The sequence below is a fragment of the Sinohyriopsis cumingii genome, chromosome 16 (assembly GCF_028554795.1).
Source record: "Sinohyriopsis cumingii isolate HCF-2022 chromosome 16, ASM2855479v2, whole genome shotgun sequence".
Taxonomy (NCBI): Eukaryota; Metazoa; Mollusca; class Bivalvia; order Unionida; family Unionidae; genus Sinohyriopsis; species Sinohyriopsis cumingii.
Genome location: NC_142976.1, coordinates 81034408 through 81178586, shown reverse-complemented (window position 1 = coordinate 81178586; position 144179 = coordinate 81034408). Strand labels below are relative to the sequence as shown.

The 144179-nt window shown below is 37.3% G+C and overlaps 1 protein-coding gene across 2 annotated transcripts; it reads left to right on the top strand.

Annotated features, from left to right (window-relative positions):
- The first annotated feature begins 64983 nt into the window (after positions 1-64983).
- On the top strand, positions 64984-121291 carry LOC149780882 (ileal sodium/bile acid cotransporter-like). Of its 2 annotated transcripts, XM_089937985.1 has the most exons (4): positions 64984-65075; positions 91218-92018; positions 102410-102584; positions 115786-121291. In XM_089937985.1, the coding sequence occupies exons 2-4, from the start codon at positions 91341-91343 to the stop codon at positions 116421-116423; spliced, it is 1491 nt and encodes a 496-aa protein (XP_089794111.1). In that variant the 5' UTR covers positions 64984-65075; positions 91218-91340; the 3' UTR covers positions 116424-121291. The 2 variants fall into 2 exon arrangements, with proteins under 2 accessions (XP_089794111.1, XP_089794110.1); XM_089937984.1 differs by lacking the exon at positions 64984-65075 and having other exon boundaries at positions 91117-92018.
- The last annotated feature ends 22888 nt before the right edge of the window (positions 121292-144179 follow it).

The window sequence follows — 144179 nt, the reverse complement described above, 5'->3', positions numbered from 1 at the left end:
GTTTATAAGATTCAATTATTTCAGATTCCGTACTGTTAATTTGGTTCGCCTTTTAAATCAGTATTGATCCACGTGACCGGATATAAAATTGCAGACAGTATGATTTAAAAAAGAGACTGTAAGAACATACTCTACAAGTCAATAATAAATGGATACTCAGAAATATTCATATTTGTTGTCTTTATCTATCAGTCACTCTTTCTGTCTTAGCAGAATTATATTTTCTTAATATACGTATGCGAACACACATTCATTCAAGCATATACACACCCATGCACCAAATGAAATGAGACAGACAGACATACAGACAGACAGGGAGAAAGGTGAGAGCCACAAATGTCCTATACATGCATAATGTGTCTAACATACATACTTTTCCAAATTGTATACTCTACAAATTCCAACCGTTCAAATAAATAAAATTAAAATAATCATCAATGAAACTCGTACGTGCGCCTGTCTGTACAAGCGTGGATGACATTTGTGCATTTTGAAAAAATATCCTTCCTAGATATAACTTTAGTTATTTCATGAAAAATATAATGAAACTTAATAGAAAAGCAACAGTCTAAATCAATAATAAAAGAACCTTAAGAAGTTAGATTTGTTCTCGTTGTCGTTCAACCTTCAGTAACTGCAATGATTAAAGCTGTAAAAAATAAACTTATTTTCATTATTCGTCAAGCGAGATAAATTGCAGCAACAATCTTTTTACGCAGCGATACACTTTCGCACAATTAAATGATACAAATTAGAACACGAGGTAGTAATGGAAAGATAATGAAGTTTTGAAATGGGCAGAGAACATTTACTTGAAAGCTGGGAACAGCGCAAGTTAGTGAAAAAAATAAATGATTTAATAATTATTAATCAAATATTGATAGAATTTCTTTTTAAGATAGTGAGGTATCGATCTTGCTTGCGGAATGTGAGCGGTCTGTCACATTTTCTTCATCTACATCAGCCATCTTTATTTATTAAACTATCCGAAAGTGAGCTGCATCGAGACCCCTCTGGTGTTTTCAAGGGAGATAATAAACGGGAAATGGTCTATAGCTAGCATATCATGTGCTGATAAAATGCGTTAAACCCCCCAAAACTGAGGCAAACCTTTTGGATATATATAAGTCATAGTCCGTAAGCATTTTTTCCCCTGCACGTTACGATCATTTTTTAACTGAACACAACTGGCATGGATGCAGAGTAGCTGTGAAGATTTCCTGCTACAGCAAAATGGAGATAAAATTTGAGAAAATTAAATAATTGACTTAATCGGTTAGCAACCCACACGGAAGTGACATCAGATATCAGTAGCATTAGAGGTAAACGAAATATACTTTTTATAAAATTCTGTAGGAAATACAGTCATTGCTTATGTCATATAAAAGTATTGGAATGATCGTCCATTGCGATCAAGTAAATTCTACCAATGACGAACCACACATAATATATTGTATTAATAAACTCAATTATGGGGCTACTGACAAACCTTTAAGTAGGAAAACGTTCATTATCAGTATCGATGCAGTCGAAAGTTTGTTGTATATCTTCTCCACAACCGTTAAAATACATACAAGATGGAAATGGATCAGTTTTTCGCTACTTAAAATAATTAACAACTCACGAACCATCATACCTAAGAGATTCATCACCAAATCAATTTTGGACATTGTGCATTTAAATATGTACCCCAAAATGCATTAATAACATGAGAGAGAGAGAGAGACAGACAGACAGACAGACAGAGAGAGAGAGAGAGAGACTGAAATAACCCAGTATCGATTATCCTTTATGTAAATTTCAATATACTGTCTGAGTTGTGTTTTTCCTTCCAAGTGTAATTCAATTTCTCTTGGTTTCAAATTCATTTATTTGAGGAAAATAAGCAAAGTATGTAGATGACTATGAAGCATGGACTTTGTATCAAAGATGGATAGATCTTCCTCATAATGAAAACCTGTGCCTACTGCAAGCATTCATTGAGGGAGGGGTGCAGGTTGATAGTATTGTTATTATTGCTTTATCGAGAAGGCCAAAATGCATTTTGGTGGACATAATATTTCGATTTCATTCCCCTAGTGAACTCAGAGGGTTTGTAAGACACTTCCTTAAATATCAATATTGTTCCAAGTTTAGCATTCAGACTGTTTGTTCAAAGTTTAAACAAAATCTATTCTTGACGGCTGTACAATATACCAGTCTATATAGCTCATGATATACCTTCTCGACATCTGTACAATATACCAGTCCGATCAGCTCGTATTATGTCTTATTATATGCTCGTTTTGTCAGAGTTTTAACCTTAGATTATCAGAATCGTGCAGCATTTTTCGATACTAAACACATTATACTGCACGACACGTGGCTGAAAATAGTATCTTGTATTTGGAACTACCATGTGCACTCATGTCATAGACGCTTTTGGTTGATTAGATTCATTTGTGAATGAGCTTAACATTGTGGACAAGTTCACTGAGTCAAGATCCCTCCAACACGGAGCATGCAAGTAACAGGGCAGAAACATGTCTTCTTTAGCTGATAATAAGGATAGTAATAAACATACTTACATCTATGCATCTTGAATTTCCTCAAAATGTACTTTCTTAGTTCTGCAAGTCCGAATGACATGACCCATGTCATGGAAAACCTGATATACACTGAAAATATACTGTTAATTTCCACTACATTTCCAACTGAAATAAAATTACTGCACTAAACGGACCCAATAAATTAAATCCAGTCCATTATAAGCACAAAAAACCAGTATTGAGCTGGATCAACAGAAAAGCACAATCCATCCATCCAGACCAATTGGAAAAGATTTTTTCAATGCGCATTCATTCAAAACATGACTCAAAATTTCAATTTTATGTATACCAAAACGATAATATTTTTAAAGCAATGTCGAGCGCGCAAACGAACATGAAACGTCGCTGGGCTGGGCTATGGGCGTATTAATTTTGTTACTGTGCATTGATGAATATACGGTGGTGCATTTATTTTGAAATGTAGCATCAGTATAATTACTTAGTTTCAGGTAGTTTATTTCCTTATTATTAAGCAGTGGGTAGGAAACCGAAATGAGTATATAATAAAAAGTATACTGCATTTGTATGATCTCTGGCGATTTGAAATATGTTTGCTGGCTTCATGAGTTAAGGGTTGAGGCAGGAGTTAAACAGATTCATTTTCATTCCTAAAATAAAGGTGGCATTGGACAATTAATCTACGAATTGAACTGGCATGTGGCTGCATATTATCTGCTGCAGATGACAACATCGCACGTATAATCAATTGACATCAATTGAGCGCATAGATAAGATCTTCCTTTTCCACGCATTTTTTGTGTGCTCTTCATCAGAGATATGTTTGATATTAAAAATTGAACACCCTCCGATCGTGTGTATTCTTATTATGGGCACTATCATATTTCACAAGAATGATGCATCACTGAGTATATTGTAATGGATAAGTGCATCATTTCTAGCGAGACTGATGAGATTGTAAATCTCTGACGTCATAACCATCTTTCCTAAAGCGCTCATTGCAAGTGGTCGACCCTAAATTAAGTATCAAAGAAAGATAGACTAAAGTAATAAAAGACCAAGACATTGCTCTTAAATAGAAGAAGTAATAATTCAGACAAGAATTGTGTTGACCTGAAACACTTGTACAGGAGAGGCCCTAGGGCAAGGCGAACGAGGCAACCACCTTGGACCCCGCGCTTTCAGTAATGGGAGGAAATGAACTCCGCAATGCAGCTTTTTTGATTGAGGTCCCGCTCATCGCTTGCTGCCTTGGGTTCCACACATCCTAGGGCCGTATTGCACTTGTGGTTACTTACATGTTAGAATTTGATCTATTTTAATGTTGCATTTATTTTAAATGCCTTTATTTTATCCTCTTATGACCTAATAACCAGAGGCGGTCACGAGGTGGTGTTGGTAGGAAGAGAGCCATTTCCCACAGCCGCCACGCTAGGGAGAGCCTTCGGAAGCCTTTATGCAGCTAATATTTTGTAGCATTTCACCTTCATCTTAGTATAAGCGGACAATTCTTCGCAAAACTTACATTTATGAGGGAGGGGTGGGGATTAATGACATAAAACTCTTTTATGTTTCGACGTGTGGGCGCTACTAAAGAACCATTTATCCGGGAGTCAAGGAATGGTGTATACTTAATGTTTATGCATTATACCTGAACTAAGATGTGCTCGGATTTCGTTTCCACGAGCAGCATGACCCATGAGTGGCTTATCTACGTCTTAAATTATTTCAAAATACCGAGTTCGAATTTCACGATGATGAACGAGCAAAGCGTTTGCAATGAAAGTAAGCAGATAACCTAAAGTTCTCTGGCCGTGGATAGCACCATAGCCAGGATACTTATAGACTCAGCTTAGACAGTAATGGCACACCACACGTTTTGTCACAAAGCTGTCCACTTTACGTAGCAATGTTCAGCTGAAGAGCCATTCTATTTCCAGCTGTGAAAATGTAGATGTTTTGATTTGGAGTTTTGACCGTGGGTCTGGATTTTGAGGTATGAGTTTGGAAGTGTGATTTCGGAAATGTGAATTTAAAGGTGTGATTATGGATGTGATCTCTGATGTAGAGCTGAGATCTTGGATGTATAGTCGTTGGACTCAGCTGGGTTTTATACAATCTTTGTGCTGCTGTAGGTGGTGAATTTTGCTTGGAGGAAAACAGTGTTTTGAAAGTGGTGAGGTACCAACGTATTTGACGCAAACAAGGAGGCTCTTGAGGGATACTTTGGCAGACAGGAACAGGCTGGCCATTGATGATGGCCTTATGATCGTCTGACAGGAACAGGCTGGCCATTGGTGGTGGCCTTATGATCGTCTGACAGGAACAGGCTGGCCATTCGTGGTGGCTTTATGATCGTCTGACATAGCCATGAGACTTATTATGCTTTGTGATCTTCAGCTGGACGCCCCAAGTTATATGTTCTCTTTTAGAAGAGTCACTTTTTGAGTGAAAACATATATTTGTATATATCCTACTTACGGATGAAATAGTATTTACATTTGTACAAATGCTGCACTTTATTAGTGAATAATCACAACTCATTCACAGTTGTTAAAATTCAAACGCTGATGCTCTTGGTGGTAGACGCAAAAGTTATGTTTTGTGTTAATTTTGATAGTCATCATCCATAGTGTGTTTTTCTAATCTCCATTTCATTAATTCTTGCTCATCACTCGTTTTACGTTAGATGTAATGTTTTGTTCCAGTTACGAACGATATCATTTTCCTTATATGAGTCGTGTAACTTAGTGTGTATCAATTTGTTAAATCCAGATTTTGATTTTGTGCGCACGAGTTCTGCGTCAATTCTAATCATTTTTCAAGCACAATCCGATTAAAATGAGATATCCGCTGTCCTACATATAGATCTGACGACAACCGCTTAAGGTCGTGTTTTGGGGACCTCTGAATTAGCCAGTGGAAATGCAGCTTTCAAAAATCTGATAGTGAATCAAATCGTTCTCTACAAATTCATGCTTTTCATCCACACGGCTTAGTCTCCAAACGTGAAGACGTAAAACTTCATCTGACTGGTTGATAAAATTGCGATTATGGTAATGACATTGGTTACCAGAACATGCCCCACTAAGCGGTCGCTGTCAGATCTTCACGTATAACAGTGGAGATCTGATTTTAATCAGATTGTTTTCCGTCACATATATAACCATCTCATTCATGAAACTGCTTTGTGTTTTACGTATAATCTGATCCTCACCTGGATTAATTATCATGCTACACTGGGTGCCTTTAACCCTCACACCGCCACTGAACAAAGCACACGTGATTTAAAGGTGACGAAACTTCAGTAATAATGAGATGTTTTAGAAACGTAACATATATCGCATTACAGTGTCTGTCCAAAAGTGATAACCCACCTTGAAACAGTATTTACTAACCACCGTTTGGATGTACTTTTATTTACTTGTAAGCGCAACATCGCTTTGCTCGTGAAACAGGGACAGAACATATGTATCAAAGAAAAATGATAACTTCACAAAATTGTAATTCATCGTAAAAGTTTTGAATAATTAGACTCAATCTGTCTGTCTTGTTATAAAGTATAGTTTCGATATCGTGTTCCTATTCAGTTCTGTAATTTCCGTGAAGAGGGATTTTACAACAATACTGTATTTGCTTGTGCATAGGGTATACACCAGCTTGTCAATAGGGTAGACACCAGCTTGTCTATAGTGTGAACACCAGCTTGTCAATATGATAGACACCAGCTTATCAATAGGGTAAACCCACAAATGCCATACGATCTTTGGAAAATCACAGGGTAGACACACACTTGCCGCAATAAAATCTTTGGAAAATCAACTGACAGATTAGGGTCTACACTGTTCGTTCTACTTGTGATTTCAAGGCAAGATAGTAGATCTTGTTCTGCCGGCACATTATGCGACGATGATCTGGGTATAAGTAATAGACAGCTGAATGAAATTTAAAATCGGGTTAAATACAGTGTTGAAAGTGATGACGTGTGTTAGGAATATTATCTGGAGTCCCTTTGAAGCCTTCAATGGTTTGAATGAAGGACTTTCATGAGTGGGAATGGGCCCAACACACACCCATGTTAACAAAGAGTTGATTTCAGTCCGTTATTGACTGTACTAAGTGTCGACCCAAGCGGTATGTAACGCCCGTTGCGTTTGATCGCAACGATGACGTCACATCGGGACAATGGTTCCCTGGATAAGAGGCAGTATTGGTAACCATTAGAAGGGCCTTTTACATTTCTCTGCAGTCCTTTTTCCTCTCAGGTACTTTCGGGGAATAGTAGCTCTTAGCGTTGAAATGTAGTTAGCTGCTTGTACTAGCTGCTGGACTGGGTAGTTCTTGTAGGCCTCTTGATAGAATTGTGTAAGGATTCGGACACCGTAGTGCCACTCGCTATTAATTTATTTTTGCTTTTATTTATGTTAGGTGTTTCGTGTGCGCGTTACATTTTTTTTAAAATTTAAATTAAAAAAAAATATACAATATGCACTGGATGTAAAAAAAAGAATTAGTAAAATTGTTTATCTCTTTTTATTCATAATTTTTTTTAGATAGTTATCAATAGAGATATATGTATCTTTAAGATCTACTTTTATGTATTTTTATGTATTAAAATATCATTATTCTGTGTTGTCTATGCATATGGATGTTATCAACATCCAGTGTCTCTCCAACTGTACGCTGACGACACCCAAATATACAAATCTAGCCACCCAACTAAGTTGATACTACCATCCGAGGTGTAGAGAGGTGCATTTCTGATGTGAAATCATGGATGACATGTAACAAGCTGCAGATGAATGATAATAAAACTGAGGCCATTCTGATCACAACACAAATACTTTCTCAGTCATATCCTTTATAAACTAACAGTCAAGGTCAAATGTATGTATGTGTGTGTAAGGTTTTGCTGGTGGGTGTCCCGCTTAATTTGGTTTTCATTATCTAGGGGTTTCCCGCCCTCGATGTTATTGCCCGGTTCGAGTAAATATGAATATAAGTGGTGAAACTTATAGGTGAAATAGATAGAGATCTGAGTAGCTATATAGAACAAACCAACACGAGCCCCCGTACATGTAAACAAACAATTTAATCAATTACATAAAACAACTGTGAGAATTCATTACATCAGGAATATACTCTGCTTTTAGAAATAAAACTTTCACCGAATTACAGTAAAGAAAATAAAACACAAATATATTTAAATAAGGTAGCCGAGCTGTTTACTGAAAGATTTAGTTCATCATAGGATCGAGTGAACAATCGAAATCAACGTCTTGTGCGATTACATAATCTGTTCGTCCAGTTCACTCCACTTCCACTGTAGCTGTTAGACCCCTGGATCTCAGGATGATATTTTTCACAATACGTCTCAGGATACTCTCAGAATATGTCTTAGAATTGATACGTCGCAGGATTACGTCACAGGATTGTACGTCCCACTACACTTCTCTCTATACTTCTCAATATACGTCTCAGAATTGATATGACGCAGGACTGCGTCACATGATTATACGTCTTAGGAGCTATTTTCTCCCCTTTGCTTTCAACGTTCCTCCCTCTAATCGCCAAATTAGTTCGTCGGTTTCTTTCGACAACAGTCCCCTTTGAACAAGTTTCCAATGTACATATGTATGTCTGTTTAGGCAGGCCCAACGAGGGCCGGGGTAGGGATGGGGACATGTTTTAGGTGTCATTACTTTTGGCCCAAATATCTTGAGACCATGTCTACTGTTGATGAAGGAGTGGTTATTTATATATTGACTATTATGTTGTGATGTAAATGTTCCTGTTTTGAGTCTTCCTGTTATTTTTATTACCTGTGTGAATTACCTAAATGCGTCAGGTGAACTAATCAATGAAACAATAGATTGAACACTACGATATAAAATATCATAAGAAGAACATCACACTGAGCAGAGTGTGCAAATCAGTGAAACTAGATTGTATTCTACGGTACAAAAGACGAGTTAATATCACAAAAAACACAGTGCTTGGGCGATAAATCTGATCACACGAAAACAAAATTTCAAAAAGGGCGCTCTCCATCGGGGTTAGATACCATAATAAAAAAATAAACAAATGGTTATACGTTTCCTGATTGGCTACAATGCAAAACTACTCCAGGTAGTGTTTACAATAAGTACCGGAGGTAGTTGCTTCAGACTGTGGTTTACCCTACTGCAGGGATGGCATAGAAATGGAAATTTACGAATCGATCACTATCGTTTCTGTTTTCAGTGATGTTATATTTTCCATTAACTTCGCCAAGAAATTTACCTAGCGTAGCAGTTTATTCATTTCAAACTACCATGGGAATGCTCCACATTTATCAGAAACTCTAGATTTCGCTTTCTGATTGTATACTATTACAACCCATCAGTGTACAAAGGGTCGTCAGTTAAAACACTATGATTACAACCAACAGCACACAAAAATTATTTTAACTAAAGTTATTGTTATCTGTTAACGTTAGACACAGACATCTTTCGACGACATTGCATTTCCTCAAAGCAGTATTTGCTCCATTCGTATTTTTTTTTTCTTTCTCCGAGGGCTTCAAACACATAGCATATCAAGCTATTACACACGCAGTTATGCGTGCTAGTGTTTCGAAAATTGGATTTGAGACACATGTGACCATGACATTCCATATAAAACGAACTAATTCTGATATTTTACCTTTTCCACCTTTGATTTAGCTCTCTTATCTCTCAGGGGCTCAAAACAGGGCACAAAACAGGGGCAAAAAACAGGGGCAAAAAACACTTTAATTCTGTAACAACCAGCTGCAATAATAACAACCCAAATAGTAGACTTTTTCACGGAGAGAGATGTGATTGGACCTATTTTTTCTATGCAGATCATTCCCAATCTCTTCTGGATTTACAAATTACTGACAGCTATAACCCAACGAATGTATGAGGAATATTTGCTCAAATTTTGTGTGTAATTTTGTTAACTTTGACGTGGATATGGCAACATAAATAAAATGTCAACATCAGTTTCCTTCCATCTCACTTTGTCGAGTGTCTGCACCAATATCCCCCGCCCTAAACACAACCAGACCACCGCACTACTTCAAGAGCTGACCAGTCGGACAAATTATATCATTTGTGAACATTGTTTTGTGACCCTTCTTCCCCCCTCCCCCCCCCCTTCAAAAGTTTTCATCCAGGTAAATTGCCAGATGTAACTGGATGATCCAGGTTGGAATCAGATTACAGTGAAGATACTAAAAGCAAGTTTGTAAACAATATGTTTATTACTATTGTGAAAAATTCAATCGGACATCAATTCTTGTGCATATTTTCCAATAATGGGTTTCAAAATGATTTACAGAGTTAAACAAATAAATGGAAAACTAATACTGCTCCTAAATTGAACGAATCATAACATGCAACTTAAAGTAATGAACAAGACTTGAGAGAAATTATAAACAAAATAAGACACATGAATGATGTTCACTCAAATAGTTAAACTTTAATGGTTTTCACTAAAATAGTGATACTAAATACATTTACAAAAAAGGAACATATAACTTGTTACGGTCTGTTGACTACGGCTACGTATCTTATGTCTCTATCGGATGATCATGGAGCCACCACTCATGGCTGCCGCTCTTAGTCTGCCGTAGGATCCCTCAGAAGCGCATCTTGCTCGCTGCAGACCTGTTGGTCTCGAAGCTATGCTCTCTCAACACGAGTTAACCGCTATCTTCCTCCGAGGCAACGTCACCAACAACAGCAGCACAGATTATACAATAATCCACCGAGTACAAGGAGCCTGCATCCAAGTTAGTAGTCCTGGAAACACACCACCAGAATCAGATATGGTCACACCTCCTTAAACCCCCAAAACAGCTGAAATTATAAGGACTAAAGCTGTGAAATACATGCGACACAATCTTGCACAAATGCAATGATGTATGTTACACGTCCGCGTACTTTTAGTTGATAATAAGATTGGAACCACTGTACAATATTATCATCGTCATAACCACATTCGTATGCGAGTCTGCATCCGACAAGAAGAATACAGAACTTTAGAACTAGAACATTTTCTCATACTTAATACATGCAACATTGAAATAAATCCAGTTGGTCTGTTAAGTTATAAAATGGCAAACTTGAAAACAGAATATAGAGCATCTAATAACACAAATTTAGCAACATATTATATAAGTCAAATGTAGAATAAATACTGGAACATCCAATATATCAGACAATTCGATCACATAATACAAGCAAAACCAGAATGCAATTTCATAATTCACGTACCTCTACAACTGAAGATTTCTCTCCCGTAAAGTGGATAGGTCCCAGACAAGACTGTTCGTGTTGTAAAAGTACTGTCTTTCTCGAGTCTGTAAATACCCTGACTATGGTGCAATCCATTGCCAAAGAGCTAAAGCTAAATTGGTTTTTCTCATCGCAAGCTCTTTGCTGATGCGGCATCGGGTGAACCGAACTCGGTCTTCTGAAATAATGTAAAACGTAAATAAACCACTCTCGGGTAACGTTGTACGCGGACAGGGAACAAGAACGTATTGTAGATCAGACATAATACGTAAAACGTTAAGTATACACAATTCCGTGACACCAGACACCTCTTTAAAACTCATATAAATCCTGAATATACCAGCCATCATTGACAAGAATTGAATTAATCCCATAACGACCCATTTTTCCAGCAATATGTACACATGCCCCTTTCCTAATATTTTGGTTTTTTAAAAACTTTGCAAATAATCCCGGTATTATAATGACTATTACTTCTGCAAATAAAGTGAAATATGAACATGATATTGACTATAGATCTCACGTGACTTTGACTATAGATCTCATTTGATATTGACTATAGATCTCATGTGATATCGGCCATAGATCTCAAATGACATGAGATAATCTTATGTGGGAAATTAAAGATAGATGATTACAAATATTTAGAATGCTGAAGGCAGCTCTGTTGGGCGTTCACTCTAAAAACAGCGGATATTGGCGATGGGTTCCTTCTTGAATTCGAGTTATCACATCAAACGTACCTACCCGATTTCAAATCATATTTCTCTGTTGTTCCATCCCCAGACATTGTCAGTACTTCCTGAAAGTGCTTAGATAAATAAATTTCTATCAAATTTTACACTTCTTGCTAAGTTTTACTAAAATCCACCTGCTTTATGGCGGATTTCACTCTTTCTCTACGTTGTGATAAGGTAAAATCTTGATTTGGATCAATATCAATGCAGGTTTTCTCATTTCTAATATTGAAAATCAAGTTTTTTCTAATATTTATACTTAACCTAATAGCTTCTCAAATTTTATTTGATTGCATGAACGTACTCTTAAATTAAAGAACATTTTTAAAATATAGATCAATAGCATATACTTAAAAATATTGACCAAACATAGTAATAAACATAACATATGTCTGTCTGTCTGTCTGTCTGTCTGTCTGTATGTATGTATGTATGTATGTATGTATGCATGTATGTATGTATGTATGTGTGTGTGTGTATGTATGTATGTATGTATGTAAATATGTATGTATGTATGTATGTATGTATGTATGTATGTATGTATGTATGTATTGTTTTGTATGTGTGTAATTGCACCAGCTTAGCACTTCCACCGTTCATACTACGTAATTTGAAGAAAGAAAAAACTCTTTTATTCTAGATCTAGCTGCTATTGAAACGTTTTGTGGTTTACAGTAGTACCTGCCGAACTTACAACACGGCTGCAAAACCATCTTTCCATATTCATTCCATTGCGTGTTTCTTTCTTTTCCTTTCCTTTTAATCAAACGAAACCAGTTGTATTCAAAATGATGAATAAATGAATATTACCTATTACCGTGTACATTCTCATTTATGTACCATCTGCACTCGCTTGTAATTCGAATCCTACTACAAAGAACAAATAACATGATGTGCCGTTAGATAATGAAGCGGCAGATCAGAAACCGTATTTCATGAATTACTAATTAATCCGAATACAATACATTGATCCAGATCTGCAGGCGAAGGATGTGACGATCTGGGTCTGTGAAGTGTGCAGTTGGACTTGGTTTCTAAGCGATAGCTATCGGTGTATGTAGAGGTAAGCTTTTCATTAAATGTTTGCTGTTAATCACGCGTAATTCATGAATACGTCATTGATACACACATCATTAAAAAATCATACGTCTATATGTTACATGTGTTCATACCGTTGATGTTAAAGTTTCCATTGCAAGGCCCATAACATCGTATCGAATATGTCAGGGTACAGTACATAAACCGTAATCACAGTGGACCCAGAACCAGTTGAAGTTAGAACATGAGACTGTCTCTTCAACACCTAGTTTTAGGTAAAAATGATATCTTCCACTTAATATCGCCATAGGCACGCAATCAAGTCAAACAAACCGTAAATGTATATATATATATATATATATATATATATATATATATATATATATATATATATATATATATATATATAACCCTTTACTTATCTTTCTTTTTATCTGCATTTGGGTGAAATTGGGGACACAATCGGGTTAAATTTTAGGTTACAGTTTTTGTTTTTTCTTCTGCTTGTTTGTTTGCTGTTGTTATTTGCTTCTTTCTATTCCTTATAAACCGTAACCCCTTGACCGATTCACTTCATATCTGGATTATAGCGTCACAACACGCTCTTATTCTCTTACTACCATTCCAGTTCAGCGTTATACGCGTGTGAGGGACCATTGTGTCCGTAGCCATAATGGACACACAGTTTGGTTTACAGTTTTTGGTTAAATTTGTATGTCTTTACTTCTAAACGTAACATAATCGTACAGTGATCATATGGATTTATCTTTCCTACACCTGTGCCAAGTCATAAGGTGGATTAAACATGTGTGACGTTTCAGTTTCGGTTTTGATAGCATCTCATGTTTAAGTATAATTTATCTTCTAAATCTTGATTGATGTACGATCGCCTAGTCTAGTTTTCTCTCATAGTTCTGTTGTCCCCAGGGTCATGTCTTTGGATGAGGCCATGGGGTCAAAAAGTAGTCCACTTTGTTCTTTTTTTTATTGTTCCTTATATTCAAATGACCCCTAACTCAGTTCTAATTGTAGGTGGAATAATGCATACTTTCCTTTCTTCCTAAACTAGTGTTGTCCCAAAGGTATGGTCAAAATATAGGTCACATTCAGTGGCGTCACTAGAGTTGGTGTCACCCAGTGCGGTAACTCATGGTGTCACCCCCATGGACCTCCTTCCGTAACAGACCATACAATTTTTTTTATAGACAGTGATTTTGCTGTCACCCGTTATAGTGGTGTCTCTCTGTGCGGTCCGTACCACCCTGGTGACGCCACTGTTCACATTGTCATTATTATTATTATCAGTAGTAGTAGTAATAGTAGTAGTTCAAAAGAGTCTTGTCACACTTATTACGTATTTTGAACAGAACACGATGACATTTATACCTGCCACCTTGTACCACTCCTACTCATATCTAGGTTATACCATTGCAAAGGGCTATTAGGTCAAAACGTTGTTTGGTTAGTAGGATGGGTTTAATCTGCCATTTCGACACAATCAGTCATGCAGATAAAATGGGTGGTAATGTTTTCAAAAGGACACAATGAGACAGCCGACCTGGGCTGGATTGGGCAGGTATCTATCCTCTAGACTTTTTTTTAATACACTACACTTTACCAGCTGAGTAACTTTTTTTTTTTTTTAGGGCACCAGACAGATGCCCCCCCCCCCCCGCCAAAAATGGGAAAGTGTTTTATGTATACTTGAAACCCCCTGATATGTTGTTCTGTTTATATTTGTAAAAAAAAAGGATTTGGATCAAAAATTTTATGTTATGAATGTTTGGACAGGGTTTTTAACTCCTAGTGTTTTCTATAGGTTTGTTCTTCCGGTTTGGTTTCTATCACCTAAAACCGGGGTCACTCCCCTATTAAGATTTTGGTGACCTTGGCTAGAGGTCTCCTATGTCCCGTGTTTGCTATCTGTGAGTATGCTATTTGTTTGTTCGTGCTATAGTGTGTCTATGTTGGGACAGCCTTCTGAATCAAATTTGTTCCCAGTTTTCTTACCACAGTTTATAAAGAATACCTGTTAATTTTACTTTTTTTATTTGAAATTTTGAATTTCGGCGAAGTTACGGTGTACTGCTTTTTAAGAAAAAAAAATAGCTTATTGTTTTAATGCGTGCTATATGTGAGTCGTACTTCGCTTTTTCTTTTTTTGTTTTTTCTTTTTTTTTTTTATAGGTCAGCATTATTTTGGGCTTTCTTTATTTCCATATACATCGCCCTTATAAGGGTTGCTGCCTTTTATAATTCCATTTTATTAAATCGAATGGTGCCAAAAAGGTTGTTAATTTTCCTGAACGAGTTAGTTTATGCAGTCTAACGACTGTATGGGGTTGGTATGTAGAGGGTGCTGGATATTTCTGTTTGTTTGTCCTGATATTCCTCATGTGGAGAATTTTCCGGACTCAACCCGGGCCTGTTCACTTCGCGTAGCGCCATGTGACATTGCCCCATGACATCCTCATCTCGTACTTTCTCCACATGTGGTCCCTGTCCTTGGTTATCCTCAAAGAAAGAAGATATTAGTATCTCTAAATTTTACAAGGCAATTATTTTCCGATACAAATTACTTGGCCACAGGCCCTCATTGTTTCTACAATATAGCTTGTTATCATATATAAAGTTTTCTTTGTAAAGTTCCCATCTATATGTAATAAGTGTTGATGTTTGTATATGTTATTTGTATTAATTTCACTTATAACTTTATCTCTCTTAATTTGTGGTATTGGACATTGTACCATTACATGATATTTAGAAAAAGGACCATTTTTACACGGTGGACATTTTGGAGGTTCTCTGACCATTCTCCGTCTCACTGCTACCTCTCCTGTCAACCACGCATCATGCATGTATTTGAAGCAGAGGCTTTGTATTTTCAGGGAGCCTAGTTTTTTTTTCCAGTGCCCCCATGCTTTATTCCAATCTACGTGTATATTTTCTTTCTCTACTTTACATTTTATGGGTTTTGTTATATCTTCCCGTATCCAGTCATACGTCAGTTTTTCTTCTCTATCCCGTAAGTCTTTTTTATCTCGGTATTTTATCAAAAGGTTTTTAATACTTCTTTATTTCCTAGGAACTGCTAACATTTTAGTTAGTTTATTAATTTTTTAGATGTCCGCTCTATTTCTTAAAGTGAAACCAAAACTCCTTTAAACGGTATATATAAATATCTTCCCATGGAATTTTCGGTTCTGCACTTAATCTTTTGAATCTATTTAAAATATTAGTGGCTTTCAGTAGTATGGGGCTGGGGAGTGCAACCCCTCCCCTCTCTGTGACCTTGTAAAGCGTTTCTTTATTTACGTAATGTAGTTTGAAGTCCCAGATATAGTCAATTATGGTTTTATCAATTATATTTAATTCAGTATTACTGATTTCTAAGGACTTTAAAATATAATTCATATGAGCGTACATATATGTTTTCGCAACTTGTACTCTTTTCATTAGACATAATGGCGTGAGTGCCCAGATTTTCACATTTCTTTCTATGGCTTCTTTTATTTTTTTGCAGTTTTCCTTTTCTTCTCCTTCCCCAAAGTGTATCCCTAATGCTTTGACCTTCTTTTGTATTTGGTGTGGAGTTATCCCTAGGTGATTACTTCTAAAGTTTCCTATTTTAAGTATTTCTGTTTTCTCATGATTAATCTGAAATCCCGATGCTTTTCCAAAATTGTCAAATTCTTTGATCAGGTGTTAAAAGGAGTTTTGATCCTTTATAAAGTTAGTGCAGTCATCAGCATGTTGCAGCATTTTCACTTCTTCTTTTATATTTGGTATCTTAATACCTTCAATGTTCTTGTTGAGTTGGATGCTTATACTTAGAATTTCAATTGCTATTACATATAATAGCATCGATAGTGGGCACCCTTGCCTCACTGATCTTTTAATGTCAAATTTGTCTGTTCTGGCTCCATTTACCTGTACTCTAGAAGTTGTTTTATTATACAGGATTTTAGTCCATTTTCGAAAGTTATTTCCGAATCCAAATTTTTCTTGAACTTTTTGTATGTAGTTATGTTCTAATCTGTCAAAAGCTTTTTCTTGATCAGAAAGTACCATAGCAGCTTTTTGTGCATTGTCATTTATATATTCAATTATTGTTTTTATACTAAGTATAATATTTTGTATGTCCCTACCTTGTGGTCCGCATGTTTGGTTTATATTTATTATATTTCCCAGTCCTTTTTTATCCTTTCCGCTAATATCTTGCTAAGTATTTTGTAGTCAATGCTAAGGAGGGAGATGGGCCTCCAGTTTTTTAAATCTTCTCTATCACCTTTCCCTTTATATATAATTATTATAATCCCTTCCCTCATTGTTTCAGTCATAACGTCATCTCTAAGTGAAATATTATTGAATAAACATTCCAAAATGGGCGACAGCTCCCCACAGAATTTCAAGTAGAAATCCGTGGTGAGCCCATCACCACCTGGAGATTTTCCTTTAGTAAGACTTTGTATGCTTTTAAAAATTTCTTCTTGCGAGATGAAATCATCACATAAGTCTTTATGTTCTGTTGATATCATCTCGCATTGGATGTTTTGTAAATATTCATCAATATTTTTATTTTCAATCCTTTGTGATGAGTACAATTTAGAGTAATAACCTTGTATGTGTTTTATAATTACATACATGTCACTTGTTCTTGTTGTTTCATTTATTTTCATGCTTTCCATTACTTTATCCCCCCCCCCTTTTCTAATTTCCTCTCGCTTGTATAGTCCTTGAGCCTTTTTATATATGTGTGTATATTTCCCTGCCCTTATGTTCCTATCCATACTCTTTTCTTCTATTATTTTGTTTAATTTATCATTTAAAATTTTATTCATTTCCCTTGTATTATTTGCTTTTAATTGACATTCAATTTCTTCTTGCTCCATTTTTAATTTTTTACTTCTGATTTTCGAGGTTTTGATAGCTATATTTTTTATTTTCTGTTTAAGTTTATCCCATTCACTAATAATATCCATATTTCCTTTTTCTACAAAGGTTTTTATTTCATATTGTATTTCCTTAATAAAATTTTGATCCTCTAGCAACTTATTATTCAATTTCCAATTTCCTTTTCCCCACTTATTTCTAGATTTAAAATCAACTGTAAGATATATTAGTCTGTGATCAGAAATCTTAAAATCAATAATTCCTGCCTATTTGTATGTTTCTTCATTATAATTAGTGCATAGAAATTTGTCTATCCTACTTCCTTTATTTGTGTTATAATCATAAGCATATTGCTTCCTAACTATATTTAGACGTCTATACACATCCGTAAATTTACGCATTTTAATTAAATTTTCCATTTCTATCTTAAATCTCATATTATTTGTTGTTAATCCCCCTTCTCTATCTACATTTTCCCCAACCCAGTTATAGTCCCCTCCCAAAATGACATCTTCCATTGTATGCTTTTCTAAATATTTCGATAAAATTCTTAGAAATTCCTGTTTTTGATATTTGTTAGCAGGTATATATAGATTAATAAAATGTATTTTTTCGATTTTTATGTGTAATAGTCTCCCCTTAAAATCTTTTCCCTCTTCTATTCTTTCCCATTGTATCCCTTGTTTGTTTTTAATTAAAGTTGCAACGCCCCCTCTTACGTCTTTTCCCTCAAAATCATTTTTCAACAACATACCATCTAAATGACTTTCACATAGAGCTGTCACATCACTGTTGAACCCATTGTGGGTTTCTTGTATGAAAAGAATATCATAATTTAAGTCTTTCTTGAATTTAACAATTTTTTCCTTATTTGTCCCATTAACATTTATTGAAAACACTTGGAAGTTCTTTCCTTCCATTTTTTCCCCTCCAGGTTGCCGCATTATTGGTTAATATTAAATTATCTTTTATATTTTTATTCCTAAAAATAAAAAATAAACAAATATTATTCTATGGGGGCACTGGTTTCAGAGTCTCCCCCCCCCCACACTCAAAATGGTGGGTGGAGTTTCTTCTTCTGTTGTACTGTTGATTTCTTTGCTTGTTTGTTCAGATATGGTTTCTGCCGTTGTGTCTCTTATTCCGGTCTCTTGTGTTTCTTCTCCATCGCTCTCATATTCGTTTCCGGTTTCGAATTCGTCATTATCATCCTTTTCTTCTTCCTGTTCATTTCGATTTATCTTGTCGTTTCGAGTTTCCATAGTTTCTTCCTCGATTGTTTCTTCACGTTTCTTTTTTGTTTTGGTTCTTTTCTTTTCCTTCTCATTTTTCCTCTCTTCTATTGTCTCTTCATTTTTCCCTTCCTCTCCTTCGTGTGGTGATTCTAGACCTGTGTCTGCCTTTCTTTTTTTCCTCTCTGATTTCGAGACAAGTGTCGATGTTAAAGGTTTCAGCCCTATGATGTCTTTTTCTGTATGGTTACTTTGTTCTTCTCTCAGAATTTCCTCTTCCTCTGATAGCACTGGTCAACAGAGAAATCATTACTGACTTGAAAAGGCCCTAATCTGTAGTATTTTGGTGTGCCGAACACGAATATAACCGTGAAAAATTTGTATTGGCTCTCGTTTTGAAGATATTCATATACCTCATTTTCTATGTTTCACTGTGTAAATTTCTCCAGTAGGACTGCAGCAACATCCGGAATAATGATGTAACATTGCATAATACCATCATGCTCACATCATCCACAGTTGATTGCATCATTTTCTGATGCAATGCAATACTAATGCCATGCGGCTGCTGAAGTAAGTTGACGTCAGCAGTGTACTATACATGTGTAGGCCTATTATACTAATGCCAGGCGGCTGCTGAAGCTGACGTAAGCAGTGTACTATATAAAGCCCAATCAGATAGGTTCAGCATTTAAAATATTTTAGACGTTGTGCGAGACAGTTCAAGCTACTGTTACATAAAACTTATTGTTTTATCCATTTACGTACAATAAAGAACAGTAATGCCTCGAAAGTGTGTTAATACCGCGGACAATTTTTGCTATATTTGTGGGGAAGTGACATTTGCCAACCAGAAGAAAAGTATCAATTCTCAAGTGAAGAAGGCATATCATCTTTACTTCGGATGCAAGGTTGGTGACCAAGACAAGCCTTGGGCTCCGCATATATGCTGTGCTACATGTACAACACAGCTTTCACAGTGGTTGAATTGCAAAAGGTCATCAATGCCGTTTGCAGTCCCAATGGTGTGGAGAGAGCCAAGCAACCACCTAAATGACTGTTATTTCTGCTTGGTTCCTCCTCTTTCCGGCGGAATAACGAAGCGAAAGAAGTCGAGAATAGTCTACCCAAACATTCCGTCTGCATTGAGACCAGTTCCACATGGTGAGGGACTTCCTATTCCAGAACCTCCAGCAGAATATTCTCTTGATTCATCTGACGAAGACAAAGGTGAGTCGACCTGTTCTTCTCCTGGTCCATCAGCATGCAGTGATCCAGATTTTCACTGTGGTGCATCATCAACCCCACACAGAATAACACAGGAAGAACTAAATGACCTGATTCGTGATTTGGACTTATCAAAGAACAAGGCAGAATTGCTAGGATCAAGACTCCAACAATGGAATCTTCTAGAAGAAGATGTCACAATTACTGCATATCGAAAGCGCCACCAGTAATTGGAGCCTTTCTTCAGAAAGGAAAGTAATCTGATATTCTGTTCCGATATTGAGGGCCTCATGAATGCTTTAAAAATCACTCATGACCCACAAGAATGGAGACTATTTGTGGACTCTTCGAAACTGAGTCTCAAGGCTGTGCTTTTGCACAATGGAAACATTCTTCCATCTATTCCAGTAGCGTATGCTGTCCACATGAAAGAGACATACGATAACTTAAGGCAGCTACTGAATTCCATTGAGTATAACAAGTACAGCTGGCACCTCTGTGGTGATTTGAAGGTAGTTGCCCTTTTAATGGGACTGCAGCAAGGATATACAAAATACATGTGTTTCTTATGCGAGTGGGATAGCCGAGCAAGGGAAATGCACTACATGAGGAAGGAATGGACTCACAGGCAGAATGTAGCCATTGGAGAGAAGAATATCCAACACCCAGCTCTGGTTGAGGCTCAGAAAATCTTGCTACCACCCCTTCACATCAAACTAGGTTTGATGAAGAACTTCGTGAAAGCCATTGACCGGACTTTGCCAGCATTCCGATACCTGCATGAAAAATTCCCTCGACTCAGCGAAGCAAAGATTAAAGAGGGAGTTTTTGTGGGTCCTCAGATTCGAGAGCTTTTCAAAGATGACCGGTTCAACAACTTGCTGGAAGGTGACGCGAAACAAGCATGGAATGCTTTTCGCCTAGTTTCTACAAACTTCCTCGGAAATGTTAGGGCAGAAAACTATAAGGAACTAGTAGAAGACATGTTGATGAAGTATAAGAAACTTGGCTGCAATATGTCTCTAAAGATTCACTTCCTTCATTCCCATTTGGATTTCTTTCCTAGCAACTGTGGTATTGTTAGTGATGAACACGGCGAACGTTTTCATCAAGATATCGCAACAATGGAACAAAGATACCAGGGAAAATGGTCCACTACAATGCTGGCTGACTACTGCTGGACACTCCTCAGAGATGCTCCCGAACAGCTGTACAAGAGACAGGCGAAGAAATCTAAGATGTAGTCAATGACTTGATTTTTTATAGGTAGGCTATTACAGTTGACCTTTTACTATTGGAATGCATTTCGTTATGTAAACATTAATTTCTTGCAGATTACAAAAAAACTAGAGCCAATTTTGCAATTTGACTGTCATATTCGTGTTCAGCACATAAAAATTGATAAGAATTGACTAATTTTATTTCAGTAACATGACTTTTGTAAAAATTTGTTGTCCAGTGTAGGCACTCATACCTGTTTGCTGTAGTTACTCCCTCATTGGGTTTGGGGGTTTTTAGGGTCCTGTTTTATCCGGGCTCAATACTTGCTGCCACTCAGGCGTCTTTGGTTCTTCCCCTCTTATTTCAGTCAAATCCATGACCGGAAGTGAGCTGTTTGTTATTTCCTCACTTGTTTCTTTTTCCGTTCTGATTTCTTTGATGAGTTGTAGTATTGGGTCTTGTTCTATCACTTTGCTATGAGGTGATGTCGCCACTCTGTTTGCATACGTTCTTTGTTCTGTTTCTTTCACTGTCGGTTCCTTGCCAGGGCAGTCCCTTGGTTCATGCCCTGTCATGAGACATCTAGGGCATTTTCTATCGTGCTCTGCTCCTTTGTACCAACTTCTTAACTAGACAGTGATTTTGCTGTCACCCGTTATGGTGGTGTCTCTCTGTGCGGTCCGTACCACCCTAGTGACGCCACTGTTCACATTGTCATTATTATTATTATCAGTAGTAGTAGTAATAGTAGTAGTTCAAAAGAGTCTTGTCACACTTATTACGTATTTTGAACAGAACACGATGACATTTATAACTGCCACCTTGTACCACTCCTACTCATATCTAGGTTATACCATTGCAAAGGGCTATTAGGTCAAAACGTTGTTTGGTTAGTAGGATGGGTTTAATCTGCCATTTCGACACAATCAGTCATGCAGATAAAATGGGTGGTAATGTTTTCATAACGACACAATGAGACAGCCGACTTGGGCTGCGTTGGGCAGGTATCTATCCTCTAGACTTTTTTAATACACTACACTTTACCAGCTGAGTAACTCCCATGATTAAAGGGTGAAATACTTTGTCTGCCTTATCCGCATGGCTGAATACCCTGGTCGACATCTCTAGCCTATTTTTTTTTAAAAAACCACAAAAGAACCCAACCCACAATTTAATATTTTCGATCAAAAAACCATCTAAGTGCAGATAAATCGCTCGATATCATATTGATATGACTTCGTTCTATTATATTTATCGTATAAATAATTACCTTATTGTCTCGAGTCCCTGCGTTTAAACGCAAAAATCAATGGAACTTTAATTTTCAAACCGATTTGATGAGGGACAAAAATACACAAAATCTACCTTTAAATGTAGACGTTTAATTAAGTCATTTTGGATTTAGTGCCCCAAGTGGTTAAGTGGTCTTAGACACTCGCCTTTTTCAGATCATTCTCATCTCACCTCTGTCCGCATAGGTTCGAGTTCCTGCTCAACCAACGCGGCTATATGAGGAAGCTTGCCGGTAACTTACCGTGAGTCGGTTGTTCTTCCTCCACGAAATTAATTGGCCTCTATGTATAGATGTATAAAGGGTTTCACTGTTGCAACGGAGTTACTGATCGTGGCGCTTAAAATTATCTCCCTTAGCTCCAATGCGCATGCTCACAAAAAAATTCCAGTTCCGTATAGATATAGGTTACTGCATTTGTAGGGGAATATGTGAACGAGATTATTTGTTTCGGATGGAAATACTGCACGATATTGGGAGTGAAGTATATCCACCCGACAAAACGAGTTCACATTTTCCCATACACATGCAGTAAACTTTTTATTATCTGCTCATTTTCTTATTTTATTTAAGCCATAATTATATAAGCAAAAATACACTACAAGAAACAAAGTAACTGAATGTATGCCCTATTTGAAACTAAATACACAAGCGCAGATTCATCATTACACAACAACATTATTAATGTGCCCATAACTCCGTCCAGATAAATTTTAACTTTAGTAAGAAAATGGCATTTTTGTCTGCTTAAATTTGGAGTCATATTGTGAATGAATGCGCATTGCAACAACTTCTCCATTTGATCTGAAATGAATAGATTTTGGTATTTTTGCTGTTTCTACGAAATTTTGTTCATTATGGACTGGATTTATCTGTACTAATTCAACATGAAGTACATCGGATTGAAGCAGCGAGGGAGAAACGTGTTGACATATGCCAGTATTTCTGTTCTGTCATTGAATGTTTGAAAAAATAATGTGGGGAAAAATATGAAGTCTTTCAATTGCAATTATCAAAAAGACGCCATGGAATTTAATGTTTATTTCATTTTGAATGCAGTAAGGAGGATGTAATTGCACTTGGAATATAGTCGAAATTACAGTACAGTTTCGAAATGTGTACTCAAGCTTGAAAATCCATGATATGGCTCACGTAATTCGGATTTGCAGAACTAAGAAAGTACATTTTGAGGAAATTCAGGATGTAAAACTGTAAGTATATTTTTGCCATTCTTATTGCCAGCTAAAGAAGACAGCTTATGTCTTGTCACTTGCATGTTATTTGTAAGGACCCTGCCTGGCGTCTATTGCTAGCCTAAATGCGAAACATTGTATCAAAAAAAGTTAACGCATACTGGCCAAAGCAGCTGGCAAATGGCAGTCCACGAAACATATCATTTAGTTCATTCAGAAAGAAATTTAATCAACCAAAACGTAAAGCGTCTACTACGAAAGTGTACATGATTTGTTTACAAAGTAGTTCCTACTACACTATTGGGCACACGTGAGTTCAATATGAAGTTGAGCGCAAGTGCAATATCATAAAATACCGAACGATTCTGACAATGCAAAGTTAACAGAAGAAAAATAATGAGCATATAATAATTCAGAATTCCGCACCGTTTTACGCTTGGTTAGCGAAACATAAAGTCAACAAAGGAAGAAATCTCAGCTGTACTACATATAATCGTGGTTAAACTAATGAATAAATTATACATGTCTAACATCTTTTGTTCATAACAAAAGAATAATTATAGACATTACATAAGATAAATTAGATTCGGTGTCCATACTTACATTATATCGGATAATTTAATAATATTTACTGTCCATGCTTAAATAATATAAAATAATTAAGTTAAATACACTATCCATATTTATATTATACCAGATAATATAGATTCATTATTGTCATGTTTACCCCGACCCAGAGTAGCCCAGTTTGAAACATGTATAATCAAGGTAATTCTGACGGGTCATTGTTTGATGTCGAACATTGCCGAAGGCTAGCACTAATCCGTTACGTAAGATTGTTGTGGCTAGAATCGAAGGACCGGACATTGGAGTTGCAAACTCACAGACAGCCAATTATCACCTAGGTGTCGAAATGTTTCCAAGATCAAAAGAAATTGCCTGAAGAAGTGGGAGTGTCCTAACTTCTTTCCCCTGCAAACAGACAGACAGGTTGAACTGGCCGCTAAGACGATTGGACAGGGACACAGCGCCACCCAATCAGAATCGAGATAGGGGGGAGACCTTGATTTGGGTAGAATGATATCCCTGCGTTTTCCGGCAAAAGTTAGTTCGCTGAGAGAAATTACACAGAGAAGAGGTTAGCTTAACTCCGAATAGCCATTCGTTATTGGCGGGAAAATCTTAGAGCGGGAAGGTCTAAGTACAGAAAGCTTCAAAAGGTCAGTAGATATTTGTTCGGTCTTTGTGGAATGCGACTGCATTTTAATTGTAGGTCGTATGTATACTTTATTAGTACTAGAATCGTAGTACGAAGAATTACTTTGTTTTGTTAATGTTTGCATATTTTGAAGAAATGAGTTGATATTTGTAAAGAATTATATAGCTTGCCAGCCGTCGTAAGAGTTAATATTGTAATTTACTATGTGGGTATTTTATAGTAGACTAACACATATGTTCATATGATTATAGATTTTGCCATTGTTGAATATTTGTAATGTACAGACATGCGTCTGATTTTGTCAGATTGTAGTACGATGAGATTAAATATATATGTGTATATACTGACGTGACGCAATGTATTGATGTCTGTATAACAATTCGCTGATACTGTGTTATTACGCCATTGTTTACCCTGCAAGAAGTGTGTGGGAATTTCGATGTGTATGCATGCGTGGCCGAAACAGTGACAGCTGTCTGATGGTTAATTGTCGTTATAGTGTGAGGTGAGGTTCGATTAAACATTTGTTAACGCCTTGTGGTTTTTCACAGGAAGATTTGAGGGACAGACCAGTTAAAGTTTGGTCCCGTTGTCTCGGATAGAGAGACGGAGGAAAGGAGGGAAGAAGAGGGAGAAGTTGAAGTCTGGGAGCGGAGTTGGAGGAGGAGATAATAAAAGGAGGAGAAAGGAGAAGCTGAAGTCTGGAGCGAAGCTGGAGGAGATAGTAGAGAGGAAACAGAGACAAATGAGGAGTTAGAGGAACGGAAAGAAGGAAGGAATCAGCGGGAAGAAATAGATGAGTAGACGCAAGGACAGGGGGAAAATCGAACTCACACTGTAAATCACGGGATGAATTAGGCTGTCACTTGGTCGAGGGAAAGACGAGTGATTGGAAGTTATCGTTCTAAATTATCACATTTATTAAATTGTTATTGATTGAATTTCATCTTCGTGTTCTCTATAATTGAACCGTCGGCATTGCTGACTGGGGGCTCAGAGCTGTAAATCTACATCATCACTAATGTAACTTTCTAACAAAACGAGCCAGGGTGGAACTTTCAATTTAATTTAATTAAATTATATTGGGAGAACCCCACCCCAATCGACAGAACGTCACAGTGGGCGCTCCGTCCGGGATTTGAATTAGACATAAATATTATTTTACGACCTAAAAGTTTATTTGTTAGGAAGTATTAGTGAACAGTGTGAGATATTTTCCATCCTATGTATTTTGAATTTTTATGATTTTCTCCTCTTGTGTTTGTTATATTTGATATTTGCATGTTTGGTAGATCTTTAATTACTTGCAGTAATTGTGAAGCAAATATCGAGCAAATATCTTACCTGAACGAAATTAGTTGTTGTCAACAGGTAAGTATTTGGCTGGGAACTTGTAATATCTGTCCATTGTTAGTAAGGTCGAGACAAGGTATCACATCCTATTAGTTTAACAATATGGCTACAGAAAGGCAAATGATCAAGGAGTACCGTGCCATGGGTTCGGAAGATCTCGGCTACGAGGGAGATCGCCTGGCAGCATTTATTGAAGAAAGAATCAAGGAATGGAAGGCAGAAAAAGCAGCGGAGAAGGAGCTGGCCAAGATAGCAGCGGACCGAGAGCTGGCCAAGATAGCAGCGGACAGAGAGCTGGAGCTGGCCAAGATATCCACGGACAGAGAAACCCAGAAAGAGCTGGAGCTGGCCCGGATAGCCGCCGAAAGAGAAACACAGAAAGAGTTGGAGCTGGCCAGGATATCAGCGGCCACAAAAGAACGAGAGCTTGCTCACACTCTCGAAATGGAGAAGTTCAGGTTAGCCGCTAGGGACATAGATCGGGACGACGCTAGCACAAGTTCTGGAGGGACCGGACGACCTTTCATCGACCACCGAATGGTCCAGATAAGTATGCCGCGGTTCAGCGATAAGGAGGAATCTATCGACGATTTTCTTGTTCAGTTTGAGAACTCGCTCACGCTCATAAAATTCCTGAACAACATTGGGCGATTAATGTCTCAGCTTTTTTGCAAGGTGCAGCTCGTGAAGTCTACCACGGCTTAGCTGCAGACGATGCTGACGACTACAATGCGCTCAAAAAGGCCCTTCTCTGCCATTATCGGCTGACCGCCGAAACATATCGTAAACTTTTCCGGGATTCGGCGAAAAAGGCAACGGAGACCCACTCTCAATTCCACACCCGTGTTCGAGGGTTATTTGAGAAGTGGATGAAGATGGCCGAAGTCGAACGATCGTACGACGGGCTACGCGAGGTTATACTCAAGGAACATGTCCTGAGTACTTACCGTCGCGAGTTGACAGTCTTTCTAGCAGAGAGAGAGCACCGGACGCTCGAAGAGATCGCTAGTATGGCGGAGCGATACGAGCAGGCACACTCGAAAAGTGGAGGTTCCGGGGGTGCGGACCGACCCCGACCCACTGAGTCGCGCCGTGTGGTTGAGGTAGAGCCGGCTGTCCGTAACCGTCAGGGCGACGGGAGGGTCGGAGGGGGATCTACAGGTAAGGATGCTAACCATAGACCTGGACAGGCCTCACCCACGAAAGCGGGACGTGTTACAACTGCAAGCGCCCGGGGCATATTGCCAGGAACTGTCCCAAGGGCAGGCAGACCCAGGTGAATGCCGTCGCTAGGAAGGAGCGCGAGCCGGAGGCAAGCTGTAATCCAGCCAACCTCGCGTCTGCTACTGTCAACGGAGAAGGTGCCACCATCTTGTATGACACTGGGTGTAGCGTCCCAGCCCTTGTCGACACGAAGTACGTTAAGCCCGAGGATTACACAGGGGAGGTAATCGAAGTTCAGTACGCGAACAGCGCGCGTGACTCATTGCCAGTGGCTGTCATTGACCTCGATTCACCGTACGTGAAGGGGAAAATTGAAGCTGCATGCTTGGATGGTTTGTCGCATGACGTCATACTGGGATGTCGTTATGTGTTGCCACAACCGAACCCCGAAACCTGCACACCGATGCCGGTGAGTGCTGTGGAAACCAGGTCCAAGAGTCGACAGACGGAAGCGAAGCCGATGGAAGCTACATCGACACCAGTGAGTAACGTTCTTCCGGCCGAGCTGAGGAAGCTGCAACAGGAAGACGCAACTCTGGCGCAGTTGCACAAATACGCTGCAGCAGGAACGGAGAAAGAGACTCCGAATGGCGCGGTGAAGTTTGAGTACAAGAAGGGGATCTTGTATCGCCACGCCAGGAAAGGCCGCAAACACTTTAAGCAAGTCGTCGTGCCGAAAGAGAAGCGAGGCGAAGTGTTAAAACTCGCGCACGAAAGTCTTATGAATGGACACATGGGAATTGCCAAGACGCTTGACCGTCTTGTCAGAGAATTCTACTGGCCAGGGGTCCAGGGAGACGTTAAGCGGTTCTGTCTCTCCTGTGCCAAGTGCGAGAGAATGGCACCGGAAACGGCTCATCGACCCGTCCCCATGGGGAGTAAACCCGTTATCGATGAACCATTTCGATGCGTCGCGATGGATTTAATCGGACCGATAAAACCCGCATCGTCCACGGGAATCGTTATATGTCGCGTACGGCAGTCGGAAGTTGTCAGCTGCCGAGAAGAACTACTCCGTATCGGAGAGAGAATGCCTCGGAATCGTGTTCGGTATATCACGGTTCGAGCGGTACTTATACGGGCGGAAGTTCATATTGGAGACTGACCACCAACCACTCGCGTATCTCGCGCAGGCGAAATTGTCGAATGGACGATTGATGCGATGGTCGCTGTTCTTACAACAATACCAGATGCAGATCAGATACGTGAAAGGAACTGAGAACGTAGGCGCCGATTTCATGAGCAGGAGCGCTGGAATGGTATAGATCGCTATATATATATATATATATATATATATATATATATATATATATATATATATATATATATATATATATATTCATGTTCGCACTCAGTGTGTAGTGTCGCGATAATTTTGTTCTTTATTTCGTGTATTAATGCCATTGCATTTGAAGTAATTTTGAGGGAATAAAATCCCGATTTTATTCTCAAGCGTGGGGGGGGGTGTGTCATGTTTACCCCGACCCAGAGTAGCCCAGTTTGAAACATGTATAATCAAGGTAATTCTGACGGGTCATTGTTTGATGTCGAACATTGCCGAAGGCTAGCACTAATCCGTTACGTAAGATTGTTGTGGCTAGAATCGAAGGACCGGACATTGGAGTTGCAAACTCACAGACAGCCAATTATCACCTAGGTGTCGAAATGTTTCCAAGATCAAAAGAAATTGCCTGAAGAAGTGGGAGTGTCCTAACTTCTTTCCCCTGCAAACAGACAGACAGGTTGAACTGGCCGCTAAGACGATTGGACAGGGACACAGCGCCACCCAATCAGAATCGAGATAGGGGGGAGACCTTGATTTGGGTAGAATGATATCCCTGCGTTTTCCGGCAAAAGTTAGTTCGCTGAGAGAAATTACCCAGAGAAGAGGTTAGCTTAACTCCGAATAGCCATTCGTTATTGGCGGGAAAATCTTAGAGCGGGAAGGTCTAAGTACAGAAAGCTTCAAAAGGTCAGTAGATATTTGTTCGGTCTTTGTGGAATGCGACTGCATTTTAATTGTAGGTCGTTTGTATACTTTATTAGTACTAGAATCGTAGTACGAAGAATTACTTTGTTTTGTTAATATGTTTGCATATTTTGAAGAAATGAGTTGATATTTGTAAAGAATTATATAGCTTGCCAGCCGTCGTAAGAGTTAATATTGTAATTTACTATGTGGGTATTTTATAGTAGACTAACACATATGTTCATATGATTATAGATTTTGCCATTGTTGAATATTTGTAATGTACAGACATGCGTCTGATTTTGTCAGATTGTAGTACGATGAGATTAAATATATATGTGTATATACTGACGTGACGCAATGTATTGATGTCTGTATAACAATTCGCTGATACTGTGTTATTACGCCATTGTTTACCCTGCAAGAAGTGTGTGGGAATTTCGATGTGTATGCATGCGTGGCCGAAACAGTGACAGCAGTCTGATGGTTAATTGTCGTTATAGTGTGAGGTGAGGTTCGATTAAACATTTGTTAACGCCTTGTGGTTTTTCACAGGAAGATTTGAGGGACAGACCAGTTAAAGTTTGGTCCCGTTGTCTCGGATAGAGAGAAGGAGGAAAGGAGGGAAGAAGAGGGAGAAGTTGAAGTCTGGGAGCGGAGTTGGAGGAGGAGATAATAAAAGGAGGAGAAAGGAGAAGCTGAAGTCTGGAACGAAGCTGGAGGAGATAGTAGAGAGGAAACAGAGACAAAGGAGGAGTTAGAGGAACGGAAAGAAGGAAGGAATCAGCGGGAAGAAATAGATGAGTAGACGCAAGGACAGGGGGAAAATCGAACTCACACTGTAAATCACGGGATGAATTAGGCTGTCACTTGGTCGAGGGAAAGACGAGTGATTGGAAGTTATCGTTCTAAATTATCACATTTATTAAATTGTTATTGATTGAATTTCATCTTCGTGTTCTCTATAATTGAACCGTCGGCATTGCTGACTGGGGGCTCAGAGCTGTAAATCTACATCATCACTAATGTAACTTTCTAACAAAACGAGCCAGGGTGGAACTTTCAATTTAATTTAATTAAATTATATTGGGAGAACCCCACCCCAATCGACAGAACGTCACAGTGGGCGCTCCGTCCGGGATTTGAATTAGACATAAATATTATTTTACGACCTAAAAGTTTATTTGTTAGGAAGTATTAGTGAACAGTGTGAGATATTTTCCATCCTATGTATTTTGAATTTTTATGATTTTCTCCTCTTGTGTTTGTTATATTTGATATTTGCATGTTTGGTAGATCTTTAATTACTTGCAGTAATTGTGAAGCAAATATCGAGCAAATATCTTACCTGAACGAAATTAGTTGTTGTCAACAGGTAAGTATTTGGCTGGGAACTTGTAATATCTGTCCATTGTTAGTAAGGTCGAGACAAGGTATCACATCCTATTAGTTTAACAATATGGCTACAGAAAGGCAAATGATCAAGGAGTACCGTGCCATGGGTTCGGAAGATCTCGGCTACGAGGGAGATCGCCTGGCAGCATTTATTGAAGAAAGAATCAAGGAATGGAAGGCAGAAAAAGCAGCGGAGAAGGAGCTGGCCAAGATAGCAGCGGACCGAGAGCTGGCCAAGATAGCAGCGGACAGAGAGCTGGAGCTGGCCAAGATATCCACGGACAGAGAAACCCAGAAAGAGCTGGAGCTGGCCCGGATAGCCGCCGAAAGAGAAACACAGAAAGAGTTGGAGCTGGCCAGGATATCAGCGGCCACAAAAGAACGAGAGCTTGCTCACACTCTCGAAATGGAGAAGTTCAGGTTAGCCGCTAGGGACATAGATCGGGACGACGCTAGCACAAGTTCTGGAGGGACCGGACGACCTTTCATCGACCACCGAATGGTCCAGATAAGTATGCCGCGGTTCAGCGATAAGGAGGAATCTATCGACGATTTTCTTGTTCAGTTTGAGAACTCGCTCACGCTCATAAAATTCCTGAACAACATTGGGCGATTAATGTCTCAGCTTTTTTGCAAGGTGCAGCTCGTGAAGTCTACCACGGCTTAGCTGCAGACGATGCTGACGACTACAATGCGCTCAAAAAGGCCCTTCTCTGCCATTATCGGCTGACCGCCGAAACATATCGTAAACTTTTCCGGGATTCGGCGAAAAAGGCAACGGAGACCCACTCTCAATTCCACACCCGTGTTCGAGGGTTATTTGAGAAGTGGATGAAGATGGCCGAAGTCGAACGATCGTACGACGGGCTACGCGAGGTTATACTCAAGGAACATGTCCTGAGTACTTACCGTCGCGAGTTGACAGTCTTTCTAGCAGAGAGAGAGCACCGGACGCTCGAAGAGATCGCTAGTATGGCGGAGCGATACGAGCAGGCACACTCGAAAAGTGGAGGTTCCGGGGGTGCGGACCGACCCCGACCCACTGAGTCGCGCCGTGTGGTTGAGGTAGAGCCGGCTGTCCGTAACCGTCAGGGCGACGGGAGGGTCGGAGGGGGATCTACAGGTAAGGATGCTAACCATAGACCTGGACAGGCCTCACCCACGAAAGCGGGACATGTTACAACTGCAAGCGCCCGGGGCATATTGCCAGGAACTGTCCCAAGGGCAGGCAGACCCAGGTGAATGCCGTCGCTAGGAAGGAGCGCGAGCCGGAGGCAAGCTGTAATCCAGCCAACCTCGCGTCTGCTACTGTCAACGGAGAAGGTGCCACCATCTTGTATGACACTGGGTGTAGCGTCCCAGCCCTTGTCGACACGAAGTACGTTAAGCCCGAGGATTACACAGGGGAGGTAATCGAAGTTCAGTACGCGAACAGCGCGCGTGACTCATTGCCAGTGGCTGTCATTGACCTCGATTCACCGTACGTGAAGGGGAAAATTGAAGCTGCATGCTTGGATGGTTTGTCGCATGACGTCATACTGGGATGTCGTTATGTGTTGCCACAACCGAACCCCGAAACCTGCACACCGATGCCGGTGAGTGCTGTGGAAACCAGGTCCAAGAGTCGACAGACGGAAGCGAAGCCGATGGAAGCTACATCGACACCAGTGAGTAACGTTCTTCCGGCCGAGCTGAGGAAGCTGCAACAGGAAGACGCAACTCTGGCGCAGTTGCACAAATACGCTGCAGCAGGAACGGAGAAAGAGACTCCGAATGGCGCGGTGAAGTTTGAGTACAAGAAGGGGATCTTGTATCGCCACGCCAGGAAAGGCCGCAAACACTTTAAGCAAGTCGTCGTGCCGAAAGAGAAGCGAGGCGAAGTGTTAAAACTCGCGCACGAAAGTCTTATGAATGGACACATGGGAATTGCCAAGACGCTTGACCGTCTTGTCAGAGAATTCTACTGGCCAGGGGTCCAGGGAGACGTTAAGCGGTTCTGTCTCTCCTGTGCCAAGTGCGAGAGAATGGCACCGGAAACGGCTCATCGACCCGTCCCCATGGGGAGTAAACCCGTTATCGATGAACCATTTCGATGCGTCGCGATGGATTTAATCGGACCGATAAAACCCGCATCGTCCACGGGAATCGTTATATGTCGCGTACGGCAGTCGGAAGTTGTCAGCTGCCGAGAAGAACTACTCCGTATCGGAGAGAGAATGCCTCGGAATCGTGTTCGGTATATCACGGTTCGAGCGGTACTTATACGGGCGGAAGTTCATATTGGAGACTGACCACCAACCACTCGCGTATCTCGCGCAGGCGAAATTGTCGAATGGACGATTGATGCGATGGTCGCTGTTCTTACAACAATACCAGATGCAGATCAGATACGTGAAAGGAACTGAGAACGTAGGCGCCGATTTCATGAGCAGGAGCGCTGGAATGGTATAGATCGCTATATATATATATATATATATATATATATATATATATATATATATATATATATATATATATATATATATATATATTCATGTTCGCACTCAGTGTGTAGTGTCGCGATAATTTTGTTCTTTATTTCGTGTATTAATGCCATTGCATTTGAAGTAATTTTGAGGGAATAAAATCCCGATTTTATTCTCAAGCGTGGGGGGGGGGTGTCATGTTTACCCCGACCCAGAGTAGCCCAGTTTGAAACATGTATAATCAAGGTAATTCTGACGGGTCATTGTTTGATGTCGAACATTGCCGAAGGCTAGCACTAATCCGTTACGTAAGATTGTTGTGGCTAGAATCGAAGGACCGGACATTGGAGTTGCAAACTCACAGACAGCCAATTATCACCTAGGTGTCGAAATGTTTCCAAGATCAAAAGAAATTGCCTGAAGAAGTGGGAGTGTCCTAACTTCTTTCCCCTGCAAACAGACAGACAGGTTGAACTGGCCGCTAAGACGATTGGACAGGGACACAGCGCCACCCAATCAGAATCGAGATAGGGGGGAGACCTTGATTTGGGTAGAATGATATCCCTGCGTTTTCCGGCAAAAGTTAGTTCGCTGAGAGAAATTACCCAGAGAAGAGGTTAGCTTAACTCCGAATAGCCATTCGTTATTGGCGGGAAAATCTTAGAGCGGGAAGGTCTAAGTACAGAAAGCTTCAAAAGGTCAGTAGATATTTGTTCGGTCTTTGTGGAATGCGACTGCATTTTAATTGTAGGTCGTTTGTATACTTTATTAGTACTAGAATCGTAGTACGAAGAATTACTTTGTTTTGTTAATATGTTTGCATATTTTGAAGAAATGAGTTGATATTTGTAAAGAATTATATAGCTTGCCAGCCGTCGTAAGAGTTAATATTGTAATTTACTATGTGGGTATTTTATAGTAGACTAACACATATGTTCATATGATTATAGATTTTGCCATTGTTGAATATTTGTAATGTACAGACATGCGTCTGATTTTGTCAGATTGTAGTACGATGAGATTAAATATATATGTGTATATACTGACGTGACGCAATGTATTGATGTCTGTATAACAATTCGCTGATACTGTGTTATTACGCCATTGTTTACCCTGCAAGAAGTGTGTGGGAATTTCGATGTGTATGCATGCGTGGCCGAAACAGTGACAGCTGTCTGATGGTTAATTGTCGTTATAGTGTGAGGTGAGGTTCGATTAAACATTTGTTAACGCCTTGTGGTTTTTCACAGGAAGATTTGAGGGACAGACCAGTTAAAGTTTGGTCCCGTTGTCTCGGATAGAGAGAAGGAGGAAAGGAGGGAAGAAGAGGGAGAAGTTGAAGTCTGGGAGCGGAGTTGGAGGAGGAGATAATAAAAGGAGGAGAAAGGAGAAGCTGAAGTCTGGAACGAAGCTGGAGGAGATAGTAGAGAGGAAACAGAGACAAAGGAGGAGTTAGAGGAACGGAAAGAAGGAAGGAATCAGCGGGAAGAAATAGATGAGTAGATGCAAGGACAGGGGGAAAATCGAACTCACACTGTAAATCACGGGATGAATTAGGCTGTCACTTGGTCGAGGGAAAGACGAGTGATTGGAAGTTATCGTTCTAAATTATCACATTTATTAAATTGTTATTGATTGAATTTCATCTTCGTGTTCTCTATAATTGAACCGTCGGCATTGCTGACTGGGGGCTCAGAGCTGTAAATCTACATCATCACTAATTTAACTTTCTAACAAAACGAGCCAGGGTGGAACTTTCAATTTAATTTAATTGAATTATATTGGGAGAACCCCACCCCAATACGACAGAACGTCACAATTATCCATATTTTCAGATACATTTTAGGAACAATTCACTTGGCTCTCCGATTATAAACATTTATTGCACATTTTTGGCTATATAACTGTAACGAAAACCATCTGAACAATTTGCATTTTTCATACGTTGATATATCCTTCTTTCTCAGTTACCGCTCCGTTGGCCTAGTGGTTAGAGCATCCGCCTCGGATGCGGGAGGTCGTGGGTTCTATCCCCGACCGAGTCATACCAAAGACTTACAAAAATGGTACTAACAGCTGCCTCGCTTGGCGCTCAGCATTAAGAGGTTAGTGTTAGGACTGGTCGGCCTGGTATCAGAATAATGTGACTGGGTGGGACATTATGCTGCATGTCTGCGGCATGATGCCCCAGTGCTAGACATCACTATAAACTGACACACTGCAGATATCGTAGCAATGTGACTGAACAATTGTTAAAGCTACGTTAAAAATCCAAATCACAACACATCACATCTTTCTCAGTTATTTTTTCAAGGCTAAATGTTCGTTTATAACACGAGTTAAGAAAGTTATTGCACGAGGTAGATAAGAAAATTATAATTATTAGTTCGATACGTCAGCTGATCTGTGATGCTGAATATTTTAAACCCGAAAAGTTTTTTTTTTTTTAAATGGAACACGGTATATTAATGTATTCAGAGGAACTTAGCAAAGCAATATTTACATTAGCTATCATAAACATATAGGAGTGTAATTAATGCAGATGGATTATTTATTCTTATTTTGGTGTAAATAAAGTACAATATTCAGATTAATTAACATGCCCTTTTTGTTTCATTTTCATTTTGGTGGGAGGGGAGGGGTTCTCCTATCTTTAAACAATCAAAGAAGTATTTCTTCATATACATATTTCTTTCTTGCTATGTCCCGTCCAATGTAGCCATGCATTCATTTAGAAAATATTTAATTATTTACATTCCTCGCTGGTTTTCTCAAAACTTGAAACATGAAGTATGATTTTTCTTTTGCGTATGTTTACACAATGTAACAACTCTCAAATTTGCTGGGGTCTTTAGACAACATTTCTGATTGCCACCAGCAAATTTATCTGGAACAGACTTCTTAAAATTAGTTTTATTCTGTTTAACTTTCCTTGCATCAAATATGTAAGTTTATAAGATTCAATTATTTCAGATTCCGTACTGTTAATTTGGTTCGCCTTTTAAATCAGTATTGATCCACGTGACCGGATATAAAATTGCAGACAGTATGATTTAAAAAAGAGACTGTAAGAACATACTCTACAAGTCAATAATAAATGGATACTCAGAAATATTCATATTTGTTGTCTTTATCTATCAGTCACTCTTTCTGTCTTAGCAGAATTATATTTTCTTAATATACGTATGCGAACACACATTCATTCAAGCATATACACACCCATGCACCAAATGAAATGAGACAGACAGACATACAGACAGACAGGGAGAAAGGTGAGAGCCACAAATGTCCTATACATGCATAATGTGTCTAACATACATACTTTTCCAAATTGTATACTCTACAAATTCCAACCGTTCAAATAAATAAAATTAAAATAATCATCAATGAAACTCGTACGTGCGCCTGTCTGTACAAGCGTGGATGACATTTGTGCATTTTGAAAAAATATCCTTCCTAGATATAACTTTAGTTATTTCATGAAAAATATAATGAAACTTAATAGAAAAGCAACAGTCTAAATCAATAATAAAAGAACCTTAAGAAGTTAGATTTGTTCTCGTTGTCGTTCAACCTTCAGTAACTGCAATGATTAAAGCTGTAAAAAATAAACTTATTTTCATTATTCGTCAAGCGAGATAAATTGCAGCAACAATCTTTTTACGCAGCGATACACTTTCGCACAATTAAATGATACAAATTAGAACACGAGGTAGTAATGGAAAGATAATGAAGTTTTGAAATGGGCAGAGAACATTTACTTGAAAGCTGGGAACAGCGCAAGTTAGTGAAAAAAATAAATGATTTAATAATTATTAATCAAATATTGATAGAATTTCTTTTTAAGATAGTGAGGTATCGATCTTGCTTGCGGAATGTGAGCGGTCTGTCACATTTTCTTCATCTACATCAGCCATCTTTATTTATTAAACTATCCGAAAGTGAGCTGCATCGAGACCCCTCTGGTGTTTTCAAGGGAGATAATAAACGGGAAATGGTCTATAGCTAGCATATCATGTGCTGATAAAATGCGTTAAACCCCCCAAAACTGAGGCAAACCTTTTGGATATATATAAGTCATAGTCCGTAAGCATTTTTTCCCCTGCACGTTACGATCATTTTTTAACTGAACACAACTGGCATGGATGCAGAGTAGCTGTGAAGATTTCCTGCTACAGCAAAATGGAGATAAAATTTGAGAAAATTAAATAATTGACTTAATCGGTTAGCAACCCACACGGAAGTAACATCAGATATCAGTAGCATTAGAGGTAAACGAAATATACTTTTTATAAAATTCTGTAGGAAATACAGTCATTGCTTATGTCATATAAAAGTATTGGAATGATCGTCCATTGCGATCAAGTAAATTCTACCAATGACGAACCACACATAATATATTGTATTAATAAACTCAATTATGGGGCTACTGACAAACCTTTAAGTAGGAAAACGTTCATTATCAGTATCGATGCAGTCGAAAGTTTGTTGTATATCTTCTCCACAACCGTTAAAATACATACAAGATGGAAATGGATCAGTTTTTCGCTACTTAAAATAATTAACAACTCACGAACCATCATACCTAAGAGATTCATCACCAAATCAATTTTGGACATTGTGCATTTAAATATGTACCCCAAAATGCATTAATAACATGAGAGAGAGAGAGACACAGACAGACAGACAGACAGAGAGAGAGAGAGAGAGAGACTGAAATAACCCAGTATCGATTATCCTTTATGTAAATTTCAATATACTGTCTGAGTTGTGTTTTTCCTTCCAAGTGTAATTCAATTTCTCTTGGTTTCAAATTCATTTATTTGAGGAAAATAAGCAAAGTATGTAGATGACTATGAAGCATGGACTTTGTATCAAAGATGGATAGATCTTCCTCATAATGAAAACCTGTGCCTACTGCAAGCATTCATTGAGGGAGGGGTGCAGGTTGATAGTATTGTTATTATTGCTTTATCGAGAAGGCCAAAATGCATTTTGGTGGACATAATATTTCGATTTCATTCCCCTAGTGAACTCAGAGGGTTTGTAAGACACTTCCTTAAATATCAATATTGTTCCAAGTTTAGCATTCAGACTGTTTGTTCAAAGTTTAAACAAAATCTATTCTTGACGGCTGTACAATATACCAGTCTATATAGCTCATGATATACCTTCTCGACATCTGTACAATATACCAGTCCGATCAGCTCGTATTATGTCTTATTATATGCTCGTTTTGTCAGAGTTTTAACCTTAGATTATCAGAATCGTGCAGCATTTTTCGATACTAAACACATTATACTGCACGACACGTGGCTGAAAATAGTATCTTGTATTTGGAACTACCATGTGCACTCATGTCATAGACGCTTTTGGTTGATTAGATTCATTTGTGAATGAGCTTAACATTGTGGACAAGTTCACTGAGTCAAGATCCCTCCAACACGGAGCATGCAAGTAACAGGGCAGAAACATGTCTTCTTTAGCTGATAATAAGGATAGTAATAAACATACTTACATCTATGCATCTTGAATTTCCTCAAAATGTACTTTCTTAGTTCTGCAAGTCCGAATGACATGACCCATGTCATGGAAAACCTGATATACACTGAAAATATACTGTTAATTTCCACTACATTTCCAACTGAAATAAAATTACTGCACTAAACGGACCCAATAAATTAAATCCAGTCCATTATAAGCACAAAAAACCAGTATTGAGCTGGATCAACAGAAAAGCACAATCCATCCATCCAGACCAATTGGAAAAGATTTTTTCAATGCGCATTCATTCAAAACATGACTCAAAATTTCAATTTTATGTATACCAAAACGATAATATTTTTAAAGCAATGTCGAGCGCGCAAACGAACATGAAACGTCGCTGGGCTGGGCTATGGGCGTATTAATTTTGTTACTGTGCATTGATGAATATACGGTGGTGCATTTATTTTGAAATGCAGCATCAGTATAATTACTTAGTTTCAGGTAGTTTATTTCCTTATTATTAAGCAGTGGGTAGGAAACCGAAATGAGTATATAATAAAAAGTATACTGCATTTGTATGATCTCTGGCGATTTGAAATATGTTTGCTGGCTTCATGAGTTAAGGGTTGAGGCAGGAGTTAAACAGATTCATTTTCATTCCTAAAATAAAGGTGGCATTGGACAATTAATCTACGAATTGAACTGGCATGTGGCTGCATATTATCTGCTGCAGATGACAACATCGCACGTATAATCAATTGACATCAATTGAGCGCATAGATAAGATCTTCCTTTTCCACGCATTTTTTGTGTGCTCTTCATCAGAGATATGTTTGATATTAAAAATTGAACACCCTCCGATCGTGTGTATTCTTATTATGGGCACTATCATATTTCACAAGAATGATGCATCACTGAGTATATTGTAATGGATAAGTGCATCATTTCTAGCGAGACTGATGAGATTGTAAATCTCTGACGTCATAACCATCTTTCCTAAAGCGCTCATTGCAAGTGGTCGACCCTAAATTAAGTATCAAAGAAAGATAGACTAAAGTAATAAAAGACCAAGACATTGCTCTTAAATAGAAGAAGTAATAATTCAGACAAGAATTGTGTTGACCTGAAACACTTGTACAGGAGAGGCCCTAGGGCAAGGCGAACGAGGCAACCACCTTGGACCCCGCGCTTTCAGTAATGGGAGGAAATGAACTCCGCAATGCAGCTTTTTTGATTGAGGTCCCGCTCATCGCTTGCTGCCTTGGGTTCCACACATCCTAGGGCCGTATTGCACTTGTGGTTACTTACATGTTAGAATTTGATCTATTTTAATGTTGCATTTATTTTAAATGCCTTTATTTTATCCTCTTATGACCTAATAACCAGAGGCGGTCACGAGGTGGTGTTGGTAGGAAGAGAGCCATTTCCCACAGCCGCCACGCTAGGGAGAGCCTTCGGAAGCCTTTATGCAGCTAATATTTTGTAGCATTTCACCTTCATCTTAGTATAAGCGGACAATTCTTCGCAAAACTTACATTTATGAGGGAGGGGTGGGGATTAATGACATAAAACTCTTTTATGTTTCGACGTGTGGGCGCTACTAAAGAACCATTTATCCGGGAGTCAAGGAATGGTGTATACTTAATGTTTATGCATTATACCTGAACTAAGATGTGCTCGGATTTCGTTTCCACGAGCAGCATGACCCATGAGTGGCTTATCTACGTCTTAAATTATTTCAAAATACCGAGTTCGAATTTCACGATGATGAACGAGCAAAGCGTTTGCAATGAAAGTAAGCAGATAACCTAAAGTTCTCTGGCCGTGGATAGCACCATAGCCAGGATACTTATAGACTCAGCTTAGACAGTAATGGCACACCACACGTTTTGTCACAAAGCTGTCCACTTTACGTAGCAATGTTCAGCTGAAGAGCCATTCTATTTCCAGCTGTGAAAATGTAGATGTTTTGATTTGGAGTTTTGACCGTGGGTCTGGATTTTGAGGTATGAGTTTGGAAGTGTGATTTCGGAAATGTGAATTTAAAGGTGTGATTATGGATGTGATCTCTGATGTAGAGCTGAGATCTTGGATGTATAGTCGTTGGACTCAGCTGGGTTTTATACAATCTTTGTGCTGCTGTAGGTGGTGAATTTTGCTTGGAGGAAAACAGTGTTTTGAAAGTGGTGAGGTACCAACGTATTTGACGCAAACAAGGAGGCTCTTGAGGGATACTTTGGCAGACAGGAACAGGCTGGCCATTGATGATGGCCTTATGATCGTCTGACAGGAACAGGCTGGCCATTGGTGGTGGCCTTATGATCGTCTGACAGGAACAGGCTGGCCATTCGTGGTGGCTTTATGATCGTCTGACATAGCCATGAGACTTATTATGCTTTGTGATCTTCAGCTGGACGCCCCAAGTTATATGTTCTCTTTTAGAAGAGTCACTTTTTGAGTGAAAACATATATTTGTATATATCCTACTTACGGATGAAATAGTATTTACATTTGTACAAATGCTGCACTTTATTAGTGAATAATCACAACTCATTCACAGTTGTTAAAATTCAAACGCTGATGCTCTTGGTGGTAGACGCAAAAGTTATGTTTTGTGTTAATTTTGATAGTCATCATCCATAGTGTGTTTTTCTAATCTCCATTTCATTAATTCTTGCTCATCACTCGTTTTACGTTAGATGTAATGTTTTGTTCCAGTTACGAACGATATCATTTTCCTTATATGAGTCGTGTAACTTAGTGTGTATCAATTTGTTAAATCCAGATTTTGATTTTGTGCGCACGAGTTCTGCGTCAATTCTAATCATTTTTCAAGCACAATCCGATTAAAATGAGATATCCGCTGTCCTACATATAGATCTGACGACAACCGCTTAAGGTCGTGTTTTGGGGACCTCTGAATTAGCCAGTGGAAATGCAGCTTTCAAAAATCTGATAGTGAATCAAATCGTTCTCTACAAATTCATGCTTTTCATCCACACGGCTTAGTCTCCAAACGTGAAGACGTAAAACTTCATCTGACTGGTTGATAAAATTGCGATTATGGTAATGACATTGGTTACCAGAACATGCCCCACTAAGCGGTCGCTGTCAGATCTTCACGTATAACAGTGGAGATCTGATTTTAATCAGATTGTTTTCCGTCACATATATAACCATCTCATTCATGAAACTGCTTTGTGTTTTACGTATAATCTGATCCTCACCTGGATTAATTATCATGCTACACTGGGTGCCTTTAACCCTCACACCGCCACTGAACAAAGCACACGTGATTTAAAGGTGACGAAACTTCAGTAATAATGAGATGTTTTAGAAACGTAACATATATCGCATTACAGTGTCTGTCCAAAAGTGATAACCCACCTTGAAACAGTATTTACTAACCACCGTTTGGATGTACTTTTATTTACTTGTAAGCGCAACATCGCTTTGCTCGTGAAACAGGGACAGAACATATGTATCAAAGAAAAATGATAACTTCACAAAATTGTAATTCATCGTAAAAGTTTTGAATAATTAGACTCAATCTGTCTGTCTTGTTATAAAGTATAGTTTCGATATCGTGTTCCTATTCAGTTCTGTAATTTCCGTGAAGAGGGATTTTACAACAATACTGTATTTGCTTGTGCATAGGGTATACACCAGCTTGTCAATAGGGTAGACACCAGCTTGTCTATAGTGTGAACACCAGCTTGTCAATATGATAGACACCAGCTTATCAATAGGGTAAACCCACAAATGCCATACGATCTTTGGAAAATCACAGGGTAGACACACACTTGCCGCAATAAAATCTTTGGAAAATCAACTGACAGATTAGGGTCTACACTGTTCGTTCTACTTGTGATTTCAAGGCAAGATAGTAGATCTTGTTCTGCCGGCACATTATGCGACGATGATCTGGGTATAAGTAATAGACAGCTGAATGAAATTTAAAATCGGGTTAAATACAGTGTTGAAAGTGATGACGTGTGTTAGGAATATTATCTGGAGTCCCTTTGAAGCCTTCAATGGTTTGACCTTGTTATTTCATCACGTGTTCTTCTATTTTGTTACTTTTTTTTAATCCTAACTGGTGGAGTTCGATAATGTTTAATCCGTTTACCCGAATCGCACACATAGACTCGTACCACGACATTCCTGGCTTCTATTTTCTTAGATGCACAGTATCGAACTTTTATGATTCCTTTTGTTTGTATTCATGTGGAAAACCAAAACATCTGTCAATTTTCCTGCAGTGGCGGCGTCACCAGATTGTTAAATTTTGTTACCGTTTTCCTTTTGAATATACTGTTTAACTCTTTGATAGATTCTCATTATACTTGTCACGAATCGTCATCATTAAATGTTACGATTCCATGGTCATAAACTAAGTAACAGAAAGAAGCAAAAGCAACAAGTTTGGTAAAATTAACAAACAATTTAATTATCAATGTTATAAAATGAAAAGTTAAGAGGACCTAACAGTATTATAAATAGATTCCAAAATAAGCCTGAAAAAGGTTCTATTCAAGTCCAAACGAGTGAAATATTCCGTATAATTTTCAGATCAAGAATATTCTGGTCCGCCAACATTAATGACTTGTAATTAAGTGAGCCGTCAAGAATTCCTAAGAATAATTCACAAAATTTTCAAAATAATATTATAGTCCAATGAGTACGTCCGATTTCCACTGAATATAAACGAATGTCATTCATCTTGAATAATATCTGAATGCAACATAAAATATGTATGCAGACTTGATGTTACAACAAGAACACAAGAAACAAGAATGAGAAAACTGCCCAGTCCAAGATACTTATCTATAGCCTGAAAGGCTAGAACACGCAATTATCAGTAATCCGACGTGACCAATCACACATTTCCAACAACGTAGAAGAACTCACGTGATTTAAACCATCAAACGAGAATAAATTAAATTTACTACGATACCACCTGACCGACCTGTCCGATGGGAAAAAGTCAAAATCTTGTCAACATTTATTTACTAATAATTTAAGTTTTAGTAACTATAAACACGTATGGCACGATCTATTTATAGATCTTGCGCAATTTTTACGTTCGTAACATGTTAAAATAGACCCTATAAACGTACACCAAAATCCAGTTATAGATAATCACTAAAATTTACAGTCATGAATAAAACTTACAAACTATAGATATACGTAACAGAAGCTAAGATAAATTAATTCTTCTACATGCTCTTTTACCCCTTTGATCTTGAAAATATTTTAATTTGTTAATAGACACCGTTTCCGGAATTTTGTTCGTCATGTTTTGGCTAACTCTTGAATACATAATTGATTTCGATCTTATAATCATTTTAAAGATTTGGAAAAACAATTTATCAAGCCAAGTTAGTCTCAGCTGAAGTGCATTTTTCTTGCCTCCTTTATAACAGTATTCTTATATGTTGGCTATATACTATTCTACCACCAAATGAATATATTTATTTTTGCTATAATAAATTCGAATTGAATTTCAGTACCCATAACCTGTTGGTAATGCCGATATAGACAGTTGTAGTGTTTTTGCTGAATGGTCTGCTTTACAGGCAGGAATAATATATGAGTTTATACAATAAGATTTAAAAATAGTGGTCCACTCTGTTTTACAGAGTTTCTCTGTCGCCAAATAAATATGCTGTCATGATTAACTGTTCTCTGTTGATCATTTAAGTCAAGTTTATTCTTGATGTCCCGTTCTACTCTTAGGACAATGTAGTGTTTATCATGTAAACTATTATAAGTGTCAAGGTCCATGTCCTGAACAACATTCCAGTCACCACAAACAGTGACAAAGAAATTTTCAAAAGTATAATATCCTCTTTATAATTTCTCCACAAAAACCCATACCTAAGCATTTTATCGCCATTATGACTGCATAGATTCACTAGCGTAAATCTTAGTCCATTGTTTGATAAATATAAGAGAATGAATCTGATAATCAAATCAATCTCGGTGAAAAAGAAGTTCAAAAATCTTTCTTTCTACAGATAATAGCAACACCCACAATGTTGCTAGATTTATGGATAAAAAGATAATTATAATGCCATTAAGTATTCCAACACTTTTCAATCTCAACTGTTCTCCTGAAAACATTTAATGGAGTAAGGTGTATATTCTTCTGTTTGACCCAGCAGAAAATATATCTTGTTTTGATTCTGGAACTGTGTAGATCTCTAACATTCTTTGAAAAAAGAGTTATCTGAACATTTATTGTTAAGTTTATTTTCAATAAAATTGTACAGAACATATGTAACTATGCATTATAAAACCGGTGCCATCCAAATCACTCACATTCACCTTGGGATACACTCTCATACACACACATTGGAGATGTTTAGTGTTGTACAATGTCATGCACCACTGGGCACATACATGATGTAAATACATATTTATAGAGATACGTGAGGTCTGTCCTACGCTAAAGTTTTTGTAAAGTTATTACACTTTGACATTAATAGAATGTGGCAAAAGCAAGTGGTATAAATGTGAGGCAAACCTCATTTCCTTGTAATGAAAATACAGCGTATCAGTCGAAAACCAGATAAAGCGCTTGAAATCATACTGATATAGTTTTGTGAGCATTTGTATCGTTATATTTTGCACCAATCACTTGAAATTATTACATTCCTGTTTCAAGTCCCAGCATTTAAATGCAAAATTAAGTGAAACTTTGAATATTAAAACCGATTTTATGAGGGTAAAAAATACACAAAATCTAACTTGAAATCTAGACTTTCAGTTAAGTACTTTTGAATTCTGAGTCCCACGTGGCCAAGTGGTCAAAGACGCTCGCTTTACAGACCACTCACGCCTCACCTCTGACCGCACGTCTTCGAGATCGACCAACTCGGGTATATGAGAAAGCTTGGCAGTAGTTTCTCATGGGACGGTGTTTCTTCCTCCACCAAATATATTGGCCGCCATGTATAGCCAGACATTTGCTGAATAATGGCATTAAACCCCAGAAAACCAAACCAAATGATTTGGACTTATAATGACTTCTAATAACACCATCTCGTTATTTATATTGAAAGTCTAGCACACAAAAACGTATTGAAAGGTACCAATTTTGTCCTGGTACTCACTTGACACCTAACATAGTTATTGGTCTTTTGTATATGACATGTATACTGTAATCAAAATTATAGTTTTGAAGACTGTCACTTGAATGTTTCCAGACAAATTAAAACGGGCAATATTAATTGTGACAATAATACATTTATTCAAGGACAGAAAACATGTAATGAGTATTAGAAATCTCTCGGAGGGATTCGGTCGATTTTACAAATTAATCTATGATTAAAAATGCGCCATTTATGGAAAGTCGCTTACACGGACTTAAGCCGAAAAATGGAGTATACTAAATTAATTCGTAATGGTGGAATCAAAGCGTGATTGGACCGTGTCCACTATCTAGGAAAACAAGTGATGACCGTATTTTACATATTTCAGTGAACCTGGACGACAGAAAACATGTGATGGAGGATCTATTTTCATACAGTGCCTACTGAGCTGACTGTGATTTCGGTCATCAGTTATATGATAATGTACTGCTCGTGCTACTTGGTGGTTTAAACGGAATTTCAGAACGATTGGAACTCCCTCCATTCATGGATTAACGATATAAGACTATCTCACGAGTATTTGATTTATATTAGAGTGATTAAGGAATTTACACCTAATATAATGTAAGCAATAGCTGTATTGAACTGCAAAGCGAGTATGATATTAATTATTTATGTTGTGTTGTTATATCTTTGGAAGTACAAAATGAAAATGAAATATGTCTGATGGATATTATATGATTCAATATAAAACCAAGTGACTGTAAATGTAATATTTTGAAAACATATGAAATTGTTTGTGATGGTATAAATTTATTTATAATTTTTTTTACTCTTGATTTATAAATAAGTCATATGGCTTTATAAATACAGGATCGACTTTGTTAGTGATTGTATATATATATATATATATATATATATATATATATATATATATATATATATATATATATATATTGCACTGCATTTATTTTTAATTATCAGAATTTTTTTAAATTGGGGAATAAAACAATCTCGTTCTCTTTGTTTCTGTTGGTTATTATGTAAGAGAGAGAATGGAGATAAAAACAATCTTACAAACGATGTTAATATCAATTAAAGCATAATAACGACTTAGAGCAACTGTAAATAAATTTAAATGTTGAATTATCTCTTGCTGGTTCGTCATTTCGCTTAGTCTGTATTCCCCGTACGTTTCATTATACTCGACGGTGAATGACTGTGTAGTGTTCCACTTTCTTCATTTAAACCAACTTCCATATTTAAACCATAAGTATGCACTTCATTTATTTAATCAATATGACGAAAAAAGAAGCTATAAAGCACCAAAAAAGAAATGTATAAATTTCCATTCAGGAATGTGATTTTCTGCAATAGGTACAGAACTACATTTTGTAGCGAACACACACTGGTCAGGGATGTAAAGAGCTCACTCAGTTTCAGGTAGTCTTAACTCCGTTTAAAATGCAAGGTAGTGTACTTGTATGTGATACAAATAAAATATATGTATAATTTGTACGCTGTATCTTTGATATACCAATTGTATAAATCTGAGGCAAGACTCGTTTTCTTTTACTGAAAATGCAGACATCTCGTATTATAGCAGTTATACAGTGTGCACTATGCATACATAATTTCGCGAAATGATTACATGCTTCCCCTTCTTCGTAATAGCTATACCAGTTTGCTTGATTTGTTTACTGTGTAAAACCGGCTTGGTGTATAATTTTAAAAGTACTACTGAGTGCGGCCACCACCATCACCAATTAAAATAGAAGAAAGGAACAGGAAAACAAGAGCAAAGAAATAATACCAAGAAGAGGAAACGATTAGCAAACCGCCAAGCCGTGAACAAAGAAATTGCACAGAACAAAGGAACTCTGAAACAAAGGAACGATAGGAACACGTAACAGAAAACAAAGGAACAAAGGAGAGACTTCTAGCGGAGGAGCAGACTGGGTTAGGACAAAAACAAAAGATAAGTCATCATTCAATGCTATACGCAATTTAAGTAGAAGAATGCAAACTAGGTCCAAACAAATGGCTCTATTCAATCCAAACAAGCAAACACACAAAGCACCAAACAACCCTCTCAATAAATCAGTAAAAATATTGGATGTATCACAACTCCAAACAGCACCAATAAAGCATGTAAAACCAGCAAGATTGACGCAAGTCGTACCAACCACAGCAAACTCGAATTCAACCAACATCACACTGGGACCCCAAATTCTGGTCACAAACACAGACCAAACAAACCACAAACCAGCAGATATAACTAACACACCCCCACCCCACCAACAGAAACTACTAGAAATACAAAACTACATTCCAGGGAACAAAATAAATACAATGCCAATACTATCGCCAATCCTCTTCAAGGAAGCGGAAAAACCAAACACAAATGAAGATATAGACACCAATATTCCAAACCTAACAAATGAATTTGACAGTAACCGACATACCTTAAACTCCCCACAACTAGACCACATAACCATAACCAGCACCCAAAAATTCACCAAAAATGAAATAACCAATTCTAGAAACATGCAAACAAACCAACAACAGGAAATCAAGCAAACAACAATAAATCAAAACATTAGGAAAGAAACTGTACACTCAAGCCAAACTCCTGGACCATCTGGGATAATAACAGCAAGGGAACCACAAACCTATGGGAACAAATCCAATGAATTAGACACTACAAAACTACCCAGCAGCATCACTAATATGGCAACCCAAAGACCCCAAACAACCCAAAACACCCAAAACACATACCTAGGTAATGGCAAGGGCCCGCTAAAACCCCAAAACAACCAAAAAAAAAACCACGAGTAAGGTTAACTCAAAACAGGAAATAAAAGAACAATATAACCCTCAAAACAAAATTTACAATTATCATTTCTTCGAACACACCATATACATAAGCAACAGGTGCAACATAATTACTAGTCTAAGTACCAATAGTATTATGACAGCACTGGCCAAAATTCACACTGGACAATTCAAACTGATAAGACCAAGGCGAAACTACCTGATTGTCCAATGCAGCACAATTCAGCAGGTGGAAAAATTCATCCAAATTGAAACTATAGGCCCAATAAAGATCAAAGTAGAGAGACACCATATCACTCAGAGGAAAACACGAGTCACTTCGAACTCCAAACACAGTGAAACCACAACTAATCTGGCTGAACCCACTAAAACCACTATCTTTAAAAAAGTAATAGCACTAAACGGATACAACAAGGACATAAGCAATGAACTCCTACTTCATAAACTCACAGCAAATGGAACACAGACCACCAAAGTATATCGTCTTAAAAACCACAAGGGACAAGGAACAAACAAAGCAGTTATAGAGGCTACCGAGCCAATACCCTCAATAATAAAACTAGGACAGTCAGGAGTGTGCCATAAGCTGGAAAACTACATAAATAGGCCAAGATTTTGCACCAAATGCCTGCACTGGGGACACTATGCCCTCAGATGTAGATTCAAACCAAGATGTAAGTATTGCGGAGGTCAACACAAAGGAGAATACCACACAATTAAACAAAAATATGCTAACTGTAAAGAAAACCATTATCCTAGATCGGCAGAATGCAGATTTGAAATAAAAGAGAAACAAATAGTGGACTTAATGAACGAAAAACACCTCACCTACCATTCTGCCAAAAACATTATTTGTAAAAACAACCCCAACACATCAAAATCTACCTCTGAAACAATCAATGAGCACCAAAACTCTCCACGCAGAATCAGAAGGGAAAACATTGCACCGCAAAACATACCCTCGAATCAGGAAACAAAAGAACCAAAAACTACAACCCACATTGTAACAAACTATGACCACCCTGATAACACTCCAGATACAAACAAAACTGTCACCCCAAACATCCCCAAACCTAACACACACCCCAACACAGAATTAATACAGGAAGTAATGAACCTAACAACAGGAACCCTAATGCAAGATCTCAGTAGCATAATGAGAACCCTCAAAACCATTTTCACCATACTAGCTGATTGGACCACAAGACTAACTGATAAAGACAACGTCAAAAATGAGTAGTATAAAAAATAATAAAATCACCATCTGGCAATGGAACTGCAGAGGAATCTTTAAAACCTATCAGAACTGCAAAACAAACTGAATAATACGGCCGTAAAACCAGACGTAATCTGCCTACAGGAAACCCTCATAACACAAGAACACAAACGCCTGCCCAAACTACAAGGCTATACCCAGGGAATCTTTAAAAACAGACCCATGGGGCAGAAAGGGGGTGGACTAGCAATTTTTTAATAGATACACTAATCTACTATGAAGTAATAGAAGTACCCCCTAACCTAAACATCAATAATAGCATCGAAATAATGTCAGTAATGATAAATATAGGAACCACAAACATTCAAATAATAAATGCATACGACCCAGGGGGTACCTTCTGCCCTACCAACCAATCTCACTAAAGGCAATCACTAATAACAACAACAACAATCTAATGATCTGTGGCGACTTCAACGCACAGTGAATTATGGGGAGGTAAAAAGAAAGATCAAAGAGGGAAAATGGTTGAAAAATGGATAACTGAGAACAATCTGGTCATCTTACATGACGGGTCGAACACTAGATTAAACCCTGAGGATGGCACTCTCTCAGCCATAGACCTAACAATCACTACCCCAAAATTGGCTCAAATCACAAATTGGTGGGTGGATCAGGAAGATACGTTGGGAAGTGACCATTTTCCCATCACAATCAATATTCAAACAAAAACTCAACACATTCCAAACGAAACCCCACCTAAATGGAGGTACCAACAGGCAGACTGGGACCAATTCCAATTATTACTAGCTAGAGTAAATCCAGATAACTTAGAAAGCCCAAGTATTGACATGTATTATGATAACATAACAGACACAATTAAAGAAGCAGCTAACCGATGCATACCAAAGACAACTAATATCCAAAATAAAAACCCTGTACCATGGTGGACTCAACAGTGCACTATAGCACATAAAGACAAAAAAAGGGCCTTAAATAAATATAAACGCACCACAAATTCTATCTACTTCCAGCAATATAAAGATAAAGAAAAAGCACTAAAACAAACTATAAAAACTGCTAAAATTAATATATGGCAAACCTTTTGCTCTAAACTGAGTCTAAAATCAAAACTCAAAACAAATACGGGACAAGATAAAAGCCATCAAAGGGAAAGCAACTACCCCAGCCCCAAAAATTAAAAATGCCATAACAAATAAAGATAAGGCAGACCTCCTAGCGAAGCATTTTTCGAGCATGAGTAGCAACAATAATCACACCAGAAACTTTCAAGAACACAAAAAACTAATGGAGGGAACCCAACCTCAAATGCTTCAAGACCAAGGAACAAAAGAATCTCACCTAAATAGCGACATCACAGTACATGAATGGAAGATAGCCCTACGATCCAAAAACGAAACATTCCCTGGTAAGGATCAGTTAGGTTACATTATCTACAAAAAACTACCTATCAATATAACAATAGCCATAATCAAACTCTTTAATAGGATATGGGATAAAGGCCAACTACCCACCAAATGGAAACAGGCCATAGTAATACCAATCCCCAAGCTAGGTAAAGATCCCAACAACATAAATTCGTACCGACCCATCTCCCTTACAAAAAATATTTGCAAAATAATGGAGACAATAATCGCAAATAGGTTAAAACACCACCTAGAAACCAATAACCTACTCTCCATAAATCAATATGGCTTTCGAAACAAACGGTCCACCACTGACCAACTTCTCAGATTGGAAACAGACATCAAACTCGCTTTTAACGCACATAGGAAAACCGATCGCAACCTCATAGCGGTTTTTTTAGACCTAGAAAAAGCTTTCGACCTAGTATGGACCAATGGACTAATGGCCAAATTAAACCAATTTGGAATAACTGGACGCTTGTTCAACTGGATTGGCGATTTCCTCATAGGCCGGAAAATTACCACAAGAATAGGCAACACCCATTCGGAAGAATTTTCACTTGAAAATGGAACACCGCAACGCAGTGTAATAAGTTCCATACTATTTAACCTAATGGTAAACGACCTTGACCTCAATGCAGCCTCCACAAAAAATAAACTTGTCACAATTTGCAGATGATAGTGGCATTTGGAGGAATGGAAATCCTGCCAATAACACAGTAGTTAAAGAAATCCAGCAGAGCCTAGACAACATAGGGAGATGGGCGGACAAATGGGGTTTCAAAATATCTCATGAAAAAACTGTGGCAATCATATTCACCCCCAAACGAAATAACAACCTAGTCTATCCAAACTTCTATATACAAAATCAATTAATCAAATACGTAACAGTAGTAAAATTCCTAGGAATGTTCTTTGACAACCACCTCACATGGAAACAGCACATTGAACAACTCACCCAGAATTGTAACAGAGATCTCAATTTATTCAGGAACATCACAGGGGCTGACTGGGGATCCAACCAGGAAACCCTCCTCACGATATATAAAAGCCTAATTAGATCAAAACTGGATTACGGTTGCCAAGCATATAACTCGGCTAAGCAACCTGTACTACAAAAACTTGACACTATCCAGAGAAAAGCCTTACTATTATGCACAGGAACACTCCCCTCAACATCATTAGAAGAACTACAGACACTAACAGGAGAACTACCCTTAAAATTACGTAGGCAAGAATTGCTCCTCCGATACTCCATTCGATTAGATACCCACCCAGACAACCATCCCACCAAAATAGCTATAAATAGGTGTAAAGTTGTCTTCAAACCCAAAATCATACCCATCACACCAAGTGGCAAAGTAATCCTTGAACTAAGAGAAAAGATACCTCTACTAAAAAAACAGGTAACAAACAATACAGACCAGAACAAATCACCATGGTTACAAAAACCACCAAGGATTAACATTGAAGCTACCAAATTAGGTAATAAAGAAGGACAAGAAAACTTACTAAAACCTGTACTGGTAAACGAAATCAACCAAAAATACCCGGACTATGTTAAAATATATACCGATGGATCAAAAACAAACAACCCACCAAGAATAGCAGCAGCAATATCATCCCTGAATTCAATATACAAACGGTATCCAGATTACCTGACTATTGCTCCATTTACACCACTGAATTCTGGGCTATACTTGAATCACTACAATGGATCAAAACAACCAAATACCTAAAGCAGTCATTATAAGCGATTCCCTAAGCGTTATCAAATCGATCCAAAATCGCAATATACACTCTAGGGAACAATTCCTCGACAGAGCATGCCAATTAATCGACGATATCACCACAGCACATCAATTAGTCGAGCTCATGTGGATACCGTCGCACATTGGAATCTCTGGCAACGAAACAGCAGACAAAGTTGCAAAAACCAAACTAGGAGATCAAAACTCTATCAAGCTTAACTATAGCTCTACAAAAGCAATAAGCTTCGCACAAACATATATAGACCAAACATGGCAAGATTTTTGGAACTCCTCCACAAAAGGGAAAAAGCACCATGAAACCCAAAAAACCGTAGATAGGAACATACAGCTACCTAAGGGTACCTATTTAGAACAGAAAACCACAAACAGGATAATAACTGGAAAAACTAAACTAGCAAGCAGTTTTTGAAGGTTTATAGGACCCAAACCAGCAACCATTAACTGCTTTAACTGCCACACCACCGAAGATCTACACCACGTATTCAATATATGCCCAAAATATCAGCCCGCTCGGAAAATATTTATCAAAAACCAAAAAGAGATTGGATCAACCCACACATACCCAGAGTTACTTATGGACTTTAATAAAAATAAACAATCAGCATATTAAAATATAAATCAATTCATAGACTCAGCAGGACTTAGGAACAAAATATAATTACTATCCCCACAAAACCAAAAGACCCAGTAACTAGCTAAATAAATTTAGAAGCCACCACATAAAAACCCATAACATATCATTCAATTTTATAAAAGTATTAATAAATAATTCACTTACGAAGCACCTATAAAAAACTAAGGAAACCGCAAAATCGGATGTCCTAGATGTCCTTAACGAACCGAGTAATCAGCTAGGACTCCGGTCTCTTGCTAAATAAAGTATAAATAACATTCAGTCTCTAAAAACATTAATTAATAAATAACTTAAAGAGGTAATATCTAAAAACTTATAAATAACATAACGTAGGAAACACACCCTAAACATCTCGACTAGTAATACCATAATAACCTTGAAAATCTCTCTTCATACATGATATCTACTAAGAACCTCTATAAACAGCATAGAACATCCCCCTTCCTTTTAGAACATTTTGAAGAAGAAAAAAAATCGAAAAAAAATAAATAAAAAATCAAAAAAAAAATCGCAAGAAACACTAGGCAAATGCAACAAGAAACCAGCGATGTAAAGCAAGCAGGACCGTTCCCGAGCTCTCCTTCCCACTAATGACAGCCAACCATTCAACTGTAGGGACCTTTATGGACCCACAGATTGAGGCCAAACTATCAGGGTTCCTTGAATCCATAAAAGCCTTCCCCAGGAACAACTAGCAGGCTGCGGTGCAGTCAGAAAAAAGTGGCACATGCACAATTGTGCGCACGCCACTATAATTAAACTCAACAACAAAAATAGCTGTACCAAGCACGCTCTTTCAGCGTTTACGTCACTGAATTTGAAGAAGAAAAAAAAAACTGTTTTGGTAGCCGCTAATAAAGCTTGTTGTGGTTTACAGTACTTCAGTACCTGGCTGACGTACAACCTGTTTGCAAAGCTACCTGACCTCTAGTATATACCTTTCCGTGTCCCGTCTTATTTGCATTCAATCCATTGTGTTTATATTTGTCTGGCTGGTAAATTTTCTTTTCTTTTTAATCCAACGGATCCCTTTGCAATCAAACATGCTGGATAAACGAATTTTACCGCATTCACATGTACACTCACCTTCATGTACCATTTTTACTCGCTTATAAGTCGAGTCGTACTGCAACAACATAAACTAACGTTCCGTCAAATAATGTACCGGCAGATCTGGAACTGTGTTTCATGACTTATTGATTAATCCGAACACAATGCATTGGCCCAGATCTGCAGGCGAAGGATGTGACGATCTGGGTCTGTGCAGTGTGCAGTTGGACTAGGTTTATAAGCGAATGCTATCGGTATATGTAGAGGTAAGCTTTTCATTAAATTGTTACTGTTAATCATGCGTAATTCATGAATACGTCATTGATACAAACGTCATTACAAATCAAACGTCTATATTTTACATGTGTTCATAACGTTGATCTTAAAGCTTCCATTGCAAGGCCCATAACATCGTATAAAATATGTCAGGGCGCAGTACATAAACCGTAATCATAGTGGACCCAAAACCAGTTGAAGCTAGAACATGTGACTGTCTCTTCAACACCTAGTTTTAGTCTGTAATAGAGACACAGTTTGGTCCAAAAGTTTTGGTTTACGTTTTATTTCTTTACTTCACAAAATAAAGTGTTCGTATGGCTTTACTATTCCTACCCGTGTGTCGAGTCCTATGACGTAGTAAAAATATGTACCAAGTTTCAGTTTCGGGTTGATTGCATCTCATGTTTAATTAATATTTTTCTTCTAAATCTTGATTGATGTATGATCCCAAAGTCCCGTTTTCCTCTATACTTCTGCTGTCCCCAGGGTCATGTCTCTGGACGAGGCCATGGGGTCAAGAAGTAGTCCATTTTGTTCTTATTTTATTGTTCCTAATATTCAAAAGACCCCTAACTCAGTTCTAATTGTAGTTGTAATAATACATACTTCCCTTTCTTCCTAAATCATGGTTGTCCCAAAAGGGATGTCCAGGGGTGGGTCCATAGGGTCATAATATACGACACATTTTATTATTATTATTATTATTATTATTATTATTATTATTATTATTATTATTTGTAGTAGTAGCATTTCGAAAAGCTTTTGTCAACTTTTTTGCATATTTTGAATATCACATGATTACATTTCTACCTGTCACCTCGAATAACTGATTCTCAGACATAGGTTATGTCCTTGGAAGGGGATATTAAGTGCAAAAGTTGTTTGATTAGTTGGTTGATTATTATCGGTAATTTTTATCACTTTATTGGTTATATCATACGGATAAACTGGGAGATAATGCTTTCCTAAGGACACAATCAGACAGCTGGCCTAAGCTATGCAGGTATCTTACCTGCAACCTTGGAATGTGAGTGCTACTTTCTTCCATGTGAACAACCGCGACTCCTTTGATCAAAGATTATTCTACATTCTTGTTAGTCCAACCTATCTGGAATATAACACAACATCATATACTTTCCTCACTCCATGTGACCGCTCTGGTGGTCTAGTGGTTACAGCATCCACCTCGGGGGTTCGATCCCCAACCGAGTCATATTAAAGACTTATAAAAATGGTATAAACAGCTGCCTCGCTTAGCGCTTAACATTAAGAGGTTAGTGTAAAGGCCTGGTGTCAGGTTAATGTGACTGGGTGGGACATCATGCTACTTGTCTGCGGCATGATGCCCCAGTGCTAGACATCACTATGAACTGCCACACTGCAGACATTGCAGCGATATGACTGAAATTTTTTTTAAAGCTACGTTAAAAATCCAAATCACACACACACACACACACACACACACACACATACACACACGCGCGCACACACACACACACACACACACACACACACTCCTTACTTCATGTATCTTTTATCATGTCTGGGACATAATATCATCTGGGCTTTTCTTTTGAAGAAACAAGAAACCGGTTTTTGTTTACCTGTACAATCGAGTTCTTTGGTATAAACTGGTCTATTATCCGCATAACTGAATACCTTGGTCAACATCTCTAACCTAAGCTAAAAAGAAAAGGAGCATATTTCAAAATTTTCGGTTGAAAAATCAATCGAAGATCAGATAAAACTCTTGAAATGATATTTGTGAGCATTGTCATTCTTCTATTGTATAAATCGTTTAAATTGTAACATTATTGTTTCAAGTCCCAGCATTAAAACGCAAACTTCAGCCAAACTTTGAGTATTAAAACAGACTTGATGAGGAACAAAAATACACAAAATCGACATTGAAATCTATACTTTCAATTAAGTCATTTTGGTGTTGGGGCCCCGTGTTGTTGAGTGGTATAAGTCAGTGGTCATATCTCAATCAGCTCCGGTATAAGAAAAAGCTTGTCAATAGCTTCCAGTTGGTCGGTGTTTATTCAGCCATTAAATATATTGGCCGCCATGTATAGATAGAACATGATATGCCAAAAAATTACACTAATCCCCAAAAAAATCAACCAAATATTTTGGACTTGTATTGACCTCTTGCAGCACCCTCTCATCATTTCACTTGAAAGTCTGTTAAAAAAAATATATTGAAAGGTATCAAGCTTTTACTTATACTCCATATATATATATATATATATATATATATATATATATATATATATATATATATATATATATATATATATATAGAAAGAGAGAGAGAGTGAAAGACAGACAGACAGAAAGAGAGACAGAAGGGAGACAGGCAGACAGAAACAGAGAGATAGGCAGGTAGACAGACAGAGTGAGACAGAGACAGTGAGAGAGAGAGTTTTATGCATGTCTATTGTGTTTATGTGTGTTTTATTTTTTTATATTATTTTATGATTGTAGAATGTAAGGGTCATTTTGTAAGCATCATTATATAGCTCAATAATTGTCGGTTGCACATTGAGATAATTTGGGTATACATATTGTAGTGTAAGCCAAAATCTAATTAGCTTTGAAATATCACTTGACAGTAAAAGTAATCAGACATTCCACACTGGACTAGAACTGATACACACCAACAGCTGGTTTATGTTATACATTCACTAGGGTTTAAGTTCCATAGGAAATATACGCTCAGGGCAGACTTTACTCCCCTTCCAAGCTGTATTGATGTCTTGTATTTAATAAATACTATAGAACGCCTTCTGCAGTTATTCTTCAATAACAAATAACATTACATGGTGGCGGCGGTTAAAACACAGGATTGAAATTATCAGAGTTGAAAATGGCTTCATTTCAATTTACAAATCCGGACAAATTTGACTTTTCGAGACCTGAAACTTGGGAAAAGTGGTTTCAGCGCTTTGAACGCTTTCGTCAAGCGTCTGGACTTAGTGAAAAAGAGGAAGAAATTCAAGTGAATACCTTGATTTATTCCATGGGAAGTGAGGCTGATGACATTTTGTCTTTGTTCAACCTGACAGAGGAAGATCAAACGAAGTGGAAGCCCGTGACAGATAGATTCATGCGATATTTCATTCCAAAGAGGAATGTAATTTTTGAAAGGGCAAAATTTAATCAAAGAAAACAGGAAGAGGGAGAAACAGTGGACAGTTTTGTTACAGCTATCTATGTGTTAGCAGATAATTGTAATTTCGGGCCACTACATGATGAAATGATCAGAGATCGAATTGTAGTTGGACTGCGAGATTCAAAACTGTCAGAAAAATTGCAGTTAGATGCAAATCTAACTCTAGAGTCAGCCGTTAGTCAAGCTCGACAAAATGAGGCTGTGAAAAAGCAACAAACAACGATACGAGCAAGTGGAGAACGAATGTCTGAAATGGATGCAGTAAAATCGTCTTCACTGAAATACGGGAAACAGAAACATAAAATCCCAAATGTTCAACAAAATAATGTCAGCAGAAAAGGATGCATGAGATGTGGAAAGAAAATTAATCATTCTCGAGACCAATGTCCAGCAAAAGAAGCAGAATGCTACAAGTGTAAGAAAACAGGACACTATGCAAAATGCTGTCTGTCAAAGTCAACAGTTCGCACAATAGAATCTAGAGAGGAATCTGGATTTCTAGGGACTTTTAGCACGAAGAAGGGTCAGCCGTGGATAACGCGTGTGAAATTGAACAACACTTCACTTGTATTCAAGATTGATACTGGAGCTGATGTGACTGTAATTTCTGAGAGGGATTTACGAAACATCGGAGACCAAAAACTATCAAAGTCTGATCGAAAACTGTATGGACCTGGAAACTTTGAACTTAAAGTGCTGGGAAAATTTACATGTGGACTGGAATCAAACAATGCATTCAGTGTACAAAACATATTTGTTGTAAAGGGACTGAATCAGGCACTCTTGGGCAGGCCTGCTATTCAGGCTCTCAAGATAATTGAACAGGTAAATATATCCTCAGTAAATTCCTCAGATAAAAACTCACAAAATGCAAGCAAAATTGACGATAAATCCATAAATTTACATAGGGATTATCGCAAGAAATATCCAAATTTGTTTAAAGGTCTAGGGAAAACAAAATGGTTCTATAACATAACTCTGGACAAAAATGCCAAACATTATGCCTTATCTACCCCAAGAAAGGTTCCTATCCCTTTATTGAATAAAATTCAAGAGGAGTTGGATAGAATGGAAAAAATGGGTGTTATTTCAAAAGTAGATGAGCCCACTGAGTGGTGAGCGGCAATGGTTGTTGTTCCGAAACCAAACGGTACGGTAAGAATTTGCGTGGATCTAACGAAACTAAATGAATCGGTTAAAAGAGAAAACCACCCACTACCATCAGTTGAAGAATCCCTTGCAAAACTAGCAGGTGCAAAGTTTTTCACCAAACTTGATGCAAACTCAGGCTTTTGGCAGATAAACCTGTCAGAAGATTCACGCCGCCTTACAACTTTCATTACTCCTTTTGGTAGGTTTTATTTTAATCGCCTTCCATTTGGAATCAGTTCTGCGCCTGAATTTTTTCAGAAAAAGATGTCAGAAACGCTGGAGCGACTTGACGGAACACTCTGTCACATGGACGATGTTCTTGTCTTTGGGGAAACGCAGAAACAGCATGACGAAAGACTAGAAATGGTAATGAAATCAATTCAAAAGGCCGGCGTCACTTTGAACGCTGAAAAGTGTGAATTTTCGAGACCATCAATAAGGTTGGGCATGTTGTTGACGAAAATGGTTGCCGACCTGATCCAGAAAAGGTTAAAGCTATAACTGAAATGGAAACACCGAAATGCGTAACAGATACACGACGATTTCTCGGTATGGCAAATCAGCTTGGCAAATTTAGTCCAAATTTGGCAGAATAATCAAAACCATTACGTGAGCTTTTGAAAGGTAAAAACTCGTGGACTTGGGGTCCAGATCAAGAACAAGCTTTTAGAGATATCAAGCAAGAAATGATATCTTCACCAACTTTAGCACATTATGATCCAGATAGAGAAATAGCTGTATCTGCAGATGCATATTCATTTGGACTAGGTGCTGTGCTACGGCAGAAGCACGGTAGCACTCTGAGACCGGTGGCGTTCGCATCACGAGGTATGTCAGAAACTGAGCAACGCTATGCTCAAATAGAAAAAGAGGCCCTTGCAATCACTTGGGCTTGTGAACGCTTCAGTAGCTATTTAATTGGGTCACAATTCAAACTTGAAACTGACCATAAGCCATTAGTACCACTAATGAGCACAAAAATCTTGGGAGATTTACCCCCTAGAATTAAACGCTTTAGAATGCGTTTGATGAGATTCAACTTTTGTGTAGTTCATGTTGCTGGCAAAAATCTATTAACTGCTGATGCTCTATCCAGAGCACCTTTAACTTATTACTCTGAAAGTGACAGAGAATTTCAGGCTGAAACTAACGCCTACGTTGATTTCGTAGTTAGCAATTTGCCTGCATCAAATACTCGACTTGAACAAATAAAGTCTGAATATCGAAATGATTCGATTTGCAAACAACTTGTACAATTCTGTGAAACGGCGTGGCCAGAGAAATCCGCTATTGACGGAAAACTTCAATCGTACTGGGCAGATAGAGGTGAATTTACAATTCAAAATGGTCTTTTAATGAAAGGTACACGCCTTGTCGTATCAGAATCACTTCAAAGAGAAATCCTAGAGAGAATTCACGATGGTCACCAAGGCAAAGTTAAATGCCGAGAACGCGCCAAAACGTCAGTTTGGTGGAAAGGACTAAGTACTCAGCTAGAGCACTTGGTAAAGTCTTGCCAAAATTGCATCGAAAACTCACGAGATCAAGCTGAACCAATGATACCAAATGAATTTCCAAGTCGACCTTTGCAAAGAGTCGCTTCAGACTTGTTTGAACTGAATGGTCAAACATGTCTCTTGGTGACTGATTATTTCTCACGATACATCGAAATAGCAAAATTGCAAGGCACAGGTTCGAAAGCAATTGTCAATCATCTCAAATCAATCTTTGCGCGACACGGTATACCAGAAGTTTTAGTTTCAGATAATGGTCCGCAATACACATCCGCAATACTCAAAGATTTTGCGAAAAGTTATGGATTCAGGCATATTACAAGCAGTCCAAAATATCCACAGAGCAATGGTCTCGCCGAAAGGACTGTTCAGACAATTAAAAGAATGCTTAAAAAAGCAACGATCCTTACATAGCTCTTTTGACATATCGCGCAACACCATTACCAAATGGATACAGCCTTGCTGAATTACTGATGGGAAGAAAATTACAAACTACTTTGCCAATGGCACCAACCAACTTAGAGCCGAAATGGCCAGATTTAATGAAACTGAAGAAATCGGAAAACTATCAAAAGCAAACTCAAAAGAGAAATTATGATCGTCGACATCGCGCCCGAAATATGAAAAACTTCAGGTAGGGAATAAAGTATGGATCAAAGATCATTTTTCTTCAGGGATAATTAAATCTGAGGCATATACACCTCGTTCATACATGGTAGTAACTGACGAGGGAGAGATGCGGCGTAATAGGAGAAATTTAGTTCTCATGCCTATCACATTATCAGAGCCTCTCAAAGTGACTGCTTCAGACCCTGATACTTTGACTGACTCAGATGAAAGCAAAGCAGTGCCAACCAGTCAAAACGGATATTTCACACGTTCGGGAAGATTGTCGAAACCACCTGAGAGACTGAACTTGTAAAATAAATTAAGCTGATGTAGCTTGTTTAGAAAACGGTCATCAGATCACGTTTCGTTTTAATGTAAACTTCTCAGGAAGGGAGATGTAGTGTAAGCCTTAATCTAATTAGCTTTGAAATATCACTTGACAGTAAAAGTAATCAGACATTCCACACTGGACTAGAACTGATACACACCAACAGCTGGTTTATGTTATACATTCACTAGGGTTTAAGTTCCATGGGAAATATACGCTCAGGGCAGACTTTACTCCCCTTCCAAGCTGTATTGATGTCTTGTATTTAATAAATACTATAGAACGCCTTCTGCAGTTATTCTTCAATAACAAATAACATTACACATATTTCCGTGGTCTTTTGACCTTGGATGTTTCCAGGAGTGTTCTTGTTTATGAATTTGAATGGAAAATGGTCATGATCCTGGATCTTTTATTGCGTCATAGTTTTTTAAAAATATAAAGCTAATGAAAAACAGGATAATTATTCCAATCTTAACAAATCCAGCTGAAATAGTTGTGATACATCAATACTGTTGGCACATTATAACATTTGAGGCTGCTGTCACATAAACACTTTCAGGATTTGAATTAATGCGGAACACCACTGGAATTCATTCAAAATACTGTATACTTTTGGCCTGTGATATAACTCATAGGACTCTTTCGGATTTAATTTACAATACAGTTTTTTTTTTAAACTTTCACTTTACATATTTGGGAATACAAATTCGTTGAATTTTACAAAACGTGTTGTTTTCCCTTTTTCAGTAAAATATTTTAAAACAATAGAGTCGTAACAAGAGAGAGGGGGAATTGACTGATTTGTTTGATTGCTTGATTTTCTGCATGTTACGAAGAGTACGATCAATTGTATAAAGAATACGTCAAACATAGTAGTAACAGTAATTAAAGATAAGAAAAGCATGCATTTATAAAAATTGCTATACACAAATAAATTCTTTTTTGATGAGCATTCACCATGAAAACTAAGGAAAATTAACTTGATGTATATTAAATTCTTAGTTCATTTTCAACATTTTTTTCTATATGTTATAACTTACTATCATCATTTAAGTGAGCACAGGTGGCACGGTTGCAAATTCGCTTTAAAGATGTCCTGCTACAGAGAAATGGAATTTCAAATTTGAGAAAATTAATTAAATGATTAGTATTATTAAGACCTAAACGGTTAGCGACACACGCGGAATTAACAGCAGATCTCAATAGCATCAGGGTAAACAAAATATACTCATTACAAAATTTTGTATGAAACACATTCATTGCTTATGTCATATAAAAGTATTTGAACGGTCATCAAATGTGATAAAGTAAATGCTACCAATGATGAACCACACATAATATATGGTGGTAATAAACCCAGGTATACGGCTACTGCAGTGGCGTCGCTAGAGGGGTGCGGGGGGTGCGGACCGCACCGGGTGACACCATCTCAGAGAGGTGACACCAAAATGAAAAATTGCAAATTTTACAGAGCACACACTGCTCGGTCTAGTCGGATTTCATAAGCGGATAACCGATCATAGTTAAATACATGACTAGCATGCACAGCAGTGGCGTCGCTAGGGGGATGCGGGGGGTGCGGACTGCACCGGGTGACACCATCAGAGGGGGTGACACCAAAATGACATTACTAAGGATTCTGTATGGTCTGTTACGGAAGGAGGGCCATGGGGGTGACACCATGAGCTACCGCACTGGGTGACACCAACCCGAGTGACGCCACTGGGCTACTGAAATAAACTTAAGTAGGAAAACGTTCATTATCAGTATCGATACAGTCGAAAGTTTGTTGTATATTATCTTCACAAACGTTAAAATACATATAAGATGAAAACACATCAGTTGTTTGCTGCTTACAACAATTAACAAATCACGTGTCATCATTCCTGAGAAATGATTTACCAAATCAGTATTGGACATTGAATGTAAGTGCATGTAAACATATAAGCCAAATGCATCATGTAAAGTGTCGAACTTTAAATTGTATTGAACCTTAAAGTTGAATGCATTGAGCATTACAATTTTATCACATTTAAGACAAAATAGATTTGGTGGAGAGTCACTTCGACCGTTCTTCTTTTCTCCCCCATGTCAGTGTTAAAACTTTAAAGGCTAGCATGTGTGACTCACTGAGATTTGACCAGGGCATTGCAACGCCGTCCTGAGAGAGTAAACATTTCAGCTACCAACCATAACCGCTTGATAGGAACCTGTGTCAAATTATCATTTTCAAAAGGAAATTGATATGCACAGTAAGCTACGATCCGACGAAAGAAATGATTATCTTGGGAAAAATTTAGAAACCGCTGCTAACGATTGGTCAGTAAATTAAGGCGTACACTTTAGAAGTAATGTGAATTTAAAGTGACGACCTTGGTCGAAATTCTTTGGTCTTAAAAATCCTGAAAGAGGAAAAGTCTGACGACGCTGAAGCCTAAAAAGAATAGTGCTTTCCTCGTTAAACAAAAAATGGGGACCAGCTGGCTGTCTTGTAAGAAAAGAACGGGTTTACTGCTAGGACGCACAATTTCTGAAAGAGAACAGCGTTAAGATACTCAATTTTAATTTTCCACCTAATTTTCTATTTCGATTGATTGTTTTGTGCAACTGTGTTTGATATTACTAGGTTCCATATTACTTATCGTTTATTTAATTTCATAGAAAAATGTTAATGCTACAGTTGTTATGCAATTTATCTCTTTTATTTTTTTTACTGATTATCGTGAGTTAATGATAATCGCATATTTATAACTGATTTTGTAATGTTTAAATAATCTTGTAAGTTAGGGATTGATGTGAGCTAGAATTTTGTGAATTTTATGAACAGCAATCGAGCATGTGGTAGCGTAGATAAAGAGATACGGTAATGTTTGATATACCGCTCACGTGTTAAGTTATGGTCAGTCGCTGTGAAGCGAGAGTGGTGATCTATCGGATTAAGTCAGAATTTATGTAGTGTGGACAGCAAGTATGCTTCTGAGTAACGTAAGTGAGGGATTTTGTGTACGTGTTAAAAGTGGTACATATAGAGATTTAGGGGCAATTTTTTCCTTTAAGGAACAGCTTTCTGGGGAGAGACGGGACAGTCCGAAGATGTAAGTCCAAAAAAGAAGTAACGAGTTCAGAATAAAAGACTAGGACGTCTAGGAAGGGGTGAGGATTGGAGAATAGGAAGGCTCGAGAAAATAGTAAGTCGTTGATACACGGTCAAGGGAGGAAGGTGATGCAATCAGTCGTGGATATTGCTCTCTATTCACCACTCTTTATCATGATGAAATAAATTCAAATTAGACACTGCTATTAAATTATGTTGACATTACTTAGATTGAATTGTAGTTGCTGCTATTAATTGTTATTGATTAAATTTTGTTATTTTTGTTGTCTAAGGAGGCTTGTAATGTACTAATTCTTCCCAATAGTGTTGCTCAGTTCTCTGTTGAAATTCTATCTTTCCACTCCCACCGGGCTATAATATCGAGGGAGGTCATTGTAACAAGATAACCGGGTGGGCTTTCCGGATTCACAACAGAACACTTTTGTCGATGATATAAATACAATGTTTAATAATGAATGACTTGAATAGGCAATTAATTATGAATATATGCGTGTATATATAATCCATATATTGGACTAATTAACATAAGAACGCGCAGACTTAGTAATGAAAAATACAAATAAATTACTTTACAAAATACAAAGTCAAGGGATGAATGGTTAACAGTGATTTCACAATGAAAAGATGGATATAGTTTACTCAACTAGCAAACAATGTAGAATTTTACTCGTGTGTAGTACAATGAATTCACTCAGATATTGAAATTATGCAAACAAAAAGTGACATATGCAAATCATCTTTACAGTCCCAAAAGATACAATGGGTTTTACGAACCCCAAAATTAGCCAACGATTAAAAGGTTATATGTAAGTAGATACACTCCGTCATCAGCACACTTTATTTCAGCCCCACGGCTGCTACAGTTCAGCTTCACAGCTGCTACGGTTAATTCATGTGGTTGCCTTTACAGCTTGCACCACGTCGACCCCGATCACTCCGATAACTTTGAACGCCCGGGTCACTTTGGTCACTCTAGTCACTCTAGACATTCTAGACACTCTGGACTGCTCTACACAGCTGAAAATATATCCAATACAGTGTAGTATACATGACACGGGCATATAAGGTGAAACGTAATGACGTTATACGCGGTAAGTTATATAGATTACATTATCGGCACAATAATTACAAAACAACAGGTTCAGAAATAAAACTAACCCTGCTCGATAAGAATCCTACTGTACTAAACATTTCTTAAAAATGTAGCTTTATATTACTAAAATAAATCCCTTGCTAAGTCGCAAACAATAAAATATGTGCATTATACTGCGTAAACAAAAACTCCATATCAAACATACAAAAATAAACGTGGTAGTACAATAGTTATAACTTATATACAAGAAATTAATAAACATACATACCTCTACAGCTGAAGAGTCCTTAAGTAGACCGCTGACTGACAAGATTATCCGCAATGTAAAGAGTTTTATACACAGGTATTTATACACAGATATAGTCTGTGAACTGAAGGCATTCGATTCTTCCCATCGAGAGCACTTCGCACGTGCGGCATAGGATGAACCGAACTCATCATTTCGAAATACGAGACAATATACATAAATCCCCCTCGGGTATCGCTTTACACAAAAAACGAAACCCGAGTACATGTATTTAATAAATAAAAGAATTTATACAATTCCGTGACAGTCATCCTCTAGATAACGCCATCCAAATCCAATTAACTACCCCTCTTACTAAGAGGGCGAAGTTACACATCAATACTACGCTAGAGAGAGAGAGAGAGAGAGAGAGAGAGAGAGAATCAATACCCCAGTATCAATAACTCCTTATGTGAATTTAATATACTTTCTGGTTTTGAGGGTTTTATTCCAAGTGTCTTGACGGCTTCAAATTCATTTGATGAGACACATAGGCAAAGTGTGCCTTTTCTTATCTATATATGATTTAATTTATATTTATTTTATTTGTATTGTTTGTTTGTCAGCTTTCCCGACCACAATTCAAAATTAGTAACAGTTACGTGAAAAAGTTTTTTTTTTTTTTTTAATTTTATTTTTTTTGTGGGAATAATAAAGGTTAGATAGAGGCTGTATTGGATACGCGGCCCTCGACTAGTAGATAGATTTTAGTAAAGTAAACAACTTTCTTTATTTTTTCTTAGAGTAAAATTATTGGTTTTTGTCAGGACCACTTTGAGAGTACGTGATATAAACATGTTCACGTGACCCTCATCCATGCATCTGTTTTGCACAGTATTCAGGTTTTATACCAATGTTAATAGTGTAGTGGGATACCCTAGCCTCAGTAGGAAAATATATTACAGACTCCCTGGGGCACTCTTTCCTCAAGGTTTTTCAGCACACCATGGGATTCTCTAGCCTCAAGGATAATTGAACATGGGGAATATTGGGTCTGTATAGCGTCAAAGGAGAGTGGGTTGTTGTATATGGACAATACGAATGGAACAGGTGTGGTGACGTCACGGTACTGAAGATTGGTAACACTGTTGCAACAATTGTAGGAACAGGTGAGGTGACGTCACGTGAAAAACAAACATCGAATGCTTGGCGGGGACAGGACTGGCGGGACAGAGACATTTATAACACATACAACATACAAACATAAACAACTGTACAGCCAACAAAAAAGTTTTGTAGGCAAGAAAGCAGATCTTTTCTAGATATATAACTCATACAACATACATCATACAAACACAAATAACTATACAACTAACTTTAAAAATTTAGGCAATAAAGCAAATCTCTTCGAGGGATATGAGTGACCCTGAACAGGGCCTGTGGGTTTATGTTATCGTCATTACGCCAACACACAGGGCATCGCATAGGTCTTCTTCTCTTCCTTAAACTTATTCTGATTTCTGGTCCGTAGATAAGGAATCTCTTCAAACAGCCTTGTCTCTCCAAATACATTCTTTTTTTCCAAACGCTTGTATCTGTGATCCGAATAATTGTCCATGATGATTTCACATACATGGGTAAATCCGTACGGAACAGCATCGACGATACGAGGGTAGATGATTATATGTTTGTCCTCATCTTGTGACGAGAACATTTGAATGTTATGAACTGAACTGGGTTATTTATAGTGGAAGAGCGGATCGAAACGGATTGAGTTTTTATTACCAATCCTAACACAAGTTACAAAATTCAGTTACAGTGTGGTGTCTGTCTTCCAATCCGAAGAGAGCTACCTGTGACGTCACATTCCCTATATAGGTGCGCTAGCGTCTGTTCGCAGTCAATCTATGCGACAAACTCGACATAAACTAAGAGGACGATGAATGGGGATGCCGCGGCCGTTTAAACGAGAAGCGATGGTATAGCAGCGGCTGCCAAAGACATAGTCCAACTTCCAGAAGAGGTCGTTTTAATTGGGATTTAGTGGATTTTCGTTCTTCTTGACAAGAATTTGTTCCGGTACCAGTACCTTCGCCACCTTCTCCTTCTTTACCACACGTTGAGTATTTTAAACAGAGACAGAAAGAAGAATCGGAGAAATGTATACAACAGCAGAAAGAAGCAGAACAAGCTTTTCTCCTTCAACAGCAACAGCAAGAAGAAGCAAGGATAAGGAAACAAGAAGATGAAGCAGCAGAGAAGAAACAAAGCCTAGGAGAGAAGGACAGTGAAAGTCAAACGGTAACGGTACTCTTAGACATTTTGGCCGAGTTAAGGAATCTGAAGCAAATGTATTAGACTTCTTTTATATGATCCAAGAGAAAAAGACCTTTCCGAGCCTGCGATACCACCCCTAGTGATTTCTACCAAATCATCATTGACAGGAGCAAGTCCAGAAGTAGGCTTTGGCAGTGGCAAAGCATAAGGCAGTTAAAGCTGATTACGTCACTTTCCTGCCATTTTGTAAAAACAAACAAATCCCCAACGGTCCTTTTCATGGCCACCTATTTCTCTCGAAAAGAGATGTCATTCATTTTGCCAAAATCAATTCAAACTCAAAATCCTTTTTTTTCTGTCCATGATGTATGCGTGTAAGTGAGTCCATGAGTGTAGATCCATATTTAAAAAAAAAAAACAAACAAACAAGAGACACTTGCGTTCCCTCTCTGGTCTATTCTGGTAAAAAATTTACAATTCATTTCACAACACAACACAACACAGCACTTTAAAATGTTCATATACTTATTCCGTGTCTTGGTTCACTCTCTGTTTTATTTTAATTTCTTCACTTTCACAGGTTTTTCCTCCTCTTCTTTCTCACTTCTCGTCTTCTTTACTTCTCTTATCTCTCTTTTTTACGTATCTGAGTTCTTCCTGTTCGAAACAACTCTCTTCCTCTTGCTCCTGTTGTTTCTTAGGGCATTCTGAAGACCAATGTCCTTTCTCTTGACAATGATAACAGGTATCTTGACCTTTGTCTCTTCTGATACATGTCTTGCTTTTTTGACGGCGTGGACACTCTGTCCAAATACCCTTTCTTTTTACAGATATAGCAAGTATCTTGAGGGGGAGTAGTCCATCGGCTTGTCTGAAGAAAACTTTCATGTGACAACTTGCAAAGCTCTGATCAGAAGTTCGATCTATTTGGGCTCTTCGATAGTTCTGGTCGGTTTGAGAGTGAAATGAATACTCTCAATGAAAGACACTGATCTTTATATATATATACTGGTCTGATAATGGATATAAAGGGGTCGATGGCGTTTAAAATGTAGTCATTTGACTTTTTGCAGTCAAGATGAAACGATCCCATCATGTCATGGAGCATGGAGAAGAAAGTAAGAGGCAGAAACGTGATTTATCGCCTCGCACAATAGCTACAGTCTTGGCTCAAATTCATGGCAGCGATTCTGAATATGACATGAGTGAACCAGAATCTAGACCCAGAGAGTCTACACGCAACCATAGTTCACCGCCATCTGTAAACCCTGAAAAGTACTATCACATTCGAGAGACGGAAAAGCGCTCCCCTATAAAATTTAGAACTATGGCTTACACGTACGCAGTGAAGTTTAAAGATTTCAAGTCCCAAGTACCGTTAGAGAAAGCAGAGGGGTTTATCACCGAGGTGTGGGATTCTTTGTTAACCACACTGAAACGGCAATGCCAAGCCAATAAGACAATCGCTTGAGGCTTTCCGTTCATCACGACAGTTTGAAGTCACCCGTTTGGATCAAGTTTAGCAACCCAACAGAATTTATACCTTCCAAAGTCATCGACAAGATTCAACAACTGCAACAATCCAACGACAAGGCTGACATCAACACTGTTGATTACCCACGTGTCTCTTCCCCGTGGGACAGGACGCAAAAATTGTGATATTGGTAGACGACCTTCGCAGCATCAAAACGAACCTTGTCTGATTTAACAACCCTCAAGACCAAATGTGTTTATCCCGTGCCATCGTGATTGGACGAACGTATGTCGACAAGAACGACGCGGCAGAATGGAAAAGAACTTGGAAAAATATTCGCCAATCGGATCAAACCAAGCAACAAAGAGAAGCAGAACTCCTGTTACAACAAGCGGGGATATCCAAAGACACACCGTGTGGCATTGTTGAAATGCAAAAATTGCAAGACGTCTTCGCTCCACGCTACACGTTGAAAGTGCATCCTCAAGAAGTGCGCGGGCCTCTTTTGTTTCGAGGCAAAAGTTTCATAAACAGAAAATACATTCAAATCTATTATTACGATGAACATTTCCATGCCATTACAAGTATCACTGGATTCCTAGGATATGGTTATTGCTGTTAGAAATGTGACTATGGGTATAACAATCGAGAGCAACACGAAATGCTCAGGATGTTTGGCTTCTCAACCCTTCTGTGCGAATGAAAAGAACGAGTGCATTGCTATACTTGTCTCCGCACTTTTGTCAGTCCAACCTAAAAACGCATGGTTCACAGCAGAAAAGTGCTTGTCAACTCCTGAGATTGTGCCCTACTTGTGGACAAGTCATACGTAGCAATAATGCTAACTTGTTGCATCAGTAGTATAAAGATTTATGAGAAGAAATACCCAGACGACACGATTCAATAATGTGAAATTACAAGGCTCAGATTCCACGTTGTATGGACAATATTGTGTGTATTTTCTTCATCAACGCAGTCTTGGATATTCTTTAGAGCATTTAGTTCCTTATTTTGATCGTCACTCTTCTAGAAACGATGACAAAGTAGATCGATGGTTTTGTAACCATTATGGTTATCTTTTGTCTTTATCTAGGAAACGTAGTGTAAATCAATGGCCCAATGACTTCCATCAGTGGAAGTCTAGCTTGACATCACAACGTTGTCAACATTGTCAAAACAAATTATTTAAAAAATGTTTGTTTGAAAAAATGTTTTATGGTTAATTGTTAATTATTAGATTTTTGGATAAAAATGTTGTGTTTTGAAAAATGTGTCTGTTGTTTCTTTCCAATTTTTATGATGATACATGCTCTTTGACTTCTCTCACCCTCAAATCAAAGTATGATAGCGTTCCGACTCTAAACAGTTTAGGTATGTTTTCCATCGCGTCCGCGCTTAAACCATATAAAGACAGGAAGTCTCCAGTCTAACCATTCATTGTTGACTCGTCCTCCTATGCAGATGTGTTGAAGACTTGCCAAGCTGAATTTACATCGAGTCCGGCAAAGCCTGATACTGAAGCCTGAAGAGATAGAGAATGTCAGATTGTTGAAAGTGACCGATGACCTGATAGAAGAGCTTTTCAGAGAGGAAATCAAGAAAGAGAAAGAAGAATGGACGAAGTACATATTTCAGAAGTAGAGAGAGAGCAGAGCAAGCAGCAGCAGCAACAAGAGGAACCGCACATAAGTTTTGTCGACTGCCATGTAGACAGGAAAGAGTTCTTCTTCTCTTTCCGAAGAAGCAGGTCCTATCCTGTAATAAACCCTGTCGCCAGACAGGGACGAAAATCTTAGACAATAAAAGATTGCCATAACTCCCTGTCCACAAAAACAGCTCTTTTCAGGGCTATCCGAATACTCTAGAAAAGAGATACTAATTCAATTGCCAATGTTATGCTAGCAAGTTAAAAATTTGAATTGTGTCCATAAGAACTTCGTTTCTTTAACTTTGTTAGAAGTGTGTCTATAAACACTTCGTTTCGGTAGTTTATCAAATAGTCCGTGAGGTTTTGTTAGTAGTTAGCGTTTGTAAGTAAAAAAGTGAGTGAGTGTTTCTTTTAAGTCCACGCGTTCCATGTTTCTTTGGGTAAGGATATGGGCAATGTAAGTTTTGGTAACGGGGTATTGTTCTTCACGTCCGCGCTTGTCGAACATAAAGGGAAACACTCGTCAGTCTGGCTACCAATCGCTGAGGCATCAACTAAAGAAGATGAGCAACAGAATTGCTAAATAGCTTGAACTCCAAATGCACCTGGAGTATGCCAGGCTCATCCTGGATGAACTGGCTATGGAGGCCATAGCCGAAGAGGCCGGGATAGAGAAGGAGGTGGGGGGGAGAAAAAGAAAGAATATGAGGAAAGAAAAACCTATACTACCTCACCTGATAATAAGATTTGTGTGTGAGGTGAAGCCAATGGTGAGTACGCCTCCGCGGGCAATGGCAGCACCACAGCCACTACCAGTACCACAGCCTCTACCAGTACAACAGCCAGTACCAGCACCGCAGCTTCTACCAGCACTACAGCCAGTATCAGTACAGCTGCGTGAGCAGAATATAAGGAGGCCACAACATCCAATAGTTTGGAATAGGAGAAGACAGAGGGAAGTCTTCACTATCCCTGAAAGTGAAGTTTTGGAGAGTGAAGCCAGTCACCCACCCCCCGCGCTCCCAACCACAACAGTGGACTGGGATAACGATTGGAGTCGTCGTTGTATCTGTGGTGTCAGGCCTGGGAGATGTCACCATTAGCCAGGTGCATCTGGAGTTAAAGCAATAAAACAGCCCTTCTCAGGGCTAACCAAATTTTTAGAAAAAAAGACTATTCATCTTGCCAATTGGTGTCAATGTGGAGTAGTGTGATTATAAGCACTCACTACTTTACTGATGTGTGTGTGTGTGTGTATTTTTATGAGCTCTCGTACGTTTGTGTGGGTAGTAGAGTGTGTTTTCCCCTTCCTTCTGTGTGGATAGTAGATATTATGGTGTGTTTTTCTCCTTCCCGTGTGTGGATAGTATATTTGTGGTTTGTTTTTTCTCCTCTTCTCGTGTGTGGATAGTATATTTGTGGTTTGTTTTTTCTCCTTCCCGTGTGTGGATATTTTATGTGTGATTTGTTTTTGCTCCTCACCTCTGTGTTGATAGTTCATTTGTGGTTTGGTTTTGCTCCTCACCTCTGTATTGATAGTATATTTGTGGTTTGTTTTTTTCTCCTTCCGGTGTGTAGATAGGAGATTTTGTTTTTTGATAATATATAATAGTTTTTACATTTCCTTCTGTATGGATTGTAGATAATATGTGAGGTGAGTTTTCCTTCACGTCCGTGCTTGACAAATAAAGTCAAAGCGTTCGTCGTTCGCACCATATACCTAACTTCTTTACCAAACCAATCCCAACCCCAAACAAACAAATGATGTTAATCTTCTATAAGGAAATTAACAAAATCAATAAAATATAACCCAACCAATCCATATACTCAGACCGGCCTGACACCCTGGGTGATTACATAAGCAATGCAGTTTAGTCACAGTCTAAGAAGTAGGACTTGATCAATACACATCCATGCAACATCAGATTCTGCATTACCGGACATCCCTCTTAGTGCGGCTGGGTGGGAAATTGGGGGCGGGAGTAGTATACGGTTTACAGCCCGAGTAGGGGCGAGTACCACCAGTGCGCGGGCTGATGCTACACCTGCACCTGCCTTGAGCTGTCCAAATGTATGATCAATTAAGCAATGCAATAGGTGATCGCTCATCATTCATACTAACATCTATCTGCTCTATCATTACTTAAGGCATGATGAATCGTCTTAACACATACTAATTATGACTGGCCAACAAAAATAAACATTATAAGGTCGCTTAAATCCCAGCCATCAGGGTCCACTGCACAATGCGGCAACAAATTGACACATAAACTAATTAGACATTAGATTAACAACCCAAAATTAGTCCTATAAGGTGGCTAAAAACCCAAAGCCATCAAGACCAGCTACACAATATGGCACCAAATTACATAATTGGGAAATATGTCCTTAAAAATTAGAACTATAAGGTGACTAAATCCCAGTCATCAGGCACCCCACACAATGCGGAAATATTTATTTTAAAATAGAAACACCAAATATTACTCGATTAAATAACTTTTTCCTAAAATAGTCTAGGAGATTCATCTTAACATCTATATATATATATATATATATATAACTTCTTCTACAAATAGCCACCTCCAGACATGTACCATCTAGGTGAGTGCGTGTGGACCATTCCCACTCACCACGAGTCCCGTGAGACATTAATGTCTCAAAATCCGACTAATCAAATAGCACTTCCTAAATGCATTAATACGTTGGGGGAAGTGGCACCATTCCTTCCCCCTCGAAAAAATAAAACATTCCCAAATGGGAAATTAAACAGTCGTACATGCCCGCAAGGGCGAACACGGCCATAATCAAAACGACCGCCCGACTGTTCGCGCCATTCATTCAGATTTCATTCAACCAGGAGACATCGACCAGTGAACTGACCGCGTGGCGGCTAAATGATACCCACGAAGAAAGGAGAGATGATGAGCCACCAGCCAAAAATGGACTGATTGTTTGCCCGGGACAGTAAAAAGTATTGCCTAAATTATCCACTGGGGACTAGGGAAGTAGCAGTGAAACACATCTGGAGCGTCATACTGGCGTCACATAACTGCTTTGGTTGACACCCCTGTGCAGTTGTGGCAGACTGAAATTCATCTTTAAACATGAGTGCGTGTTGGATTCATTCCTATTCATGACGGCCCTTCATTCAGGTCGTTAGGGCCTTATTAGTCCCAAGACCTGCCGACCTAATTGATCAGTGTTCTGTGAACACATAAATACCTGCGGGATGAAGCACTAATTCCTTCCCCATGATTAATTAAACAGCCAGCTTTGCTGGCAGAAATCCGTCGTACATGCCCTAGTTGGGCGAAACGACGTAAATTCAAATAGTCAGTCAGTCAGTTCGCGCCATTCACCACTGAATAAACGAAGATGGCAATAGAGTTGTTCAGCAAATCGAAGGATAATTGGTACTGGATGATGGATGTAGCCTATATGGTGGAAAGGCTTGAGAAAGAACTGAGGTATCAAGGTAGCCTAGACTTTATGACCTGTTTGAAATTAGCGACTGATTTGGTAACAGGTATGATAGAGGGGAAGCGAAGAAATTAAGAAGATCAATTACACCAAAATATGTGCGAGTGAGTAGTTTGAAGGAGGCAATTGATAATGTCATCAAAGTCGGGTGCTTTCTAGAAGACACATTGTATTCGGAAGAGTGGTCATTTGTGAAGTGGGCACTAGACAGCTAAAGAAAGCAGAAGAAATGATGAGAAAGGTGTTGGGAGTAGATGTGAAAAAGATTAAAGATACCTGGGCAAAGGACAGAAACGAAAAAGAAAACACAAGGACAAAGAAAATAGAAAGAAAAAAGAGGAGTTTGAAAGAATGAATCATAAGTTGCAGGAGAATTTAGATCCATGGGACATCCTGACTCAATGCCAAGATGGAAATGAAGAAGAAGAAAAAGGGAATCATTGAGAAAGTGAGGAAATGGTGAAAGAACTGGAGAATATAGAAGAGGAAGAACAAAAAGGCCCTTTTCAGGGCCACTCATATGCTTTGAAAAGATTTGCTTTCTTGCCTAATTTTTTAAAAGTTAGTTGTATAGTTATTTGTGTTTGAATGATGTATGTTGTATGAGTTATATATATAGAAAAGATCTGCTTTCTTGCCTACAAAACTTGTTTGTTGGTTGTATAGTTGTTTATGTTTGTATGTGTTATAAATGTCTCTGTCCCGCCAGTCCTGTTCCCGCCAAGAGTTCTAGGTTTGTTTTTATCCCGTGACGTCACCTCCTCTGTTCCTACAATTGTTGCAACATTGTTAACAATGTTCAGTACCGTGACGTCACCACACCTGTTCCATTCATATTGTCCTTACACAACAACCGCACTTTCCTTTGACGCTATACAGACCCACTATTCCCCCTGTTAAATTCCCCTTGAGGCTAGAGTGCCCCAGGGTGTGCTAAAATACCTTGAGGCTAGAGTGTCCCAGAGTGTGCTAAAAAAAACTTGAGGCTAGGGTGTCCCCGGGGTGGTTTTCTGTAATGTATTTTCCCATTGAGGCTAGGGTATTTTTCTTCTATACTGATGTTTATAGAGAATTTAGTCAGTCAGGGCTTAAAAAACTTGATGTCAAGTCGTTTCCTTTTGTTGTAGCCAGTTATCGAGTTATATGTTAACATTTTTGGAGATTATTTGGATTCTAACAGATTTATTCGTTTCTCTGGAAATTTTTGAGAGCTCGTACAGAATTCTTGAACAAAGACATTTCTTAAAAAATTTATTCGGGTTTCTAAACCAGAATGTTATTTCTTGTGTCTCTACAAGGAACAACACTGTATATGATACAACATACGTCATCGCCTTTCAGCTTGGATTCTTCGTCGGGACTCGAACTTGAATTCATTAGAACATTTCATTATTAGGACTTGTAAAATTTTATTCGTGGATTATTCTTGGATTATTTTTGTATTTGATTCTTAAAACCGTTAAGTTCTTATTTTTTCACTGTTTACACAGATTTTCCAGGTAAATAAATTAATTGCTAAATTTTTCAAATCTTGTTGTTTTCACTCTTTTTTGTGTTACTATTTATTCGAGCCTAAACACGTGAGATAAGACTATGAAGAGAGACCGTGTATGAAAGAGATCGAACATGGCTTGATGGATACAACTACCTAATAATGAAACATTATGCCCATTAGAAACATGCGTTGATGGGGTGGGGGAGCGGGCACGGGTTGTTGTTATTATTGTTATTTTTGCTTTATCAAGAAGGTCGCAATACGTTTTGGTTGAGTTACTATCTCGATTTCTTTCCCTTATTACACTCAGCAAATTTGTAAGATATTTCTTCAAATTAGAAATGTTTTCCAAGTCCAGCATTCAAACTGTTTGGTTAAAGTTTAAACAAAATCTATTTGAGGTACAATATACCAGTCCCTACAGCTCATAATATACCTTCTCGAAGGCTGTACAGTATACCAGTCCCCACAGCTCATACTATGCCTTCTTGACGACTATACAATATACCAGTCCCCACAGCTCATACTATGCATTCTTGACGGCTATACAATATACCAGTCCCCACAGCTCATACTATGCCTTCTTGACGGCTATGCAATATACCAGTCCCCACAGCTCATACTATGCCTTCTTGACGGCTATACAATATACCAGTCTCCACAGCTCATAATATGTCTTCTCGACGGCTATACAATATACCAGTTCCCACAGCTCATGATTTGGTTTCTCGACGTCTCATAAGATAAAGAGATGGAATTTTTGAGGTAAATGAAACGGAAGGAACCTGGAGTAAAGCAGCTTATACTATTGCTCTGTCTAGTACCTTTCTTCGATAGATATGCATAAACTTTCATCTGCTTTATACATTTCAATACTTCAAATTGCCTTAATACACTTTGTACCGAGGATGCGTTGAAGATTACTGACCTATTTAGATACTGCAAGGAAATTAGTAGCAATAACAACAATAGAGGCACCAAGAACAAAACTGACACCAACAACACAACTTGAAACCAATATGTAATATAGCTGAAAACTGGGTCGACAGGAACATGGATGTGTAAAGTGTTTTATATACAAAGACAGCAAGATAAATTTGTCATGACTGGAACCTGCGTCACTTATTGATCAAATCCAGCTCCTGGCTCGAATCTGTCGGCAAAGGTTATACTATAGAAGTTTGTGATTTCAAGTGGTCGACACTACATCGACTATCAAATACAAAAAGACTGAGAATACAGACGAATAAGATACTGGTTTCAAACTAAAAAAAGTAATAATTCACATAAAGAATTGTGTTGACTGGATGTCTTGTGGTTACTTACGTGTTAGAATTTGATTTATTTCATGTTGCATTTATTTTAAATGTCTTTATTGTTTACTTTTAGTATCTAATAAAAAGTGGCACGAGTGGGTGAGTTTGGAAGATAGAGAGATAGCATTTGCGTTTGGCGTTAGGCAAAGGGGCGTGGTCGGGAGATATTTTTTTCTTGTTTTGTTGCAGCTGACTTTTTTTAGTATTTAACCTTCACCTTAGCGTAACATATTTACGAGGGGTTGGGGGAGGAAGTAGGTTGGCAACTGACATAAAAGCTGTTCGCTGTAGCAAAGTAGGTGCGTCACTAAGAACACTGCACGTGTGCCCCTCGGACCCTCGCACCGTCACTGAATAAAGTACAAGTGATTTAAAGTTCACGAGACTTTGTAATAATGAGTTGATTTCGAAATGTAACATCGGTCGCATTACAGTACTCGAAGAAAGTGAAATCCCACTTCTAGAAACAGTATTTACTAACGAGTGTCTGGTTGTAAGAAAAAAAGTGCTTGTACGCATTATATCTCTTTGCTTGTCAACTAGTGTCAGAAACTCTAGTTCTAATTCCAAATTAATCATACAGTTTATGAACAATTCGACTCAGTTTGCCTAACTTATTGTTTCGATACCATGTTCCGCTTCGATACGGTAATTTCCTCGAAGCATGATCTCGCAACTGAGAAGGTACTACATTAACTGTGCAAAAATTATGCCAGAATAGGGTGGGCCCATAACTGCCGGCATACTAGCTTTGGAAAATCATAGGGTAGACCCACAGCTCTCGGCATACTAGCTTTGGAAAATCATAGGGTAGACACATAACTGTCAGCATACTAGCTTTTGAAAATCATACGGTAGACCCACAGCTTTCGCCATACTATGTTTGGAAAATCTACTGACAGATTAGGGTCTACACTGTTCGTTCTACTCGTGATTTCAAGGCAAGATAGTAGATCTTGTTCTGCCGGCCTTGTATAATAGCTTTTTATGTGCCCCATTGGGAAACTAAAATTTCAGTTAATTTTCCTGCAGTTGTGGCGTCACCAGTTTGTTTAGGTTTTGTTACCGTGTTCCTTTTTTTGCATGTTTTATATACCCTTTGATAGAGTCTCACTATACTTGTCACGAATCATTATGAGGCTAAGATAATTCAGATAATTCATTCTGCCGCATGCTCTCTTACCCCTTTGATCTGGGGCTAAGGTCAAAGTCATAGAAACTATGCACAAAGATTTCCATTGAAGATTTGCCTGTGTATCTTATATTCAGGGACGTCATGGAGGGGGGGGGGGCAGGGTGGTTGTAGCCTATATACGAAAATTAACATGCCCGTCAAGTTTACCCCCCCCCCATTAAGTTTTGCCCCCAACCCTGAAAAAAGTTGAAATGACGTTCCTGCTTATATTTGCTAAACCATTTGATGGATTTTGTTCATAATTGGAAAGAATCATTACAAAATCAAGACATGTCGTTATGCGTCTTTATGCGACACGCACATTTGCTCATTTAACCTAAGGAGCAAGGTTGCAGTCATAGATAATTTCCGTTTAATTTGTTATAGTTTGTATATTTGCGTATATTTCTTAAACTCTGGTGAATTTTGCTAATTTAAAAAATCATTATCAAGCAAAGTTCTTTCAGCAACGTGATCACTCCCCCTTTCGACCTCTGAGACAAGATCTTAGTCATTGAAAATTTGCATTGGACTTTGATTTAAGTATGGTTCATTTGTCTGTATGTTCTGAACCCCTTGTTGTAATTTGATCATTCTGAGAAGGAACTATTGTCAAGATGAGACAATTCATTCTGCGATATACTTGCTCAATATTTTGATCTTGAGGTCAGTGTCACTCTTTTACATCAAATGCTTCGATCGTGAGGCTAGACATGCAGGTAATGGCCTTGAGGTCAATGTCACACTTTTACATCAAATGCTTCGATCGTGAGGCTAGACATGCAGGTAATGGCCTTGAGGTCAATGTCACACTTTTACATCAATGCTTTGATCATGAGGCTAGACATACAGGTAATGGCCTTGAGGTCAATGTCACACTTTTACATCAAATGCTTCGATCGTGAGGCTAGACATGCAGGTAATGGCCTTGAGGTCAATGTCACACTTTTACATCAATGCTTTGATCATGAGGCTAGACATGCAGGTAATGGCCTTAAGGTCAATGTCACACTTTTACATCAATGATTTGATCATGAGGCTAGACATGCAGGTAATGGCCTTGAGGTCAATGTCACACTTTTACATCAAATGCTTCGATCGTGAGGCTAGACATGCAGGTAATGGCCTTGAGGTAAATGTCACACTTTTACATCAAATGCTTCGATCGTGAGGCTAGACATGCAGGTAATGGCCTTGAGGTCAATGTCACACTTTTACATCAATGCTTTGATCATGAGGCTAGACCTACAGGTCATGGCCTTGAGGACAAAGTCATACTTTAACATCAGTACTTCGATCGTGGGTCTAGACATGGCCTTCTTGTTTAAATTTTATTGAACACGTATGGCTAAAACTATCTGGAAAACGTTAGAGATAGGGTATGAAATCTCTCTCCCTCTCTCTCTCTCTCTCTCTCTCTCTCTCTCAAAAGTAAGTAGTCAACAGTGTAATCAGGATTTGGTGTAAGTTGCCTTGGATTCGTTTTCCAACAAGTAACTTATTATGATTGCCCCAAACATATCATTTAACATTTCCAGTGTTTTTCAATATGTGCTCTGCAATATGGCACCTTTTACTTGTAAATCACGTATTACTGTATATTTTTAACAGCAACGTTTCTTACTATTTTTGTTTAGATCCAGTCTTCGATCAGCGCTTTATAAAAGATAAGTGCAAATCAGAACATGTTATATATTTCAACATCTGTAGAGTCATTCTCGGTACTTTATTGCGTATATCTTTGCTATGTATATGAACTATGAAGTTACTAAAACAAGGTACATAACACGTTTTGCGGCCTAGATTTTTTAAGTTGCTGACTTCATCCGGTTTAAATTACTGCAAGATATAATGAAATGTGGTATGCGCTAGGAGCGAGATTTTCACTCAGAAAAGTTATAATTTTTAGGTTTAATTATCCAAGCTTAAAAATATGGGTTTGTTTTTTTCATGACCTGATTGGGAGCGGTCACAGTGGTTAGTGCCCCGAGTCACCCTACAGTCATGGGGAGCACCCGTGGTTGCCAGGGATAAAACTGCATGTGTTTAAATATAATGAATATAGAACTAAACCGTCTAATAATTACATTAATACAGCTATAATACTTATACACATATAAAGGACAATTTTAGGACTGCTTTCTGGGTGTTTTTGATCTATGATGCCTCCGCTATCTTAAGTGACCCCGGCCCCTCAAAGCCCTAATCTGGCCCTGTGTGTGCTTGATATCTGTGTATGTGCGTTGCATATTTATTATTGAGTGTTTGTTATGCGAGTCGTTTTGTTTATGTGACCGTCTCAAAGATGTTGTGTTTTGTAATTACTGGCTTTGTTTTGGAATGAATTGCTGGAGGATGTGGTTAACGCGCGCGCGCGCGTGTGTTTGTTTGTGTGTGTGTGAGAGAGAGAGAGAGAGAGAGAGAGAGCATTAACTACGTTATGCGTGCATCTTTTTCGTTGACTGGTTGCATGATATGCTAGAATTTGTCGGGGTGGGGGACTTTTGTTTATTTAGTGTTGTTTTTTAAGGCATGACTGCTAACTGAGTCTGACTGATGAATATATGGGTTTGGTTGTTGGATATCTGGGTCTGTTTATTGGGTATCTGAGTCTGTTCTGTATATCTGGGTCTGGTTGTTAGATATCTGAGTCTGGTTATTGGATATCTTAGTATGGTTATTGGATATCTTGGTCTGGTTGTTGTATAGCTGAGTCTGGTTGTGTTTGTTTATTTTTCCACCTATGTGTTGTAGCTTGCAATTACTGACTTATCTACTCTAATCTGGCTGGGATGTCGATGACGGGCAGGAAAATGCATACATTGGCTACGTAGCATTAAAACCGGGTGCTCTTATATTTATTCGGTAAAAGTTTAGATTTTTGATAATATTTTAAAGACGTTTCTCTTAAAATTTAGACGATTTGTAGCTTAGGGTACATCTTCAGTTATGAATGATTGTTCCCGACGGTTTATGACAAATTTGAGAGTATGTGGAATTGTGTTTTTCTTTAAAGTTTAAGTGTTGATGGCTAGGTGTTTCCTGAATAAAATTTGCAAATAGGTGGGTAGGTTGCCTAGGGTTTTGTTACCAAATATTTATTTGTATTGTGTGGTGGATGCAGTATTGGTGTTTGAAGCTAAAACAAATTTAAAAGTTCGTTGAGTGGTGGTCTGGGATTTTAAAACAAAATCTGGAGGATAAAAGGGTGGGTGGCCCAGCATTTAGGGTTTCATACACTACTCAAACCCAAGGCCATTGACTTTTAATCTTTCCAAGCATTGTGTTCCAGGAGGTAACTACTTCTTCTTCTTCTCATTATTATTATTATTATTATTATTATTATTAGTATTATTATTTTCGGAAGGAGTATCACGAGAAATAATGTAGTTAATTTTACTATTGTATGCATCTGATTTAATGTTTTTTAAAAATATTTTCGCAGACATAGCGCAACTACTTCAAAAGATTTTGAACATTTTTAAAGAGTAATACGTTCGTTAAAAGCTAGCAATTAATCCCCGTCAAAAAACCAGAATCATTGTATGTCGTAGCTTGTCGTAAATCTTGTAGCTGACATCGTTCGTGGCTTGTAGCTTTCCTTTCAAGCACCAGGAATACTAGATTATAGGTTAGACTGAGAAAAACAATTCTTAGGATTGCTCATTTCATTATACTAATTAGAATTCAGTACAGCGTATTGTAATACAAAAGTATCTCAATAAAATTAGGAAGCAAATATTGTAATTATTGGAATTCGATTAGCCCAATTAGGCTAGTCATGGAGGTTTTCTAAAAAGTGCAAAACTTAGATAAGGGTATACAAATACAGGAGAAAGAAAAATCACTTTCAAAATTCAAAACAAAAAGACGGATTTTGTAAGAGACCTATTATTCACAGTTGAACTGAAACTTCATATCCAGTGGACAAAGCTTCACACTGACGTTAGTCCAAAACAATAACCACTAGATTACACTGCCAACTATGAGAGATGTAGGTAAGTACTCACCCTGGCGGACATCGTACATTCTTTATATTAAAGATGTTTTTTTGGAAAAGGTTTTTGTGGAACTGTTTCTCACATTTGCAACAAATTTTTGATTATCATCGAACAAAACCTCCACGAGGCACGAGGTGTGTATCAAACTTTGATCTGAGTTCCATGCTGACCAACATGAAATTTATGTTCATCCAGTATTATTCTACGAATATGGCGTCAGACCACCATTATTGTTTCTATATATTACACACACACACACACATTCCTCCCTAAGCTGAACTCATACCAACAATTAAATCACAGTAGGATTCCTAGAGGTCACAGTGCCCTTACAGATCATTATACGCCTCAAGACTTGACAGCTCTTGCCTAGCAAAATAGGATTTAGGGGATAATCAAAACCTTTCGGGGTCATGGTTTTATTTCCGGATCAACACAAACTACGTTTGTGCCCATTTCTCATACTAACTTTGCAGATGCATTTCCATCACGATGTTTTTATAACCACAACAATGGCATCTCAAAATAAACAACGATTAAAATAAAGAATGTTTTATCGCAGTTGTAAAAATCAGGTCCTCTAATGAATATTTCACGGTGAAAGGCACAGCGTATCGAAATATTTAAATTTAGATATGAACGGCTCAGCTGGGTACTGACCGGAATGCATTTAATCCGAGTCTGGCCCCAACATGAATGGACTTTTCGATGAAAAACTGAATTTAACACGGCAGGAATCAACACTTGAACAGGCAACTTTATCCGAGATAGACCAGACACTTTTATTTTATTTCTGTAGATTTATTGTTCATTCTTTAGAGAAGAAGGCTTTCCATCATGTTTCATATTGCATGCGGAGTTTTCGCTGCAGAGTTTTATAATGTATCAAATATATTTTTAGTTACAAAGCAGTAACATTTTTAAAAAAAACATTCAGTTTTGTATGCCAGTCTTTAATTTATACGTTGGACGATAATTCAGACACCATGTGCATCATGGGACAATAACAAATGATAGTTTGAATCAGTTGGATACCAAAGAAAATCTCTGATAGCCAAGAATCTGAAGTACATTGAACAGCTATAAATTGCAGACCGGGTAGTGTGGGAAATAAGAAGAGTTATTCTGATCTTATTTATGGGATTCTCTCTTTTTTAAGTGCTGGTCGACAGAAATATGATGACAGTAAATTAATACTTTATTTTAAAAAAATGATTAAAACATTCTTTAGAAAATAACAAAGAACTATCAATGACATTTAATTGGAAAAGAATTTGAATGTAACACATTGTTTTTTTAAATTTTTACTCTAAAACTCTTTTAAATAAAAAAAGTCAAGCTCGGTGAATGAATGATGAAGACACGCATGAATCAGAACAATGAAAATATTTTAGAGAGTGGTAGCAGTAATATAGTTCAGGTGGTTGCATAAATAACCTTTACTATTTTAAATTTGATTCTGCGATAGATATTTCTGAGATTTTATACAGTGTTCCAAATTATATCCAGTATTACTTAAGTGCCCTTACTATTAGGGACATAAAGAACCTCTGATGAAATCCTATCGTGTTTGAATTTCAAACTTCCTAGTATGGTGACTAATGTCCAAGTTTATAAAATTATACTTGATTATGTATTTTGCTAGACAGATGTTTCATCAATAGTTAAATATAAATGCTTGTGAGAAGTTACGTGATCAATAAGTGTAATTGTTCATGAAAGCCAGAGGGTTGTTTACGTGTTGATTTTTGCTTGATATGATCATTGATTCAGTGTTGCTAAGGTTACAATTGACAAGCCATTGATCTGCCCATATTAAACTTTAATGAAGGTCCTCATTCAAGACTCCAGCAGTCAAAACTGGGTCCCATACAATAAGTGATAGCCATGTATCCTCAGCGAACAATCTTATACTACTCTCGAGAGCAGTAATGGTATTATTACTAAAAATTGATAATAAATGTGGTCCAATTATAGATCCTTGTGGAATACCAGCCTCGGAACATTGTTGTTTCGAACTGCAACCTTCTGTAACAAATATTTGTACCCTGTTAGTAAGACAATTCAAAACTCAATTCTGTAACCTACCATCGATTCCAAAGATTTCGAAGTTAAAGAATTTATCCTGTATGCCAAACTTTGAATCTTTGCTGGTAAAACTAAATAATATCAATAACCATGCCAAAAGTATTATAAATGTCAACAATATTGGCTTGATACAAGATTGCAAATGGTTGACTAGGTTATTAGAAGTGAGAAAATTATATTTTCATTTTTTTATTTTATCTTGTGGCTTATAAGTCGAGTCCGAAGATCAGACCAACTATGCCTTCGAATAATGCGCTGCAGATCTTAGTTAATGCAGTTGGCAGTAATCATTACAACCATCAATAGAGACTTTGACCTGCAGGTGCATTATACGATAATAGATATATGTCACTGTCGTTTGCAGCTTATCTCGACTTATACGCGAATATGTATGGTAGATATTTGAAAATACCTTTCACATACTTTGCCAATGCGGCCTAGTAACGACATCAGCCTGTAGTTAGATACATAAATTTTGTCCTTCTTATTATCAATTTGAATGCAATTATCAAGAATAGAGACATATGAATTTCGTGACCACCTGTTGTACACGATGGACAGACCATGTGATACGATAGATGCGCATATATTACGTATTCTGGGATTACCTTCCCTCTGTCTAACGTCTCTAATGTGTTGCGCCATTTGAGTTAGCGTTAATATATTGAGAGTCATATCAGAAAAGAGCGTGTCATGTAAGACATTGATACTGTCGTCGACACAAAACTGCTCCGAATAAAATATTTTTTTAAACAGGATTCTCAAGGACTCCGATATCCCAGCAAAAGTACGCATATTTTGAACTTTGGAATACTGTTTGTGTAACACCTGTGCATTTATAGTGCATATGGGTCTAACGTTTCGCTTATTCGTAAAAGTATATGTCTACCTACTCCTATCTACTTTTGTATGTATGTATGTATGTATGTATGTATGTATGTATGTATGTATGTATGCATGCATGTATGTATGCATGTGTGTATGAATGCATGTGTGTATGAATGCATGTGTGTATGTATGTATGTAAGCATGCATGTGTGTATGAATGCATGTGTTTATCTATGTCTGTATGTATGTATGCATGCATGCATGTATGTATGTATGTATGTATGTATGTATGTATGTATGTATGTATGTATGTATGTATGTATCCATCCACATATGTATCTGTGTCTATGTCTGTATATCTATCTCGAACAAGAATTTTGATGCAAACTGAAATATTATTCCTATATATTGTTGATAGTTTCCTCTTTTCCCCTTCTCCAGATTTGCGTTTAGTTTGGTGTTTCACGTCATAGAATCGCAAACAGGTTATTTAGTGTCAAGACAATTGGAGTAACGTACTGTGCCCAAGCACACATAACTGTACCCTACCCGTGCTGAAATGATGGTTGGAATCGTACTTGCCCCCTGTCGGTTGTCTGTTTGGAACACAGAACACCGACTTAAAGAGGCACGAATCATTTTGAATGACGCTTGCTTCACCTCGCACAATATAATTTCATTTTTTAATTCAAAAATTACTTTTATTCTGCTTCTTTGACCTCCCGCAGGTAAGGTGACTGTAATTTTAAACTCTACCCATGATAGAGAGAGTTGAGTATATGATAAATTTAAATAATTGTACGCATATCATTTTTCTGGAAGGAGACTTTCTTTATTATTCTGTTTACAAATAACCTCGGTAAAAAATTAAATAAACAAATATAATATGTATCACATATCACGGACGACGATTTTTTTTATTATTTTCATTTCATCTATAGAATAGGAAGATACGGACAAAAAATACGCAACAGGAGACAGAGCAAAGACATGAAAGATACATAAAAACTCTCTGTGTGTGTGTGTGTGTGTGTGTGTGTGTGTGTGTGTGTGTGTGTTACCGTTGTACAAGACTTTTTTACTTGACTGTTTTTTACAATAATTTTTTCAACTGGACCAGAACTTCAACATTAAAAGATGATTTCGCAAAGTTTTGATCTATAGATAAAATGTTTTGTCATAGCATTGAGAAAGTAAATAACATTTGGAAAATTATTTCCAAATATTACAATTTTATCAACGTGTTTAATGTTGTGTGTATATATAATTTTAGAGGAAACATGTGTTTGGATTATTCATTGAAAGAACAAAGTGCTCGCGAAAAATATAACTCTGGGTTTATTGTGAATTTATGTAAAGGAGTTCTGAACAATGTCATTGTGATTAATGAAGTCTGAAGAATGTTTTAACATTACTTTGAATTAATTCATAATGTTATAAGGTTTTCTTAAATTTTCAGTTTTATAACTTAGGGAATTCAATTATTTGTGAAGGTTTACAAAACTTGTTAGTTTTTGCTTCTTTATTTCGACAAATAATTTACTGGTTTGCATCCCCTAATGAGGGTAGCTTTTCCAGTTGACAAAAATACATTTATCGTTATATAGCATCTTGGGTATGTGTGAAAATAAACTTGTACACAAACTAATTCAAGCTCTATGCTCCATTTCTGATGTAGACTCCATTTTTCAGCAATATCATCATAACAAATGATGCGTACTTAGTATACAAATGTAATGCGCATGCGCAAGTAGAAGTTGGCATTACATGTGTGTATCAACAATGCAAAATACTTAATGGGACTCAATTCCCCATTTTTTTTCTTCTTCTCCATGATGCACCATGACGAAGTGACACTATCAACCAGTCACTCCAATCCACGGGTGGATGGGTATTTTTCAACTAGCATTCATGGAAATGACATCATAGTTGTGCGAATGATGTCAGTGACTAACCATTCGGGAGACGCATATTTACTTGTTACCGGACTAAGATATTGGCTTGCCAGTTTAGGTACCAGAGAACCATTGGTGCATGCATAGTAGCATGTTTTTGAGTATGTTAGTGACTGCGTGAGATCGCATTACTTTTTCCACCTATGGTCTGTGACATTTGTAAGGTCTTACAGTTTTGGAATATAACTAAGGATATCTTTTAGATGTGCTAATAGAACAAAACGTTTCTATCCAGTGTGAAAATTCAGGAAGAGAAGTTGTTAATGTGCAAAAAGAAAGTATTGTTGGACGTGCTGTTTTTTCTCTCGAGCTATTCAACGATAAGGTGATTATGTGCATGTGGTAATGTTGCGCAGATTTCCTTGTACGTTCGATGGCAGTGCTGCAGAGCTTTACATGAGACTGGTCAAATCAGAGAAAAGTGCTGTAATTAGCAAAAGCGCTTTGCGAAATCTGTCCTGTTTATCAATGTACTTATTCTTTCTGTCTGACCATGATGTAAGTCAATAGTTTAAAATGGAGATACACATTCTGAATATATCGAAGAAAGTCAGTTCCCCAGTATTATCGGGAATACATTGCGTTAGCCATGATAGAGACTGGAACTGAATTGGTAACACCACCGTCGAAAGAAGACAAGCATTACAAAAACATACACCGCTCCGTTGGCCTAGTCGTTAGAGCTTCCGCCTCGGATGGGGGAGGTTGCGGGTTAGAACCCTGGTTGCGTCATACCAAAGTCTTATGGTACATACAGCTGCCTCGCTATGCGCTCGGCATTAAAACGTTAGTGTTAAGACTGGTCAGCCTAGTGTCAGGATAATGTCAGTGGGTGGGACATCATGTTACATGTCTGCGGTATGATGCCCCAATGCTAGATTATAAACTGTAGTAACAATATGACTGAAATATTGTTAATGCTACCTTAAAAAATCCAAATCCAAAGAAACATAACACAACATATGTAGAAAACTATGACCGTGTTACCTGAGAGATGTGCAGCTTTGTAAGGATGCTAGATACACATACATGTGGTATTACTACCCGCCTTTATAAACAAAAACGAGTTCATGAATGTCAACAAGATTTTAGAGACTCATGGGGATTCAAGTAAATGACTAAAGGTCTATATTTTAGAAAGAGACGAAAAAATCACATTTTACGCCTTTTGAGTTCAAACCAACGATAGAGGTCTTCAGAGGTACGTATATCTCACAAAACATTCCCAGCTATTTGACCATCGGTGGTTAATCAAGGTCCAAATTTGAGATGTATACCATGTACCACAGACAGGCTTCAAATTCTGAGATGATCGGACGTGTGCACGCAATCCTTCCATTCTGGCATCGTCAGATGTATATAGACAATCTTCGAATTCTGGCATCATCAGACGTATACGTGCAATCCTCAAACTCTGGCATCACTGGACGTATGCGCGCAATCCATGGAATTCTAGCATCACCGGACGTATGCACGCAATCCTCGAATTCTGGCATCATCGAAAGTATGCACGCAATCCACGAATTTTGGCATCACATGACGTATACATGCAATCCTCGAATTCTGGCATCACCGGACCTATGCACGCAATCCTCGATTTCTGGAATCATTAGACGTATGCACGTGATGTTCAAATTCTGGCATTTGATGCATGCGCTCAATCCAATAAGAAATTTATTGTCCGATTTATAAACAGAAAACAATTTTAAAAAAAGATAAATTTAAATATAATTCAGCAGTTCAGGACCAGCAATAAATTTGAACCCAATAGTAAAGTGTAAGAAAAAGAAAGTATAATTTCAATTTACGTCAGCAATAATTATAAATAGAAAGTAAATTGAGCGTGAAAATATCTTATTTTAAAGGTAATTTTCTTTAACGACTGGTATACCATTATGGGAAATTTTATATCTGTCGCCGATTACTTAAGCAGCCACCAGAGAGAGAGAGAGAGAGAGAGAGAGAGAGAGAGAGAGAGCACATTCTCAAAGGGTAAAACGGTATAATTAACGCATCGTCTGCTGCATTAAAATTCATTAACATGAACTGCAGTTAATGTTGCACATTATTTTTATACAATGCAGATCCACACATGACTGAAATGCTGCAGAACAAATGTACACTTAATTAGGAAATAGAGAAAGTCTTCTGTTTTTCTATTTCATGTCTCCATCTAGCTTTAATGTATATATGCGTCCGCAGGACCAAGAATGCAAAATGACGTATAACACGCGGTAACGCATAATTAGAAGCAAAAATAAGTACAAAAGCATCTGCATGTGAGAAAAAAATATAATATCTAGATCAAAAATAAATTGACGACAATTCTGACACAGGAACACAGGTAGTCATAACCATAGTTATTCTACTAATCGCCCGCAAATATTTGTTGCAAATTCTCAGTTTGTCATCTGTTAAACTTTTAACCCTTTATGCTTTCACGAATGCGCGTACTTTATGCGCGTGACTAATACATTTCTTTCGACTAAACACAGAGATTCCGCGAATATGTATGTGTTTTGCCGAAGTTAATTTTACTGCTCGGTGTAATAAATGTACCGGCTTTTTACTTGTTTATTTGTTGTTGGTCTTTTGGGGTGGGGTGGGATAGGGGTGGGCTGTCAAACGTTAAGCAAATATATTCAGGTCAACTGAGTTTCAATAAAACTAACTGGCAAAATTCACGTATAATTATTGCAGTAATACTTTTAAATTGGAGATTGTTTTTAAATATATTGGTATAAAGCACATGTTGATCCTGGTGATAAAAAATCATCATTAGACTGACGGTCACAAAGAAATCAGGTCACGTCGAGTTTGCCTTTAGAAACATGCAGAGAACATGTTTCTAAAGGTCCATCTTCCATCTGCTCTTGTTTTCCTATCCACTCTATTGCCCAGTCCTTGTTTATCATCGTCCAATCCGAAAGAATATATACCGACTCAGGTTACCTGAACGTGTTCACTATTTGTTTTGCTCATCCAGGTATGACTCTTAGCATATCTAATTGTTATTCTTTGATATCATCTTGATACCCATCGGTTTAGTAAAAATAAACTGGCATGAATACAAGACAAGGAATTTGCGATGGCCGTCGTTTGTACACCATCCGCTTTTTGGGGGATAATTTCTTTAATGTTCTGTTATTATTCTATTCAGGTAAATGCTGCTTCTGTCGATGAGAATGGAAATGATATACCTGACGATGAAAACACTGATATATTCCAAAATCGCACGAAAACGTTTTCTGTCACAGCTATTTCACCATCGAAAGTTTTCACCATGATGGACACAGACGTACATGTTGAAATCAACTTTACGGTACCATGTCAAAACAAGGACGAATATTATTCGTTGCGGATAAAGAGCACTAGTGATAGAGTCTTCTCTGTGACCGAACTGAGAGAAATGGATATTTCATGTGATAATGCTGTCTACGACGACGATACGCCAGAACCTGACACATTTTATAACATATCCAGTGGCAAAAAGGTCAGAGTTATCCCGAATGAGGAGTCAGATAAGAGAGATTCAAAGCATCATGTCAGAAGACAGCTTCTGATAAGAGACACTTTGCTTGCAACATTCCGAGGGAATCTCCTTGGTGTTGCAGATGCTGAATTTAACCTCTATAGAATTGAACCAGTCGATAAAAACAAGAATCAGAGTCACGGAATAACTCCAATAAACTCAAACACATTACATGGTGACGACGCCAGGGATACATCCAACTATGATGACGTCATTGAGGAAATAGTTGGGGTGGACAGTATTCTAGTGACAGTTGTTCGACCTATTAGGGCCATAGACTTCATCTTCCGGGTCGTAGTCTACGTATTTATGGTGTGCATCACCATTTCTTTCGGTTGTGGTCTAAACATACCCGTGGTGAAGGATGCGTTGAGAAAACCTATCGCTCCTGGTATCGGACTTGGATGCCAGTACATCATAATGCCGGCCGTAAGTATGCTTCACTGTCTTAGACGGATTGGTTGATTCCTTGTTTGGTTGATAGGTTCATTTATTGGTAGGTTTGTTAGTTAGTTGACTGTTTTTTTTTTTGGGGGGGGGTAGGTAAATAAGTGTCGGCTGACTGAGCCACTGATTGGATGGCTAATTTATTTTGTCAACTTATTCATCGATAATCGATTGAATCTATATATCAATTGACCAGATATTGAGTAAATTCCCAAAAGTAAGGGAGAAAAAGAAATTGTTAACCACTGTGCAAGGGAAGCTGGCTTGAAATGTTTCCTTTGCTTGATATATCGTCAAACACAGAGTTCTTGCTGACATCAAATGATCTGAGTTTATTAATGGAGACTGCAATTGCTGACTTAAGGACGTACAATAGGTCCGATGGGCCTTCCTGTCGTAAAGGGTGGCTAATGGATGCAACTTTCTTGCCTTGGTATGCGTGTCGTAAGGGCTGACAAATGAATGCAACTTTCTTGCCTTGGGATGCTTGTCGTAAGGGATGACAAACAGGTGTAATTTTCATGCCTTGAGAGGAGTGTCGTAACTGGTGACAAATTCATGCAAATTTCTTGCCTTTGGGTGATTGTCATGCTCACTCTGATCAGGTCTTACACATTTTATGAGAATAAGGATTTTATTGCTTAAAATGTGCATTGAATTTTCAGGGATTCACCATTTTGTTTGCTTTTATATTTGCCTCGTATATATTTTCCTTTCGAAGATCAAATCTTTTTTGGTACGATATAACCAAGATTGGTTAGCTGTGTTGTTAAGGTGGCAGAGGACAGCTTAGTAAATTGGCCCCTGGCAAATTTCTTAACGTAAGGCTATGGTGTGACTTCTTGAGCTATTGTTGTGTAATAATTAAAGATAAAGATATATTTGTGAATTTGGTTATCCCGGCTTGCGTTGTTCTTGAAATTGATGTGAGGCATGTTCACCTCATTTAATCACTGCACAGTATGTAGCCAGAGAAATACCAGTAGTCGGATAAGAAGCAGAGCTAGCCACTTCCAACAGTAAACACACTGGTTCAAGGCAAGCATAATATCTTAAAAACTGTCTGGATGACAACTATTTTGAATTGCATCAAGCTATTAAGTACACAATGTTTTTCAAAATTACCACGCAGGGAAAACGTGCTTGTGTTTGCACGGTGAGCGTCACGTGTTTTCAACAATGGCCTTGGGACATGACAAATGTATTGTTATATATATTTGTTTTAATTTATATTTGATTTAATTTAATTGATTGTTTGTTTGTTTTAATTTTTTGTATTCCATTACATGCTATTGTAATGTAACTTTATTTACTGGATTTGACATTGTCCAGAAATTCAGTTCAGTTCTGTTTGACCTGACTGTTTTTCGTAAACAACTAATAATAGAAACTTTGTACTAATGCTGGGCTAGTTCCTGACCTTGTTTCAGAATCAGTAAGAGTTGAAGTACACAACTTTTTTATATTCTTTCTCAGAGTAAGATTCATAAAGTGAAATTGATGCCATACTTGAAGTACGTGACATAAAACATGTAGCAATTAGGTTTCACCGGAGGATTGATCCGCATCTTGGCATCTGTTTTGCGTCGTGGCTAGGTTTATTATTGATGTTTTGAGAAAGAATAGTCATAACTTGTTTTAACGCTGGAGACGCCCAGGTGTTTTATGTTGTGGCCAGTTTTTCTTTTGCTAATTATTTTGTTTTCTTTAAATTATTTGGATTGAAAGAGATTATGTTTCCATGGAAATACTTGAGCTCTAAATTAGTTATTAGACAAAGACAGTTATCACAATTTACAGAGAATTCAAACACTGGATTCTTATTTTCTGACCACAGCATACGTCACCTTCCATTTTGGATTTCATCGGTATTCGAATTCATTTTCATTAGGACTTTTTATTACTAGGACTTCTATTTTTTTTATTCTTAGATTTTTGTTGGATTATTTTTGGATTTGATTTGTAAAACCGTAAGTTTTTTTCTTCTCATTTTTACATTGTTTTCTAGTGAAATAAATTATTTGTTAAATTTTACAAAGCTTGTTGTCTTCACACTTTTCTTGTTACGTTTCTAAGTGCATAAACAAGTAACAAAGAACATTGAGTTCCTCGTCCTTGGGATATATGAACTTTGGTTAAAATATTTCTGAACAGTTTGTTTTTGAAAGTTTTTAAATCTCAAATATAATTTTTCATTTTATAAATATTTAGTGACATCAACAGGCTTTTTAAAAATATCACTAAAAGCAGAGAATTTGTTTTAAATTTTACCTATGAGTGGTTGGAAATTTTGAAAATGGATGTGTAGCTAAAAAAAAGTTGGAATTAGAGATAGCACAGGTTCAGTTTCAGATAGAAATGATACAAATGGAAAGTAAAGGGAGGAAAGACAAATGCAGTTTTAGAAAGAGAAAGATGAATGACAAATGCAGTTTTAAAAAGAGAAAGAAGAAAGAAAAATGCAGTTTCAGAAAGATAAAGATGAAAGACAAATACAATTTGAGAAAGAGAAACAAAATAGGCTTATGCAAATGCAAATGCACAGAGAAAAGGAAGAAAGGGAATTTCAAATTATGTTAAAAGAATTAGAGCTGGCAAAGGGAAAACAGTCCCCTACTTTTTATGTTTTAAGAAATATCAAGTTATGACCCCCTTTGCTGGAAAAAGGGGTAGATAAATAGTTTGTTCGTTTTGAGAAAATTGCTGAGATTTTGAAATGGCCAATAGAGTATTGGACTATATTATTACAATATGTTTTTACTGATAAATCTAGTGATATTTACAATTTTCTGTCACCACATCAGAGTGCTGACAATGATCTGGATAAGAAATGTATCTTGAAGGTTATGAGTTAGTCCCTGAGACTTATTGACAAGAGTTTAGGAATTCTAGAAAATGAAATGATCAGACCAATGTCGAATTTGTATGGGGGAAAGAGCATGCCAATTTGATAGGTGTGCTTTTCTAAAAAGGTTAAAAAAGATTACGAATATCTCAGACAACTTGCATTACTTGACGAGTTCAAGAACTGTGTCCATAGTGACATTAAGACTTACTTTGATAACCAAAAGGTCGAAACCTTGGAAAATGCTACTCGTGCCACTGACAAATATTCTTAAGCTCATAAAGTTCCTTTTGAGGCAAATCTTCACTCAGCAATTTTCTTTCAGAAAAGTATTTAAGCCTAATACAGGCCCTTCTATATCTCAATCTGACACAACTTTTAAAAATCAATCTACTGATAAGCTTGATCAATAATCGTTGTCTCTTCCTACGTGTACCTATTGCAAGAAGAAAGGACACGTCATTTCTGATTGCTACAAATTGAAAAATAAGTATCTGAATCAAAACAGACCTATTCCAAATGCTCTTATTTCTAAGAGGTCAAGGTCACGGTCATGTATTGAAAGCAATACATTTGTTGGGTGTAATAAACAACAGTCTAATTGTATTATGGAGAATTATGAACCATTTATGTCGAAGGGTTCTATATCACTCTTAGGTGATTCGGCCAATTCCATCCCTAAAGTTTTAAGGAACACAGGAGCTTCTCAGAGTCTTTTATTGTCAGGTACTTTGCCTTTTTCTGAGATGTATTCTTCTAATGAGAGTGTTCTTATTCAGGGAGTAGAGTGCGGCTTTGTTAATGATCCACTCCACTGTGTAAATGTGTCACCAGACTTAGTCTTAGGACCCGTGACAGTCGGAACAGTATCTACTTTACACGTTGAGGGCATTCGTTTATAAATAGGCAACGGCCTAGCTGGACATAAGGTTGTGGTTGATCCACTATGTAACTGACAAGCCTTGTTTGGATCAGAAAGTCAATCCTATTGAAAAAGTATTCCCTGATTTATACCCAGCTCGTGCAGTTACTAGAGATATGGCAAAGCAATCTCTTGAGAATGATGTTGATCAGGGAAATATTCCTTTAACTGACACATGTATTGGTCAGGCTTTTGATGAGGTCGCTTTCGCTCCTTGTTTGGATCAATCAGAAGGTATTGATCACAGTGATCCTCTTTTAACTAATCATTCTCTTTATTCTGATAAGAGTGATAAACGACAATAACTTGTCATCGAATGAGATCTCCTGTTTGTTTCAAAGGGCTGTTAGTGAAACTGAAGCCAATGAATTACCTGTCTGTTATTTCATTAAAAAAATTGACTTTTTATTAGAAAATGGAGACCTCCCAAGGTACCAGCTGATGACGAGTGGTCAGTGAACTATCAAATTCTAGTTCCAAAATCTTACAGACAGGAAATACATGGCTATTCATTTAGGGATTAAAAAGAATTATCACAGGATACTAACTCACTTCTATTGGCCAAAAATCAAAAGGGATGTGTGTAAATACTGCAAATCTTGTCATACTTGTCAAAGGGTAGGAAAACCCAATCAGAAGACACATAAGGCTCATCTGCAACCTATTCCTGCATTTGACGAACCATTTAGCAGAATAATGGTAGATTGTGTTGGCCCCTTACCTAAGACCAAGTCAGGTAACCAATACTTGTTGACCATAAGGTGTGTGTCAACAAGATTCCCAGAGACAATACCTTTGAGGAATGCTAAAACTAAAACAATAGTAAAAGGTTTGATAATTTTTTTTTATACTCAATTTGGCTTTCACAAATCTGTCCAATCTGATCAAGGATCAAATTTTAGGTCTGAAACGTTCAGCTGAAACATCCAGCAAATCAAGTTAAAACTGAAATTATGATTTGACAGAATTACAATAGAGAGAACTATTGATTCTGGTAATAGAGTTCTGTCTCTCTTGCTCATTCTTCAAAATTTTCTTCAGTTTAGGTATTACGGCCCTTACAAGGTTAAGAAGAAAATGAATCAGTTAAATAATAATGATAGTACTCCTGGGATATAAATAAATTAAAGGAATTCCAGTATATTGAGAGAGATAACCATGTTAAACACGCAAATAATCGAATTGTACCTGTCCCACTTAATGAAGATTTGAGTAAAGGAACATCATCGGACTCTATTATTTTGGAGCGACAAATCTTCGAAATTCAGAAATTATGAGTGATCTGGACCAGAAACTTTTACATTTGCATCAGCAAGAAAGGAATGAACTTAAACAGTTATTATTTAAATATGAGCACTTGTTTCCAGATATTCCTACAAGAACAAACACAATTCTTTATGACGTTGAAATTGTAAATTCCAAACCTTTGAAACAACACCCATATGGGATGAACCCTCTCATACAGGAATACTTGAAAAAAGAAATTTAATATTTGCTGGAAAATGATTTCATAGAGCCTAGTAAAGTGACTGGAGTTCACCATGTATAACTGTTCCGAAACCAGATAAAACTTTCCGTATGTGCACTGATTATAGGAAGGCGAACAGTGTGACTAAAACAGATTCATTTCCATTACCAAGAATCGATAACTGCTTCGATAAAATCGCAAATGCCAAGTATGTCACCAAATTTGACCTTCTGAAAGGATTTTTGCAAATTCCACTGACGGAAAGAGCAAAGGAAATTTCGGCATTCGTGACCCCAGTGATGCCTTTTGGGATGAAAGGTTCGCCAAGTACTTTTCAACGACTAATGAATATGATCACCTCTGGCCTAGATAATTGTGATGCTTACATCGATGATGTCATCATATACAACAATACCTGGAAAGAACATTTTAACATAACACCATATTATATCCACGCAAAATAACAACATATTATATCTACGATATTGTTTAAAAGAAAATATAAATTAACTTGAAAAAAAAGAAACGAAAATATTTCAACTCAAAAGAAAATCGCGGCTGTAACCCCACCCCGAAAATTAAATAGCCAGCACCGTATAGGACACAAATTTGCCTTGTATTTGTTAACTGTTGTATAAGTTGCAATCTAAAAGCTATAACTAAAGTGGGATGATTAAGCTTACAATATAGCTGATAATGTTCAAGACATCGTGCTGACATTCAAGAGCCTATTGACAAAAATAGAAAGTGTTCATTCTAAAGCCAACAGTTTACTGCTACACTATTGATATTTACACAATAGGGACGACACAGAAAAGATGAAACACGCTTTTTCTACAAACGTGAAAATATTTAGTGGAATTGAGAAATTTACGTAAAGTTCAGACAGGAAACAAGTGCGCTCCTGAACATGGTAGGATGATTATCAGCCTTACAAAGGAATACAAATACATAACTTATTGACATATGCTAGGAAAAGAAATATGACGTGCTTTTTTTAATTCGAATTTTTCGCGAGTTTTGGATTTGGCTCGAATTTGTTTCACAAATTTCATTTGGCTACTGCGTTGGTACACACGACACATGTCCAACATGTCATTAGTGTATGTACGAATAAATATATTGAAAAAACTACATTCCTGTTTTGTTCCAAGTGGACGGAAAGAACGAGTAATGCGGCGTATGAATATGTCGAGGCCGACTGTCCGACACGTATGTTCTTACCCCGTATCAAACGAGTTTTTCCCCCGACTCGTAACAAAACAGTTATGTGGTTTTGTATTTATTGCATATCCCAATTTTAGCAACAGATTCTTTTCAAATTTTGTAATGTATACTTTTTTTAAATATAAAATAGGCATTCGGTGTTTTATGAAACACATTGTACAACCTGTGAAAAATCCTTTATTTGACGTACATAACAGAGGCTAGTTTTTGGTATATACTGTGCAATTGCGTAATCATCTTGTCTGCATTGCAGAGATGGTGGTTTAATCTTTTGCTTTGAATGTTTCAAAAATGTTGCATGGGACATATGAATTATTTTAAACTGCAGTCATAGGCAAGTCGATGTTTGTCTCCTTCTCTAATAGAACATATGTATTGGACCAGCAAGTGACCCTTTCTTCATATACCATACTTACTAAATAAATACAATCTACTTCCAAGCAAATATCATGGCAAATTGCTCTTAAATACATTCAATTTTATTTAGAAAGCTCATTAGTTAACAGTACATTCAAGCTTTCTATCTTTATATTTTCATTACAAAAATATCATTGATGCATTTAACCAAAATGGGATAATTTAAGCATATATTTTAAACGAAACGAAGATTCGATGTCTTCTATAAAATGCGGTCTAGATTTCCAAGAATCATTTGGATATTTTTACAAAAGATAATTTTAAACAATATTGTTCTGTTTTCTTCTCTTTATTTTATACATGAACAGTAGCAAGAATCTGACATGTTAGCAAACCTTTAATTCCCAGCATATGTCCCTGTAAAGAAAAAGTCTCAACAACGATAGTTTAACAAGATATAATTTTTCTATCTTTGCATCATGTTCAAAGTACCTGCTGCTGTGATACGTCTACCTTTTTGTTGCACATGTTTGTCACCTTTATTTATATTTCACGATTTACTTAAATTCTATGTCACAGTAATATTAATAGAGAAATTGAAAACTCATATGAACGGTGTGGTTCAAATTTTTCTTCTCCGATTTCTTAAGCCTTTATGTTTAAGGTCGTTGCGCCCAGAATTCAGCACTTGTGGCAATTGGCAAACTCATCTGAATATCAAATGACGTATCCGTTGTTACTGTTCCTTAAATATCTGTCTATAGCTGTCTTGTAACTATTAAGACTGGTTCAAAGTACAAACCATCCGTTTTCATTAAAGTAATGCGCCAATTGAAGTGGTTAATTAAACAGGGGTTAAGTTTTCTCGGAACTTGGATACATTTCTATCCATGTCTATAATCTTGACATGGCTCCCGGAATCTTCTTTTTGCTTTGTTGGGAGTTTTAAACTTACAATGCAAGATTTAAGTGGCAAACTGCTTGGTCTCGTTCTCTATCATGTTTGTTGTCAGTTGGAAATACTAGCTTCATATGAGAATTCACTGTCAAACATTTTGTCCACAATATTGTTGTCAATCTCAGCTAATTGAATTTGTCGGCGGTAGATACCGTGACATACTCATAAACTCCTACTTATAGTACACCCCTATTATCCCCAGCAGCAAAGCGCCATTTTCACCCAATATTAAAATTACAATCGCGTGTTCACAGTTTGAATAGTTTGAAATGTATAGCAATACATCATTCCCGACAGTCTACAAGTGGACTATTCTTGAATTTCACGCTGTAAATGAGGAAAGAACGAGTTGGATACGGCGTATGAATGTCGAGGCCGTCAGGAATTAAATAATAAGTAAATATTTCTTCAGATATGGGGCACTTCTAACGATGCCATGAATCTTGACATGACTCCATGAATCTTTTTGATTTTGTCTGGATTTTTAAAAAATTTCAATACAAGATTTCAGCAGCAAAGTCCTTACTTGTTCTCTCTCTCTCTCTCTCTCTCTCTCTCTCTCTCTCTCAAATCTTCTTTCCAAGATATTGCTGTCCAACTTAACTAACTCTAATTTCTCGGCCTACATACCGTGAAATGTACATAAACTGCTCGTCACTCCTTACGGTTCTCTCCCCATTGTACACAGCGAAAACGCCTCCATTTTTTAAATCAAATATGACTGCATTTCTTAAAATTATAAATGTGTGTTAGCATTTATCAGTAATTTGAAATGCATATCAGTAATTTATTCCGCGAATGTGATAAGTGGACTGCTTTTAATATTTCAAATTGTAAAAGATGTTCTAGGCTGCGTCTGCGATGCTGAATTTTGAGTGTGCGATGAGGAGTCAGAGATTTGAATATCTTTATCGCATGTCAGATCAGCCATGTAATATTAAATGGGTATGTAATAAAATTATATTTGTAATATTCACCATTAATACGTGACATATACAACCAATTCTTAAAATGCAAATTAATATGTTGAAATATTTTGTCATGAATAATGAAAACACGATGTTAATATCCTCTATACGTAACAAGATTCCTTTGTAGTTTCTGTACATTACTTATTGACGGAAACTACCGACGGATTGGTACAGTGAAAAAGTACCGTGGTACGTACCAGCGACAAAAAAAAAATACAGCGGTACACCCATATACCGGTAATACCCCGCACCTCTAAATCTGGCAGTAGCTTTCATCCTCGAATAGTGTCAACTGACACCGCTATTTGGACAGTCTGGGACCTTAATCCATTTACCATTTGGGGTATAAAAAAAATACTAACCATATTCGCTTAACGATTCATCCAAGTTTTATGGAAAGAATTCTGTGAATTAAAAGCAAACATCAAGTATCTAATGCTAGCTGCCCTAAAAGACTCCGATTTGAGTCAGTTGAACATCTTGTTTATTGTTGGTCCAGCATCCCAATCGCAGTTTTCGTCGATATAAACTAAACTCGTACATGTTTGTAAAAAGTTGGTCATAATAGAGAGGTGTATCTGGCTCACGCAGATCTACGAAAAGAAAAATAGTCATACAATATTTGGCAGTTAATAAAGGGACTACTTCGTATGTAACAATGGGTCAATCCTGAGTTAAACCAAACTAAAATATACGTCATATAATAATTCAGCGGCATACTCTCATTCGTTTAATATTTCAAATTTATGTAACTTAATTTTGATTGGATGCGGTGGCTTGACGCCGCATCTAATGAAACTCACAGACCAGACATACATATTTGCTCGGTACGTCAAGATGTAGGTAGGATTATCAGATCGGAACCTTGGTTAGCGTAGATGAGTGAACTACTCTAAGTAGTGCCCGGATATTTTATAATTTTGATTTTTTATGGGAATAAAATCCTTACCTTTAAAACTTACTGTAGAAAAATACCATTGTTTTGCTTTCTTTCCCCTGATAATGAATTAAATGAGTTTAAGTTCCTTTTCCTCGTGCTTTATATAATGTTCGTAAAATGTATGTGTTTTTTATGACATTCCTAAAAAAAGTATTTTTCAAACCCTTACTCAAAATTCCCAGGAAAATGTAATATTTTATAAAGAAAAATGATACATCTTCTCAAACCTTTAAATGTTGATTAAATAAGCGACATGCTGTCCTATGTACGACCCACGACCTGAACGGAAATCTCGTGCAACAAATGTTTGTCATATCGATATTTTGGGGGAAATGTAGCTTTTAGAGTAAAGAACTATCGTAGAAGACGTTCAATGACATGAATATGGCATTCTCCGAAATCACGTCTACGAGCTTCTGACCTTACTGTTGAAGGTACGCCTTGTTTATGTGATGGGTATCTTCTAAATGGCGAGATTGTAAATGCAACGAAGTGTTATATTTTTTATCATGAACCATTTTGTAGGTAACTAACCAGAGCAACGCAGTAGTTCAGCTCCGACACATACGTGTCACTTAGCAATGTAAGAATGATATCTGATTCCTTGTTAAGCATTTATATTTAATTTCTTTCTTGTCACTATTTGTGCATGACTACGTGAAATCTAATCTTTTTCCCATTTCAGCTCGGCTTTGCCATTGCCAAGCTAGCACCGGTAGATGACCCTGTATTTGCCTTGAGCATCTTTGTGTGTGGGTGCTGTCCCGGGGGTGGGAACAGCAATATCTACACGTACTTACTGGGTGGAGACGTGTCTCTTTCCATTACAATGACCCTTATTAGCTCCATCGTTGCTCTGGGTATGTACGGCATGTTTTCAAAAGAGTGTAGTAAAAGTGGTGGATGTGTGCTTTAATAGTTACGGACGAGAGGTGGCTGGTTAATTGTAAGACTTGGGCGAAATATTTGTATGGACTGGAGGGATATTTAATGGAGCATAGAGTTTGAAATAGTTTGTGTACAAGTTTATTTTCGCTCAAACCCAAGATGAAATATAATGATAATTGTATTTTTTCAACTGGAAAAACCAAACTCATTAGGGGATGCAAACCAGTAAATTATTTATCAAAAGAAAGAAGCAAAACCAACACGTTTTGTAAACCTTCACAAAAAAATTGAATTTTCTAAGTTATAAAACTGAAACTTTAATAAAAACTTATAGCATTATGAATTAATTCAAAGTAATCATAAGAGGATCTACACAAATCCAAAAGACTCGAGTGTTCCGAATGAATTCCAGGAGCACGAATATGCTGATGTGCAAACAGACTTCATGCATCACTATGACATTGTTCAGAACTTCTTTAAATATATTCACAATAATCCCAGAGTTATATTTTAATCAAATGGGTACTTTGTAATTTCAATGAATAATCCAAACCAATGTTTCCTCTAAATTAAATCTAAACACAATATTAAACACATTGATAAAATTGTATTATCTGGAAATAATTTTCCAAATGTTATTTACTTTCTCACTGTTATAACAAAACATTTTTTCTATATATCAAACTTTGCGAAATCATCTTTTAATGTTGAAGTTCTGGTCCAGTTGTAAAAAGCAATTAAAAACTGAAACAGTCCAGTAGAAAGTCTTGTACAATGGCAACACACACACACACACACACACACACACACACACACACACACATAAAAGGGTCGAGAGTCTTTTTCAAAGGCAAATACGAAACATAAACAAGACAAACAAATAAAACAGAAAAACGGTTATGTTTGCGAAACTTTACATGGCTTTTTCTACAGGAATTCAACCTTTTAACTCTATTATGTATCAACTAGTTTATTTCAGCTTGTTGCTCATACTGGGACATATTTGTATTGACCTAGAAATTGATGAGCCATAATGATATATATTGTTTTATTTTAATTTATGTAAGCGCAGCTTATATCCCGTATCGGTGATCCGGGTAATTTTCCATGATGATCTGACATACATGGGTAAGTCCTACGGAACACCATCGACTATACGATGGTAGATGATTCTACTTTTGTCCACATCTTGTGACGAGAACAGGTGAACGGAATGAACTGAATGAGGTTATTTAAAGTGGAAGAGCGGATCGAAACGGATTGAGTTTTTTCACCAATCCTAACACCCGTTACAAAATTCAGTCACAGCACGGAGTGTGTCTTCCAATCCGAAGAGAGATACCTGTGACGTCACACTCCCTATATAGGTGCGCTAGCGTCTGTGTGCGGTGAATCCTAGCGACAGAGTTTTCAAACATGACTGAAATTAAGGCGCTGAATTGGGGTACAACGGCCGTGGAGACGGGGAAGCGATGGTATAGCAGAGGCTACCAAAGTCAACACAGTCCTACTTCCAGCAGAGGTCGATTGTAATTGGGATTTAGTGGATTTTCTCTCTTCTTCGCAATAATTTGTTCTGGTACCAGTACCTTCGCCACCTTCTCCTTCTTTACAACACGTCGATAATTTTAGACAGAGACAGAAAGAAGAATTGGAATTTTTTTACAACAGCAGAAAGAAGTAAAACAAGCTTTGCTCCTTTAAACGCAACAGCGAGAAGAAGAAGCACGAAGGAAACGACAGAAACAAGAAGAATCAGCAGAGAAGAAACAAGGCCTAGGAGAAAAGGAAGACTGTGAAAGTCAAACTGTGACGGTACTTTTAGACATTTTGGCAGAGTTAAAGAGTCTGAAACAAATGTATCAGACTTTAATACGACCCAAGAGAAAAAGACCTTCCCGAGCCAAACAACACAGCCCCGTTATTATGCCTGCAATACCACCCCTAGTGATTTATACCAAATCATCATCGACATGATCCAGTACAGAAGTAAGCCTTGGCCATGGCAAAGTCTAAAGGCAGTTTAGCTGATTACATCCCGTTCCTGAGTGTGTTTTTTTAAACAAATAACCAACGGTCCTTTTCAGGTCCACCCACTTCTCTCGAAAAGAGATATCATTCATTTTGCCAAAATCAATTAATACTCAAAATCCCTTTTCTACCCATGATGTACGTGTGTGAATGTTTGAGTGAGTGCGTGAGTGTAGATCCATATTCTAAACAATCAAAACCAAGAGACGCTTACGTTTTCTGTCTGGTCTATTCTGGTACAAATTTTACAATCCAATTCACAACACAACACTAAAATGTTCATAGACTTCTTCTGTGTTTTTGTTCACTCTCTCTCTCTCTCTCTCTCTGTTTTTTAAATTTCTTCACATTCACAAGTTTTTCCTCCTCTTCATCCTCACTTTCTCCTCGTATTCTTTTCTTCTCTTTTTCCTCGTTTGGACGTGCCTGGGATCTTCCTTTGGGAAGGATACCTCTTCTTCCTCTTCGGAAACCCATTCTTCCTCTTGCTCCTGTTGTTTCTTAGGGCAGTCTGGAGAACAATGTCATTTCTCTTGGCAGTGAAAACAGGTAGCTTGACTTTTGTCTCTTTTAATGCCTGTCATGCTTTTTTGATGGTCTGGACATTCTGTAGCCCAATGCCCTTTCTTCTTACAGATATATCAAGTATATTGACTTTTGTCTCAAACGGAGGGGGAGTAGTTTATCGGCTTGTCTGAAAAAAAGTTTCTTAGGACAACTCGCAAAGCTCTGATCAGAAGTTGGATCTGTGTGGACTCTTCCATCGTTCTGGTCGGCTTGAGAGTGAAATCGGAAATAAATTCTGGAAGGGAAGACACTAACCCTTTATATATACACTGGTTGTCATGGATATAAAGTGACCCATGGCGTTTAAAATATAATCATTTGACCGTTTGCAGTCAAGATGAAACGACCGTCTCATTTCGTGGGAATAAGAGAAGAAAGTAAGAGGCAGAAACGTGATTTATCGCATCGCACAGTAGATGAAGTCTTGGCTCAAATTCATGCCAGCGATTTTGAATATGACATGAATGAGCCAGAATCCTGGCCCTGAGAGCCTATACGCAACCAAAGTTCGCCACCATTAGTAAGCCCTGAAAAATACTATCACATTCTAGAGACGGAAAAGCGTCTCTGTAGAAAATTTAGAACAACGGTTTACACGTACACAGTGAATGTTCAAGATTTCAAGTCCAAAGTACCATTAGAGAAGCAGAGGGGTTTATCACCGAGGTGTGGGATTCTTTGTCAACCACACTGAAACAGCAATGTCAAGCCAAAGAAGACGACCGCTTGAGACTTTCCATTCATCACGACAGTTGAAGTCACCCGTTTGGATCCAGTTTAACAGCCCAGCAGAACTGACACCTTCCAAAGCCATCGACAAGATTCAACAAGTGCAACAATCCATTGACACGTTTTACATCACCGATGGAAAAGCGACACTATTTGTGCCCCACGTGTCGTTTCCCCAAGGGACAGGACGCAAAAAGGTGTTATTGGTGAATGACCTTCGCAACATCAACATGAGCTTCGTCCAAATTAACAATCCTCAAGACCAAATGTGTTTAGCCGGTGCCATCGTCGTAGGACGAATTTCTGCCGACAAGAACGACACGGTAGAATGGAAAAGAGCCCGGAAAACTATTTAACAATCGGATCGAGCCAAACAACAAAGACAGCAGAACTCCTGTTACAACAAGATGGCCTGTCCAAAGACACACCTGTGGTAATCCTGAAATGCAAACATTGCAACATATCCTAGCTCCACTCTACACCTTGAAAGCACACCCTCAAAAAGTGCGCGGACCTCTATTGTTTCGACGCAAAGATTTCAAAGATGTAAAATACATTCACGTATATCATCGCGATGAACATTTCGATGCCATCACCAGTATCACTGGATTCATAGGATACGGTTATTACTGTGAGAAATGTGACTATGGTTATAACAATCGAGAACGACACAAACATTGTGGATCGAAATGTGAGGGATGTTTGACCTCTCAATCCTGTCTGGACGAAGGACAAGAACAAGTGCATTGCCAGCTTGTCAGCGCACTTTTGTTAGCCCTACCTGTTACCAACAACATTTGAAGACGCAAGATTCACAGCAGAAAAGTGCTTGTCAACTGTTGATATTATGCCCTACGTGTGGACAAGGCACACGTACCAATAATACCAACGCACACATATGTTCAGGAAAGAAATGATGTCACATTTGTCGCCAATTTGGCTTTTACGTATTTTTCTCTTTCGTGTTGTTCCTTTTTTAAAAAAATCAATAAACGTGTCCTGCAAAAGTATAAAATCTCTTGTCTTGTTTGTCTTCGTGTCAAAAGTGACATTCATTGCACTATGGCTACTTCTGTTGTTCCTGTTCCGTCTTTCTCTACTTTCAAAGTCATCGACGAACACTTAGATCGTGCCAGTAGGGAGGCCTTGTATCTTCGCCATCCCTTTTACATGTTAATTGCCTGACCTAGCGGTTCAGGCAAAACCGAATTTGTCAAACTTGGATCGAACGTAAACATCATTTCGTGTCGTTTTACAAAGAGTGGAAATCGGCGTACAGCCTCTTGCGAGAAAGTCAAGGCAATTCCATCGTGTTTGTGGAAAGCATTCCTAGCGAAGACGACGGGAGCGTGTCTGGCCCCAGTCAAACCCATCTGGTCATTTTCGAAGACATGTTAGGAGAAGACGAAGAAGAAACTAAACTGTGGTTTACGCGCAAAGAGCATCATCGTAATGTCAGTGTCATTAACATTACTCAAAATTATTTTCAACAAAGTAATGCCCATCGCACCATCAATCTCAATACTCATTACGTGGTCTTGTTTGAAAACCCTAGAAATAAATCACAAGTGCAGTTAGGAACCCCTTGGGAGACTCATGCGTACGACGACCCCACTCAAACCCCCTACACTTATTTATTCGTGGATTTAAAACCCACCATCCCTCGATTATTTGCGATTTCGTACCCATCTGTTTCACCTCTGGTGCCAAGACAGAGGGCCTGTTGTGTACACGTCCTCGTAGTCGAATTAACTAAAAAATCTATAAAAATCTCGGACACTTTGGATCTGTCTCACACACCGTCAACATGACGTCCTTTCAGTCTCATCTTCCGTTGAAATTGATTCGAGCCTTGTACAGCATCAGTCGCTAACAAAATCCACAAATACGTGCTCGTGTCTTAGATGCCAGCCTCAAAAAAGTCTTACGATGGTTTACGGTGACAGCACGTCAATTACTGCAAGGCATCATTCATGTTCCTCATCAAACCAAACGCTTTTTTGAGAGAAACGAAATTAGCCTTGACGCAACTGACCGATCACCGCATCGACACTCAAAGCAAAAAGCAAATCATTTTAAAACCTGGTATTAGCGGTTCTCTAGGATGTGTCATCATTCGCTCCCTCTTCAAATGGGATCTTAATGCCGCCAAAGTTAACCCCAAGAACAATCCACTCCCAGAAAAGTCAAACCAATCACAAAGAAGAAAAGGAGCAACGGTGTCAATACCAGGTCACAACCCAAGACAAAAAAAAGGCCACACAAGAAGAAAAAGGAAAGTCCCCAGAAGAAGAAAAGCACCCAGAAAACAGCTTCTATCCGCAAGAGAGACACTTCAGTCAGGACGCAACCATACATTCCCAAACAATGACCTACAGAGACGGTGGACGCGTCTCCCGTATCCTCAGGTTCTTCCACTTCTTCGTTGTTCGTGATGCCTGCCAAACCCAATTTGACACCTGTTCCTCTTCAGTTGATGAAACAACGGAAACCTACGTCTCCCAGAACTTCTCTTCCAACGGTGACACACTCCTCCTCTTTAGCTGCAGTGGCAGATGCTCACAAAGTACCTGCTTCCAAAATCAAATTCCAAGAGAGACCGGACATGCTACAGAGTCTACTGGATCTGTACAAGCAAGAACTGTTCCAATTTAGTCCGTTGCGAACCCCTCCACGACGTATGATGTCTGTCATCAAATTGATACGACGCAAAGACAATCAGTGGCGACGCGTTCTTAAAAATAAGACCTGAGGAAAAAAAAAGGAAAGAAACGAAAAGGAAAGGACTACCTCTTCGTTGAGTCAAACATGGGGATATGTTGTCCGTCCTGTCTAAAGCTTCTCCACCCATGCGTAAAAAACTAACTCAAACCGCCTCCAAAGATTTAATCGATACCGTGTGAGAATGTTGTTTGAAAGTCTTGAAAGGCACGATACCTTTGTCTAAACATCAGAAGAAAATGCTTAGCCAAACATCGTCATTTCTTCACCAAATAGTTAAAAAAATACCCATTCGTCTAAAGAAGATGTTGGTACAGAGCGGATGACTTTTGCCCCTGTTGTTAGGACCCTTGCAGAAAGAAGTATTGGGAACAGTGTCGGGATGATTCATGGGAGCAAGATATAAAGGGACCAAGAAGTTAAGCGGACTTCTGGAGTCCAAAGATCTCAGACGTGACCATTGAAATCGAATAGAAGGACGAAAACCGGCTTTCGTTCCTTACAAACCATAAATGGAATACCATCGTTGGCGAGAACAACAGACCCAGCATTTTCATCCCAATCCTAACTTGACATAGATGTCCCAATTACAACACAATTGCAATCGTTGATGGATCGTAACGATGTTTCCTTAATAGAAAAATCACAAATGTACGGTCAATGCTTGCAAAGATTGCAACTCTTTCACCAGAAATCTTTAGACGAGATAGCTCTACCCACTATGAAAGATTTTAAGACATTGATGAAAAGTCACCACCACCACCAATGCCCTCAGCGGACAAGACAGACGAAGCCCACAAATGCCTGAGGAAGAAGAGGTACGATAAGTCTTTCAAACATCGTCAGCAGCTTCCATTCCTAGTAAGATAGCAGCGTCTTTGTTGACCCTTCCCCCACTCCCAGATGAGAAGAACTTAAAGCTTGGGTTAAAAAAGATGATGTCCACTCCTCCTTCGACACATGTAAAACAGAAAGAAGGGAAACCAAAAGTGAAAAAAGAAAAGAGACCGAAGCCATACCATTACCACCTCAGCCGCCACCACTACCTTCGACCTCTACTCCCGTGACACATAGGAAACGTAAAGCCGTTTCCAAACCTCCATCTCGCCTCGTCCAAAGTATCATCAGCGAAGAGTGGATGACTTATTAAAAAATAGAGAAAGTGTTTATTACGATCCATCCCATCCTGCAGGTTACAGAGGAGTTCAGAAATTGTATTGTGCTCCCAAAATCTGTCTGAAAAGTCTCCACGTTTTGTAAAACTAAACAAACAATTCAATTATCAATGTTATAAAATGAAAAGGGAGCATCCACGTGTGTAGAACAGGAGAAGGAGGGATGTCTTCGCTATCCCTCAAAGTGAAGACTGGGAGAGTGAAGCCAGTCAGTCCCCAAAACACTCCAACCACAGGCATCAATTGTTAGCAGAAATGGAGCAGACGATGCGTGTGTGGGACTAGACCTGGGAGGTGCTGACATTAGGAGGTGCATAAAAATGCCCTTTATGCAAGTTGCCAATTTTTATGAATGTGGAGTAGTGTGATTTTAAACACTCACTGATGTGTGTGTGTGAGTTCACGTACGTTTGTGTGAAGAGTATAGTGTGTGTTTGCATACGTTCGCATACGTTTGTGTGGATAGTAGATGTTTAGGTTTTGAAAGCTATCGTGTACGTTTGTGTGGATAATAGATATTGTGGTTTTTGATATTATATTTTGGGTTTGTTTTTTCTCCTTCCCATGTATGAATAATATATTTTGGTTTGTTTTCGCTCCTCACCTATTTTGTTGATAATGCATTTGTGGTTTGTTGATAGTATAGTAAGGGTTTGTTTTTCTCCTTCTCGTATGTGGATAGTAAAGTAAGTTTTTTTTTTTCTTCTTCTCCTTCCCGTGTGTTGATAGTATATTTTGGCTTTGTGGATAGTTTAGTAAAGGTTTGTTTTTTGTCCTTTCCATGTGTGTATAGTAGATAATATGTGAAGTGAGTGTGTAAGGTATGTTTTCCTTCACGTCCGTGCTTGACAGATATAAAGTATAGTTTGGGTCGTTTGCGCCATCCGACATTGAATACACGAAGATGACAATAGATTTGTTCAACAAACTGAAGGACTGCTGGTACTGCATAATGGACGCAGCCTATGTGGTGGAAAGGCTTGAGAAGGAATGGAAGTATCCAGGCAGCCAAGACTTTGTGACTAGCCTGAAAGAAGTCAGTGATCTGGAACAAGGTATGATAGAGGAGGAAGTAGAAAAGTTAAGAGATTTCATTCAACCTCCATATGTAAGAGTCGGAACCTTGAATTAGGCACTTGGTGTTATCAACGTAAGATGCTTTCTAGAAGACACATTTCATTGGACAGAGTGGTCATTTGTGAAGCGGGGTCTGGACCAACTAAAGAAAGGAGAAGAAATAATGAGAAAAGTGAGGTGAAGAAGATAAAAGACAGCTGGGCTAAAGAAAGAAAGGGAAAAAGAAAACAGAAAGAAAAAAGAGGAGTTTGAAGAATGAATGAAAACTGGATGAAGATACAGGAAAATGTTGATTGATGGGACATCCTGACTGGATTCCAGAGACGAAAAAGAAGAAGAAAGGAATTATTGAGAATGTGGGGAGATGTGGAAGAAATTAAGGAAATAGAAGAAGAAGAACCTTAAAGGTCCTTTTTAGGGCCACTCATATGCCTCGAAAATATTTGCTTTCTTGCCTAAAACATTTTTTGTCGGTTGTTTAATTGTTTGTGTTTGTATGTTGCATGTTATATGTCCCTCCAAAACGTTCTAGGGTTTTTCCCGCTCTTTGGTCCGATTAAGGTCAGCCCCTTGCTACATTGTTGCCAGTGGCCAGTACCATGACGTCAATTCCATTTGTCGCTAAACAGTCCCATACCCTTGTCGCTATACTGTCCCAATATTTGCTTCGCTTTAAAGTACCACCCATGTTAAATTCACCTTGACGCAAAAAAGTTCCCACCACCTTTTTGACTGGGATTTCCACTGACGCAAAAGTATCCCAAATTTCCCCATGTTAAATTCCCCTTGACGGCAAACGTTCCCACGACCTTTTTGACTGGGTTTTTCATTGACACTAAAGTATCCCATTATCCTACTATGATTCTTGATGAGTACAAAACCATCCCAATAAAATTATAATAGTTTTCGGTGGGAACATTGTCATTTCACCAACAGTTTATTGGTTTATAATTAGTTCAAACATATCTCATCAAATGTATATGGAGTTCTGTGTCCGTATAACACCACTGTACAAAGTGTTTTGATTATTAACGAGTACAGCACCACGGGACAAAAGTGTATTGATTATCAATGAGTAAACAACACCGGACTAAAGTGTATTTATTATCAGCGAGTACGACAGTGTGTGTGTGTGTGTGTGTGTGTGTGTGTGTGTGTGTGTGTGTTGGATTTGTAACGTAACAGTTTTAAGTCATATCGCTACGATGTCTGCATCGTGCCGCAGACATGTAGCATGTTGTCCCACCCAGTGATATTCTCCTGAAACCAGGCGGACCAGTCCTAACACTAACCTCTTAATGCTGAGTGCCATGTGAAGCAGCTGCTAGTACCATTCTGTTAAATATAAGTCTTAGGTATGACTCGACCGGGGTTCGAACCCGCGACCTCCCGCATTTTTAGAGTACAACAGTATAGGACAAAAGTGTATTTATTATCAACTAGAACAACACCATCCAACAAATCGAGACATTAAGGTTCCATTGAGACTTTTGTTTTCTCACAAACAAAGATATTTACAAGCATTGTTATTGTTATTTTTGTTCTTGTTGTGGTTGTTACTGTTTTGTTGTTGTAAACTCTTTACATTAGTATGACATGCTGTTGTCCAATTTTACCATAGCATACTCCAAATTACTTATACAAAAGGGAAAGCTGTACTTATGGGACATCATTATCTTCATGTTTACTCTAACAACCAGATGCAAATCACAGATATCAATCTAATATCTCGTTAAAAAAATTCCTTTGATAGTAAATATATTGTAACGTGCTCTCCCAGGTTTCATTTCTAGTGCAAGCTCACTTAACATTTTCAAAGTTACTTCCTGTTTTGGGTCTTCGGTAGCCTTTTAATGTTAACCTTGATTGATTGTAATGTAGTGCTGCGGCTTGTAGCAAGTCGTCTGATAACAGAAATTGTGGCTGCTCCATTAACTACGTATATGTAAAAAGAAACGTATTTGTCGTAGTACACAGAAAAATCAAAAGGATTTACTCAAGTTATATTTGTGAATAAATAAATTAATATTATTCGAATTTATATGTTATCTTGTTGTCCTATCTTTATTACATGGCATGTCATAATACGCAACAGTCTAACAACTTGTATTAAATAACAATAATGGTCGCAAACGATTTACTAGTAATATTTAAGAATATTCATTTGAGCAATATTAAAATCCCAATAACAAAACTTTAAATAAACAAAAGTATCACGCGAAATGGATGACCATTTCTGGCATAATAAAATGATTTGAGTCATACAAAGGTACTGAAATAGCAGGAATTGTAAATAGGCCCGATGACAGTCTATATGCATAATAATTTTAGCTTTGACTTGCGAAGAATTTACATTACAGAGATGACTGTATTCATTAAAATATGATTGCTTTAAATTAATTTCTCTTTAGAGAAAACAGCATTCCCTACCACTTTAGGAAACTGGTTTGCACAATTTGAATTTGAATGGGAACACTGGAAGTATAATTGCAACTAAAAACGAACCTGATACCAGTCTAACAGGTATTTGACACACAATACACGTTAACAGCAGTAACACTACGATTCAGGACAAATCTGAATGCTAAATTATATTATTCCACTTTTAATTACAAGTATACGACCAAACACTTTTTATATTCTTGTATAAGACAAGTAAAAGTAAACGTTAACCTCCAAATGAGGCTGGTTGCGCTGGAAGCATATATCATGCACAATACTGAAGTATCATCTTTGCCAGAGACAGTAAAGTCAATACGCTTGCATATGCCGCCTAGTGGAAACCGGAAGTCCCTTCAGTGCACAAATTACCCTCAAACCAAAGATGGCGGCCTTTTTAAAATATATGTGTTACGATTCTGTGGTCATAAACTAAGTAACAGAAGGAAGCAAAATCAACACGTTTTGTAAAACTAAACAAACAATTTAAATATCAATGTTATAAAATGAAATTTCAGAGGAACTGTATTATGAACTAAATCCAAAATAATCCTGAAAAAGTTCTATCAAAGTCCAAAAGAATGAAACGTTCCTTATAAATTTCATATCCACGAATATAGAGGTCTGCCAACAGTCATGACGCGTCAAAATTTCGCAGTCTAGAACTTTCTTGTATAGTTTAAAACAATTCCAAAAACAAAACTATGGTCCAATGAGCACCTACTATTTCCAGTGAACAATCCAAACGAACGTCATTCCTCTCGAATAATATCGAAATAGAACATAAAATACGTCTGCAGACTTGATGTTGCACCAAAAAACAAAGGAATAAGAACGAGGAAACTTGCTTGTCCGATCTATTTATGTACAGGCGAAAAGGCTAAAACACGCATATTATCAGTACTGCTACTTGACAAATTGCAAATCTCTAACATCGTAAAAAAAATTTACATTATTTAACTAGTCCAATGGGACTTAACTTAATTCTTCTAAGATACCACCTGAACGACCTGTCCAGTTGGAAGAGAAGGCCGGTAGTTGTGAACATATTTGCTAATAATTACATTATTAGTAACTGTCAACACGCAAGTAAGCATCTAATGATAGAGTTTATGCAATTTTATGTTCTTTAATATCTTAAAATAGAACCAATGCACATAATAAATATCAGCTAAAGATAATCACTATAATTTACAGCCGTGAATAAAATATATTACAATTATAGATATACATAACACATGTATGGCATCAAACATGGCACAAAATGAAGATTGTTTGTCAACGCTACAGGACATTTCAAAGGCAAACTGCCGTACTTAACATGGTCTCAAAATACCTATCTACACATAACATTTGCTAGAATAATTATTCTGTTTGTAATATAAGGCATTTAAACGCTGTAAACACGCGATGTGAAAATAAATACTGACCAACGTCTACATAAACACAAGTGCGACAAGGGAAAAGTAAATAGTTTGAAATCATGTAAAGTTTGTCTGAATATCAAAGGAAATGTAGCTTACAAGACATGCATTGGAACAATTAATTCATTTACAGAATAAAGATGTTCCGTATGGATTTCACTATCCTCGTGTTTAGTTTTACCATCAGTACGTAAAACCCCACGGGTATTTTGTCACGGGATTGGAACGTCAAAAGTGATGGCTCAAACACATGACACCGTTGACAATAATACTGTTGTAACCACAGCTGTGTATAATTAGATATTCCTGTGTTAAATGACAGTAGCACATATCAGGGAATTGGCAGCTGGTTTTATCACGGGATAGCATTTCTTTTCCGTAAACTATAACTTTTATCCAGGCAAAACACTCAGCTATATGGAGTCGTTTTATTGAATCGATACTTTCCAGTGAAAAGACAGAAATGAAAACAGCGATAAAGAAGTCATTGATTTGTAATGTTCTAAACATGATCTGCACCATGTAAAGTTTGCCACTGATTATATTTGAAGCCTCGAAATTTAAAAAGATCGGTCTCATTTCCATGTTACGACGTGCTTTTTCACTGTATGACGTTAGGCAATGTGATGTCAGCATGTTTTGCTGAGTTTCAGTGCAAACGTAAGAATTGATTACGTAATTTTAAGGTTTCTTATACCAGTCTTGCGGATTAAATTTTCAGTAGCAGCATCAACAGCGTATGTTTGAAGATGGATGTTTATGCAAGAACGTTCGCCAGACAGTTGATACTATTTGTCTGATTCAAACATAAGCGTTCGACAGTGCTCGATGGAGCTGCTAGATAACTTATAAAACCAAATTAAACATCTTTACATGTAAAAACAATAACCGGATGTGGTGGACAAATACATTTTGCATGTAGATGTGTTCAGTCCCGTTGATGTGTAAATAAATCAACATAATATACTTTAAGTATGCCCAAACTGAAACGTGAATTTCTGCTATTTCAGGTGTGTTCCCGCTCCTGATATACACGCTGGGTCAGCAGTTTGTTACAGAAGGCGCTAACATAGTGATTCCCTTCAGTGGTATTGGAAGTTCACTTGCAGTGTCTGTGCTTCCGTTGCTCTTCGGAATTTTTCTAAAGGTCAAATTCCTCAAGGTCGCAAATCTGATTATTAAAATAATGAGGCCGATCGTAATCATCTGCATAATATTGCTCATGACAGTCGGGATCTACTCAAATCTGTATATCTTCAAAATGTTTGATCTGGAACTTATTTTGTTGGGTGCTATGCTACCGTATTTGGGATATATTCTTGGAGGATTGGTGGCCCTGAGTTTCAGGCAACCTTGGGAACGCGTGAAAACTATCGCCTTAGAAACAGGTATGCAGAACGTTGGATTGGCGTTTATAATGATGACTTCCTCTTTCCCGCCACCTTACGGCGACATTGCGGCGGTCGTCCCAGCAGCTTCAGGCACAATGACCCCCATCCCACCATTTCTTGTGGCCTTCCCATACCAGATTTATAAGAAATACACACAAAGATATCAGCAAGTTGCCCAGCTTACAGACGGAGAAATGAAAGTTGTTAATGAAGGCAATGGACAACTACAAATTGAGGAAAATCTTACGTCCGTTTAATAATAATAATTATATATATATATATATATATATATATATATATATATATATATATATATATATATATATATATATATATATATATATATATATATATATATATATATATATAAGCAACAGGTGCAAAAATAACAATGAATACTAAAACCAATGGACAATGAACAAATCTATGTTCTACAGATAATGCAATACGTTTAATAACATCGTGGTGATAACGTATTCCTACCTTTTACAGTAAGAAAGATGATCTTTTGGGCGTTTTTGGTACTTTGGGATGCTACGAACTTGCAACAGCTTTGCATCAACGCATGAGTATTTTTTATTCTGCTGAATAAATATCTTTTAATGAAAGGATATTTTGTTCTCTCAAAGATACCAGCATTCTTTCCTACTCATAGACATAATAACATAAATTAATGCAGAAAGCAGCAGACAAATGAAACGCCAAGAAACACACAGACGCATGCTAAATTAATGACGAGAACACGATTTTGTCATCATCAATGGGAGAGAATTACTTGTGAGAGATCTCGTCAGTTATAATTGACAAAAACTGCAGGGACTGTACCTTTTAACATTAGATCATCCATTCTCATAATAATAAATTTTGCTGATAAATTCGACTTTTGTAACGAAGGTGTTTTACGGTGACTTAAAAAATGCAGTCTTATCTCCTATATCCGACCGAGTCTTCTGCAGTAAGGAGCGTCCCATAAACGCAACTGTCACATAAACAAATTCCACCTATAGACAGGCTTCATTGTCTGACATTTCTGCTTTGTTTTCATATTGCTGAAACGGCCTAATTTGGCGAGAAGTGACGATAACACTCGTTGACCATTGATGTCGGATGAATGTGTCAGCAATATATTATTATCGTGACCTCGCGGTATATTAAAGTAACTCGCCCGACATGGCGCTTTTGAAATAAATATGCTAGCGTTGAATAAATATATAAATCAATCGATAAATAAATAAATAAATCAATAAATTATAACACATCAGATATATATATATATATATATATATATATATATATATATATATATATATAGAGAGAGAGAGAGAGAGAGAGAGAGAGAGAGAGAGAGAGAGAACAAAAGGACCTTATTTAGTGTGTATATGTACTGTATGCATATGTTACATAAATGACTGCAATGTCGTTCATCTATCAGTCCTTTATTTCCTGATACACTGTTATAGTGAGTCACTTCCATCTTACAGTCACTGTCAAAGTCAGTCTCTCACTTACTCGTGCAGACACTATAATGTAAATGTTTATTTACTATTGGGGGTAAGTTTTGACAAATATGCTCGCCAACTTTCGGGTCCTAGCTTCGTAAAACTTGAAGAAATGATTAGTTTTTCGAATTCTATCGTATAAACACGATCGCCGATTAAGCGGAGGTCGGATAAAGTAGAGAAGACTGCATTGATTTGTATATTCCACGCTTGCTGAGGCGTTTTGGCTATTGCTGAATGTGTAATAAAACCCATTCAAAGTTTTAAAAGTTTCATTATTCGAATAGTGTTTTAAATTGTGTAGTGTTCTGCATAGATAGCTATAAAATACGCATTGAGCAGAATATCAAAAATTAATTTTTCAAGATTCAGCATCGATGTTGAAGTATTTCCTCTCCAAATTCGGATTCCTGCACACAAGAAGCAAAATATAAAATTGAAGCAGGTTTCAAAAGTTTACTAAATGACGTCACATAATTACGATCCGCTAATGGAAAATGTTAGAACAACCGGAAGATCCATAATGGAAAATGTGAGAATAACGATAAGATCTAATGGAAAATATGAGAACAACGGCGTGATATTGAATGTCGTTCTCATAAAAATCTATCTTTTTAACAGAGTGTCATTTTTCAGAATGTTGGTCTGTTGCATTTTAAAGTCACTTTCAACGAATTATTGGCTATATCGTGCCAAAGAAATGGTAGCTAGGCCCTCTGCAATTGCGTACAGGCATATATTTTTGTTGCATAATCACATTTTGTTATCTAAAAATAATTTGCGCTGGAATAGTTTTACTTCCGTCGCATTAGGAATGATCTCTTCTGACTGAATTATACAGCCTGTTATTGAATGACAGATTATTCAGAAAATATGAACAACAGTTTTTTCAATATGCAGTAAATAAAATAAAATCATTATTCATATCAACCTGCTCGTGTTTATAGTGTTACATATACAATGATACTTATTTTCGACAAAGAGGATTAGCTTGTCCACTTATTTTAGCCCGTGTGAACTATGTTCCAGTTAGCAGAGTGTGGTAGACAAATATGACTACCATGTTATTGTGAGATGTAAAGGATAATGCTAACGCTAAATATCAGAATTAAAACCATTATTTTTCCCTATTTCTCCTTTCATGATCGTCATCTGAAATTCTAAATGTCGTTGAATTTTGTTCATTTAACCGTAAAACAACGCTGTATTATCATAATGAATGACAACATAACAGGATCTCATCATAAATGGACGTTTTATTAATAATAATAATAATAATAATGTTGCTGTTGTTTTGCTGTTGTTGTTATTATTATTATTGTTGATGATGTTTGGCTGTTGTTGTTGTTTATAGTTGTCCATTCATTTTCGTTCATTTGATATTCGAATTGTCTCTCATAAAATACTGTTATACGTTTAAAATGTTATGCCAGCTTGCTTTGTGTCCCTAAATGTCCACGTGGCACAGCATACATGTATCAGAGGCAACTCAGAGAAACAACACCGAATGTTGACATGTTAATGATATTTCTGTATCTTGAACCTAGGAGCTACAAAGAGGAAAGGTGCCATTAAATTAGAATAAAAGTGTTTTCAAAATTGGTGTCGTGGAAGACAAATAAAATTATGAAGAGAAAATACTTTTGTAAAGAATGTTTTAAAATCTTTAATACACCAGAGAAATTATCAGAACATACATAGTCTGTTTCTTTTGTTTAGTTTCAATGTAGCTATAATTTCTATCTTCATTTCATCCATGTTTAATCAATTCATAGATTATCATGTTTAGGGTACATTTAACAATGCATACAATCTAATGGAATTTTGTTGATTGCTTTGAACGTTTAGCTAAGCAATTGAAACAAAACAAAAATACATTTTGTAAGCAATATTTTTTCTTTTGATTTAAAAGTAAATATCTTGTTCAACGTTAGCTAATTTAAGACTACTACTATATATTTTGTCATCATGTGTGTTTCCCAAACAAACATGATGCAATGATTATTAATGTAAATATTATTGAAACTAAAAGTAATAATTTCTGATGCTTTTATTGTTCATCAAGCAAATGTTTAATGGCTTCTGTAAATTGTTGTATCATTTGGAAACAATAGGACTAAAACATACTAGGGACACCTTCTAGAGTCACTGGTATGTTTTCATTGATGTGTTCAAAATCATTTCTGGATGACATTCTCTGCTCTTTAAGTACAGTATCGAAACAATCCTTGACACTCATTCACTGTGAATCAGGTTTGAGATTCATTACATATGCATTGGCTGCAATGTCGATAATTCTCTTTCTTTTAATTTAGTCATAGAGGAAAGCCATTTCTGTATTTGTTATTTACAATACATGCAATTGGTTCTGAAAACAGCCGTATCCTGCCGTAAACAAATAATTTCCCAGTTCTTAGTTTTCAGAGGATTTTTCAAGTCTTATATCTAAAGTCCTAAGGAAGGGCACAGTCATAAAGTGGGCAATAGTCAGTTAGTATCTGAAAGTCTAATAGTATTCTAAACTTTGTTTCACAAGCCACGGGAACTGTACACCTTCAGTACCAGTATTTTTGGCGCATTACCTCCTCCTGATCATAACCTTTTTGCAACTTATCATCCTTAATGACTTGTTCAGTTCTAATTGTTCTGATTGAAACAAGTAACCATAAGTCCTGGTAAGTCATCGAAATATATTACTCATTCAACTTCGAAAGCTGATCGTTTTCGTAAGACACTGGGATGTCTTTCACAAGAATTCTACCCTTTATATTGAATTTCGTTTTAAATGCAGCTGTTTGCTTAGTAAGCTTGTGTTGAATATCCTTGAAGTCATCTATCACACGATGTATCGTATTGTTTGTTTGTCAGTAGTACCTTGTACCATGATATTAATAGCTTTTCAATCAACATACCCTTTTGTACCTGCCTTAGATTGTTCAATGTTTACAGGTAACGTGTAAAACTCTGTAATTGTAAGTTTTTATCGCTTTGATTTAATCGCTATACCCGTGCTATATACGTTGTAACTGTTTCCTTAGTGTGTATGGCCTTTTCATACGCATTTATTTTATTATTCTTGTTTTCCCCCGTTTTTTTTCTTCTTCATTTCAGTTAATTTTGTTGTTGCAATTATGTCAAGGAATTGGTGTGAGAGACACATTGTAAATTGTTTTCCCTAATTTTATGGCGTTTTCGTACGTATTTATTATATTCTTGTTGTCCTCTATTTTTTAAAATCATTTCAGTGAAATTATTATTTTCAAATGTGACAGAGCATTAGTGTTGACAATTATCTTATGTTAATTCAGTAATTAATTAGCTCTGTTAATTCATTATTTTTTGTGCTATTATTGTCCATTACTCTTTTATGTTCACGAACAAATGCTTAAATGTATAACTTTATCTGTTTTATTGCAAAGTGCCATACTTTATCGCATATTTTTAAATAATATTTTATTTTGTCTATATTGGTTCCAAAAGCTTATATCCCATTTTTATTCTCAGCTCGATTGGCAGTCAATATCTTTTGCTGTTATGCATCTAGCCCGCCAGTTTTCTTACTGTGTTTAGTTTTTGAATACATTAGACAAATTTATATTTAAAAATATTAAAAATGTAAATTCTTCTGTTTTCTGTTTTAGTCAATCTGTTTCTGTATATTATGCCATGGTCTTAGCTCTTTCATTGCCATTTTCTTGGATAGCTTTTAATACATTGTCAACTTTGTTGTTGTTTTGATATCTTTGATAGTATTATCCTACAAAGTTTGATATGTTTGTGTCTCACCTCGTCTTCGTACAAACAGCTGTGGCGGTTATTTTAGCAGTGCCACGAAAACGAATGATAAAGCTATTGTTAAAGTTCAAATTACAAAGCATATAGGTCCTTGAAGAAGACAGTGTTTCCGTTTTTATCTAAGTGATTAATAGATAACCTAAATAGTTATTACCTCTTATATTTCTCCCATGTACATTACATGAAATAAATGACGTAACGGACATAACGGATCGATTTCACATACTTGTCTTGTATGCTGATAATGAACCTGTTTTCGTGACACGTCGTTGTAACTGCTTATCATAACCAATAACATTGTATGAACCAAAGCAGCCAGGAATACATTTGTTTTACAGGTAGAGACTCTAGCAAACCAGGACAAACGACAATTAGAGTCATTTTGGTGTTATTCATTTGGTCGAGGTAAAAACATAGGATTTATGGTCTGAAAAACTTATCAGATTCAAGAGATATCCATATAGTTCGCTGGATTTTCAATCCTAACAATTTAGCACTGCATTTGGAAATATGCATTGCGTAATGGCGACCCTGTAGACGTGTCGTTCTCTGCACGTGAGAGGCGTTGGATAGCCTCAGCCGTTTTAGGCTATACTGCTGTATAATTCCAATGGTATTTATTGCTTTGGGAATGATGTATGATTTTAACATTATTCTTTTTGCATACTTCTAAAAACAGAAATTTAACTATCCTTTGGTCTGGAAGTGCTTTTACAAAGATGCTACACTATTTATATCCAGGTGAAGGCTTCGCTGTTCATCTAACGGTACATGTTTGCTTTTAGAACACATTTTCTGAAAACAATTTTGTAAAGTATAAGTCTACTTGCTTTTATGTAGTCATTTGTGACATCGCTAAAAAAAACTACAATAGTTCGTTTTACATCGGCTTCAATAATCATTCTTGAATTATTACCAGTTGCAAACCTCAACTTTCCAAAGCATGATGTAAGAGTTTAATGTTGCATGCTAAATTGTGGTGATGATGCTAATCATTTCATTGGACATTTTTTCTGCAGGTAAAAGCTGTTATATCTGTTACTCAAAACGTTAAAGCATTTAGCAACACAAGTTTGAGCATATTTCTGTTTGAATAGAGATAAAACTTTTATTTCCAATAAATAAAAAAACCGATTTCTATCAGGTATAGAATTGTCAACAGACTACCAGAAAATATAATAATTAAATTTACAATTTTTCCAGTGTTTATATTTGATGATGCATCTACTTTTCATCTTCATCGATGTCTTCAAAAGCATGTTGTGTCTAGCTGTGAGAACATAGTTAAGTGTTGTTTGGTAAACAGAGTAGAAGTTAAAGCATATATGGCTTTATGGTGTCAACGTTATATAATGTTATACCTTGTAAGGGCTTTGCCGTTGTGATTTGGTTAAATGTTCATTGTTAACTTCGGCATCTTTTAAAACTAATTCTTAAAGGCTCTTTGACTAAACATCTAAACATTTTGACGAAATGAATAAGATACCTGAAACAGCGAAACCGTCTACTATAATATAAAAGATCAATATATGCACGTGTACCTAAGGTAAATTTTATTTCTGTTTTGTTAATGGTTCAGCAAATACATCGACTTAAGATATCCTTTACAATGAACGAGCTATATGATTCAAAAACAAGCCCTGATAGCCTTACCGCCAGGGCTCTCTTCTAGTCTGTGCATGAAAACGAGCCGCGATAGCCTTCTCGCCAGGGCTCTCTTCTAGTCTGTGCATGAAAAATTGCAGGAATCAACGACTGAGAATCTTTCGAGTTGATGGAGTCAATTATGAACGACTTAAAAAGATCCATCGAGGGAGAAATTAAGAATCTTGTGCAGAAGATTCCAAAATGACGATGACTGTGTCCTAAATTTCCGTGCTAATGTTCTTAAAAGAAGATTTCCAATACGCATGATGAAATTAAAAGACTGTAACATAAAGTCAAGGTTCCCTTATAACATGCCAACATTATTAAACAATGTTCTTGTAGATACAACATAGATGCCGTAGGCATCAACGATAAAGAAAGGAGATGATAGTACACAGCTAGTTACATATGTCACCAGAGAGGCCTTACATGTCAGTATATCCACGCTGACCCCACGGATAGTGGACATGCATGCCCAGGAAAAGCGAAGATGCAGCAGGACCAGATCTCATCATCGTCAAATTAATAAGTTTAAGAAACAAGAATGAAAAGAATATTTAAAAAAATGAAAAGATGAAACCCGATGAGAAAGATAACCTAGGATCACTCTGACTGGAACACTTAACTGCTGGAGAGTTTGCGGAAGCAGAGCAACAACGAGGTGTCCCTTTCGTATGAAAGCATATTGTATGGCAAAACCGAATACTGTGTTGGACAGAGTGATCTTTGAATTATAGGATGCCGTGAATGAAGTGATCAAGAGGCATAGCTCAAAAATTTCAATCAATGAATATATTAACTACTAACATACTTTGCTGATATATATATATATATATATATATATATATATATATATATATATATATATATATATATATATATATTCTCTCTTTTTCTTCTGAGATATTTTAGACCTTATTCTTTTATTCTTTCTGCCTTAAGAGTTACTACCTCTGCTAGAAAAATCTATGTAAATAAATTACCTAACCTTGCTCCTTTTCTCTACCCACATCTCTCCAAATGTCTATTACTTTTCTTCCAATGTAATTTTAGTCTTACGCATATTTTTGTTGTCTTAATTGGGCTGAACAGTTTCCCCACACAACCTCTTTCTATTCTTCTTCCATTCAACTTATGTCTGCTACCTAGTCTTGTTTCACCTTTCGATTAACCGCAGAAGGAATATGGTGCCGAACAATAACAAGGCTAATCATAATTAAGATATGAGCCTTAAAAAGAACTGGCGGAAATAAAATAGAGGAACACATTTTAAATGGATTAGTCATCAAAAGCATAGATGCTTTCAGAAAGAAAAGCACTCTATACATACCTAACTCCGGAAAATAAATAGAGCCAGGCGGCATTTGCCAGTGGAAAGAGCAAAAGTAGTATGAAGGTTTTTATTCTCTTTCATTCCACATTTTAACTATAGACCAGTTCTCATGGATCGAACTGAAGAATTATTATAAGTTTAAATAAATATTACAGATTTAAATATCACTATATAATGCTAATGATCCTGGTTTAATACGCAGATGGACAAACACATAGTGGAAAATAGTGCTGAAATACTTATTATATGTGGGGGGGGGGCCGAGTGGCCGAGTGGTCTAAAGCGCTCACCGTTACGGATCACTGCCATCTCACCTCTGCCTGCGTGAGTTAGAGTCTCAGGCTCGGCTAACGTGGGTACGTGAGAAAGCCTGCCAGTAGCTTCTCATGGGTCGGTGGTTCTTCCCGGGGTTTTCCAGGGTTCTTCCTCCACCAATTATACTGGCCGCCATGTATAGCCTCTCTTGTGCTGAAAAATGGCGTTAAACCATACAACAACAACAATTATATGTGGGGATTTAAACACAGTAATCGATCATACTGTTAATGCGAATGGGATTGAAGATGAAACCAAACTCAAGACGATATATATTTTAATTACATTTATATTATTCGCACACTATCGCGTTTTAATTTTGTAACACCCAACCGATTTTAAAAACGAAAAGTATCAAGGATATAAATAATGCACAAAACCTAGTTATTTTTGTTCATCAATTTATAATTTCTAACCTGATTATCGCCAGGAGGTCCTTAACGATGTCAACTTGTTCGCGTTTCAAACTAAACGGAAACTCAATGTAAAAAAGCCAACAGACTACTCGCTGTCTTTTTCTGTTTTCTAGATTAGTCTATTTCAGTAAAACCTGTGACGCCTGCATCCAATATTTAGCTTTAATATTTCTATAACAAACTGAACAATAAAAGGTGGAACTCGTGTATATATGTGTTCAAAGAGATTAACTCCAAACTGTACGGAATTATTAAAATTATTAAAGACGGATAACTGTATCACATATGTTCCATGAAAAAATAGACCTGCCCGTGCGAATATGAAGACCTTATTACTAAAACAACTGTCGTATGATTCGAAACGCCAACAAATTGACAAGTTGTTTGGAACTCAATAAAACACTCAGTAAAAGACATAGGTGAGTAATTAGGCAGATCTGATTTGAACGTCCCCCAGTAGGTAGGTGCCCACTATCAAAATCCGGCCTATTGACCTATCCCAGATAACATTCCCGAGTATATGTGTGGTAACAGCGATAAAATGAAATTGGGTTTAGGTTCAAACCTACTATTGTGTCCAATTTATGCAGATGTAACTAATGTTAGCGAACCTTCATTCTCTCAGAAACATTATTTAATATTCCATGACACTTAGGCTGGTCCCGTAACTAGTATATCAGTAATCTGCACGTGACTTAAATTCAAAATTTTACTTAATAATAATTATTCATCGCCAAGAGCATTTTTCCTTGATACTTTGTGCAAGAGCATTGGTATCTCGCAATCGTCTTTAGGTAAATATTCTTAAATTTATTTCGGTCTGGTAGCCCTCTATGCTGATAAATTGATAATATACATGGAAAAATGAAGTTTTCTTCGATCAATGTTTGGTACATACAAAAAGAGGTATTATGGTCCCAGTATAAATAAGCGATGCAAAAGCACAGTTGTCTCGCAATCACTTTTTGGTAGATTCGCTTGAAACTGTTGAAATGACATTGTGCCGTTGTGTGAAAGACACGAAGCAACGGATAAAATGGTACGTGGTGGAAAGGCGCTGAATGTTTCTTTACGGTGGTGTAAGTTATTAGTGATTAAATGCGCAGATAGTATAGAAAAATTGAAACGGAGTCATCGAGAGGTCAGATTGTGATCTGCGAGATTTAATTGCCTTATTATTTTCCCCCTGAATCAAGTGCCTTTGCTATATAAATACGGACCAGTGAGATCTCGTCATTTGTAACGGGGGGGGGGGGGGGGGGGGAGGGGGGTATGCGGCAACAGTGATAAAATGAAGATGGCTTATTAGTTAAATAAGGTATTTAATATTCCAGCATGGATAGACTGGTTCCATAGCTCGAAAAATAATTTCTTGAATGTGACCATTCATTTTATATTAGTTATCTGTCTAGAGAATAGAGATCTGCATAGTGTGGGGGTGGGGGTGTTCGTGGGTGTGGGTGTGTGTATGTATGTATGTGATTTGGAATTCCAACGTAGTTTTAACAGTTTTTTAGTCATATCGCTACGATCTTTGCAGTGTGACAGTTTATAATGATGTCCAACACTGGGGCATCATGCCGCAGACATGTCACCGAGTGACATTATCCTGACACTAGGCCCACCCGTCCAAACACTGACCTCTTAATGCTAAGCACTAAGCGAGGCAGCTGCTAGTACCATTTTTTATAAGTCTTTGGTATGACTCGGCCGATGATCAAACCCACGAGCTCCCACATCCGCGGCGGACGCTCTAACTACATAGGCCGACGACACTGTGTGAGACTGGCAAATGCCAAGTATGTGATGCTATCTAAAACTACGACGATGACGACGATGATGTTGATGACAGCAGCAAAACTAAAGATTTGTGATCGATTCTTAGATAAAAGTATGAAAATGGCATTACTATTGTTGAATTATGTAATACTGTTGGACCCCATCCCTTTTGTGTCGATCTAAAATGTCATTTCATTACGCAACACGGCTTCTTTAAATTACGTCTTGATCACTATTGCTGAAGAATTGGACCAAACGGTCCATTAATTCCATTAATAATTTGATTTCTGACCGACTCAGAGACCGAATGTCGCATTTTCATTTCGTCTGATTGCAAATCAGCAGAACGAGCAAAAACAAAAATGTCTCGATTCATCATGACTTGAACATTCAAAGAAGGGCAATCTGGAATTTGACATTCGTTCATACTGTACTCAAACGCTAGCCTGTTTCGAATGGCAAATCCCATCTGTGAAAATAAACATCCGATTTCATCCTTTTTTGTGATCAGTAATCAAATGGAGAAAATGTAATATTTCTTGGTATTTGCACGATCGTTGTTTTCGTGGGTAAATTGGTAAAGAGATTGTAAGGGTTTTGACGCCGTTGAAAAGACTGGAGGCCGCCGGTTTTCTTATAATTGCTTCATTCGTTGTTTGTTGTTAAAACTAGTACCTTAACACTTTGGATTAACTACTAGTATATCGTCCAGTCCAAACAGCAATGCTCCTGATGATCCAGTCTAGACTCAAGTAATCAATCACACAGTGACATCATTTGCTAACTATGGCCACAGGTACTCGGCGTGAGCATGATATTGAAAACAAATGTAATAATCTGAAGGAAACAAAGTCATAGCGAGTGACAGAATTACCCCCAATTACACCCTGGACCGGTACTGACATAAAAGGGACAAGATAAGTAACTTCCAAAAACTTCGTTCGACGCTTGACACTCGAAATCCTTCTGATATTTCCCTCTTTTAATTGCACACGACCATAATATATGGCATGTTTTACTCCAGAGATATGTTCTTATTCATCGGGCCATCAATGATTTTTCTGAGTTACAGGAAACTGAAGTTACGGCTCCAAAACGTACGAATTGAGCGCATTTTGCCTGCCGTAACAAAGATACACTCAAGTGCAATGAGATCTATTTTAATGAGAGATGCGTTTGCGACTCGTCAAAGACGGAAATAGTAGAAGATTGAGGGCCAAACGTCGAACAAAGTTTTTGGAAGTTATTTACCTTGTCTCTTGTATAGTATGATAGACAGGGTCCTATATCATGGGGGTAATATGAGGTACGTTTGTCACTCTGAATGGTTTTCTTTTCCTTCATTTATTGCTTTTTCTCAACATCGCGTCGAGCACGTGTGGCTATGGCAGAACTAATATGATGCAGCAAAATTGATATGTAAAGCTATGTGGAATTTGAAAGGCATATAGGTAAGGAAAGCTTCCAGAAAATAATCCAGGTCATCATTGCTCAACGATGCTGCTTGACTAAGTCTCAATTATAGTCAAAACAGTGCAACAAAAGGGAACCATCACCTGTTTTATACCCCTAGCGAAATTTCATTACCGTATTTGACATATTTGTACGAGCAGAGGCGGTTATAGTCCAATTTCCATTCATGTAGAATTCGATCATCCGCAGCTTCAAAACGAGCGCTTTGATATGTAGTCCTATTGCTCTTTGCTTTCTATTCTAGGATAAGAATTGACTGGCTACTCGTCTACATAATATTTTTGGATTCCTGTCAGATTTACTTCCCTTTGAACAGTGTCTGTATTTGACGTAATCCTGTAAAACTTGTAATTTGTTCTAAATATGTAAAGGTACAAATAGTGTACCACAATGTACGCCATTTCGCCCCACATCTCGTCACATCATATGTACCCGCAGATCGTTGATTACGCTATTCGTTCTTCGTGTAACGTCAGTCAAACCACGTAGCCCATGATCAGTCTGCGCATTATTCTACATAATATATGTCTCTACTCTATTCGCAATTGCTTGCGTGTAGTATTCTGCCAACTACAATTGGAGGGCGAGAACATCGCATTCAGACGGATAGATAGATACTTAGATAGTGTTGTGTTTCAAACAGCAAGCTATTGTATAAATGAAATATCTTGTTTCAAACGTAACATATAATATTCCATTATTATGTCGAAAGGCTTTCAGCAATCCCAATTCACGATTTAAATTTTCCTATAACACGTGTATGAAAACAGAAACTCACTCAATTTTCTCTAGCTGAAATTGTATATCTTCAAATGCTAACATTCAAATGAAAAATCTGTTTAAGTGAACATAGTCTGATCACAAATACAAACTTTCCTACTGACCCCAAAAGTTTAACCCCTTCTAAGTGTATCGTGGAAATGTGGTAATAGCACTTTTTTAATTTAATTTTTTTTTTGCTTTAACAAACAATTATCGAAATAATAAAAAAATTCTGGGCGCATTGACATGCATACATACATACATACATACATACATACATACATACATGCACACACATACATACATACATGCATGCACACACATGCACACATACATACATGTGTACATACATACATACATACATACATACATACATACATACATACATACATACATACATACATATACATATACAATACAGTCAGTCAGTCAGTCATACATACATACACGCATGCATACATACATACATACATACATACATACATACATACATACATACATACATACATACATACATACATACATACATACATATACATATACAATACATATAACAAAAGCGGGTTTTGATAACACTCCAGATATAGGTTGGAGACTAGGCATTGTAATTTGTAAAGCAATCAAACTCAAAAGTAACTTTGATAGCTGCAACGAAATTATACTGTTAAACTGCGAGACTTCTTGGTACAAAATGTCTTTTATTTTGCGAATGGATATTTTAAAGCAAAATGCTAATTTCCGTACGCATTAATATTCCCCAAAAGCAACATTTACCGGAGACAGACTCTACTTAGGCTACATAATTAAAGAGAAAATTAATCAGACAAACACTAATCAAACTGAACATTTAATAACAAACTTAAATTATACAAACTCTAATCAGACTGGACAATTAAAGAGAAAGTTGAATCAGACAAACACCAGTCAGACTGGACAATTAAAGGGAAGTTAAATCAGACAAACACTAGTCAGACTGGACAATTAAAGAGAAAGTTGAATCAGACAAACACTAGTCAAACTGGACAATTAAAGAGAAAGTTGAATCAGACAAACACCAGTCAAACTGGACAGTTAAAGAGAAAGTTGGACGAACATATGTAAGACAAGAGAAATAAAGAGAACATTCGGTCTAGCACTAGCAAAACTTGACAATTAATGGAATAGTTAATTTGTACAAACTCTATTTTGACTGGACAGTTAGTGACAAAAGTTAAATTATAAAAGCACTACTCGGAGTGGACAATTAAAGAGTAAGTTAAATCAGACGAATGTGATGTATATTTGATTTAATTGATATTTAATTTCATTTAACTGCCTGTTTATAATTTTTATATAAAAAAAAATATTTTTAATTTTATTACATGTCAATGTAATGTAATTTTGTTTACTAGGAATCGGATATTTTCCAGAAAATTATGTTTGACCTGAATCTTTGCTTAAATACCTAATAATAGAAACACTGTTTCTATTTTTGACTTAGTTTCCGACCTTGATTCAGAAACCACTGAGACAAGTAAACAACTTTCTATTTTTATTTTATTCTTGAGTAAAATGATTGGTTTTTATCAAGGACATACTGGGAGTATGTGACTTTAGATTGTAAACAGCCCTATTTCGCAATTCACTGTTTTCCGAAATTGCGAAGTAGTTCGATTTATTAGTGATGTTTAGAGAGATATTTCTCAGTTTGGTTAAAGACACTTGATTCAGATTCTTTGGATTCTAACAGATTAATTATTTTTCCTGGAAATATTTTAGTGCTTAAGGAATTATTGGACAAAGACATTTATTTAAATTTTATTCCGAAATTCAAACACCGAAGTATTATTGTTTGTGAATCAACAAAAGAGCTGTAGACAACAGCACGATACTGACTACAGTATTCGTCATCGTCTTCCATTTTGGATTTTTCATCGGGACTCGAACTCAAATTTCGTTAAAACATTTCATTACCAGGACTTCTAACATTTAATTCGTGGATTATTTTTGGATTATTTTTGGATTTGATTCTTAAAATTGTAAGTTCTTATTACTTCTTTTTTTACAGTGTTTTTCCAGGGAAATAAATTATTTGCTAAATTTTTCAAAGCTTGTTTTCACTTTTTCTTTTGTAACTGTTTATTAGAGCCTTAACAAGTAACATAAGATGAAATTTAGTAAGACTGGACAATTAAAAAGAAAGTTAAATCAGGCAAACACCATTCAAATCGGACAATTAATGAGAAAGCTAAATTATACAGACACTTATCAGACTGATCAATTAAAGAGAAATTTAAATCGGACTTGGATATTAGGACCTCTTGTATGATTTATATATACAGTCTCTATATACTCCTTTATAAGTCAAGATCAACTTGCAAGTTTCAAAGACCAAGATATGTCGTTGCATAATGCGAAGGCAGATTTAGGTATATGCAGTTTGTTATGAGTAAATCAGTTGAACAAACAATATAGACCCTAATCTGCCGGCGTATTATGCCACGGCAGAGCAGGGTCAATGTTGTTTAAAGGATTACAAACGGTACAGTAATATTCCTTGATTATACCCATATCCATTCAATGCCCAGAGTTGATCCTAAATTTTCAAACAGGGTTGCTGTGAATAAAAAGATAAAATTGCACAAAGTTTTTCACATCTGAGTCATCTATTCACAGAGACGGATCAAATGTTAGTGGTTTTGCTTCGATTTTGCGTAGGGGTCATACGAGAACAAATTCATCATTATTTTCTTGTTTAATGGTGAATATATTCCTTTTTTCTGAAACAGTCTTGTTTTTATTTTCTGCTTCTAATTCTACGTCCTTTCAGTTCATAAGTACTCTGTTTATTTAGGACAGAATGCAATTAGATCTCACATCGAGACTAATAAAGAAAAAAAATCGACATGTGATTTTCATCCACTAAAGTAAATCTCCAACCTGCACCTGGATGTTTTTCTTTCAGGGAGACATATACGAGAAGAAAACTATTTCAGTGTGTTACTGCTAGCCGTAGTGTACCCACGAAAATCTATTAATTGCGTTCCACTGATATTTAATCTCGAATGAATTGTCGTCAATCATTCGAAAGGCTAATACTGACTGTCTACTACAAATGCTGACAATAAAGGGTGTATTAGTTACAGTGAATGGCCGTTAATGACAGAACAGTTTGTGTCACGACGAGATACAAAATGTCGGATAATTTAAAATCTTGCTAGCGAACTGTAGAATTATTTTAGTGAAACTTTTCCCTCACATATAAAGCTTTTAAAATAGGAAAAGCTTCAGCACAAATATCTAAGTCCATGACGCTTAAAATCTTACTTTTGGATCCTCTAAAGTCTGTTATTTTTAAAAATTGACAGAAAAAAAATCTTAAAACTTGTATCAAATCATTTTAGTCGCCATAAGTGGATTACACTTTTCTTAATTGGTTGGAGTTGGGGGGGAGTTGAGGGGGGGGGGTTGGGGGGGTTTGTTTGTTTGAATGGATTTTTTTCTTATTTTGCAGTCTTTTGACGTTTTGGTTGTCCAACATACGTATATTTTACATCTTCTATAAAAACGCGTTAACATTTTGCTGAAATTTTTTTAACTGAGGCAATGTTCTACGTGTGTATTTGCGTCATTGTGTTACCATCTAATGAATGTTTTCATAGAAACTCGCAATTGTCGAAAACTAGTCATTATAAATATATATATTTTGCTGCGTGTTTACTTTGTACTAATTCAATCGAAACAAAAACACGTCGCAATATCGAAACTCTCACCTTTCCAGACATCTACGGAGAGTCTCGTTTTCTGTTTGTGAAAGGTCTATGCAGCTTTGTTTTTTAATTAAACATAACTTTAAGAAGGATGTAAACGGTGTAAAAGGCCCATATTCTGAATAATTTTCTGAGAGAAAGGTGAAGACATTTCCTATCTCGTTTTTACAAATTGAAAAATGAGCATGGACCAATGCCAAAAAAACCACCTAAAATTGTACTTATCTCGATTCCATGACAGGTTTATTCAATACGTAGATAAGTTTACAACTGGTGCTTGTGGTTTAATGGCGCGTGCGGTTATGAAGCATTGCTGTATTATAATTGCGTCTGGCCAGATCATTATATCAACGACAGATGATCAGAAAAGAGTTGCCTTGAAGCCTGATTGCGACCGTATATACTCGATTATAAGTAAGGTTTAACTGTAAGCAATATATCGTCCTAGACCCTCATCTGTCGGTGCATAATGCGTCTGATCAGGGTGTATGGTATTTGCTCTACCGATTAGTCCTAACAAACTGAATAAAACTAGATCTGCCGACGGCATATCTGAGTCTATGCAGTTTGCAGTTGAACCAGACTTATAAGCGTGTATTTTCTAGAAGCAAGCTAAGCAATTTTTAGTACTAATATAAGTACCCCTACTTCAAGTACGGGGTACTAATATGAGCCTATGAGAATCAAAGGAGCAGCTGGGTGTGATTCACATCCAACGCTTTTTCAGCCTAGTATATAAAAAATATCATGTTCCTCACCCATATTGAAAGAAATGAAATAGTCCTCATTTAATATCGGAATTATGTAAATACGTGTAAATATCGTTACCTTTTTATCCAATATTTTATTTGAGATCGTTCGCCATATCAGTTTAAACTGATAACTACTTCCGTTTTCAGTCTCGTTATTTCCTTGTGCTATGTAAGGACGTTGACACCTTATTTATAAAGGTAAACAGGTCGTAGTTAATATGGTACACACTGAATAACGTATCGTAGAATTTCTAAATATGGCATAGCAAGCCTTGTTTGGAATACGGATTACCGCAAGAATCTCGTGTTTTCTGTTATGGCGGACAAAGTACGGTGAGCGTAACAATATCAAATTTACCTGATATAGGCTTATTCGTTTTATCATTAGCCAAACTTAGGTTGTAGATTTTAACTACATTCCTCTTTTTGTCTTTGACAATAGTTTTATTTGCTCCATTGTAAGGTGCAGAATCATATCAACCACATTCAGGCTACGACTTCGTAGCTAATTTCACAATGATACAGTGCTATGCGTTAGATAGGCATGAGAACCTTTTAGAACTTCTGTGCCAGGTTTGCTCAGTGGTAGAGTGCTGCGACCCAAGTCATATTCATCCTTTTCAATTAGGTATCGTTTCTAGTACATAGAATATAAAATTACAACTCCTACCTCGTGCCTTCCGGAAGAGTATAGCGTGCCACCATTGGACGCTCGCAACAGGTTGCTGACATCTGTGTTAGATGCTAAATTACTCTAGAAATTTAAGATATACAGTATGCAAGATCAAATCCAATTTAAGACATACAGTACGCAAGATCAAATCCAATTTAAGACATACAGTTCACAAGATCAAATCAAATTTAAGACCTACAGTATGCAAGATCAAATCCAATTTAAGACATACAGTACGAAGATCAAACCCAATTTAAGACACAGTTCGCAAGATCAAATCCAATTTAAGACATAAAATACGCAAGATAAATCCAAACGGTATTAATCCCTCATCATTAAAAATTATCTTTGTCAGCAAAGGTCTTGAATCACGAACTTAAGTAATCGATCTTCAAATACGACCTCAAATAAGCTTTCATATTACAATGTAATCGGAGAACCAAACTCTTAATGCAGATTAAAAACTACAGTGTCTCTAACTTACTAAATACATCCTTTCTTAATTTAGATAATTTATCTCTCTTAAAAGAAAGCAACCGGAACACGATCAAGAATCTCATGAGGTGAAATGGAGTTATGTATCCATTTCAATGTCCTTATAGACCCCTTTTCAAGACATATTATGAAAGCAGTGACACAAGCCATGGGAGAAAATCCGCAATACCTCGCTATCGCTGCCTGTGCATAGGTTTCCTCTTTTTTAATGAGTACGCATACACAAAAATACATCATCAACAAAACAATGTGACAATCTTCCTACACATTTGCTGACATGAAACAGGAAACCTGGCGCTGTGCATCATGGGCACAAAGTACAGCTATTCCGTGCTTTCCCAAAGATGGAAGATGCCACTTATTTGCGGTCTCATGAGCAGCTTCAATATGACAAGTGTTTTGACTATCTAACAAAGAGAAGCGAAAGCAACAAGTTTAGAAAAATTAACAAATAATTTGTTTCTGTAAGTTACAAAAGTGAAAAATTAATTGACAGTGTTGTGAATTAAATCCTAAATAATTCTAAATGTTATATCACAGGTCCAAAAGCATAGAATGTTCCGATTGAATTCTAATAGTCTTGAATATATATATATATATATATATATATATATATATATATATATATATATATATATATATATATATATATATATATATCACCTATAATGTTATAGGTTTCCAAAAGACAAACCTAGTCTAACTGTAAACAAGACTGAACGTGAATTCTTGCTACGTAAACATGTTATTTGCAACTTACAATCATGAACAAAACTACAATTATAGACAAACGTTACCCACACAATATAGATAAACATAACACTAGGTTGTCAGGGAAATCATTTTATCGATTGATAAGTAAATCAAGGAAAAGAAACTTTGATTGGCTCATGCAAACAGCGTGAAAGGTCATGTTGGGTTTCAATGTCAAGGACTTTTTAGTTGTTCTCGCAATGATTGGTTATGCGAGTTTATACATATTCATGAGAAACAAGGAAATCTCCGTACATGCAGACACGTGTCATTAAAGAGCGTAGCTTGCATAAGGTTTTAAACCATAAACTCAATAAATGAGGACATACTGACCATAACTTTGGAAAACACCAATCACCATTTCCATCAGTTTTAAAACGGTTAACAGTAGTCAGCTTAATGCCTTTGCTGGCACAAAAACTTTGTCCATTTATTTGGACTTGATTATCATTTGTTAGTGAATATAGGTGTTTAATTGTTTGGGGTGTTTTGATGCTATTCATTTCTTTATTAGAATTGTGATTATTTTTGAAATTCCATAACTGTATCAAAACCTGTGTTTGCAATCAGTATAATTTTCAAAGCAGTTAGGGCCGACTACGAAGATTCATAACTTAGGTAATAATTTGAAACCTAATGAAAGTTTCTGTTTTCAGTTTTGTATCAGTTTAGAAGAGATGAGATAACTAATTATACACTTATTTAAAATATATCAACTGCAAAGTGAAGTCAAATCTGTTGACGATCTGAAAAGACACAAAACTCCAACAATTAGCTATATAACTAGTTTTTCACATGCCTGTAAAATTGAAATATAGGAAAGCGCATAGGTAAATGAAAATAGTTGGATAACTTGAAAGGAATTTACTTCTACCATCACCCCATTTTATCCCCATAATGTTGGCCTTTGTCGGGTGGGGGTGGGGGGAATAATTCTGTCAGAAAATACTTGACTGTCCTTGATTCGAGTTTGACAAAAATGAATTAATATAAGTCATACACCTTTAAAAAGTATTGATCAAACGCATTCAACTTTATTATGAACAGTCTGTCCAGAGGGGATATGAGCATTTTTTTCCCAGGTACATATTTTCTACATTGTCAAAGAAACAATATCCCGAAGAATCGAGTAGCTCATATACGTAAAGCGCTGAGAAAATTATGCAATAGTTAATTTGCATCTATTATCACTGTATCAACTGTACCCATGAATATTGGAATTGTTCTAGAACAGGAAGAGAAGAAATTGTTTGTTGCCATAACTAGTACTTTACATATATAAAATATGTGAGTAGTTAATGTGGATAATTTAGGGCCAAGGTGATTATAGAAGGAAAACACTCCCGGGGCAGTTTAGATCCAAATGGGAATTTAACATGGATTTGGGCTGTCTAAACCCGTGGGTTTGGGACTGGTCTAGACTTATGGGTTTGGGACTGTCTAGATCCAAACGGAAAATGGAACAGTGTGGATAGGTCTGTCTAGGGACAAGGGTGCAATACGGACAAACACAACAGACACATAGACATAGAGACATGTGTAGACAATTGGACGTATATATTGAAGATGGCCGCTATAGCTTAACCGGCTTGAAGCAGCTGTTCCGTTTTTTAGTGCCGTTTTCATGATATTTGTGCTTGTTGCCTGTTTTCATCTTCGTTATTGTGTTCATTATGTATTGGCTGTTAAATTCGTACGTGTTTCTTCATCTCCTTGTTTTGGAAACGAGAATAATTAGACTTTTTCTCAGCTGTCTTGCTCCACTGTTTTTGAACAAACCGCCATCACGTGATACTCGCCAGTCAACCCATTTATGCTACGATGGACCCTCATTAATTGCTTTAAATGATCACTCATTGGCTCTCCACACTAGATTGTGCTCTACACTAAATGAACTGGGACTACATTCATCATTACCTAAATGTAAACAGAAGCGAAAAAAGAAACGTTGTTTCAAAGCTGGCCGGCGTAAAACAGGAAGAAGAATCCCAGTTATCTCCCTTGTTTCGGCACAACCATTGAAAAAATTTCGACCGTTAATTTAGATAACCTAATTCAAATCCATATTAATTCGTCAACCTTTGTGTCAACTATCCAAGAAATACCTCTGTGCATTGCATTATTCAATGCCCAGTCAGTAGGACCACCGGAAAAGCGCACAGAAATAGACAATTTTATCAACGACCATAATGTTGACATATTTTTCTTGACAGAAACATGGCAAAAAACATCAGGCGATGAGCCCAAGTGTGCGGATCTAATACCCACTGGTTACTCCATGAAGTCGACCCCCCGTAATTCTTGCAGAGGTGGAAATGCTGTTATCACAAAGTACTCCATGATAAAACGTCTTAACTACACCACAACATTCAATTTCGACCACACATCGTTTGAACTAGTCCAAACCACACTCACACTGGAGCAAAGGTCAATCCATTTTTTCTGCCTATAACGCCCTCCTCCTAGTAGAAAAAACAAGCTGGCTGACTATCTCTTTTTGGAGCAGTTTCCGAATCTCCTGGACTATGGAAATTCGATAGGTGGCAACCTGATTATTCTTGGAGATTTCAACTTTCACTTTGACTGTCCCGGAAACTCAAATACATCAAAACCCATAGATTCCATTAATGTTTTCAACCTCAAACAGTCAGTTAACCAACCCACCCATAAACATGGTCACATTTTAGACTGGATTCTTCATAGACCTGATGATAACATTCTACAGTCCTCCCTGGTATCCCATGACCTTGCATCAGATCACCTCTGCATTATATGCCATCTTGACGTATCAGTCCCTAACCCTCCACCTTTATCTGCTACTAAGAGAAACTTCCGTATGATAAATCGAACCAAACTAATGCACGACATCCAAGCTATCCTAACAACTTGCTTACTTCCTACAGCAGAACAACTCGATAACTGTCTGCGTTCATTGCTTGACAAGCATGCCCCATCTACCAAGTGCAGAGTATCAATTCAAAAGTGTTCTCCATGGTATAGCAGTGTTAGGGACCAGCTTCGCACTGCTACAAGAGACTGCCGTAAAGCTGAGAGGATCTAGATTTTCACCAGACTCACTATTCATAAGCAAATCTATGAAGTCGCCAAGAACAATGTCACAAATATAGTCTATGCAGCAAAGTCAGCCCACTACACTACTAAGATCATGGAAAGTTCCAGCTGCAAAGAGCTCTTCGAGATTACTAACAAGCTAATGTCAAGGAACAAATCTACACCACTTCCAACTACCTTCTCTCCAGTCGACCTTCCGGACATATTTGCAAATTTCTTCAGTGACAAAGTACAGACCATTAGAGATAAGCTTGACACCACAATTTCAATTGACTCTTCGTCACCATACAGTTGGGATACAGAATTTGAGCGTCAACCATTAGCAGCATTTGAACCTGTCTCTATGGATTTCGTACGTACAATCGTGATGAAGAGTGCACCAAAGTCACGTGAACTTGATCCAATTCCAACATCACTGCTGCTTGAGTGCATAGATCCAGTATTGCCTTCACTAACTGATGTTATGAATACCTCTCTCTCATCATCGGAATTCCCGTCATTTTTCAAAACTGCCATTGTAAAGCCTCTGCTGAAGAAACCAACACTAGACCATAACGATTTAAAGAACTACCGCCCAGTTTCTAATCTCCCATTCATATCAAAAATCTTAGAAAAGGTTGTTCTATCCCAGCTTGTATCTCATCTGAATTCAAACAGTCTTATTAGCAATGTACAATCTGCATATCGCCCTTGCCACAGTACTGAAACTATTCTTCTAAAAGTAGTTAATGACATTCTCTCTGCGTTGGATAGCGGAAAGATTACAGTCCTCACCCTCCTTGATTTGTCTGCAGCATTTGACACAATAGACCATGATATAATACTTCACCGTCTCCATCATGTATTTGGCATTTATGATACAGCCTTACTGTGGTTCAAGTCCTACTTGGTCAACAGGACACAAATTATATCTGCAAATGGAATACACTCCAGCCCAGTTGATCTATGTTGTGGTGTTCCACAGGGATCTGTTCTTGGACCTGTTCTCTTCATTCTGTACACTCAGTCGCTTTCAAGTGTCATAGATCATCATCCAGTGTCTCACCAATTGTACTCTGATGACACCCAAATATACAAATCTAGCCACCCACCTGAAGCTGATTCTACCATCAAAGGTGTATAGAGGTGCATTTCTGATGTGAAATCATGGATGACATGTAACAAGCTGCAGATGAATGATGTTAAACTGAGGCCATTCTGATCACAACACAAAAAAACTGAGGCCATTCTGATCACAACACAAAGACTTTCTCATTCACATCCTTTACCTCAAACAATAAATATCAGCAACGCCATCATTAAATTCACACAATCAGTACGAAACCTAGGTGTTACTCTGGACAGTACTCTCACATTGCACCAACATGTCATGAACATGTCATATGCAAGGCTGCATATCTTGAGCTGAGACGCATCAGCTCAATTCGCAAATATCTTTCAGTTGATGCCACTAAAACACGTGTGTGTTCATTAGTACTTTCAAGACTGGACTACTGTAACTCAATTCTATCTGGTTTATCTCAATATCTACTGCAGAAACTTCAAAAAGTTCAAAACACAGCTGTTCGGATCATACTTAGAGTACCACGATCAGATCACACCTTCCCGCTGCTCTGTACCCTACACTGGCTATCCATTCGATCCAGAATCAAAAACAAAATTTGTTCTCTGTGCTACGTTTCACTGTCGGACTCTAGTCCAACATACCTATCCGACCTCAACCATGTGTATATACCAGCAAGATACTTACGCTCCTCTTCTGACAATCGTTTACTCATTATTCCCACTATGAAAATAAAGTCATATGGACAGCGTTCTTTTGCATACCACTGCCCAGCAACGTGGAATGAATTGCCCACTGACACAAAGACACAGTGATCACATTCAAGAGGGCTCTCAAAACTCACTTATTTCGACTGCAAGAACAAACTTAAAGACCTGATAATGTTTCCTACCTGAAATATTCTCAGCATGTTTTTTATTTTTTAATGTTTTTCTAAGTTCATGGTGTTTGTTTTTGTAATAATATTATTATATATTTTTTTATCTTATAGGTGTTGTCTAATGTTGTAAAGCGCTTAGAGCTTCTAAAGATTAGGCGCTATACAAAGTCCTCATTATTATTATTATTATTATTATTATTATTATTATAAACAAAGAAACAAATACAACTATACAATAGACAAAAAGAATTGCCAGAGAGAATAGACATCCTTTCGAGACATTTGAGTGGCCCTAAAAAGAGCCTTGGGTTTTTTTTCTAATTTTTCTCTTCCCTTCTTCTTCTCCACCAAATTCTCATCTTCTACAATACATTCTTCTTCTTCTTCTTCTTCTTCTTCTTCTTCTTCTATTTAGTTTTAGCTACAGCGTGTGAAAAATCCTGTGGAAGACCCATTATATATTTATAACCTCAATATGTGTGACGATCCTATTTGAAAACACTATTATCCATGTATAGCTACAACCTGTGGAAATTCTTATGGAAAACCCCGTCTATAGTTATAGCCTCAGAAAAACTCAATGACGTCACGGTACTGGACACTAGGGAACAATTGTCAACAATGTCGCAAGTGGCTGACCTGAATACGCGCTACTATAGGTAGGTATGTGAAATGAATTTAATAGGGACAAAATGGTTGTTATAGAGACAAAGGGAGTTTTATAGGGACAAACAAAGGCCCACACACACACACACACCAAACGCCTTGCTTTAGCTTCGAATGTAAGAGAATGAGATGAATTCTCACAAAATAGACTATCTCTTAAACCACCAAAAATACTGTATAAAAAAGCGCTAGTATCTATTTCCAGTCACAACTTTTAGGATATTCTATAGAAAAACCTCAGTATCTATTTATAGTCACAACTTGTAGGAAATTCTTATGGAAAAATCCAAGTCTATATTTATAGCCTAAAAATTTCTAGGCTCAATAACGTCACGGTTCTAGACACTGGGGAACAATTGGCAACAGTGTTGCAATTGTCTGACTTCAATTGGTCGGTTACTAAGTAACATTATTGCAAGTGACCTCAATACGCGCTACTGTACGTAGGTTATTTTAAATGAATTTAATAGGGACGAAAAAGTTTTATAGGGAAAAATGGAGTTTTATAAGGATTATAGGGACAAATAAAGATCTACACACACACACACACACACACACACACACACACACACACAAACACACTGATATATATATATATATATATATATATATATATATATATATATATATATATATATACACTCGAAACGTCATATGTTAGCTTAAAATGTAAACGATGAAGATGAAATTTCTGAAAATGGACTATCTTTTGCACCACATAAAATAAATCCATTACATCAACTGTACCATTTAATACCCGCTAAACACACTGTCCCAAACGTATTGTTTTTTAGATTTTAATGTAAACGAAGAAGACGAAATCTCACAAAAAAAAACTATCCCTTACACCACAAAAAAACTATCCATCACACCACTATAATATCCAGCATCATACTCTTTATCCAAACTGCCATGTGTTCGCTTAGAATGTAAGAGAAGGGGATGAAATCTCACAAAATATACGATCCATGCACCACAGAAACACTATCCATCATACCACTATATCATCCAACATCCCTATCGTATTCAGTAACCCATATACACACTATCACAAGTTGCCATTAAAATCAATGGTTGGTTGGTTGTGAAGCAACAATTATCGACAGTAAAATTTCAACCTATTCCCACACAGGAAAATATTGCCTCCAGTTAACAGCCTGTGCATATATTCAATTGGTAGCCATTGGTGAAAATGTTTTCTGCAACCATTTGCTTGATAGGTCACAAAAGCTGATTCATGTCACTTAGTTTTGACTTGTATTCTTCTAGTTTAAAATAAATATATTCTTGTCTCCATGTTTGATCAAAGCTGACAACCAAAGGACACTATATATTATCCACGGGTATGGTGAGCCAGAAAAATCGTTTTGGGTAGCTTAAACTGGTAGGCGATGGGTCATTGGAACGGAATCTCTGACGCAGATTCAGTAGGCAATGCTACCGGAAGCCCCTGCATTTTAAGGCTTGCAAGGCATGAAATCTATCTATCTATCTATCTATCTATCTATCTATCTATCTATCTATCTATTAATCTGTCTATCTATCCATCCATCCATCTATCTGTCTGTCTACCTGCCTATGTTGTCTGTCTCTGTTTGTCTGTGTCTTTCTGCATATCTGTTTGTCTGCCTATATATCTATCCATCTATCTAATCTGTCTATCACTATATATATATATATATATATATATATATATATATATATATATATATATATATATATATATCTGTCTATCCATCCATCTTCTCTGTCTATCTATCTATCTATCTATCTATCTATCTATCTATATATATATATATATATATATATATATATATATATATATATATATATATATATATATATATATATATATATATATATATATATATATATATATATATATATATATATAGATCTGTCTGACTGCTTGGCTGTCATAGTATTTTCAATACACATAACACGATTATTAAGGTACATGCAATTTTATATAACATTTCTTGCTTTAATGCAAATAGAAAACAAGGCAAATATAAATCAGGGCAAATAGAACACACAGGAAATATAAATCAGGAACCCACGACCAGTTTTGTCATTCACACAAATGGACAAGAGCATCACAAAGGTGGTAATCGTACAAGCAATGTCGTAAAAATGTTTAATTTCCTTTCATTAGTCGCAGAGCTATTCAGATTCTAGTCTTGTTGCGTGTGACCGTTCACTTGTACGTACGTCCTAACTGCCTTGGTGTGTATGTACGAAAGCTTGTACGTACTCCCTACCTGCTTTGTTGTGTATGTATAATCACTTGCACGTACACCCTACCTGCCCTTTGAAACAGGTTCGTCCAGTACTTATCTGTGCTTTTTGTAAATTAGTACATATGATCATTTCGAACGGAAACGACACTGGTTGCATTAAGATATGAAAGGCTGGTTGAATTGAATAATATATGTACATCCAGTTTGAGCAATATGGTGCTTGTATTAAGTCACATCTAGATACGAACAAGTCTGAATTTGTACCAGGGGAAAACTATAGTCTCTTGTTACATTTAGGATTAGGCAGGCACAATAACACATTGATCAAATTAACCAAAACCCACCTGATCATTTATAAACATATAATCAGTAAAGGTGTTACATCTATAAATGGAAATGGAAACAAACAAACTTATTACCCTTCGAAATTTACTTTGTTTATTTCTTATTTATAAATTTTTTGAGGCGGGATGTTGTTTTGCATGGTGGTATAGTCTGCAAAAGGAAAGGAATCTGACAAAATCTTGATTCATACATCTTCCCAAAACCACACAAATATAATACTTTACTTATTATAAATTAAACCATTATTCATTTCGGAATTAATGCAAAAAATGAAGGGGGCACTGAGTAATAGTGTATGTAGCGTCT

Coding starts and splice junctions, on each gene's coding strand:
- LOC149780882 (XM_089937984.1), top strand. CDS start 91,146: ATGGCCGTCGTTTGTACACCATCCGCTTTTTGGGGGATAATTTCTTTA. Junction 92,019..102,409: donor AGTACATCATAATGCCGGCC/GTAAGTATGCTT, acceptor TTCCCATTTCAG/CTCGGCTTTGCCATTGCCAA. Junction 102,585..115,785: donor TAGCTCCATCGTTGCTCTGG/GTATGTACGGCA, acceptor CTGCTATTTCAG/GTGTGTTCCCGCTCCTGATA.